At 33.1% G+C, this 124,379-nt stretch overlaps 12 protein-coding genes, 2 long non-coding RNA genes and 1 other non-coding gene across 17 annotated transcripts; 9 read left to right on the top strand and 6 right to left on the bottom strand.

Annotated features, from left to right (window-relative positions):
• Positions 1–6,645: 6,645 nt before the first annotated feature.
• LOC18590386 (Stress responsive A/B Barrel Domain-containing protein) lies at positions 6,646–7,944 on the top strand. The gene is made up of 2 exons (XM_018128278.2): positions 6,646–6,962; positions 7,501–7,944. The coding sequence occupies exons 1-2, from the start codon at positions 6,844–6,846 to the stop codon at positions 7,697–7,699; spliced, it is 318 nt and encodes a 105-aa protein (XP_017983767.1). The 5' UTR covers positions 6,646–6,843; the 3' UTR covers positions 7,700–7,944.
• Positions 7,945–8,462: 518 nt separating this feature from the next.
• Positions 8,463–9,822, top strand: LOC18590387 (uncharacterized). Its single transcript, XM_007015869.3, has 2 exons — positions 8,463–9,410; positions 9,508–9,822. Exons 1-2 carry the CDS (start codon positions 8,693–8,695, stop codon positions 9,606–9,608), a joined length of 819 nt encoding a protein of 272 aa, XP_007015931.3. The 5' UTR covers positions 8,463–8,692; the 3' UTR covers positions 9,609–9,822.
• Positions 9,823–10,930: 1,108 nt separating this feature from the next.
• On the bottom strand, positions 10,931–12,408 carry LOC148761030 (uncharacterized). Its single transcript, XR_016028411.1, has 3 exons — positions 12,315–12,408; positions 11,794–12,203; positions 10,931–11,226 (listed from the first exon to the last, which is right to left on the bottom strand). It is a non-coding gene; the product is annotated as an uncharacterized LOC148761030 (long non-coding RNA).
• LOC148761031 (uncharacterized) lies at positions 11,890–12,983 on the top strand. Its single transcript, XR_016028412.1, has 2 exons — positions 11,890–12,008; positions 12,331–12,983. It is a non-coding gene; the product is annotated as an uncharacterized LOC148761031 (long non-coding RNA).
• A 2,876-nt stretch (positions 12,984–15,859) lies between these two features.
• LOC18590389 (DUF868 family protein (DUF868)) lies at positions 15,860–17,398 on the bottom strand. 2 transcript variants are annotated; one of them, XM_018126658.2, is made up of 2 exons: positions 17,285–17,398; positions 15,860–16,951 (listed from the first exon to the last, which is right to left on the bottom strand). In XM_018126658.2, exon 2 carries the CDS (start codon positions 16,817–16,819, stop codon positions 15,920–15,922), a length of 900 nt encoding a protein of 299 aa, XP_017982147.1. In that variant the 5' UTR covers positions 16,820–16,951; positions 17,285–17,398; the 3' UTR covers positions 15,860–15,919. The 2 variants fall into 2 exon arrangements, with proteins under 2 accessions (XP_017982147.1, XP_007015933.1); XM_007015871.3 differs by lacking the exon at positions 17,285–17,398 and adding an exon at positions 17,135–17,229.
• A 7,564-nt stretch (positions 17,399–24,962) lies between these two features.
• Positions 24,963–26,589, bottom strand: LOC108663490 (PPR containing protein). Its single transcript, XM_018128126.2, has 3 exons — positions 26,195–26,589; positions 25,989–26,092; positions 24,963–25,209 (listed from the first exon to the last, which is right to left on the bottom strand). Exons 1-3 carry the CDS (start codon positions 26,359–26,361, stop codon positions 25,178–25,180), a joined length of 303 nt encoding a protein of 100 aa, XP_017983615.2. The 5' UTR covers positions 26,362–26,589; the 3' UTR covers positions 24,963–25,177.
• Positions 26,590–26,718: 129 nt separating this feature from the next.
• Positions 26,719–30,495, bottom strand: LOC18590390 (phosphoglycerate/bisphosphoglycerate mutase family protein). Its single transcript, XM_018128125.2, has 9 exons — positions 30,094–30,495; positions 29,544–29,649; positions 29,168–29,384; positions 28,943–29,061; positions 28,377–28,472; positions 27,989–28,042; positions 27,813–27,911; positions 27,534–27,641; positions 26,719–27,197 (listed from the first exon to the last, which is right to left on the bottom strand). Exons 1-9 carry the CDS (start codon positions 30,435–30,437, stop codon positions 26,823–26,825), a joined length of 1,518 nt encoding a protein of 505 aa, XP_017983614.2. The 5' UTR covers positions 30,438–30,495; the 3' UTR covers positions 26,719–26,822.
• Positions 30,496–34,843: 4,348 nt separating this feature from the next.
• NAT12 (nucleobase-ascorbate transporter 12) lies at positions 34,844–45,964 on the top strand. Its single transcript, XM_007015874.3, has 10 exons — positions 34,844–35,749; positions 36,469–36,566; positions 36,664–36,834; positions 39,094–39,194; positions 41,317–41,452; positions 41,616–41,666; positions 41,809–42,096; positions 43,113–43,347; positions 44,581–44,867; positions 45,362–45,964. The coding sequence occupies exons 1-10, from the start codon at positions 35,224–35,226 to the stop codon at positions 45,581–45,583; spliced, it is 2,115 nt and encodes a 704-aa protein (XP_007015936.1). The 5' UTR covers positions 34,844–35,223; the 3' UTR covers positions 45,584–45,964.
• A 15,125-nt stretch (positions 45,965–61,089) lies between these two features.
• LOC18590394 (arogenate dehydratase/prephenate dehydratase 6, chloroplastic-like) lies at positions 61,090–62,859 on the top strand. Its single transcript, XM_007015879.3, has one exon. The coding sequence runs from the start codon at positions 61,338–61,340 to the stop codon at positions 62,625–62,627; it is 1,290 nt and encodes a 429-aa protein (XP_007015941.1). The 5' UTR covers positions 61,090–61,337; the 3' UTR covers positions 62,628–62,859.
• A 10,848-nt stretch (positions 62,860–73,707) lies between these two features.
• TRNAL-AAG (transfer RNA leucine (anticodon AAG)) lies at positions 73,708–73,788 on the bottom strand. Its single transcript has one exon. It is a non-coding gene; the product is annotated as a tRNA-Leu (tRNA).
• Positions 73,789–79,210: 5,422 nt separating this feature from the next.
• LOC18590395 (putative phytosulfokines 6) lies at positions 79,211–80,111 on the top strand. The gene is made up of 3 exons (XM_007015880.3): positions 79,211–79,510; positions 79,592–79,650; positions 79,757–80,111. Exons 1-3 carry the CDS (start codon positions 79,252–79,254, stop codon positions 79,865–79,867), a joined length of 429 nt encoding a protein of 142 aa, XP_007015942.1. The 5' UTR covers positions 79,211–79,251; the 3' UTR covers positions 79,868–80,111.
• A 10,204-nt stretch (positions 80,112–90,315) lies between these two features.
• On the top strand, positions 90,316–91,546 carry LOC148761032 (uncharacterized). Its single transcript, XM_088810406.1, has one exon. The coding sequence runs from the start codon at positions 90,477–90,479 to the stop codon at positions 91,224–91,226; it is 750 nt and encodes a 249-aa protein (XP_088666532.1). The 5' UTR covers positions 90,316–90,476; the 3' UTR covers positions 91,227–91,546.
• Positions 91,547–95,571: 4,025 nt separating this feature from the next.
• LOC18590397 (DNA glycosylase/AP lyase ROS1-like) lies at positions 95,572–101,130 on the bottom strand. Its single transcript, XM_007015883.3, has 18 exons — positions 100,851–101,130; positions 100,453–100,746; positions 100,208–100,298; positions 99,050–100,076; positions 98,858–98,937; positions 98,709–98,793; positions 98,529–98,620; positions 98,374–98,442; positions 98,220–98,256; positions 98,048–98,130; positions 97,313–97,738; positions 97,043–97,079; positions 96,911–96,968; positions 96,573–96,709; positions 96,378–96,443; positions 96,158–96,272; positions 96,047–96,085; positions 95,572–95,768 (listed from the first exon to the last, which is right to left on the bottom strand). The coding sequence occupies exons 1-18, from the start codon at positions 101,128–101,130 to the stop codon at positions 95,584–95,586; spliced, it is 3,201 nt and encodes a 1,066-aa protein (XP_007015945.3). The 3' UTR covers positions 95,572–95,583.
• Positions 101,131–105,033: 3,903 nt separating this feature from the next.
• EMB1211 (MORN (Membrane Occupation and Recognition Nexus) repeat-containing protein) lies at positions 105,034–111,462 on the top strand. 2 transcript variants are annotated; one of them, XR_016028398.1, is made up of 12 exons: positions 105,034–105,792; positions 106,313–106,384; positions 106,709–106,798; positions 106,913–107,086; positions 107,361–107,451; positions 107,911–107,973; positions 108,072–108,138; positions 109,026–109,129; positions 109,210–109,336; positions 109,456–110,201; positions 110,552–111,053; positions 111,233–111,462. XR_016028398.1 is itself a non-coding variant. In XM_018128047.2 (11 exons), the coding sequence occupies exons 1-11, from the start codon at positions 105,152–105,154 to the stop codon at positions 110,972–110,974; spliced, it is 2,598 nt and encodes an 865-aa protein (XP_017983536.2). In that variant the 5' UTR covers positions 105,034–105,151; the 3' UTR covers positions 110,975–111,462. The 2 variants fall into 2 exon arrangements, 1 of the variants encoding a protein (XP_017983536.2); XM_018128047.2 differs by having other exon boundaries at positions 110,552–111,462.
• A 9,973-nt stretch (positions 111,463–121,435) lies between these two features.
• LOC18590402 (uncharacterized protein At4g22758) lies at positions 121,436–122,741 on the top strand. Its single transcript, XM_007015889.3, has 2 exons — positions 121,436–122,147; positions 122,267–122,741. The coding sequence occupies exons 1-2, from the start codon at positions 121,766–121,768 to the stop codon at positions 122,440–122,442; spliced, it is 558 nt and encodes a 185-aa protein (XP_007015951.3). The 5' UTR covers positions 121,436–121,765; the 3' UTR covers positions 122,443–122,741.
• The last annotated feature ends 1,638 nt before the right edge of the window (positions 122,742–124,379 follow it).

Here is a 124,379-nt window from a genome sequence, read left to right on the forward strand (position 1 = left end):
CTGTTGGATTTGTGGGTTAAGAAAAGGAGAGAAGTAGTCGCCACAACATTGCCCTGCCACTTCCCCTGTTGGCCTGTTTTCGCCTTAGTATTGTTTTCAAGCCACCAGGTTCCTTAACCAAGGTCCAAAGATACTCCTCAGAATTGTTGTGAAACAAAAGAAAGAAAGAAAACAAAGAAACCAGCCGTTGTTTTGGTACAATGAAACAGGGACTAACAGAGCGGTTCCATTTAGGCTAAACTCACATCAACACTTTTCATTCCAAGTAATACAATATATACAATGAATCATTAAGAGCATAAACAAGAGATTACACTTGTTAAAACTATCTAAACAAGTGTTATATCAGATTGAGAGTCTCTCATGCAAAGTAGCACGTAGAAGATAGAGCATCCTCATGTTAAACAGGTAAGTAGTCACCCGTCATTGGTAGTCAAAAGCACAAAGTCAGCAAGCATTACAGTCAACAAGAATGAGGCGATGCCAAATTCCTCCAAAGAAAAATGACAATCGTTAGGAAGTGGAGAAGACAAGTAGTCATCACTGACTTATTCAAAGTAAAATCTTTTGACTGAGGACGAGGACAATTGCAAGATGGAGAAGGGCCCTACAAGTAACGAGCTCTAGCCATCGATTATTTTAATTTTATTTTATTTTGGCAAAGTGAATTCGAGTTTTGAGCAAGGAAATGCATCAGTCATTAAACTTAATCCTTGGTGCTGCTTCATCAATAATTAATTTTAAATGTAATATTAGAAAAATATACTGACATCATATATATTAACGTTCTTGTAAAGAATACATTTGATAAGAATCAATAGATTCATTTACACTTCATTTGAAAAGTCAAATGGGAATGAATATTCAAAAAAGATTATAAAGTTGCTTTGAAGCTACTATATATGGCTCGCTTCAACCATGGTTTAGGTGGGAAATTTAAGTTAACCACTTGGACTGATGACCATGAAATTGGTGATTAATTAATATCTGTCAAACTCGATTTGTTCATGAGCTATCTGAATGATTTCCAAGAAATTTCTGAGTATAAACATCAAATCTCAATCTCATATGAGGAAGACTATGTAAAAAAAAAAAATGGAGCCTTGATTAAACAACTTCAAGTTGTGCTAAAATTAAGAATGTTGACCTGGTTAGCATGATTTTGTTAAGTAGCTGGTAAGCTATAGAGCAATAGCAGTTGTACTTCAAGTCATGCCAGCCTCTTGAGCAGATAATTCTCGACTTCACAGCTGAAGTAATAAAGTTTATACATATTATGTCAAATCCTTGGTGTCATGATGGGAAATCTTCTCCAAATTCATGCCATCCAGTGATGGAAAACAGGCAAGACCTCCTTCTGGGGTGGTTCAAGAAACTCAATGTTGATGACAAGGAAGAGCTTATTAGAGAACTGTCGACCAAAGTGCAAGGCATTTCGATGGAGAAACTCCCAAGTGAAGGGGAAGAAGATTTCAAATCAAGGCATTTCCAAGAACTCTTGAAGAAACTTTCTTCCAATTCCAAGAGAAGTGTTGGGTACAAAATTCTCAAGGCATACCTCAGAGTTTATCATCGTTCTCCCAATTTGTACAAAAAGAGCCACCAACTCCTCCCATTAGATGAACATGAAGAGCATTTCTTCCAAGCGAAATCAATAGATTCAAGACAAGGATTACCTGGTCTGCAGAAGCAAGCTTCAACATCAGATGAGGACTCTTCACTCAAACCTGAGCTATTCAAGATTAAAACACTGCACATAACAGGAGGAAGACCACAAGGTGGACCAGGTTCTAGTGATCAACAGAGGTGATCATAACCAATTAAAAAGGTTAATGGAAAAGCCTCCATGATTTCAGTACTACTTTAGAAAATGCCAAAGTCCCCAACTATCCGATTGTCTGATTATTCACAGAAAATAATTTTTCATAAATTTAGTGATTAATTTAATACACCCATGTTATTTCTAGGTGCCAAGTAGTGATATTTTTATTTTGTTAATCAATGTTGAATATTCCAATTGCTGGTGTTGCCATTTTCTACTTCTACTGTGATAGAAATAAGCAACTAAACTTTAGATATGGTGTGTAATACCCTTCCGTCATGTTTTGTTAGCCATTCCCCCTCTATTCCTTATCAAATTTTCTCCCCTCATTTGGTTGGCCTTTGTGAGGAAGGAATATTCATTCCATCCTCAAAATTTGACAAAAGCTTGGAATAACTAATACCACCATCTCCCATGGTATTAACTATTTCACACCCATTGGAATAAAGTCCAAACATTTTGGACTAAAATGTCTTTATTTAATTTTAAAAATTACAAATTTAAACTTATAAAATTAACATTTTAAATTATAAATTAAAAACTATTAATATTTTCATATTTAAATTATAAATAAAATATTAATATTTTAAAATATTATTTTTTAAATTATTAAGTGAAAATATAATTAAAAATGAAAAATGCAAATAGAGAAAAAATGAATCTTATTATAATAAAAAGTTTAAGTTATTAATTATATAATATAAAATATTTTAAATTTAAAAATTAATTAAAAGTATTAATATTTTAAATTTAATAATTAATTAAAAGTATTAATATTTTAATCATAATAATATTTAAATTATAAATAAAATATTAATATTTAAATGACCAATTATTAATATTTTAAATCATTTATAAATTATTAATATTTTAAAAAGTAAAATAAAAACAAATAATCATAATAACATTTAAATTATAAATAAAATATTATTATTTTATAATGCTAATGATTAAATTATAAATAAAATATTATTATTTTATAATGCTAATGATTAAATTATAAATAAAATATTAATATTTAAATAATCAATTATTAATATTTTAAATAAAAATATAAATTACTAATATTTAAAAGATAAAATTAAATAAAAATAAATAATCATAATAACATTTAAATTATAAATAAAATATTAGTCTTTTATAATGTTAATGATTAAATTATAAATAAAATATTAATATTTTAAAAAATAAAATAAAATAATCATATATATAATAAAGAGTATTTTTATCTTTTTAGTTTTTACTCTTTTCTTATTCCAAAGTTATTATTACCAACCAAACACTATAATAACTGTAATAAGTTATAATAATTATTTATTTCCTATTTCATTTATCATATCAAATTACGTAATAATTATTTTATTTTATTTTCATTTCATTCTATTTCCACATTATAACTATTCTATTCCTATTTATTCTATTAACTAAACGTGCTATTAATGACATTTATTATTACTTCTTTCTCAAATAAGAAACCAACAAACAAATTTGATTAACTTCCACCTGTTTACTCTCTAAATCTCTCCAAAACCTCTTAAAAAAAACAATATATTACTACTGTAAGATGTGTGAGCGGTGCTATTCTCTTACCATGGGGAAACCAAATCTGGACTCGCCTCAGGTAAATCATTGGAGTAAGTAAATTGTTCCTGGAAGTTGAAGAAAGATACACTCATCAAAACTTGGGCATGGTAGGTTACAGGACTGGCCTTGTTCACCCATTGTCTTCACCCTTGTCGCTAACCTACTATCCCTTTCAAACCTCAGATGGGTGCAGCAAAAAGCTGCAGAATGGTGGTGATGGAGCCGTTTGAATTTGACTGTACCAGGCTTGTTGTAATTATGGTTTTTAGGGGCACACTGCTAGATAAGACATGCACTAAAATTGTTATTCCTTGCACGAGGGCAGGGTGCCCCTTATGTCGGTGAGGCATGAGGGGAAAGGGTAATATACACATTGGTGCAAATATACCAAAGGTGCAGTAAAATTTTTATAGTTCTACTAAAAATTAAATTAGCAGTAGTTATAAGATTGAATCTTGCTAATTTCATAAGATTTTATAAGTTAAATATTGAAGAGGAGAGTTTCTCTCCTATTAGACTTAAAGAACAAACCATCAACCATGTTCTCAATTTATTATTGTTGCCTATGTTATTAATTGGTGATGATAAAGCTTGTTCTTACCATGAAAAGTGTTGCAACCAAATGCAAATTAAGCCTTTCTTCATGATTAATCGATTATGCCATAGTAGATGATCAATGTGTAAGGTTGTTGATTATGGGATTTTTGACTTGGTATTCAGGCATCAATGATTGAGAAAGATAATTGTTAGGTCCATAGGACTAATCAATTGCCATATACCTTCCCTTTTGATTTTACTCATTTTTTTAAAAAAAAAAAATTAATTTTAGAAGTTCAAAATATTATATCATCAATAATATTTTGATCCTATAACAAGAAATTAGTATAAAGTTGAAGAAATTAATCCACACATACTCTATGGATTTGATCTTCAGACCTGGAAATCATAAGGTCTTATGTGCAATATTATATCATCAATATTTTGACTGGGCCGAAGAAGTACATACACCAGTGTCCCCTTTTTTATCTACTGCTTTCCAAGTTCCAACTTGGGTAACTAGTGTTGACTAAGGATCAAATCACTTGGAAATGTATTTACCGCCAATAATTAGCACAAGGCCGAGCCACATTTTTCTTATCAAGCACAGTGGGTTTTAGAATATAATCATGAAAATTATATCATGACCAATTATGATGTTCAAAAAATACTAAAGCTTTGACAATTTGGGACAAAATTTGTCATTTAATTTCTTGTATTGCTTTAACAGAAATCTAAACAAATCTTTTGTATTGACTAATGAAATATTTGCAAAAAGCTATTTGAGAATACGTTATGTAAAAGTATATTTAACCCCTAGTGCAAGTTGGCCAAATGATAACCATGCATACATTTCAATGAGGAAAAGGTATCCTTAGTGGCTGTTTGACTTAACTTGTTTTAATTTATTTTTTTTTTTAAATAAAAATTGAGCTAAAAAGTATTTTGTGAGACGTTTTTAAAAAAATTTTGAAAACAAAATTTTTAAGAAAATAGTTTTAAAAAAAGATCCTCTCTCAAAAATATCTTTTCCCTCTGTCCCTATCGATCTCTCTTTTCTCTCCCCTTTCTGTAATCATCCTTCTAGGGTTTTTTCTTTGTTCTAACCAAAATTAAAAGAAAAAAAAAACTCAAAATTAAAAACTGCATTCAGATATAATTTTTTTTATTTTTTGTTGTTTTTTTTTTTACTTTGAAAACTCTCTTTATTGTTTGATATTTCTTAATTTATTATTTGATATAATAATTATGTGATATTTATTTGTTTTTAACTTCTTTATGATGTATATAATATTTTTTTATTATTATTGAAATAATTAGTCAAATATGTCAATGGTTATTGAGATAAATTAGATGAAAATTGAAAAGTCAATATTTATGCTCTACTAAATTTAAAAAAAATTAGGTATAATCATAGGTTACTCTACAAGAAAATTAAAATAAACTTCATTTGAGCTAACAATATCCAACAGGTGATGTGGCACTTCTTAACAAAGTAAATACCTTTTGTTGATAAGGACATCATTTCAATAGGAAAATGGGTTGCTAAATCAATGGCTAAACGTGATTTTTTTGACCCAATTGAATCCATTATTAATACTATCTTGGGTTAACATCAATTTTGTTCAGTTCCAAAGGTCATAAATTTCAAGCTAATCTTTAAGAAGTAACAACAAATATTTTTTATATTCTTTTTTATCTTTCAGCAATTCATAATATTATGGAAAAATTATATTTTTTTCACACTCATCTTTTTTTTTATTTGATTCAATTTTTTTTCTCGATTTATTAAATATCCTTTATAGTAATTTTAATCAAAATTAAAGTTTATATAAATTGTTTTACCAAATAGCTTATCTATAAAAAAGAGTTTATAAAAAATAAATTTATCAAATAGCTTTAGTTTAATTTTAAAAATTATTATTTTTTGTAAGAAATTCTAAAAAAAAATCAAATCAAATATGCTCTTAATCATAAATCTATTTGATAGCAGATATGACCCAACTTTTCTTTTCTTTCATGGTGCTTCATACTCTTTGAGAAAAAGTACCATATTAAAGATTCCTTAAAGATAAGTATGGTGAAATGTCATCCATGAACTAAGGTCTAAATAATTTGAACCTTGGAAGCACATGGGAAGGACAAGGAGAAAAGTCCAGCAATAAACATAGTGTTCTAGAATTCGGAGATAAAAAAAAGGAAACAAAAGAGTTCCATCAATAGCACTCCCCAAATCCCCATACAAAAAAAGAAGGGTTATTGGAACATCACTTAGACAATATGTTTAAATTACTAATACTAATTATATGATATAGTCTAAGAATATATTTGTTCACACCTAAGTAAATCTGTTGTCAATAAATGAAGGGGCATCACTGATCTATCTGTTGCTGATATGACCAAAAAAGTAACCACTCAATCTAATAATTCTTGGTAATAAAAGTAAAAATTAAAAGAGAAAAGAGGTTGGTGTCATGTAATAATAATGCCTGGGAAAATCAGGTGGCACAAGATCTCAAATATCAGGAAAAATGGAACTACATGACCCCATTTCATGTGCAAAAGCAAAGGTATACGACAATGGCTGAGGACAATCTTACTGTGCGGTGGAGCAAAGAAATGGCTGACTGGTGGGTCTCACCCCCCATGCAATTCTGTACCTTTCCATATATTGAGATGCAGATACTGTCCAACAAAGGAGAGACTGAAGACTTTGCCCCCTTGGGTCATGGTTGGTACTACAAACGGTGAATTGGGGTCGTGGTGCGTTTGCCACAGTGGACAGATGGGACTGTGGAAGTTGACACTAATAATTTTGTTGCGTGTATAAATTTGTTTGAGGTTTGTGTGTGAGGTTCAAACCTCAAACTTCAAAAGGGTGTGTGCAGAGTGGAGAATCAATGGAAGGGTTCAAGCATCTTGTGGTTGTCAAGTTTAAGGAAAATGTGGCGGTGGAGGAGATTGTGAAAGGAATGGAAAAGCTGGTTTCAGAGGTCGATGCTGTCAAGTCCTTTGAATGGTGAGCTTTTTGTCTTCACAGCCTTTTCCTTCTTTAAAAACCTTTGGTTATGGTCATTAAGATCAGCTGCATGTTCTTTATACCCTTTCACTCACTTGGTGGGAAGAAAGTCTTTAAAGAAAGAAGAAAACGAAGTAAATAAATCATTGTTATGTTGATTGTATTTGCAAATTACTTGGTTTAAGTGATATCATCATATTAGCTCTTCATGTGAATAGTATAAACATTGTTCCGTTTTTTGAAAAATTGCACATCTTATGGACAAAAGCAAGAGGCTAAAGAAAGTGGGAAACAGCTAAAAACTTGGACTTTATGGCTCCTAAACGAAAGCTCATGTGTTCTTACTTCCTAGGTTTGACAATAGGTTAGCCTGCATGTTCATGATGCCACTTTTTCCCTTCGAAAGTGTTTTTCTCCATTAGAATTTGGTTAGGACTTTTGTAGCATTTAAGCAAAAACTGAATCATTCTATTGGGCAACATCAATAGACATGTCTAGAAGCGCTTGTTTTCATGATCAACTGAATCTGTTCTAACAGGGGTCAAGACATCGAGGGTCAAGAGATGCTTAGACAAGGCTTTACCCATGCCTTCGTGATGACATTCGACAAGAAAGAAGACTACACTGCATTTGTCAGCCATCCCAGCCACGTTGAATTCTCTGCTACATTTTCAACAGCCATCGAGAAGATTGTGCTGCTTGATTTTCCATCTGTTCTTGCCAAGGCTCCAGCATGATCCTGAAAATCTTTCAGCAATAAAAAGCTACCCAGGAAATTAGTATTTTGACTATTTGTATGCTTATCTCTCTTGTATGAATGCATCTGCATTTATCTGCTTTTGTTTTATGGCTTGCCATTTCTGTCAATTTCCAAACAATCTCAATTTGTATTATTAATATGCATCACAGACATTTAGCTTGCTGATGAATGGACCGGTAGCTGATTGCTGAACTGAGGAATCATAGAATCCTTTTCACTGCACTCTTTTTGAGCCTTACTGCTAATCCATACGCGCCAAAAAATACTGAAAGAGGACAAAACTACTTTTTTGACTTCGCTGTTCCTGCTAACCCAATGTCATCGATGAATTACAAATAGGTTAATTAGCCTTAATCATGATGGTCCCATCTTAACAATCCTGTCTGCCATAATAATTCTACAGTGGCACCAAGAGTATCAAAAAAAGTCATAGACAATTTCCATCAAGATAGCTACTTCTGATTGTCATAAATTTACATGTAAATTTGAGTAAATTAATTATGAAGAAATGCATGTACTTAGCACTAAAGGCCATGAACATGGTGATCTATAAAGATACATGAAGAAAGTGACCAAGCATGTGGGCTAAAGACCGACCCATCAGCATAATATCACAGAGTACTCAGAATTGTGAGTGTTAGTAAAGGGAGAAAAAGGCAGAATCTTGTAAAGGATGTTTAGAGGAAAGCAAATATTCCACTGGAAAAGATGATCAGTCCATGTGAGGATGCTAAATTTCAAAAGTAAATAAAATAACAGATGAAAGATAAGGCCATTTCTTCCAATATTATTCCAAAGATGCCACCAACAACCAAAAAGACTGGGGAGAAAGTAACATTCCCTTAGCAGATCTAAAGTAGATTCTTTGTTTTACAGCTTCTAACCTTCCCTTATCATCAAAGGCACCCTCTCTGCAATTTTGTTCATATCGTCTGAAGGGCCAAACAAGCAACAGGAAAAAGGGAAGAGAATGCAAACATCCAAGAAACTCAACATTCTACATTTTCTCCTTTCCTTCGTGCTCTTCTTTACCACCTCCACAGCCCAACACACTCCCACAAACCACTGTGGGAAAATTGAGCTTCAAACACCTTTCCTGAGTCAAAATTCCACTATCTCATCCCCATTAAACCGTATGATCAAATGCAAATCTCAGAAGCTATACTTTAGAACTTCTATTGGTCTTTTTCCTATCTCTTCTATTGATTACACTAGTAAAACACTAACAGTCTCTCACCCCTCTTGTTCTTCTTCACAGCAGTATGTATCCCCTGCACTCCTCTCTGCTGGTTTCCCTTCTCCTCCTCACCCCAACTCACTTCTTCTCTTCAACTGCTCACACAAAAGGCATCCCAAATCATCATTGATCCGCAACTGCACTCGCTTACACATATGTGGAGCTGCTTTTGAAGTCCAGGAACCAGAAATTAAAGTGCCCTATTCATGTCTACTTGTTCAAGATGTTGAAAAGCTTGACACTGATTTTCATCCAAATGATTTGAGTTGCTCAGATTACAGGAGGGTATATAGAAGGTCTTTAAGTGAGGAAGACTATGAAGGAGTTGAGCTGGGGACAAGGATTTCTTTCGACATTCCTGACCATGTACCAGATATCTGTAATGAATGTAAAAAGCCTAATGGCAATTGTGGTGTTGGGTTGAAGTGCATCTGCCATGCAAAAGAGTGCAGTAAGTACCATTATTGCCTGATCTCTTCATTTTGTATTTGATCTATAATGCATTTCCGATCTTATGATATTTGATTACTTTAATGGTACTTTTGCAGAAGATAAGGTCATTTCGGCAGCCAGATCGCTGAGCACTGGTATTAGTTTCCTATTTCCCTTGTTTTCCATCATTGTTCAGATGAATTTCCGGAGAATATGAGCAATTTTGAAACATCAAAAAGAGCGAACAAACACGTATTTTTTCGCTCTTCTTCCTCATGGATGTAAATTTATATCTCCACTTAGTTTTCAACTGGATTGCTCTTTATGTTTTTTATCATTTATCCATAGTTACACACACACAGAGAGGAAATGCACCTAGTTTGAGCCTTCTATTTATGAAAGCATCAATCATGAAATGGTTAATGATGAAAGCATGCCTTATCTCTTTATCATCCCATGGTTGATATAGTGAGAAACACATGATCATCAATTATCCAAAATCAATAAGCATTTGATCTCTAGTTAGTGATATAAATAACATTATTTATGCAGCTAATATGCAGGACAACGTTTTGCATCCATTGTTTAGACCTCTACATTTAAAAATAATTAAAACGATGAAGACTATATTAATCATGTAGAAACCATCCATTATTGATGTACTCGGTTGACTTGAATAGCTTTCATACAAAGTTATCAACAGAGGACATCTTCTTCTATATAAAATATGATTATCAACAAAATCGAAATGGCACACTTTACACAGACCACTATCTGTTTCCTTATGGCTAAATGCCAGCTATACATTGCTTCTTAGCAGGGAAGTAAATGTCCTGTGTCCGTCCTGAATCTACTTCAAACTGAGTTTGTCACAGCCCTGTGTTATGGTTTAAGTTGATTAAAAACAATTAAAAGCTAGATTATCCAGAAATAGTTACTACTATTATATATTTATTTACAGTGTATTTCAGTTATCATTTCTACATGATATTTATAACATATTAAGAGGTTTTAGCAATCAACTATGAAATAGTTACTACTATTATATATTCATTTACAGTGTATGTAAGTTATCGTTTCTACAGGTTATTTATAACATATTAAGAGTTATTTAGCAATCAACTATAGCTTGGACCAGAAAATTACCTTCTGACATGTCAATATGCATTTGACATCTAGATGCAGAAGAAAAATCTGGCAAATAGCTCACCTAAATATCAAAGCTCTGATCAGCATACATGGCAAGAGGAAAAACAAAACCTAGAGAAACCATTTTATTCTAAGCACACAACTTTTATGACACCATAACTGCAGTGTTTTAGCTTTCATCTATTCAGCTTGGACTAATTCATATATCCCATGATCAATCGCTAAAACTTCATTTAGAACATCAGATGAAGATACAAAGTGTCTCAGCAGCAAAGCAAGTAAATACAGGCAGCTAGGAATTCCATAAACAAGAGAAAGCAACTTCATCTATGAGCAGCATCAACTTGTACTCTCAGAACGACACAAAGATAATTAACAGAGCTGGCATACTGAAAACTACATTGAGATTATACGGTGATCAAGATCCATCAAATTATGTTCAGGGGAAAATAATTGAAGAAAACCAAAAGAAAACATAGTGACCATTTTGTTGGTGTCTGGTGAATATTTAACTGCCTCACAGCAACTTTGAATACAAACCTTGAGTTGCAAATGAGGCCATCAGGAGAAATGGAGTGGAGAAGGAGGCATCCATTTCCCTTTACATAAAGCTTCAAGTTCTGAATGATGAAACAGGAAGGGTACGCTATTGAGTTCGCTTTCATCCCACGACCCACAGGTGATAACTGACAAGACAATTAAAAATCAAACAAGCTCATACGATCATTAGAATACTGAGATGCTATCTGATGAAATATATGTTGTTAAATTCATCTTTACAGGCTATGCAAGGCACTTTCCAACTAGCAAAGAATCCACAAGAACTATTCCCACACCATGGGTCACTCAATCTATTTATTAAGCAATATCCTCAACCTGTAAGAAGCTTACTGGTATCAATATGAAGAAAAAAAAATTGAACTAAGAAAGTTGGAATAAAACTTGGCTATTGACAGAAACAGGAATCATTATAATTTTAAAGAACACCCTGCAAACACCAACAAAAAATGATTTCATGAACGGTATTTAAGAGACACCATTACAACAAAACCGTGCCACCAATGGTTATCCGTTGCTTATTTTAAAATGATTAAAAATAAAATAAACAAATAAACAAACAAAAAGAAAGAAAAAAACAGATTGAAAAAGATCATATTCTTCTCGTATTCTCTGCATTATAAGAAAGGGAACAATGACTGATCAAAAGTATTCCTCAACAGTAGTAACTAGAAACTTTTCAGATGATGACTCACCGAAGCATTGTCTCAGTCTCGGGGCAACACTCCCCTCTTAGGCACCCAAAGTAGCTTTTGAATTTGCTTTGACAAGAAGGGCATCCCTTGCTTTTTCTAAACTCTCCTCCTCTAATACCATGCCTTAACCCTTGAGTGGTCTTTGATGAAAAGCCCAGCCAAGCCAACAGCGGAAACCGAGGCTTCTTCCCCAGAAGTTTGTTCTTTGCATTAAGGTATAGCCTCTTAACTCTGCAACTCAGAAACTGTTTCATCTTAAAACCTTTAAACTATTGGACAAGTTGAAGAATCTGAGATAGTCATGATTGGTTCTTCCTCTTGTTTAACTTCCTTTTATTCATTTTTTTTCCTTCTACTGAAAGGGAGTCCATTTGAGTGTGATGTAAGACTTTAATTAAACCCTTGGAGGCCTGCACCACCATAGTTAATTTTGTTACACAAAAACAAGAAGTACTACAACTTTAAGTAAAGAAACCATAGACAAATTGTGAGAGAAAAACATTTTACAATCAAAATCTTACAATGATACTTTTACAGGTAAAGCAAATTCAAAGAGACAGAAAGAAAAGAAGATGGGCAGAGAGAGAGACAGATTTAAAGGTTTCAAGGCAAAGTGCACGAGCGGGACGTGAACTTTGGGTACTGACTGTAGTAGTACTGTTGGAGTCACGATGTTGCTACTCACGTGCGCAACCACGTTTCCTGCCTCGCCTGGCAATCGCAATGCTATGGGCTTGGGCAGCCTTTCTACACTTTTTAATCTACACCCTATCTACGGTTTTGGGCCTGCTTCTACTGGAGTCCAGCCCTGTTTGGTTTCCCAGAAAACCGTCCAGGAAAATGTATGCACCAAAATCAAAACATACATCTCTTGGCATTTCTATGTTTATAATATTTAGGGTAGAAGGCACGTGTCTGGCAATCAGTTGAACCTAACTTGTTATAAGTTCCATTACAAGGGGAAAAAAATTTCCACGACAAGGGAAAAGCAGGTCAAGATTAGCGTGTCTGAAGCCACGAATTATAACTTCTGACTGGTTGACCAACTCTTAAGTTTACATCAACTGTTGATGTAAAATAAAGTTGTGACAAATTTGTAAATGGGCTAATTAGTTTGATCTTGTCAACTGGGATGCCATTTTGTAAGAGTTGGTGAACTTCCACTACGGAGAATGGACTACTTGGGCCAAGTATTGGAGATACAACAAACCGATGTGATAGGAGTGAAGAAAACATCTGGGGTGGATTCATGAACCATTTTTTAATTTTAATCCCAAAGATTGCACAAGACCATTTTCAAACATATATCAAGTTAATCCAAATTTCATATTCTTTTTATAAAGGAAAAAAACACCCAATGATTATGATGGTGATTTTATTATTACCATATTCTATGGTAGGTGTGTCCAAAGTGTTGTTACTGTTTGATGAGGATAGATCAGGTTTTTTTTTTTTTTTTTGTAATTTTTTTTTATATTTAAATGGTAAAATCTTCTTATTACATGTTGGGGGGAAAGATGGAAGTCAAAGTGATATAGAAGAAAATGAACCAATGGCAGCTAAGTTTTTTTCCAAGCAGGTGAAAGTTTAACTTGGACCTTCTTACTACATGATCTGAGGTAAGGTACAAAAGGCCAATCATGGTGATAGTTGAATGATGTTTTAATGTAATTTAATACTACCTTCCCTTCATCAGAAAGCAAGAGTTTTCTTTTCGTGTGGTTTTATCTATTGAGTATTGAGGCTCTCATGGATTGTTCAAAAGAAAAGAAAGGGTCACAAGGAAAATGCAAGAGGAATTATGATCTGGTGGTCCTGGAACAGAAAAAATTTGCAAGACTGGTGAAGAATAGGTGGAATAATCTGTCAAGGAAAAAGAATTTGTGGTGGAAAATCAAACCCCATCATGATCTCCAATACACCAAGTCTCTTTGCTCAAATGAAGGGGAGGGCAGAAGAAGTTCCAAGTTCATTGCTTTGTAGGAATTCCTCCATCCATGATTACAGAGAATTTCTAGATGTCAAAAGAATGGTAGAATAAGAATGAAAGAAAATTTGGGTCATCCTAATTGGGTTGCATGATTTCATTGACTTTAATCTAAGGAATTATTCTCAACAACTGCAACTACAACAACAAAGATTGATATATAAAAGATTCTCCTCTTGTTGATCCGGTTCCTAACTAATCCCACATACAGCACTAGTTTGGGCTTCAAATAAAATTTGAAACCATTCATAACAATGACGAGAAATTGTGAGGCTCAAGACTCAGCACAGCCTCAATAGACGACAAATCTTTTCACCCTTTTTCCATTTTGTTGCTTGGCTGGTGCAAAAAAACCTCCCCCAACATTCTCTTTTATGCAGCATAAAGCAAGTTTGTCTTTATCTTGTAACATTGATCATGGGGCTGGCCACCGCAATTTAAGTTGTCTGCTTTGACAGCACTTAATCTTTTGAGAGTTTTAAGCATATTTAATGAATGTCCAAACAAAAGATAAGTTACCATGTTTTTCCTTTATCTGTATAATTCCGAGTTAATACGGAACATTAATGTCAGTACTAGACCCCAGAGATACACCCTTGGCATGTCTCCCCAAAGATACCAGAATTATGAACTGTCTTTAAATTCCAATATCTATTTTGAGATGGTCCACATGCAGATCTGTCCTGTTAGTCTCCATTGAAGAACATGGTTTTATGAAGCTAAGAATCAATGAGTTTGTAATTGATGATAATGCTGAAGCAAACTAGGAAATGAAATTAAATGGAAACAACAGAAGGCTGGTGAACCTACAACTATTCAACTGCTACTCTTACCATCACACATTCTGCAAGATCTTTAAACCTTTTCTGCTGTGCAAAGACAATGCCAAAGGATTTATTAGCATTTTCTTAGTTGTCTTCATTTAAATTTCACAGGTACAAAAGAAGGGGTGGAGCCAAAGAATTAATGTTACTCTTTAGCAAAGGATACCTTTTACTTCCTTAGCTTCTGATGGTCCAATGAAAAGCCTGAGTATAAGAGCACTTAATGCCTACAATTTATAGTGCCAATCTCTCAGTTAACTGAATCCATGTGTCCTTGGGAAAGTTTTGCTTCTTGCTTGTGGACCATATATTAATTCTAAAGGACCAAGGGGACCATGGTCATTGCTAGAGGGGCTGACGGGGTCCTAAGACAGAGAAGGTATCAAACAAGCCAAGTCCAAGCTTGCTAAAAGCTTGTTCAAGCTTGATTGATTGCTTGATGGAACACATCGTGCGCATGTTCACAATCGTTTTCATGGCTCAATCATGCCTAGCATGCTTTTTCTATTGTAAAACAATTTTACAACGAAAATACAGTTAACATGGAAAGAAAGAAGACAGAATGTGGTCAACAATTGCTTTGCAAGAAGATGAAGTTGTTTTGCTAATTTTGGCCTTTTGGAAAACAAACAAGGGCAAGCAGAAATGATACATTATGTTAAGAAAAAGGGTAATGGTGCTTATTATATGCTTAGTAAACAAGAAACTTTATACAGTTATACCTTATAAAACCAAATTCAAATATGTAAAAATGGAATTATTTAATGGTCAAATTGTTACTGATCAATATCAGGAGATTCCCAACTTTATTTTGTCCTTTTAAGGGCAAAAGCAATCTTCCTTGATATCTTTCAATATATCCAAATGCTTTTTAGCAAATCTTCATTGATACCCTTCAAAATCCAGAACAAGCTTGTTCGGGCTGTCTTTTCGTTTACTACCTTTTCAATTATTTGAACCTCACAACAATGTCCTACATTTACATCACTCTTAAGATTATGTTTCCTGTAATTAATCTGGCAAATTTGCACTACCATCCTGAGTCTCGAGGAAGCAGATGACATGAGAGTGAGAGAAACAGATCAAAATTCAAACCAACCTTTAGTTATACCTATACTAATCAACAATTTCACATTTCTGCAACTCAAAAACTAAGACATTCTGCAGTTCAAGTTATTTTCTTTTCTCATATGATCAAAGAATTAAGTATCTATTCCTTTCAAATAGAAAGTGGGAAGAAAGAAGGAGGAAAAAGTGGGAAAAAAATTGGAAAAATTAAAAGGAAAATAAGCGAACATGAACAAAGTCAGTTTCTTTATGTGCTCTTACAGGCATAAATCAACAACGAGAATTCAACTCTGTCTTGACCTTTCTGAACCAATTTCTCCTCCAACCAAAGTCGGCTATCTAATCCGCTTCTTGTCCTGAACATGAACACAGCAGAACCAGTGGCAGGGTTGAAGAACCAGTCATGCACATCCCACATCAGATCAACTAGCAATCCATCAACAAATATTGTCTGGTTTCCTCTAAAATTCCACTGCAGCCTTTTTACGCGAATCACTGTCTTCTTGTCGATACAAACTGATAAAACTGGATGCTTTAGGCCTTCATGTTCTCCACTACATTTGATCAAAACATCATGTACAATGCCTGTATCACAGAACTGAGCCTTGGTGGAATAAAGTGTATTGCCTGAACAATGTTCTTGCCGACAAATGAGTGAGACTTTAGCAACTGGGGTGGTAGTCTTGAACTTCCTGATCACAGCTTCTTCAGCCATATCTCCTAGAATAAGGCCTATCTCTGAATCAACCATGACCAGGACATAGAATCCATCTACCGGTTCAGGTCCTGCGTCATACTTAGCAGTAGAAAGATCCCAAAACACTTCGATCTTCGAATGACCAGATTCAATCATTTTGTTGCCTTTCTTCTTCCTGAAAAACCTCAAATTCGTGTTGAGCTTGAAACATGTTGACGGGTCATCACCAAAGTTTATGCTTAGGCCTTGACCAGTTTGGTTCTTGCACCAAGTGACTTTGATCAAGAGCTGCTTCTCAGTAGAAAGAATGACTTTGTAAATACCTGTGACTGCATTCTGGACTGAAGGCACTAGGCTTGGAGGGATACAAGCATGGCTAGAATAGCTAGAACATGAAGACTGAGAAACATTTACCGCGTTTTCACTAAAACAAGAAACAATGTCTCTCATTGTAGCTAAACAACAATACTGAAGATGGTAGTATTGAAAACTGCAACTCGGTTTCTTCTTAGGAGTATGAGAGAGAGAGGGAGAGAGATCTCTAAAGGTTTGGAGAGATGGGTCCTTCTCTTCTGGCTTGTCCTGAGAAAAAAAAAATTGAATATGTAAGAACTGGACAAGATAGGAGCTTTTGAACTCTCTCCCTGCTTTCAATTTTCTAAAGAAGAAATTTATGTTATGGAAATAACAGGAAGGCAGGAGCAGCAAGGAAATTCAGGTTATCTGACAGGCCCATATGTTATTAAATATGAATCCTTCTCTCACCTTATATAATCTGCTATAAGTAAGGAAAGAAACAGGAGAGATACTTAGATGCAGAAAACTTCAAGCTTTCTTTCTTTACTCTCTTTTTGCCAGTTCACAAGAAATATTAAAAATTCAAAAAAAAAAAAAAAAGCAGAAAAGAAGTTGGACCTGGTCTGGATACCAGCACTGGTTGCGACATAGTCATGGAAGCATTTAATTCCTTAACTTGGCTTTTGTGATTATCAATGCTAATTAATACCATACTATAAGGTGTAATTAAAGGTGAAAATAAAAAAAAAAAAAAACTAATGGAAAAACTTTTCAATAGAGAACCCTTTGTTTATTCATCACTCTTGTTTTGAAGGTAGATTTTTTTACTAAAAATAGTGGGAGGGAGATAAATTTTGAAGGTAGATTTTTTTACTAAAAATAATGTAGGCAGAGAGTTGATTATGATGGTGAATTTTGGCCCCACAAAATAAATTTAGCCTCTAGACCCACCACCAACTGCTGCTTCCAACACACCTATGATTAAAAGCAAGGCATAATGTGAGCAAGAAAACTTTACTCTTTTTTTTTTTCCTATTTTCTGTTTTATATATTCTTTCCTTTTATCCCTCTTATTATTGAATATATTGACCATAGAGATATTTAGATTAAAATATTTAACCAGCAATAAAGTAGTGTGTGACTTTTTTAAACTAGGGCTGGAGCTGGTCTACTTGCTCCATCCTTTAATACAAAAATATCATATGGTTACAGTTAAGAAGCAACATTGAAATCAATGCCAAGCCCCCTTGAACTTTATGGTCAAGATTCCTCCTCACCCCCAGCTCCCCCACCTAAAAAAAAAAAGGGTTTTCAAAAATATAATTCCCTTCAGAAACTGTTTAACTCTCTGAATTATTCCTCCAGAGGTGATAGATAAAGAGTAAAGGTGAAGCTTTGTTGATATGGATTAAAGTTGGTTTGCAGATATATATAAATAAAGAACCCATGATTTGAGTGCTTTAAAAAGTTCAAAAGAAAAAAGGGGGGCAGAGACAAGGCCTGTTAATTAGAACATGCATGTGGGTGTTATGTTATCATTAGGGGTCTTAATGAATCATATTAAGAAAAGCTTTGAATGAGAATAGAATAGGGGCATCTACATGGAAGAATCTGTCATCAATACATAATAGAACAATTCAACAAGAGTATTATTATTTCTTCTGATTTTTATGTAGGTGAAAATTTGAGGACTGAGAGAGAGTGGGGGGATACTTTTAGGTCACATGGACCCCAAGAAAGGGGCAAGTCCCTCCCACCCCCCCCCTCTTCCCCCCCCATTTGGCCAAGTAAATGAGAAAATGCGTCAATTCAAAGGTAGGCTGAAGGCCTAACTTTTGCCCTCTTGAATCTGACTGTTGGAAAATACATATCTATATCAAACCCAAACTGAGTCAATAAATCTCTGAAAGGGGACAGAAGACATTCGCACTCAATAAAGTTAATTAGGGAGTTGCACAATAGAGACAAATTCATTGGAATTAGGTATTTGTCTATTAAGACCATTTTTGGGGCATGCTTATCCCCTAAAAATATTACCAAAATCGCACTGTGTAAATTCCTCAATTGCTTTTTTATTTTAAATCAAATTTAATACTATATTATTAGGTATTTCAAATAATTAAATAGGTAAATCTTGACATTATGTAATGACAATTATTAATCCTATAATAATTCTATACTAACTACAATTTTACTTAAAATGTGAATACAGTACTTTAAATATTTAATTTTATAATAAATACACGTATTTTTTATTAAAAAAATCGAAAATATGCGCATGCCTGTTCATAACATTTGCTAAATCAACACATGGTTTCGATTGAAGCTGACATCCAAGCTGTCTTGTTATATTATTAATTTTCTTACCTAAATCCTAGTCAACTTAACACTTTACGAACACTCCCAAAAAAAGATGATTAATTACCTTAATCTTGCTAATTCATAATCTCCATAACATTTATAGTCATTAATTGGGGTTATTAATCTGTCATCATTAACTAATAATGATCCCTGCATGGGCGGCCAATGATCACTTTTCAGTTCTCCTAGAGATTAGTTCAAGGCAAAACTTTACTCTTCCCTTGGTTGCTACTTGCTAGCAAGAAGCTTTCTCTTCCTTTTTCCTTTTCTTTTTCTTTTTTTTTTTTCTTGTTGCCCATTAACATATACAGTAATGGTTAAGTTAAAGCTGTATTTTTACATAGAAAGGCAACCGTTAAGTACCTAGTTCACGAAGGAAACAACGTGAGAGCAACAAAGCAATAAAAAGGAGAATGGAATCGTACGTAAAAGGAGTTGTTTCTCTTTTGGCCTTATATCAAACCAAGAAATTCTTATCAACCCCACCAGGAAGCTTGAAGCCCAATAACTAGTTAATGTACAGACATGTATATAAGTTTTTTCGCTCTTTTTATTAAGGACTTACATTTTACTATATGAATAAATTAATAGACTGAATCAACTTTTTATTAGTTTAAGATATTGTAAATTCTTGTGAGAGTTGTGTTCTTGTTTATTTTCTTGTTATGTTTCTTGCAAGGAAAATGTTTATTATTGGCCTTCTTTGCCTGTTGTCAAGGTCTAGAAATTGCTGGAGCACATGCCGGTTGGAGCTAGCTTCTGAAATGTACTAATAGACTTGCATGCATGGTTTATAATTACTGGGTGGAAAGCCAGAGAACACGACCTCGAGAAGAAATTACACCACTTGGCTAGCGCTCATGGTTTAGCCTATGACTCTATACTTGTTCGGGAAACAGTAGTTTGTCAGGCAGGTTGCAACTTGCAGGCAAAGCATAACATTGAAGACCCAGCCTGAGCCAGCAGTTTGCTCAAACAAAAGGAAACTGCAAAAATATAATTGAAGAGAAAGTAAAAGAAGAGAGAGAGAGAGAGAGAGACCTTTCAAAAGAAAATGAAATGTTCCTGTCTTGTTTGTGTGTCAAATTCCTGGTGATATCATCGGATGTCGTCAGTTTGCATACTTGCATATGAAATTATAGAAATTTGGGTCACTTCTCATTTCTCTAACATGAGAGAGATGGAGGCCATCTTCACTAATAAAATAGGCTTGGAATTCTTAAACCAATGATATACTTCTTAAGGAACACAAATTATAAAAGTATTTCGATAAGAATTCCAATTATATATATTCCATTCATATGCAATAAATGGTAATAAATCAATTGTTTTGAGATCTCCAAAGGGCACATAGTTTTGGCAATAATTAGAGTTAAAGACTTGTAAACATGTTTCTAATTAAGATCCAGGGCTAGAGAGAGAGAGAGAGACAATGACAATGAAGTCAGAACTGAACGTGATATAATTTGAAGAAAATTAGCAACTGGTACTAATTAATACCTTTAAGTGTCTGGTAGCTCAGTTCCAAACAATTCCCTGAAACAAAGGGATCATTGCTGCATTACGAGACAAGCTTTGGTCTGACCTTGTACTCGATCAGTTCGACTTGATGATGATCATGAGAAGAAGGCTCCATAAATATTAATATCTCTGGTCAACCACCGAAAGTCCTTCCCCTTAAGCTCATCCAACAGGCCAACACATTTATTTTACAGAAAGAATCAATTACCTCAGCAATATTCCATATCCACCATTGCTAAAAAAAAAAAGTTTCTTCTCTTCAATGACTTCTTCATAACCCATTCATCAGCAAAAGTATAAACTCTTTTTTTTTCTGGTAAAACTATTAATCAAATGTAAAATGACATTATAAGGACTATTAACAAGGCATGTGCAACTTTCAGTTTTCCAAGCTAATCCCAATTTAAAAATGGCAATTATAATGATGCAGTGTCCATAACAAGCCTTTTGACAAATCAAGCAATTCAAAGATATTATATAGAATGATGCAGCTGATGATGAATCTGATAGTTTTTGGTAGCTTCTTGGAAACAGACAGTCCATTTTTCCTTTGTTAAACAGAAAAGAATAGCAACTTAATCAATGAATTTATTCCCTGCAACAGTGTCTTATCTCTCATTCCCACAGCTAGCTAGCTTGCCCCTATTTTTGTAAAATAGATTACCAAGTTGATCACGTTTTATACATGTTCTTGTATGGAAAATACACGCACCCAATGCTTCCAATCTCCTTCGATCCTCATACCGTTAGGTAACGAAATTTATACACATATAAAGATCTATGCCAGATTAAGAAAATATCTGGTAATTAAACACAGTAACCTCAGTTTTGTTGCGTTGAATTGCACCCGTGATTCTCCAGTGAAAAATCAATGTACATCAAAAACAATGTCGTCCACCCAAAAGAGAAAAGCAGGAACACGGGCATGCATGTACTTGATATCATGTAATTGTCCTCACTTTGTACAGGTTCATTAAGCCTACAAAGTTGGGGAGGTGGATGTGGATGGAGATTCAGACTTGTCGTCGGGTTCAAGTGAAATTGACACCCATATAAATATTGCAAAGCTGTTATTCTTAGTTACTTGCTTGAACAAGTATTGTAGCCAAATTCTGACCAAACTTAAAAACTTTTCCAGCTCTACTTACTGTCATAATCATCAGACAATCGAGACTCAATTAAGACTGACATGAACTTTACAATTATAAAGAGTTTATGTTAATTTCATCATTGTAAAATTGCACAGTACTCAATGGTAAACATGAAGTGTGAATGATATGGAAATAATTCTGGGCCCAATCCTCATTACAGAGAATGCATTTTGAGTGAGGGTGGTGCAAAAGGGGAGTTAGACCGCAACAAATGAGACAATTTACATTGTAAAGATCTTATAACATAATCCCTTTTGGGTTCACTTTCAATCAATATCAATCATAAAGAGGTATGGATGGTACACGAGGCTGAAGGAACAAGTATGAGACAAACAAGCTTTTCAATCAATACCCTGCAAGCTAAAATGCAGGTGGCTTTCCATCGAGTAGATTCAAGATATGAACACTTAAACAGTCTTTCAATTCCGATCACACAAAAAAGAATGAAAGAAAAGAATAGAAAAAAAGGAACTGTTCTATTCCTAAGGTAAATTAAAATGGGAGGTGATTCATCATCCACCGACCTATAGGAAAATTTTGTTTTGCGGGGGGTTTTTTTTTCTTTTTTTTTTTTTTTGGGTTTTCCTTTTGTGTTCTGCTTGTCGCAATATGTATGACCTTTTGCAAAGGGGGCATTGATGCTGTTAGGTAGGAAAAGCATAATTCAATACTGCCATGGGGTTGAAGCCCTTCTACATGTAAGTCTTATCAGGGACGGCCCTTCATATCTCTTTCGGTGGAGCCCCAAAAATGTGTACCAGGTAAGTCATCGCTGTTCGAAGCCTGTCAAGCACTTGCGGTGAACCACCAAGAAACATAATCCCTACCGCCTGTCTTCCTCTTATTCATTTTTTTGTTTGAACATCTACAATCATATGTACATTTCTCTTAACACATCCTTGCAAGACCACCCTATACTGACCCTTGAAGGCTATGAAACGTTCATTAATTAAGGTTCCGTTTTGTCTCAAGTCTATCACAATTTCTCAACGGCCTTGAATATTAACACAAAATGACATGACAACAGCCATGCCAAGTAATACTTGCAACTCTCCTATCAGGCAGGTTCCATCAGAGTTTTGAAACATTCTGTGTTCTTCATGTTCCAAAATAAGGATAAAGCAATCTACATCAGTCACAGCCACCAGCAGAAAAACCAGGGAACATCAAACATACATTTGCTCGTATTAGTGGAAAGTGAATCCAACTTGCTGCAAAAAGACTGCGACTTCGTCGAACTAAAGCAGCAGCAACATTTACCCAAGTGAACTCTTCTCAATGAACACAACAGAACCTTCCTGTATTTGTTTCACATTTGTTTTACCCTGTCTTTCATCCCAAGGCAATGCTACATGTTGACTAAGCAATAACTCAAAGAGAGGAATAACACAATCTGTTAGTCAATATTAATTTCTTAAAAATAAAAGAAATAAAATTAGAAAAATGGGTTTTGAACATGTGGTGGTCTTTTCTTCTTCCCCGCAAGTGTCAATACTGCAATCCCTAGTGAAGATATTAGTGGTTAATCTTAGTGTAAGCACTTTACACTTCAGCCATATAAGTAGCTTCATGATCTATCCTCATTCGGTGCTGCCACTTCATGCACTCCTCTATAACCAACTCTGGAAGCAACCAATCAAGCATAGCTAATAAAACTTGCCTAACAAGCACCAATATATGTACATGCTTAGCTCCATCACATTTCCTTCTAGCAAATCAAGGACAAAATCTTAAATGCCTTGGCTCAATGAAAACTTGATACCAAGAACAAATTTGCAAGGAATCCCACTTTCACAACAAAGTTTAGAAACCAAAGTTACCACATTATCACAAGAATCTTGTAATAAGACACACTCAGGCATTTATGAAAGTAGTAATAATATGATATATTAATCAACAATAATGGGTTGAGAGAAGTATTCAAATGTCATTTGGATTCAAAAATGGAATAATTCATCACTATCCATGGGTATATTTGCTATCCGGTTTTGAAATATCTACCTGACAAAATGTTGGTTTTTAGGAACAATTCTATTTAGGTTCAATCAACTACAAGACATTTTACTGTTTACTACGATGCTCAAGTGCAGCAATGATTTATAATTAAGAGCTCTATATAGGTTCAAGCTTGAGCCACTGACAAACCAAAAAGACTAAATATTGCAATATCAATCAGAATCTTTTGAACTCCATAGCTAGGGTTACAGTTTCCATGATGCTAAATAAACAAATGATACAACAACTAGGTTTTCTAATGCCTCATGATCTTTTATGGCACCACAATTCAAACTTCCAATGAAATGACCAAGTAAACCATCCTCATTTCAAGAAGATAAACATTTCGAGTACAACATTAGCCAACTTTAAGCCAATCAAATTCAAAATTCTTATAAAATGGATGCAACGATAGCTACTGTTTTCTAAAACAATTATCATAATTAGTTTCTACAACATTAAAGGTTGCAAAGAATAGGCTTCTAATTACAAAATTACTATAACGACTCAAGTCCAAACATCACTAACTCAACAACATTTTAGTCCTAAACCACATTACAAAATTTCTAATGATGATTAACTTAGACCTTTTAAGTCTTAATTATCACATTCAATGTGGGATAAGGTATCACAATCTCATCCATAAGTCTTTGATGTCCTTATCAAGGTCTCACATCTTATGTGGGATGGGATATCACAGTCCCACTCTCAAATCCTTGACGTTCTCATTTCGATGTGAGATGCAGTATCAAAATCCCACTCACTCAAATTCGTAATATCCTCATCAAGACCACACATTATAATCATAATCAAGAACCATCCTACAAGGCGAAGATCTCACCAACACAATGTGGAAGTCCACACCAGACTGGCACATGCTCTGATACCAATTGTAATGATTCGAGTTCAAACACCACTAACTCAACAACCTTTCGAGAAATCACATGACCTTCGAAAACTTAAGCTCAAGATTGCAATAATAATTGACTTGGACCTTTATATAGGTTTTAACAATCACATTCATATCAAATGTGAGATGGAATATCATAATCTCAGCTGCTCAAATCCATGATTTTCTCGTCAAAGTCTCAAATCCGATGTGGTATGGGGTATCATAATTACGATGGCAACAGAGACATGTTTATCTCATTTTTATGCATTAAATTGAAGCATTCATCACCATTCACCACCGTAAACATAACCCAGCAGGTCAAAACTGGATACTATTATGGGTTTTTCTCTAATTATTCAAATGATGTTAATAGAAATTTGTAGCAAAAGAACCATCAAATGCATATTAAAATCATCACAAAGTAAAGAGGAGAATTACAAGAAGTTACTTAAAACCCCCCTGCTAATTAAAGGTGGGTAAATAAACACATTCAGTGAATTGAACCCTTCAACGCTGAATTCTGACTAATGGAATGAAAGTAAGCAGCACCACTAGATTGAGAGAAGCTCCAACCTCTACAAGCACTCGCTACTAGATGGGACTGATATAATTAGCAAATCTACCTGTCAACCGCAAAAAGACAAATCATAGATAAAGTCACTAGCATATTATACACATAACAACAATGAATTTAATATCTGCCAAATGATCTGAAAATGATGATAATATCTAGACAGTAAAAGCAAATATTATCCCATCTTTTACCTTCTTTTTTTTTTTTTTTTGAAGAAATGCTACTTATCTACCTATGACAAGAGTTTCCTTACCAGACAGAAACCTTTCATTTACACCAGATTAGCATCTTGAGGAGATGAAATGCCTCCCAATTACGCTAAAAGATACTGAATTAACCAATTAGGTATCTTCTACTTAAAATAGATTTTACACAGAGCTTAATCCAAAGAATGCAATGCTTGAATGCACTGCCCCCATAATTGCTAAAGTGTTAATAGGATGAGCTTTGGAATTTATGACCAACTGGTTAAAAATTTAATCAATAGGGTTTCCATCAACGATAACTCACTGGCCACTGCTGAGTGGCTTAAGGTACAAAAGCATGTAAGCAAATCTACCCACCCACCCAACACCCACAGGGACAGGCAAAGAACAAAAAATGCTAAGGATAGCTTAACTCTAGTTCAAATTGTAGAATTTTCGGCAAAGAATTAGTTCAAGAAAGAATGAGGCATCAGCAGCAGTAAATCCAGATATCTAAACAATTGAGTTTGGAGTTTGAGGTTTTCGGATAAGCCTACCTAATTAAATATGCTCTCTAAGCAGCCAAGATGTCCAAACAGAGTGCGTAAACCGAAAAATGTCAAAAAAGCAAAAATGGAGATACCTTCAGCACAACTTTTGGCATCACGGGGAAGCTTGGAAACAAGGCAAGCCGATGCAACCGCACTGTAAACCGGTTGAAGAGTGCTCAGTTCTCGCCGAACCAACCTTCAGAAAATTACCAAAAAAAAAATTCTGAAACAATGAGATCATAGGAAAATAAAAAACCATTTGTTCTATTCGCAAAGAAACATAAGAAAAGGAAAGTACCGAGAAAGAGAGGGAGGAGAAATCCGGGTTTGGCGAAGATTGAAATTGGAGCGAAGTGAAGGATTAGGAACTGAAAATGGGACTCTCGTTCTCGTTGTTGTTGTTGTTGTTGCTGTTCTAAAGATTGGACGAAGAAAAGAAGATCTCGATGCAATTGTAGCTGCCATTTCTATGTTCTCTCAATCGGAAACCCGAAAACCTCTGCAAAACCCTGGTCCCCAAACCTGTGAATTTCGCCGCTTTGCTTCGTTCATAGGGCTTCGCTTAACGGACTAGACCTTAAAGAGTCCACCAAAGCAAAAGCCCATTGCTTCCATTGGACTAACAGACCTTTTTTTAACCCAGCTGACTTGCTTTCATTTTATTTTATTGCATATTACAGTAATGAAGATTCTGAATATATTTAACGAGCGTGCGTTACTGTAGCTTCCTTGCCTAGTCTTGGTTGCCTAATCCAACTTCTGCAGTAGATGCAATTCTCATTCCATATCTCAACTAAATCAATGACCCTGCACAAATTACAGTGAAGTAAAACGTTTTCCATTCTTACTGAACAAATTGAAACAATATACATCACGAGTATTTCAAGAAGCTTTACGAGATATGTCAGATCTATACATATTCACAATTAAAACGATTCATCATCCACTGTTGATCTTGTAATTGGTATAGACCATCTCCCTAGATGGGCAGTGTAGTTTATGCACCGTATGATGCCTCTACCAGTAGGGCCGTCAGGGAAATCTACTACACTGACGCTCCCCGCATCAAGATGGAATGATCCTAGCCATTCTTTTGTCAGATTTAGGCAGTGTCCCATCATTGCTACGTACACTGAGGGATGACCAACAGCAACAACGATCTTTTCTTTCTCAGATTCGTTGGATAGTTCTGTCAACAACGAACTCCAGGCTCGCCCAGATTGCTCCCATAGTGTTGACATGACTCCATCGTCTAATCCATTTAACCAACCAGGGCGTAGAGATGAAACATCAATTGTGTCCTGCAGAACAGGTCAAAGTGAACGATTAGAACAACACCTGCAGAACACTAGAATAGAGCTGCTTATCACACTTTTATAGCACCAAAAGTGCATTTGAGACAAGTCTCTTAGCATGCAATGTTTAATAAAGAAGTGCAGATAGCCAGTCTTCATGCTAAGCTCTTGACCACAAACAAATGAAGCAAAAGGATCCTTTTGCCCATATCAATCATTGCGATGACATGAAATAGATGTAGTTCATAATTAAGATTCCAAATTTTTTCCTCCCAATCTCTATGAAGAAAATACGTGAATGGAATTAGAGATATCCTAAAATGTCAAGCTCAGTTATCCTGCCTTTGTTGATTGCCGAAGGATTTCTGCAACATCAAGGTCCTGTATATTCTTCATCTCTACATAACGAGGCACACAATCAGCACCCAAGCAATCAGCAGCCTCTTGCACCTACAATATAGACAGATTTTTGGAATTAGGGGCCAAAAGGGACTCTTGAATGGAACTCAAATACTAGCACTATCTCATTTATTTAGTTAATCATCAAGAGTGTGAGAAAGAGGGGCAAAGCAGAGTATGACTTCTCACATATTGACTGAAAGACAATGAGGATGAGCTTACTCGGGAGATAATTGTGGCTGTCTCAGCACAGGCATTCGATGGGCTGCTAACTATGGCACTCACTTTCAGATCAAGAAGCAACTCTGCATTTTTCTGGGCCTGTTAAGAACCCACTGAAAGGATTAGATAATATGACTTTCAACTATTAATCCATAGAGATGGTATCAGGTTTGTACCTGTATAACCCCAAGCATGTTCATTGGCTGATCACCTGAGTTGGACAAACTAGCCTGTGGAACAATAGAGGTAATGATTATTAATCCCAACATTTTTAAATGAGATTTTAACCCAATATGATGATAGAGTAATACAACAGACTGTGAACAAAAAATTAATTCACCATTATTCACATTGCATTCCCTCTGCAATACGAAATGTATTAAAACTAAATCAACAAGGCTTATAGGTATGCTAGTCCCAAGGACCATTCTCTGGTAGATGATATCAGTCTCAGGCTGCAAGAGAATGTGTCTGAATTTGAGAGCCCCATTTCATGCAACTTATGGTTATACATATCACCCATTACAAAACAAGTGGCAATCTACCAAGCCATTGCTTCCATACCTCTGTATCCTGTGTGGATCCCTGACAAATGAGTATGATCCGCTTGCTGGTCTTTCTTCCTCCAGAGCTCCCAGTAGCAACAGGTGAACTTGGTGTCTGCAACAAAATTTCAACTATATTGGAAAAGAAGCCATAACCAATTATGTGACCTACATAGCAGTAATTCTCATCAAAGAAAATAAATGAATTAATTGAAAGAGACCAACTGCAGTTGCATAAAGGAAAATTCTTTCCATAAATTCAGAAGTTCAGCTCAACTAAAAACTGATCTTGTGCGTAGTGAAGTGTGATAACCTGATTTAGAGTAACATCCATTTGTTTGAATATTTATAGCATGCATCAACCAAGAAATGATCAGCTGTGAGGAAAGAGAATGAAATGATACAAAAACAACAAAAATTCAAAACAGCAATCAGCTGTTGAGTCACCAGAATCATTCTGGTTTCGGCTAAGAAACCTTATTTCTGCTATAGCATATTTATAGGTTTAATCCACCACAAGTTAATGCCAGTAAGGAACAAAGTTTAAAAAGTCCAATAACTTTTAACAGTAATTTTATATCATACCTGATTTAAACGATTAAGACAGATATATGGAGACCCTCCCTCAATCCGTGGGGTGAAATCAAGCACACTTACACCACAATTACTCTGAAGTAAAACCCTAAAGTATTCTGTTCCCAGTCCTGATCATCAGGAAAGGTAAAAGTATAAAAGAAAAAAGTAAGCTTAACAATGACCATCTATCTTTGCGTACTAACTTGTAACCATAACAGAAAAAGAGACCAGTACCTATTGCTGTTGCAACTAGAGCCTGATTAACAGCATTGTGAGCAACCACAAGAACAGACTTGCTTTCATGAGCAAGGATTTTAGTCCAGCAATTTCTGGCACGTCCCCACAACTCTCTGACCGGATAATGACCATCAATGTTGAAATTTGCAGCATCAACCTGCCACTGGCGATAAGCTGGACCAAACTTTGCTTTTCCCTCATGCTTTAAGAGGCCCTAAAATCCGCCAATAAACTGAGATAAAAATCATCACAAGACATTAAACCTTTCTAACCAAAAATATACATGTGCATTATGAGTTTCAATTACACAGAAATACAAGACAGATTAAGCAAAACATACACAGAAATACAAGACAGATTGAGCAAAACATACTTGAAATGAATAAAGATCAATTTCTCTCAAATCGGAATCTGTTATAATCTCTTCCTCTCGAATTCCCCATATGATTTCAGCTGTTCTTTTTGAACGAATGAGAGGGCTGAAATAAGAAAGAAAGCCCACCTTAGCAAAGTGATGATAATTAAGAGTTCAAAAGAAAAGAAATCTTCTGGCATTACCCTGAACAAGTGTTATATAATAATACTAACATCATAGTATTAGCCATTTTCTTTAATTAAAAATAAGCAAATAGCTAAATTTTAGAACGTATCCAAGCATAATCCTGTTATTAAAGATCCATTTTTCATTACATAAAATCAAATTTTAAATTTTAATTCTTCAATAAAAAAATAATTTCAACTCCTAAATTATCCCCATATATATATATACACGCTCGCGCACACACTTTCAATTCTTCTATAGTACATCTTTTTACCAACGTATTTTCAAAATTAAAAGGTAATTAATAAAAAGTAAAATACTTAAAAACAACCAAACAGAATGAAAATTGAACTGAAATTCAGAAGATGGCGGCAAAGAAGACCTGGAGAAGCAAACATCGAAAGAGTCATCGATGAGCATATAGCGGGAAGTCTCGGCTTGAGCTTCACCTTTCTTAGTCAAAACCGAGAAGTTAGAGCTCCCTTGGATCCTACCTTCCTCATTCCACGTGCTCTGCCCGTGCCTCACCAGCACCACCCTCTTCGCCGCCTTTATCGGAGGGAACGGAACCGACGCGTAAAGCTCCGGCCTCAGCTCCCTCTCCTCCGCCTTGTTGATCTCTTGGAGAGTCGATGATGATCGGACGGTGAACGGACTTCGACGTTTGGTAGGGAGATGGTGGAGTCGTCCGTGGAGAAGCGGAGGAGCTTGTGCGAGGGAAATCATCTTGGATTTTTTTTTTTTTTTTTGAGAATGTTGGTATCCTGTTTTCGCGGTAAATATTGAAAAGGATTTTCAGATTTTTGTATGGTTACCGTTGTTTCTATCGTGCTCAGGAGGGAATGACGTGTGGCAACCGCCACCAAGATTTTTTTTTTCTTAAAGAAAAATAAAATATAAGTTAAAATTTCATAGATTTTTTTATTTAAAAAAAAGGTAAATGAACACCATTAAATTGTAAAATAAAAATTCTGAAGCTTATTAAAATAATTATTTTTCAAGTGAAATAAAAATATAAATTCTGTTTGATCCTTGGGTTTTCTACGTTTGTCTTTTGACCCTTTTATCTTTAAAGAAAAAAAGGAAAATGGAAAGCAGAGAAAAAAATTGAAAAAAAAAACAACAAAATAATATAAAAAAAGTTTTGGGTTTCCCTTTCCTAATTTTGCTTATTCTCCTTTATTCTTTATTTTTTTCAAATATTTTTAAATAAAAATAACATAATTTAGAATGATTTTTAACAAAATAATTATTAAACATATACATTTAGCCAATAATTATTAAAATTATTGGATTGGTATGATTTTAAACTAATTTTATTTGCTACCACCAATATAATTTTTTTCTTTTTTTATTTTCTTATTAATTCTGTATCACAATAAAAATAAAATCCTAAAATATCCAACCCATTAAAGATTCAATTTTTCCTTTTTTTTTTTTAATTTTCAATTGTTTTAATTTCTTGGTTTAGATAGGACAGGGTTGGGTGAAAATATGATCAAGCCCAAGCCCAGACCAATATCCATGTAAAATAGGACGTCGGGCTTGAGCGGGCTCGATTTTTTATCCACTTAACTTTCCCGTTAAAGCCCAACATGCCCAATATTGTTATTGCTATTTTTGTCGAGGAAAAAAAAATCAGATTTTTTTCATTTGCTTTACAAAGAGAGAGAAGAAGAAATCTAATTTAAATTTTTGGCTTTGCATAATAATACCAAACGTACCTTATATTAATTACTTAAAATAATTGCAATTACACTATACTTGGGATATTTATCTCCTTGTTTATAATTGTAAATAATAGTCACATAAAAATGATTAAATCCAACAATTAAGGCTTAGTCTATAAACTATTACTCCTTATTGGGGGAAATTAAAGTTCAATATTGGAGTCCATTTTCTCTTTCCTTATTTGTATTTAAAAATAAAAACAAAAACAGAGTGATGACCCTAAGCCTACAAGTAACTTGTAGCCTTGTAGGTGTGCATGAGAACCAACAGCAAGCCTCGTGACCCCTTTTATCGATCAAGTTGATTGAATCCAAAAGGGAGAAGGAAAATGAAAGCCCCAAACTGTCATGCTAATTGGCATATGGCAGAGGGCACATCAATTCCAACAAGCAAGAGCAACAACTATTATGAGCTATGCTCATTAGATATGGTAGGGCTTGCTTTGGACCAAATCACACCCATCATTCTCCAAACCCCCCACCTCTTCAAACGGCTAGTTGGGTATAAATTTGCTTAAAACCCATCCTAGCCTTTCTTTCTTGTTAGCCGTTGCTTTCCCCAAACAAGGGGGGCCGAATTGGGGCAGTTCCCACTACCACAAGTTCCAGCTAGCAATGTTTTTCTTTTATTGTAGTTTAATCAATTTGCCTTTTGTGGGCTGACCCCATCATGACATTTGTCTCATTGTACACATGGCCACTTTCACTTGGGGCCCCATCTTTGCCATCAAAACCATCGGAGCCAGCTTGGATATTCATCCTTATCAATTTCTTACTTTTTTTTCCTTTTTTTTTTTGTTTTTAATTCCACTTTGGCAAAATTTTGCCAGTGCTCCATTGGCAATGTTATCTAGGGAGACTAGAGTAGTGTTGCTGACAAATATGCCATGGTCCAGGCCTATAGCACTCAAAAGGCCTAAATGTCATGCTATGGTCAAGTACAGCAGAGCCTGGATAGGAATAAGATTGCCCCTTTTGAGCTAAGATTCAACATTAGATGCATTGATTTAGAGTACTATCTTCTGCATTTGAACAATTGATTTAATGGTAGATACAGGTATTTCATTCTTAAAAAATTCAGGACTCGAATTCCCAAATCATATGGATAGGGTCAACTGGGTGTATTTTAGAATAAAGTTGAAGAAAATGGTTGCAGAGGATGCATAAACTTAACATGGTGAGATCACATGATTTGGCACCATATTTACCGTGGTTTAGATAATGATAGCCTTCAATTTCCCCTCTTTAAATGCCTGGAAATGAGCAGATGATCAGCAACTAGGCATTTCCTCTAACATGGAAAGAGGCCACGGTGAAAAGATTTGCATGAAAATTACAAGGATGCATCCGGTGAACAAGACAAGACACATAAGAATTGTCTAGTCTCAGCTCAGCCGTCTGAGAGGAGTCTGCAAATTCCAGGTGAAACATTATAGGACTTTACTCTCAGACCAAATAGGAAAAAAAGGGTATGTGTTACTGAAATAACTTGTCTCCTTAAAGGATTGCAACTGTATTTGATCTGGTGCAATTAGTGCCTTTATTAGGCAACCATGAATACATCCAACTTTCCCTAGCATTCACTTCACCTGTTTTTTAATCATCCTAAATTCCCAGATATTAATCAGTCATTTCCTTCACAAATCCAAGTATCCAACACACCATTTAGCACATGGGACCTGCAAAAAAACATATTAGCTTTTCTCTTCTTCTGCTGTTGGTTGTGCAAAATGTGGCAAAAGTGCACTAAGATCTGCATTTCATTGTGACCAACTTAATCAATCATTATCATCAGTAAAAGAAAAAGAAAGAAAGAAAGAAAGAACACCCTCCATCAATTTGTGATTTCCTCTTCTTTACTTGAGTTACTGTTTTGGGGTCTGTTGCATATTTACACTTGATCACCAGAACCCTGGCGTATATATCTTTATTTAACAAAAAAAATAATGTGCTCTTAATCATGCAAAATCATTGTTGTGATGTAACAATAATGAATCATCCAATGCAACTTCCCCATTGAATATGAACTCCATCTTTTTAACCAAAAGTGATAACTGGTTTTATTTCCTTAGTTGGTTGATTCAATTTTCCCCATCCAACTACACCAATTTTACAAATTTATTATCAAAATGAGCTGTGAAACAGTGGAAGTCAGGTCACTTTGTTTGGTTCCTTTAAAAAACAATTAGTGTATAGGTGAAGAAATCTGAAAGCATAACCAAGAGAATATCAGTAGGAGAAAATTCAGATTCTATTTTTGCAGGCTCATCAAATGAGTGATGAGTAATTGAGATTTGGAAACAATATGAAATGATTTGTGTCATTTTCAGAGACATCTAAAGTCGCTCAATTCACATTTAATTATTCAAATACCCAAAATCAAAACTTTTGCTTGACCCTTTGGTTCTGTGGGTTAATCCTATTGGCCTCAACTTGGAATCCTTCCAATCCATGCCACTGTCAATTCCTTTCATACACTTTCTGAACCTTTTCTCCAACAGAAACATAGCTAAGACTTTCCCCAAACCATATCAAACTTAACATAGTACTGTTTAATTAGTAATGTTAATAAAATTAATGACCCATATTGGAAAAAGAATCACTCAAATTTTGTAACTTGTGCGTTTGTATATAAAATAATCTTTTATTTAAACCAGTCAACTTGCAATCATGTGTTATTTGACTTAAATACCATTCAATTTTGATAATTATTATTTTTTATGAAATTTTTATACTAATATTACATTTAATAAAAATTTTATATTTTTAGTTTAAATCAAATAAAATCATTGTGACAGTGAAAATATCATATAATTATGTCATATTATCATTAATTATGACATGTTAATAAGTCACACTAACATACTTAATATAAAAAATGATAATTAAGATTTTAAATATAAAAATTTGATTAGATATAATAAAAAATAAAAAAATTATTTAAATTTTTTAAAACACGTAAAGAATTTTTTTTTTTAAACTATTGTATGCTTATGAGAAAGTAAAACATAAAGATAGAATATAAATCTTGAATCTTATATTCTTTTTAAAGAAAAGTAACAACAATGCTAAGCCAAATCTTAATTATTAGGTAACATGTTATATTCAACTACTTTTATTTTTCTTTTTTACACTTTCACATTGATAAAATGGGGGGAAAAAAAATAATTTTCTCCTTTTTATTTGCATGGATTAAGAGGATTAGTTTTGTTTTTTTAGCTGTATAAAAAAGAGAGAGTTTAGTTAGCCGTTAAAATAAAACAAACATAATCTTAGTCAAGGCAACATCAAATGAACCCCTGTGTTTTTATGACATCATCCCTATTATCTCGGAAGAAACTAAACTAAACTAAACCAAACCAAACCCCACGACATGAAAAATTTAAGAAGAAAGAAAAAACGCGGTTTTAGCTCACTCCCCCATCCACTACAGTCTCTCTTTCTTTTGTCATCTTTTCTACTCTTTTTTCGTTTTTCTCACTTCACTTCACTTGCCCCAATAAGAACCCCGTTCTCTCACTCACTCTCACACTTCCCTTCCCCTCTCTTCTTTTCTCTTCGCTTTTCTACTAGTACTAAACTAAGTTCATTTCTTCCTTTTTCTTTCTGAAAAACAAGAGAAACTTCCCTTCTTTCTCTCCCTAAAAAGCTCCTTGCAAAGCCCTAACAAAACCACTACTGTTTGAGCTTTTTTCTTTCTCCCTTGAAAACCCAGATCTGTAATCGTCATATACAAGCTTAAAAGCTATGACCCAGTAAGGGATTGTGTAGCTTTTTTTATAATGTCGAGTTCTGACCCGAAAACCCGACCGAAACCGGGACCATGGCCACCAGCTCCCGATGCAGCTCCCGTTCCGCCAACTTCTTGGGCTAAGCGAACTGGGTTTAGGCCCAAATTCTCCGGAGAAACGAATGCGAGTGAGTCGGGACAAATAGCTTTGCCTCCAAGGGCTAGAGAGAATGAGAACCAGCCTGATATCGAAGCGGGTCGGGTTCGACCCGCGCCACCTGTGGCGAATGGGGAGCAGCCGGTGAGTGAGAAGGGTCCCGTGGAGAAAGATCAGACGGTGAAGAAGAGGAGGGAGGCTGATGGGGCGAATAAAGGGGGCTCCGGTGCCGGTGCTAATGGCCATACGGGTACGAATGGGGCTGCGGAAACAGGGGCCTCGTCGCAGCCGCAGCAGCCGACTAGGAGGCCCTTGAGAAATGAGGAAGTGGTGGATGTGTTGCCACAGAATGTAGATGATCAAGGATTTGTAGGAAGGCATTCACATATGAAATATGAGCTTAGAGATACTCCTGGTCTTGGTAAGTTTATAAAATAAGAAAAAAAAGAGGTTTAGTTTTCCTTAAAAAACGTCTAATTTGTTTTTTTTTTTTTAATGTTTCAAAGCTGAGGTGAAATTGAAAAGAAAAGAAGATTTTTTTTTATGGCTTTAGTGAAATGGGGTAGTTGTAATTCTTTTTAGAAGTGTGGCTTGTTTGTTCGTGTTTGTCACATTATTTGAAAGTGAAAGATAGATTTTTTAATTGTTTAATTGGTCTTTGTAGTTTAGCTTATATAGAAGCCGTTTTGATACTGTGAGATATTATCTGAATTGACAACTGAAAGCTTAATTGTTTAATTTTTGGAGTATTACTTGTTTAGTAAATTTTCTTCCTATTTTAGGTGAAAGCTGTGTGCTTTCATTGGTTATAGCGATAGGCTTATTTCCATGGTTTATTAGTTGCTTTCTTTTCTATCTTATTTCGTATTTAGTTGTGAGCAATGTGCTCTTTGCTTAATTTTATTGATAAATTATTGATAATTTAAGATCTGTTGTTGCTTGTAAATTGGTGATAGTAAGACTTGTGACGGAACCAAAAAGAAATCATGCTATGTATTTATGTTCATTGGAAATAGGTAAGAATATTTGATGATTGGCTTGTATATTGATGACAATTAGATGCTATTGGAACTTTAAAAGAATGTGATTTGTGGTTATCTGGGAATAAGTATTTTTTGACAGCTTCTATTGTTTTGCCAGTTCCCATTGGTCTTTATGGGTTCCAGCATTTTCTTTCGATGTTGGGTTCATTGATTCTTATTCCACTCGTTATAGTTCCTCCAATGGGTGGCACTTATGTGAGTGATTAAACTATGCTTTATTTTAATTCGAAGTGCATATATTTAGAAATGTAGACTGTGGATGGCTTGATCTGATTGGCTTTAGTGGGTGTAGGAGGATACTGCAAATGTGGTGTCAACAGTGCTCTTTGTGTCAGGAGTGACCACGCTATTGCATTCATTCTTCGGGTCACGGTTGCCTCTGATACAAGGTCCATCATTTGTTTTCCTAGCTCCTGCATTGGCGATAATTAACTCTCCGGAGTTTCAAGGCCTAAATGGAAATGTATGTTTCTATTCTCTGGTTATAGTTAGTTCAGTAAACATGTTTTGCATTTATCCATTGATAAATTATTTCACTTGCCTGCAGATGTACAAATTATAAATTATTTGACAAATAGATAATGTTATTTCATATATTAAATTGTTGTTCGATCAGGATTTTAGAACTATTTGATAGTGTGATGGGAAGTAAGATTAGAATTTGAAATTTTGGGGTTAAATAATGTATTGCAATGGGAAGTAGGATTAGAGTTTGTAACTTTAGGGTTAGATAGTATCCTAACAAAGCAATGGTTAAGGATTGTAATTGCTGAAATTTAATGCTGTATGTGGATGATTTATGGTGAAAATTGATGAAAAAACATGTAGAGGGTTTAATATTTCAATGTTTCAAAAGCAGAGTTTGATTTGTTCTATGATAGAGATGTAGTTCTTAGGTTTTGAGGTTTTCTACTTTGTGGGCAATTGAGACCCGACAATTCATGTTTTTGTGTCTTAACTGCATTGTGTAAACATAAGGTATTAATAGTTATAATGGGTAAACATGAACATGACACGATTAATTAACTGTGTCAAGATCTTAAATACATACATAGGTATGTTTATTAAACATGTAACACGACACGGTACAACATGACTAACACGTTTATTAAATGGGTAGAGTTAAATTTTATACAGCATGATTCGATTTATTTACACTATTAATACGAATAAAATTGGTACTATTTGTAACTTATTTGCACGATTAACACAATTGATATGATTAACTTGATTAATGTTATTAAATTAAGATATATGCTATTAAAATATAATTCTATTATTTAAATTTATAATAAAAAATTATAAATATCATAATATTTATCAAATATAAATTTTTTTGGAAAGGCAAATATAATCAAATTTAATATCAATAAATCTTAATCATCAGAAAAATATTAGTATTTATGTAGGTCAATAAATGGGTCTTAACTTTGTACTAAACCTGTCTCCTGATTCGTGAACACAATTAAGTAAATGGGTAATAAATGGGTTACGAGTTATACGAGTACTCAATAACACAATTAATTAAATGTGTCTTAGACAAGTCTTAAACGGTTAAGTGGATTTGACATGGTTAAGATAAGATTTTTTTGTGTTTTAACCATGTCGACATGATAAATACACGAAACATGATTACTCTAAATCCAAACTTGCTTAAATCCGTGTCATGTTGTTGCATTGTAAACAAAATTGCCAAGCCTAAAGTCCGTAGCAATTGGGAAAGAAGAAGAAATAGAACAATTAGAGGGAAGGATATCACTTCAGGCATTGGTGTTTTAATAACCAAAACAGCAAGTCATATAAAATAACACATAGTTTGGAAATTTATAGAAACTATTATGATATTCTTTACCGAATAGGATTAGGATTCCAAATAGGAATTGAACAAGTAAAACACATGACAACAAGCTGCAAATTACAAATTTGTCCTGGATATGAAAACACTTGTGAATTTTTAAAATTACTTAAAGAAGTTGTTTCTTCACTATAGCATCAACATGGGACTGGCAAATTGATGCAATTTAAGTAGTCGATCTAGTTTCATATAATTCTTTTGTTTTATCTCTGTGTAAAGGTTGAAATTGTTGCTTCTCTAGTGTCATCATTATTTAGGACAAGATGAACAATTGGTTGTCAAACTCTATGAAGAAACGAGTAATGTTGGGCACAGACTGGTACTCAATAACTTGGTGATCTAATTTATTTGCCTCGGTTGTTATTTATACTTCTTGGAACCAAAGAATCTTTTGTTTTTGAAAAGCCACAACTTTTTTCAAAGATTCATATCCACATTAGGTCTGTTTTGAGTTGTGACTTGTTAGTATATATTCAAACAACAGGCAAGAAATTATGAGATCATTGAACTATGTAAGAAATGGATTAGGAGGATGATTTTAGGGATCTAAAATTTAGTTATTGTAATATCTTGATGAGTTTTGCAAGAAGACGTAATGGAAGACCACAGCTTACTATTTGGAAATCTTTAGTTAGAAATCTTAATCTGACTGCTGTCTTTTATCTCTTTCTTCTTCTTTTTTGTTTTGATAAGGTAGTTAGTCCAGTGGTACTTTTCTTTTCACCTCAACTTGAATCTTGTACCATATCTGTATTTCCTTTTTTGATATTAAAAGTTCATTTTATGTGATGGCAATTTTGAGTTTGCTGAACATCTACTGTGTTGATTTTTTAACATTACATTTGGGAAATCATTTCAACTTGGCAGAACTTCAAGCATATTATGAAGGAGTTGCAGGGAGCCATTATCATAGCTTCAGCTTTTCAAACAATACTTGGATATAGTGGACTAATGTCATTGTTTTTGAGGTATGTTTCATTACTAGTTTGATTATTCATTAGTATGTTTCATTTACTGGTCTCCAAAGTCTAAAATTAACTACTAAATCAATATCATTCCTTTTACTGGTCAGACTTAGTCAATATTGGGAACATGAGTAGATTGGTTAGAGTTAAGTTGCTTTAATTGTTCTATCATGAATTATATAATTAGATAAACCTAGTTAAGAAGTCAAGCAAATCATTATTCTAACCATTAGTCTCATCTCTATATTAATGTTGCTTTGAGTTTATATAAATAGGTTTGGCATCTATTCAGCATTACTGATAACTCTTACTTGTCACCCAATTGCCCATTTTTCTGACCTGGTAGCTATGACTGACCATGGATGTGATAATATCGACTGTGAAGAAATCTTTAAAAAGAATTGTTGATATTGAAAGGTAATTGGATGTATAATGCCTCTTCATATTGCCATTCATCCATTGAGGTTTTAAAATTTTATCGGTTGAGTAGATGCAAAGCTGATGAGTTTGATATGGTTTTGCAACATAGATCATAAATGTGTATCTGTGTGTGTGTGTCTAATGCATATATATATATATATATATATGCATGCATCTTTCTTATGTCTTTAGAGCGCAGGAGAACCTCAAAAAAGAAACTATGTGTGATGTTTTAATCATTTCAATTCTTTAGGGCATCTTGTATATGTAAGCATAGGGCATAAGTTAATTACTGTATTCAAGTTAGGATTTGAGTTAGTTACTTGGCTTGATCAAAGTAGTGTATCTGGTGGATGTTCTTCTGGACTGCTTAAGTTAACTTAGGTTTTTTCTTGCACCTAACCTGTAAGTTGTATGGTCTACATATGGGTTAGAAATGGTGCTTCATTCTATTTGTATATGTTTTAGGGTGCTTAGTGACTGCCATATGGTTGTATTGGTATAGTTGAGGAGTCAAATACCTGATATTGATTAGGTGACTCTTTTTTTGTTACCATTTCATGGTGTCAAATACATGCTGTTGAGGCCAAGCTCATTTTTCCTAGGGCGGTATGTTGGTAATATGGTTGAGGAGTCAATGATCCAAGATCAATTGGGTGGCTTGTCTTTTTCTCTGGCCATGAAATTGGAAGTGCACTAGGCCATTTGTGTTGTGAAATACCATGATGATATAACTTAATTTGCATGTTGCTTAAGGTCCCAAGCTGCCAATAATTGCTCAAAATATAACATGCTTGTGCACATTCCAAACCCATCCCATCTATTTAACATTCATATTATAGACCTAAGTCTAGCACATTTACAATTATGTTAAACATGTGCAGTAGGTTTAACTTGTTTGTTTTAATTATATTCTTTTTTTGTTTTATCTTTAATAAATCTCAAATATCAACTAAAAATTTGATATAATGAGGTCTTACTATCAAATTTTACATGATGGTAAAGAAACCCTTTAGTATAAGAAAAGCATAAAAACTTGAACTAGGTAAAAATTGTAGATAATATTTATCATTCTTTTCTAATAGGATCTAGATTTTTTTTTTCTTTTTGTATTATTTACAATAAGTCTTTGGGTTTGTACTTGTAAATGGTTGAACTAAAGACCCAATCACCCAAACCTTTAAGAAATTGGGCAGATCCAATTTGGTCCAGAGGTCAAGTCAATAATTGCCACCATAACTTTGTTTCAACCCTCATTTATTCGAAGTAAGGTTTGGACTAAGATTTGATTTGGTTTGGTTTGGCATTGAATTGGTTTTGATTCTGAAATTGAGAGGTTGCCTTCACCAAAGCAGACGTAGTTCACACTCTCAGCAGCCACCTCTATTCAAAGTCATATTCTCTATTGCAACCATGAAGTGCAGGCATCATCTTATGCCTCTTATGAATGGCATTAGAGTTACTATATTAAGCTATGAACAGTGATATGTCAACAGAAAACGTTGTGCAAACCTGATTCCAAAGCTGCTTATAACTTTTTTTCAGAAAATCATATTAGTTATCTGTAAACATCATGTTCAATGCAAAATAAGCTACAAGATGCTTCAACATAATGCAGCTATTTGATCATAACAGACTTAGTTGCACAAAATCCCTTCACTGAATGGTGTGTTTTATACTGAGTTCATTTGTGTTTCTTTTTCAGGTTGATCAATCCAGTGGTTGTTGCACCAACTATTGCTGCTGTTGGACTTTCTTTTTATAGTTATGGTTTCCCACTAGTTGGTACCTGTCTTGAGATTGGCGCTGCGCAGATATTGTTGGTTATTATTTTTTCTCTTGTAAGTTTTTGAAACTCATTTTAAATTTTGCAAGGTTTTATTCCTTTTTCTAATTATTGTTTATCATTTTATTGCTGGCTGAATCCCTAAATTATTAAAATCTAAATTTTTTTTCTTACTCGGTTGTGAGAGAAAACATCTGACGATGTTTCCATTTGTGCAGTATCTTCGTAAGATATCTGTTCTCGGCCATCGCATTTTTCTAATCTATGCAGTAAGTTTTTTCATTACAGAGTTGTGAATTCATTATTGTATATGCTTTTTTAAAGAAAAAAAAAACTTTTTGGTACACAGTTTATAATGTTGTTGCACATATCTTTTGTGACCATTTTCCGGGTTTTTCTGTTAATTGCCAGGTTCCTTTGGGCCTTGGAATCACATGGGCAGCTGCTTTCCTGCTCACTGAAGCAGGAGCTTATAGCTATAAAGGTTGTGATACCAATGTGCCTGCCTCAAATATAATATCTGAGCACTGCAGAAAACATGTTTCCAGGATGAAGCACTGTCGAGTTGATACATCTCATGCATTGAAATCTTCCCCATGGTTTAGGTTTCCTTATCCATTACAATGGGGAACTCCTGTCTTCAACTGGAAAATGGCCCTTGTTATGTGTGTGGTTTCAGTAATAGCCTCAGTGGATTCGGTTAGTTTCCTATTATCTATAACATTGATGCATTTACTGTAGAATCATATTTTCATTGCAATTGGACTCATATCATAGATTCTTTTTCTTCTGAATTTGCATCTTCAATGGTGGTTCATGTTCTCTGTTTTGAGCTAAAATTTGTTACTTTGTTTTGGAAGGCCTTGGAATTTCATGCAAATAAAATGTTAATTTCTTTATTTTCGTACTATTGGGGGTGTGTATAAGCAAAAAGGTTTTGGTTCTGACCTACCAAGAAAGATGGGAATTCTTTTTTAAAAAAAAGAAAAAACTCTTAACCTTGGTGCTTGAAATTGAACATAAAGTCCAAGTGTATGCTAAGGGTATGCTGAATTCTTGTTGAGGTCAATTTGAATGGTATTGTAATTTCTTTAGAGTCAAGGTGGTAAAAGTGAAGGGCAGAAATTTTAAGTTCTGAAATGTTAGAGGAGGGAATAACAAATTGTTGTAGTCGTTTGCAACTGACTGAAATATAAGTCCTTCATAATCCCATTGGAAGGGCTAAAGTAAATTCGTAGGTTCTTGTTTATAAATGTATTATATGCACTGGGTTAGAGTCCTCTTAAGGGTTTGGATTGCCTTAGGTCAATTTATCCGTTTCTTATGCACAGAATCAGATGCATATTGCCACCAAATTCCTATGATATGATCTGCTTATTTTGCAAAATTAGGGGAAGCTTGTGGATGGTTAAATTATCGAATCTAGCATATGCATGCATGCATATCTATTTGCATATATTCATATATGCAGTTCTTGAAGTGCCCTAGGAGTGGAACTGATGCCAAACTTCCTCAGATCTAGGGAGTATAGAACCATAAAATAATTCATGTCTAGCTCGTGTTGCAGTACATTTATTTTTTTTTTTCTAGATTTTAGGGACACACATGTAGTTTATGTGATTTTAGCCTTTTTTGATCTTCATTTCCATTTTGTTGTATGAACTTTGAAGTGGCTTATGAGATCCTGACTTGACCTTACTTGCTGAATTTCTTAGGTTGGTTCATACCATGCATCATCGTTGCTGGTGGCATCCAGACCTCCAACTCCCGGTGTTGTTAGCAGAGGAATCGGTCTTGAAGGTCTGTCCAGTGTATTAGCTGGTCTCTGGGGTACAGGAACTGGGTCCACAACTCTTACTGAAAATGTGCATACAATTGCCGTGACTAAGATGGGAAGCCGCAGAGCTGTTGAATTGGGTGCATGTGTTTTGATAGTCTTATCCCTTGTAGGTATGTTTTAATCAACTTTAATTTTTGGACTTTGAAGATGGCACAACGACTAAAACTTGTAATATCCTTGTTAATCTGTCAAAGACATGAGATATGTTAATGTGCCACAGCATGCTAAATCTGATTTTTGTTTGCAAAGATCAATAATTAAGATAATTCAAGGATGAATCAACTTCTAATGACTACGCAGATGATTCTTTCTGTTTTATTAGTTCATATTCTACTGCATTTTGGCCTTTATTTTTTGTTTATATATATCATTTAGTTTATACTGAAGCTTTTACAAGGTTGAAATAGAATCCATTTTTTTTAACAGAAATCTGTCTTTGGGAGTTTCTTTTAAGAATAGAACTCAAGCATGTAATGATTAGGAGCACTATACCTAGGAATGTTTCTGTCAGTGCATTTGCAAAGTACTTTCTTGTTTCACAAGATCATAAATGATAAGATTGGTGTTCCTTTGTATAACATGATGGTGGCATTAAGCCAACAATATGATAAAAAAAGTTACTGCACTGGGATAAGTGCTGCTCACCATTAAGTATTACATTTTGTTTTTTCTGTTTGAAGTATTACTGGGACATTGTAAGTCTGATGTTTAATATAATTGAGTGATTTTGATTTTGTTGTAGTGTCTTAAAGTTAAATGTGCTTTTCATGTTTATATGTTGAGCACTGATGTGTTCTTTCATCCTTACGTATTTATCTATAACAAAGTTTGCACCATGGTCTTGGTCTTGACATTTGATTTTGAGACATTTAGGCCTTTGTTGAATGAGGAGGGAAAAAAATCAGGGTCTAAAGGTGGTCTGGCTTTGTAATCTCGGTGGATAATTTGCTCCCAAAAAACGGGCAGAAAGGAGAAGGAAATCATTTTCATCCGATAGGTGAAACTTGAACAAGTCTTTGGCCAATAAGGCCTAGGCTGATATGACTTTCTTGGTTTAGTTGAAATTTGGAGTTCTATATACAGAAGTCCATGGCTGAGGAATTTAGGACTTAGGGCACTGTATGTTTTATCTCACTAATTAACTACACCCAATTTAGTCATAGATATTATTAATAAATTTCATTGTATTGTCTTTTAAATTTACACTGACTTAATTTGTCTTATTACGATGCATCTATTGAAAAAGAAATGTTTTTGATAGATGGAATGGTGCAAAGTTGAAGCTCCTTTTTCTTTGTCTAATTGTTTTTCTCACGAATACACCACATTTCTGCCACACACAGGTAAAGTTGGAGGGTTTATTGCTTCAATTCCTGAAGTCATGGTTGCTGCTCTCCTGTGCTTCATGTGGGCAATGCTTGCAGCATTGGGTTTGTCAAATCTACGTTATAGTGAGGCTGGAAGCTCTCGAAATATCATAATAGTTGGATTATCTTTATTTTTCTCGCTCTCAATACCAGCTTACTTTCAGCAATATGGCATCTCTTCGAATTCCAACTTGTCTGTTCCAAGTTATTATCAACCATATATTGTGGCATCTCATGGACCTTTCCACAGTAAATTTGGAGGGGTATGCTCTCGTTAACTTTCATTTAAACTATAAACTCAATATTTCGTGCTTCCTATCTAGTCTTATGCATGTTGAATGATTGGAGAAAAATGGAAAGGATATAATGAAAACCAATAGATCTTCCATCAGAAGTCCCCCTTTTCTCCTCTCATAGTATTTATAGCTGCATGATCACACGTACATTGCAAAAGCATGGTGGCTGGAAATAAACCTCGTAGATTGATATTACTGATAATCATGCAATTACCTAAGATTAATAGAACATAATTATATCTAGTATGTTGAAACATGGACAATTAAAACTTTATGAGAAATATGATCATGGAGCTATTTTTTATTTGTAAATCCTTTTCAATAAAATCCAAGAAATTCTTGGGCCCTGCCATGCTCCATTAATTTAACTGGATGTCTTGGAATGTTCTAGTTCACAACTAGCTGTCATAACTTATTTTACGAATAAATAAGCATCTGTTTATTAATTGTCTTTTTTGCAGTTAAACTACATAATGAATACATTGCTATCATTACACATGGTAATAGCATTCCTTGTGGCTGTTATATTGGACAACACTGTTCCTGGAAGTAGGCAAGAACGTGGGGTTTACGTCTGGTCTGAATCTGAGGCTGCAAGAAGGGAACCTGCAGTCGTCAAAGACTATGAGTTGCCCTTCCAGGTTGGTCGGGTTTTTAGATGGGTAAAGTGGGTTGGGCTTTGACAATTTTTTTGTAGGTATTTAAGTCATCAGCGCATGGTCTAAGTTCATCAATAGCGATTCTCTGGGGTCACTGCCCTGCATTGCGATTTTAATGAATACCCTTAGGCTCATATTGGTAAATAGCTGCCTGAACTGTTTTTTTCCTCACACGATGGGACTTTTTTGGGGCTATAGGTGCTATAGAGATAAGTTATTTGTGTACATTGAGGATCCAGAAGGATCCAGTGGTGTTGTAATTTTAAATTATAAACATTGTATCTAGATTTTTAGGTCACTGAAAATTGTCGAGAGGTGCATTTCACTTTTGCTTGAGACTTCTTCTAGCTGCTACTATCTTTTTGTATATTTTTTTCCCATTATTATTTCATTAGCTTCTTTCAAGAGTGCTGCATTTACTTCCTTCTTCATTGCAGTTTTTATGCTGTGTATTGCGTTTCTAGTGGTTGATCGTAATGTTTCAGTGAGAGCTATGGTTAAAGAGTCATATCCACTGTGTCAGGGTAATGTGATCTATGACTTAATGCAGCACGGCTCATCACTAAACAAACTTCTTTGGAATAATGAGAATGGTTTAGAGTTTAAACATTCTTCTCTCTTCTGAATGTGTATCAAGGGCAAAAGAGGTAATCTGCTGTTTTTCTCATGTGATATTCATAAATTGTATGATTTTGCTTTTTTTGAAGTGAACAGAAGAAGCTAGGTTGAAGAGCAAACGGTGGACCTTTTGTAAACTTTGCTGATACATTTGGATTTTTTTTTTTCAAAGTTAAAAGAGGAAATCCATTAAAAGGGGAGGGACATAGATGTTTTACCCCTGCCCAGGAAACAAAAACTGATACATTTGTATTGCGGAATAGAATAGGTATTTTTTAGATATTTTGTAGAGATAAAAAATAGGAGGATTAAAATGAAAATGTTCTTATATAGTTTGGTTATAAAAAGGAATAAGGTAAGAATTGTTATAATGATCTGTTGTAATGCGTGGTTGGTAAAATTGATTTTGAAATAACCCAGGAATAGAAGATAAAAAATATAAAATTATTTTTTATTATAATATTAATAATATATTTTTATTTTAGTTTTTAAATATTAATAATTTATAATTTATCTAAAATATTAATAATTGATAATTAAAATATCAATATTTTATTTATAATTTAAATATTATTATAATTCAAATATTAATAATTTTAACTAATTTTTAAATTTAAAATATTATTTTTTATAATATATAATAAAAAACTTAATCTTTTTATTTTAATTTTTTTTTTATTTTCCTTTCTTCTCCTTTGATTGGCCATTGGAGATGTGGTCGGTGTAATGTTGTGTCGATTTGGCGCTCTTTATGGTCAAATTTTGCCACTCTTTATGGTCAAATTTAGCCACTAGGGCATTAGATCGATACTCCCTGTGACCAGATCTGATTGTGGAGTGCCAGATCCAGTCATGGGGGTCTAAATCAGATTTCACGTTTCTCATGATCAAATCTAGTCCTAAATGTCGGATTTGGCATTTTCTCAATCGGATCTAGATGAAGAGTTCCAGATCCGATCATAAAACCACATCCATTGTTGCCTTCGTTGCCGTCACCCCCTCCGATGGTGGATGGAAGATTAGAGAGGAAAGGGAAAAGGTAAAAGTTGGAATAAAAGAAGAAGAGGAAGAGCGAGAAAAAAATATTTTTATATAGATAAAGTTGTAATTTTTTAAATTTATAAAAGATATTTTAATTTTATTATTTTTAAAAACTATTCGTCAACCATAGAATAGTAAATATAAAAGGAGTTGGTATTAACTATTTCTTGATTTTAATAAATTTTGGGAATAGAAATTTAAAGAGAAATTGCTATTTCTTAAAATATTTGACATCCAAACAAATAAAAGAAGAAATATTTTTTAGACTTAGGTACATGTCTCTTAAAGTCCAGATTTAGTTGGAAAAGAGCTGTAACTCATCATCTTGTTTTTTGCCTGCTTTCTTAGAATCCAGTGACAGGGCCAAAAAGTTGTTCTGAGATAATTCATCAACTGCCCATTCTTCTATTATTGGGAAAATGGTTCCAATGGACTGCAGATGCTGACATGTCTAATCTCTGTTTGAAACTATGGACATTTCCCCTCTTTTAACTCTCATTTTTTATCTTGCACCTTGCTTCTGGAGTTAATCTTTTTACACTTTTTGACTTTCAGATATGCAATGATTAATACACCTTTTTAGATCTCAAAGACTTTGAGGGCTTGGCTCCATGTATATTTTACTGCTATTACTATAAAATAATGCAGATTATGATGAGTTGAAAGAAATCTTTTGTAATTTCTGAGTGGCTTTGAGTCCAACAAGCCTGCTAGACATCACATCCTCTATCATCATATCAGAGACCAAATTCTCAATGAAGGTCAGCATGAAATGATGTCATAAAGAAACTTTTTGCAGCTGATCCCACCAGAAGCGATGATTCTATGGTATTAATGTTCTTACTCTTGTTATACACCTGCAGAAAGTGAAACTGCTTCTATAATTGCAGGGGTAACCAGAGGAAATTTTGAGGCTCTCTGTTACTGATATAAGATTACTGATCAGTCTGTAGTTTTAAATTGAAGGTTAGGTTTATGTTGTTGTGTAAACTACTGTTGGAGCCAACAGTTGACAAACAATTTTGTGTATAAATCATTTTATTTTCAGCCATAAATATAACTTCAAATAATTAAAACTTGTTGGGGCCACAATTTTATGCAGCACTTGTCAACTGGGACATGCCACTGCCCTCCTTTTTAAGGGTCAGAATCCTTCAGTTTGAGGACCACTAGGTTCTATTTTGTCACCTTAATTCTCTCTTTAATTGATTGAATTTTCGCTCAAATTGTTGGCCCTTAATTTTAAATAATAAATTAAAAAAAAATAGTTAAGGTGATCAACTAACTGACAACATGCAACACATGCTATCTGCTGCTACTTCACTTACCAATCAAAGTTCAGCCAAACTGGGGCAAAAAAGAACAAAAAGAAAAACTGCCCCACGTCTTGGCACAATACAAGATTCCTTGGATCTTCTATACAAAATTTTCAGCAAATCGAGATTTATTATTATTATTATTATTCTCATGCACATATTAACTATATTTATCCAGATAGACGTTGACATAGCAAAAATCTTGCTCATAATTATGTATGTTTATAGTATGTAGTAGTATTAATTATTAAGGAGGGTGACATTATTCATCATGATTCCCTCAAAAACAGATTTTGGAAGAGAAAATTCGAAGGCTGCTCTTTAATATAAAAAAAAGATTATGGACCAACCATTACACTAAATATTCAAATACAGATATGTAGTTTTTAGTCTTATTTAATAGGATTGGTGTGATTCTCACCAATCATGTGCATAAAGATCTTAATTTTTCTCATTATTAGACATATAATAATAATAATAATAATAATAATTTATTTTGTTAATATAATCTCGTCATGTCGGTTCATGAACTTCCTACCACAATTAAGTTCTATAATCTAAATGAGTATGATCATTAGACAACACCTCTTCTTTTGCCATTGGATTTTATTTGTAGAGAAATGTTTAAATATCGGATGGTCGGACTACTTATTAAAAAAATAAATACTCATAAATTTTGTTATTTATTATCTACATGTCATTTGGGAATATAATGAAACTATTGAATATTCAAAATCTTTATTGGAATTATTCTATTGTTCTTTAATCGTGTAGTAATTTAAAAAAGACATAATGTTTTAAGAAGCTTTGAACTATTTAAAAAAATTTAAATAAGTCTTAATTTTTCTGTTACGTTCAATTAAGTTTTTATATTTTTATTTTAAATCAAATAATATCTTTTGACTAATTGTTGATTAATTATCATTAATTAAAACATCAATTGTCATTTTTATTTCACATAGTATTGATGTGACATAACATATAGAAGCTAAAAACTACCATGCGATCTTATCATTGTGTTACATCAACATGTCATATTATTATCGATTATAACATATCAACATACCAAGTTAACAAGTGAAGTTTTGATTATAATTTTTAGTCAAACATTAAGAACTTAATTGAATGATATAAAAAAATAAAAATTTATTTAAAATTTCTTACATATTTTAGAGACTTTTAAAATATTATATTTTAAATTTTTACTTTTTTACAAGAAAAATCGAAAAAAGAGCGAGGATTGGAACCATAATCTTATCCCTCTTTAAAAAAAAATAACCGAAGCCAAGTCATAATTGTCATAGTATTTTCTATTTTTTGCATTGAAACATTAAACATTAGTCAATTCTTTTTTAACATTCTAGCAAAAAAAAGTAAGAAATCAAAACAAAACTCTTAATATGACACGTTGTTAACAAAATGTCATTTTCTTATACAATATATATATTCAATATCATGCTGCTAGCTGTGAATGTTGGCCAAATTCAGCGAAGGGGGGCGCCCTGGGCTTACGCTAACATCGTGAAAGAAGTCATCTTGTTCAGCTCAAAGAAAGCACGTGGCATTGCAGAGATATCGAACCTTGTTTAAAGCCAGGTTTTGTTGTTTTTCTTGAGAAACTTCACGTCTCCTGTTTCCTTCGTTTGTTAGTTCATTATATGTGTTTCTATCCTTTCAAAAAACAAAAATAATAAAACACTTGTTTTTCATTTCTTTCACATGGGGAAAAACCCTTGGAGTCTTTCAAGAAGGGATTAATTTAAAACATTGAAAAAATATTTTTTTTTTATAAAGCATTGGGAATACATTTATAGTTTCGAAAACCTTTTCACAATCGATAACAACAGCTTGTTTCACAATCAATCAATTACTGATTAAAACCCTTGAACAAGTTTTTGTTGATTTTCTTTGCATCATTTTCAATTTTTGTGGAACAAACGTATACTCAATAATCTTTTAATTATATTATAAATTAAAAAAAATAAAATCAATGTTAAATAATGAATGATGGCTTAAATAACTTTTCAGAAGAGGACGAGTTGTTTAACTTATAGGGAACCTGAAATTAAGAACCAAATGCGTTTTAGTTTGGATTTGTTATTTAATTTAGAATTAATAGTAGTTCTTAATAAATTTTTCACTAATTTTAATTGTCGTTTCATACTTCTAAATTGTCTTCTACATATCAATTAAATTTTTTATTGCTTCTAATTATTTTTTCATGTCTATACTTTGGCAAATAAGTTGTTTTTTTTTCCCATGAATCTCAACATTGAGATTGTTTCGATAAAAAAGTGTACAACCATCTTTATTACCCAAGAATATTATAAATCTAATTTATGTATAGAAAAATGTTTAAAATAAAAAATTTAATCCATAATAAGAGATATTTTATTAAAATTCAAATTTCCCTTGATGACAACCAAAACCGTGATTCTAATATTGAAATTTGAAAACTTCTTCGTTTGTGTTCCACCAAAACAGGCTATTTTTCTTGGAGTTTTTAATTGCTAAAGGTTCTTGACTCATAAACCCCTAACATTTATCAAATTAACAATATTATACCCTTGAAAATCAAAGTTATCCCTTTTCAAAAAAAAAAAATCAAATTTATCAACTCGACTTTAACTGTTCACTGATTTAATCGATTAATCGACTTTAATCCGTTAATTCGAATTTAATTAACTTAACTGAATTTTTTTTACCTTTTCAAATTTTTAAATTTTCAATTTACTTAATATTTTTTTTGGAACATTATATATTGACATTAAATCTTTTTTATAATTAATATAAGCTTATATTGAGAAAAAAATTTAAAAATTTGCTTTGGAATATTTTATAAGCATTGTTAATAACGATTTAAATGTAGTTAAAAGAAAGTTATATTATTTTCAAAATAAGAATAGACATTGTTGAACCAAGTTTTTAATTTCAAGAAAATGGATTTGGAAAAGATTAGACAGTGTCTAAACAAATGTGCTAGCCCTCACCCTGCAAATCTTTCCTATATAGCTATGGAAAGAGATATATCTTGGAAATTAAACTTATGGAATTGGGGTTTCAATGTATTTTATTCGATTTTATGTATTTTAACAGGCAAATGTATAAAATTGCTAAAAAGAGATCATATTATGAATCAAGAATTTTGAAGATGTTTAGCTTGGAGAACAACCATTAATAGAGGCTGCTCGAATGGTGGGAACGTTTATTGATGATAACAGTTGCGTTAGAGACTTCATTTTGCCATATAGAAATTAGGATGTAGATCGTTTAACTTGTTTTCTACTACAAAAGGAGCTAAAGTTGCTATCGAATGCCATTCTACCTAGTACCTATATACATTGATCGGTCAGATGAGCCTTATTGGGCTCTTTCTTCTACTGGGTACTTTACAGTTTCATCAGCTTATGAATCCTTGAAAGAGGCCACGGTTTCTCGATCTACAGCTAGTAATGGAGAGTGGAATTTGCTTGGAAATGGAATGGAGCCCAATGTGTCCGTACATTTCTCTTTCAGTGTTTACATGAATACATTCTTACCAATAAAGAACGAGTCCGCCGATATATGTCAAATGATCCGATTTGTATCCAATGTCGATAGGAGGAAGAATCAGTCATACACTTGCTGGAGACTGCCCATTTGCCAATGCCATCTGGTCGAGACTCTTACCTCAGGGAAACCATATGCAGTTTTACATGTCAACCACATTGGAATGGTTATCTTTTAACTTTAGTCGATGCAAAATAGTGGTGAATGACGTCCCATGGTCAGTCATCTTTGGAGTTACCTGTTGGTATTTCTGGAAGTGGAGAAATTCTTCTATATTTGAAGACAAGCTGGTATCTATGGAAGAGCACTTAAATGCAATATTTAGTCTTGCTTTAGTCATCAACAACGCTTACTGCATTTTTGGTGACAGTGGAGGAACTAACACAAACAGACGGGAGGAGGTTCTCATCGGCTGGTCGTCTCCTCCTGCAGGATGGCTGGCTTTGAATTCTGATGGAGCATATAGAAAATCAATTGAGATGCGGGCTGCAGGTGGTGTATTTTAAGACTCAAGTGGTGAATGGTATGGTGGTTGTGCTATTCGGCCGGGAAAGTGCACGGCACATCGGACTGAGTTGTGGGCAGTCTACTGTGGTTTATATTTAGCATGGGAATTGGGCCATCGGAAGATTGACTTGCAAGTGGACAGTGAGCTAGTTGTGCAAGCCATTACTTCACCCCTATTCCATCCATGTTCTAACTCTGATATAATTCATGTCATTATTCAACAACTACTTCGGCGTCAATGGGAAGTTAGTACGTGACATATCTCTATTAGCTGATTAATTTCAGAGATTTTGTATAGAGAATGATTATTTTATTTTTGATATTCCACCCGTTGAAACTCGAAATTTATTGATAAACGATATGTTGGGGATTTGTTTTCCTCAATTAATTAGAGTGTAAGAATAAAATTTTCAAAGGATTAAATTTAAAGAAAGTTGTAAGTGATAATTTTCTTGAAGATCCCTAGGGGAGAAATTTTCTTGAATTCTATCAAAAGTGTTAGAAAATTTAAAAAACCTTTTAACATAAAAGGATTTTTATTTATACAAATAATAAAACATAATAAAAATAAGAAATAAGAAATAAAGAAGAATTTAACCCAAACATATTTTTTCTTAAAATATAAAAATCCGACGATTGAATCTCTTCAAGGAAATAAAATAAGTGTTTTTCTTAAATATTTTTGCGGTGAAGGAACACTCTTAGTTTTCATTAAAATTGTCGAAAACACTAAAAAAAAAAAGTTTCCAACTTGTAATAATAATAATAATTGAATAAAAATAAAATAATTAAGAGAAACAAAATTAAATATCAAATTAAGGTTTATTTATCAAAATTAAGAGTAAGAAAACACATTATTAATTGATATCATATTTTAAATGAATATGGTGTGGTTTTAATACTTTTTCATATATAATCGTACTTTCAAACTTAACTGTTTTCGTACGTCATAACTCATCGTTTTTAATGAATCTAACTCAAGTAGAGAATCTTATTAAGAAAGATAAATTTATTTGAATGCTTAGTTATATCTAAATAAAAATATTAATAACGATTTCTCTTTTATATTAAAATTTTAAATTCACGCGCACCGACACTTATATATGATGCTTGTAATGTGACGAATGCTTTTTTTTTTTCCACAAATTTTATGGCTGATATTGTTTCTGTCTTCACTGTGATGGACATCACAAACCTAATTTATGTCTCAAAAGACTATGAAAATTCAAATTTTCCTTTACGACAGCCACAACCATGAAACCTCTTTAATTTTACGGATTCCCTAAATCAGCCTTTTCTCTTTTGATATTTTATTGCTAAAAGTGATTGACTTCATTTTTTTGTTTTTTGAAAAGTCACTTCATTTAAATTCTATTAAGGATAATTTTTTTATATAGGATTTTCAGCAAAATTTATGCATTAATTAGAACTTTTTATCTTTTTTATCTTACTCCTATTGAAATACAATTAATTATTATGAAAATTGGAAAAAATTAGAATTTATATTGACTTCGTATAATAACGAATCACTTCAATTCTATTACTTGATTTGCCAGGTATTCTATATAATGGCCTAAGAAAATCTTCAAAATAGGACGAGTTGTTTCATCCAAAGTTTGGGTTCTTGCTTAATATTAATTTAATGGCAATTTAAATAATATTTCATGTGTCAATTAAATTTATCCTTACTTCTAAATGCCTTTTTTTACTTGTGGTTTAGAAAGTAGCTTTTTTCCGCAAATTTTAAGGTTAAGACTGCTTCACATGGGCCGACATATGTACGAAACTTTCGAAGGTTTTTTTACATGAAAAGTAGTACTGATAATTTTTTAAAGATAATTAATAAAAGCTTTCACTCTTTAAAAATCATCTACAATTACTTTATAAGTTAAATCTGGTATAAAAACTTTAAAAAGATTATCTTTTATTAACAACAAGAAATCAAAACTAGGAGGAGAAAGCGGAAATCAACTGCCACGGGAAAGGAAGAAAGCAATCGAAGAAAGAATAAATGAAAAATAAATAAAAAGAGTTGATTATGACTGTCACGGCATGGACAAGGTTTTCTTGGTTAAAAAAGATAAATATATAATATAGAAGCTTTTATAGATATTAGTGTATTAATTAGATTTTTCAACAGCCATAAAAAACTTTTATAGTCATTCTCAATGAAAATTGGTGAGCAACATTAATTGTCGCTTTGTATACATTATTAGAATTATTAAGACCACGGACTAAACGTTGTTCATGCATATAAGGCTCATTGTTTTCATCTGCACGTGTAGTCCAACGTTTCTTTGGAATTAAGCAGACTTAGGTTGGACCTTTTACATGCATAGAAACAAACCAACCGCGTTATGATATCATAATTTATATCAAGAAATTTTCAATTTTAGACTTTCTTTGAAAAAAAAAAACTTCAAACCCAATTTTATATAATATATATATATATATTCAGATAAGGCGAGAGGGAGAGAAAAGTACATATAGTTGGGTAGGTAGCAAAATTGGTGTCTACTATTTTCTTCTCACCTACTTTAACATTACTGCCGACTAAAGTAATCAAAGGTTAATTGAACTTGCTTTATGTAGTTGAATCATTAAGAAAATTTAAATCCTTTGATTTCATTAAAGCAAGTCTTGAAAAATGACCAAAGGAGATTTACAGATGTATAATAAGCTTTTTGGACATGACCTAAGGGACTGGACAAGCTTTCTCTTTGGTCAAGTCAAAAGCTATCTAGGAATGCTTAATTGGTGAGACATCAAACAGTTAATTGGTGGCTGCTTAATTTTCTTAATGCACTTTATTACTTGTAGGTTTTTTACTTCGATTATCATTATTCAAGGGGATAATAGGCGCCACGGCTTGGTTTTGATTAATTTGTTCATATAATTTGATCTTGGTCTTATATATGCGGCTAAGTATAGCCGGCCTGCACATAAAATTTTAATGTCATTGGTTTTACTAATTATATGTGATAACTAAAGTGGGTTGGTGAGGGTCGCGGGATAGGAATTTAGTGGGATAATCATGTTGACAAATCAAAGATCAACGCCTCGGGTGCATATGATATATTATATTTGATGCAATATAAATATATAATATCTATATATTACCACTTAATTATAACATAACATTTCGAAAGTCTTTATATATACATATCCCACAATATTTAAACTTTATAGTACTAGTATAGATGAACTATATATAATTAGAGAAAGATCTTTTTCAATTTCATATCGTTGGCTATGATAATTATGTCGGTTTGTTTTGTATAATTACAGATTAGTTTCTAATCCACAACCCAATTGTTTACTTATTAAATAGAAATGTCTTATGCTTTTTGCAAAACATAATCATTTATATGTTACCTTTTTCCTTGCGCTTTTCGTCCCCTCATCAGTACTATATTTTTCACTGCGTTTGGCTTTCTCTATACCAAACATTTCGGACATGCATTTGCTTGATTTCCTGGTAAAGTTAACCAATCAAAGGAAAAGGAACAAAGCAAACATAAAGTTTGTGGTGCAAAACCAATCCCCCAACTTATGAAGCTTGCCTTAGGGAGGTATACTTGATTTTTTGACAACAACTCTTGAATCTTGGGTTACTTTGCCTTTGATTCCTAAGACTGCACGTTAGAAAATCTGGAATCTTACAAATATTGTCCTCTTTCAAATAGAGTATTATAAAAAAATATCTTTCTCTTCATGCATTTCTTTTTTGGCAATCAAAGCAAAAAATGGATTACATTTAACAGGAAAAAAATGTCAGTATTGTTTGTTTAGTGTCTTGGCTTAAACTTGTGGAAATTAAATGACATAATACTTAAAAAAAATCTTGAATTATTTTAAAAAAATTAAATATTTTTTATTTTTATTATATTTAATTATATTTTTATATTTTTATTTTTAATCAAATAAACTTTTATCTGTTTATGTCACATAATATTGACGTATATTTAATTAATTTATTTATTGATATTTAATTCTCAAAAGCCCAAAAAATTAAGTACAACATAAATATAATCAAAATTAAATATAAGCTGAGCTACCTATCAAACACTCCAATAATATCTTATTTTAGGCTTTTTTTTAACCATGTGTTTCTTGTTTAGATGCAGTTATCTTTGAATACAATAATGCAAAGGTCGTCAAAGCAAGATTCATTGTTCGAGGATCGAATCGGAGGCAATCTTAGCTGGTGCAAGACAATTTGAAATTGAAATTACTATATCTGATGCAGAGCTGTGAATGTTAGTGTGGGCGTTGAATAGATGTGTGTAGGAAAATGTTGAAGTTAATGAAGTCGAGATTGATTGTGCACAAGTGGTGAATTGGGTTCATTTGAAAAGCTATAATGGTGGGTTGAGACATGTGATGGAAGATTGTCGAATGGTTATGGAATATTTGAGCTGTAATTCAATTAATTATGGTAGACGAACGATGAACATGGCAGCCCATATGTTGGCTCATTTTAAGAGGAAGAACAGTTGTGTGGAGAGTATTTGATAATATGCAAAGCAGAGTTAAACAAGTCATTTTGTAAGATTTGAACCAGTTGTATCTATTTGTTGTTAAGCTGGAAGGAAAAAGTCTGTTGCTATATAATGGAAAGCATGTTAGAAAAGTAGTCTTTTTTCTCATGATTTTTGTTTCACCGGATTTTTTTATAAAGAGGTTTTTAATGAAGTTTTTCCTTCGTGTTAATGGTAGTGTTGTGATTATAATATAAGGGATTCTAGTATGTTTGCTTTTTGTGAATTCATATTGTAATGCATGTTATGGTGATGATTACTGAAATTCACCTTTTCTTTAAAAAAAATGCAATGAAATTGATGTGTCCAAAATGGGTTCCACCTTAATGTATCTGCCCTTTTTTTTTTTTCTGAATGGGAGTTACTCCCCTGATTAAAGGTTCCAGACTCTCAAATAAAACCCTCTTTTTTATTTTCCCAATAGATTTGCATGATTAAAAAGGAAAGGACAAACTGTAAATTTACAAGAGTAAATGAACTTCTCCACTGTCTATAATTTCTGTCAATAATTGTAATTTATATCTCCAAGCTTCAACCATGTGGTCACTGACTGCCACATAAAAGTATAAAAAGAATAATTCCAAGTATAATATAAACAAAATCATTGTCTTTTAATGTTTGGGATTTCACTTAGGAGACTTACTCTTAAAAATAAACGGGAAAGTGAGGTGGGAATCATGGAACACAAAATGAGATAATAAAAATATAATTGATCAACGATGAGAGATGAATTATTGCATGAGATTAAGCAAGAAATTTTGTTAGAATTAGGAATAAACACATTTTTTTATCAATATTAATTAATTTGAGGGTTGAATACAGACAACATGATTAATAGAAAAACCAGCAAAGGATTTTTTTGTTGTCTAACTATAATGGGGCAATTAATGAAAATAACCATTTTTTTTGTTATATAAGTCTTTGTCTCTCTACAATGTAAGGTAGGTCTATTTCTTTTGATGACATTATAACATGATAATGACTTCATCATATTTTTGTCTAAACAGAATCATAGAAAATATTAGCCTTTTTCTTCCATTTCTTTTATTTTTCTTTAATACATAGGAGAGAAAAAACAGAACCAAATTAAAAACCCTTCCTAATTATAATTAATCCAAGTTAATTTCAACTGTTTGGTAGCATTAACTGCAAAACATTATGCTATTTTACCCATTAACTTCAGAGCAAGAGACAAAATACGAACAAGGGAGAATCAATAAAAAAAAAAAAACAGGAAACAAGGACAAAACATGGGGTTTTTAGGTCTTGGGACCCTACCCCATGTGGCCTGCAATGTGGCAGTGGTCCTAAGAGCATGGCCCATATAGGGCAGCCAATAAATTAGGACCAAGTATCCCCCACCTAGTAAAACTATACTAACTAAATATTGATAATTATGGGTCCAAATTTCCTGTAAAAACCTCAGAACATTGTCGGTTGTCACATCCACACCCAGCAAGAGATTTCCTCCCCTGATTTTTGAAAGTTTATGGAATATAGTGGGTTTTTTTAGACTATATACTTTTTTAAAATGAGAATTATAAAAGGATTGAATTATAGAGCACAATACATGCCAAAAAAAAAAAAAGGAGAACAGAGTAAGGATAACATATGAGTACACTAACATTAAAATGGGAAGTTTTTCTTGTAGAAAAATAACTAGTTACAAAAGTAATAGGAGTACTTCTTTCCAAAAAACAACAAAAAAGTGATAAGAGTACTTATTTACTCAATTTTCTTTTGAAAAAAATTAATTTTATGTATTTATTTTCAATTTGATATATTAACTTGTGGTGTTAATTTAGTTATTCATTATATAAAATATAAATATGGGTAGCATCAATAATTAACTTGTAATGTTAATTCAGTTATTCGTTATATAATAATATAAATATGGGTAGCATTAATAAATAGCTCGTGACATTAATTTAGTTATTCGTTATATGATAATATAGATATGGATAGCATCAATAGTTAACTTGTGACTTTAATTCAGTTATTCGTTATATAATAATATATATATGGGTAGCATCAATAGTTAACTCGTGATGTTAATTCAGTTATTCGTTATACAATAAGATAAATGGGGAGCATCGATAGTTAACTCTTTATGTTAATTCAGTTATTCGTTATAAAATAATATGGCTATGGGTAGCTTCAATAGTTAACTCATGATGTTAATTCAGTTATTCATTACACAATAATATAGATATAAATAGCACCAATAGTTAACTTGTAACATTAATTTAGTTATTCGTTATATAATAATATAGATATGGGTAGCATCAATAGTTAACTCGTGATGTTAATTCAGTTATTCGTTATACAATAAGATAAATGGGAAGCATCAATAGTTAACTTTTGATGTTAATTCAGTTATTCGTTATATAATAATATAGATATAGATAGCATCAATAGTTAATTCGTGACGTTAATTCAGTTATTTGTTATATAATAATATAGACATGGGTAGTATTAATAGTTACCTCATAACGTTAATTCAATTATTCATTATATAATAATAAAACAGGTATGGGTAATATTCAATAATTAACTCTGATGTTAATTCAATTACTCATTGTATAGTAATATAGATGCATTATCATACCATATCATTCCAATATTACCATAAGAAAAAAAGTAAAATACCTTGACTCTCTTAAGTTTTGATCGAAATTATATAAAAGTTCATTAGTTTTTAAAATGAACACTCCGGTACAAGAAAATATTTTTTGCTGGACATATAGGTCCAACCATTAGTCAACCATTAGTACTTTCGTCAACTTGCTGATGTGATAAAGGTAAAATGATAAATTTGACACTTGATTAATTTTTATAATTATAATTATATAATTTTATTATTTGTTATTAATTAAAAAAACTCCCCATTAGGGAGCACCAAGGGAGCCTCAAATCGAGCTCCCAAGGGGAGCACCAGATCATCTGTGCTCCCCTTTCTTGGGGAGCTGGGGAGTATCGATCGGTGTTCTTTATTTTTTTTTAATTTTTTAAAAAATATAAAAATAAAATTTTAAATTAATAAAAAATGTATTCTAATTTTTTATTATTTTTGTTAATGGTATTCTTAGTGCTTGTTTGGCATAGCTTTTTTTCAGCTTATCTACCTCTTAAAAGCAAAAGTCAGACCAAATATAAATTTTAAAAAGCTCTTAAAAAAAAAGTAGCTTTTTTTAAAGAATAATTTTTTTTAAAAAAAAAGCTTTAGGAAAAACTGCTGTGAGGAGCTTTTTCTTATCTTTTTTTTTAAATGCAAGAGAATTTTTATTTTTATTTTAAAAATATCTTTATCTATTAAAAATAATTACAATATTACCCTCTTAAAAAAATACATTTTACGATAATTTTAATCAAAATTATAACTTATAAAAAAAAATTTACCAAACAACTTCAGCTTAATTTTAAAAACTATTATTTTTCATAAAAGTTTTGTAATAGCTTTTAAACTAAAAAAAAACCAAGCCAAACAGGCAATCTTGGAGCAGAATGTTCATTTCGAAAATTAATAAACTTCCATGTAATTTCAATCAAAACTTAATAAAATAAGAGTATTTTACCTTAAGAAAAAAGCTATGAAAATGCTATATGTACTTTCCATGATTCTGATACCAATCCGATTCGCTTAATGAGCTAAACATGTTTGGTATATTTAACATATTTGTCATAAGATTATAAAAAGTATAATTATTAGTGATAAAAAAATTCATAAATCGATAAAAACAAAATATTAAAATTGTTAAGAAATTGGTTTGGCTTTAGCTATTTTTAATAATAAAGAGGTAAAAAAGCTTCTCACATGTGCCAAATTATTTTTTATTATTAACGTGTGAGTCCGTAAGTATATCTAAACGTGAATAAGACATAATTAAATGCCATAATTTTTTTTTCTAAATTGGCAAAATTAAAAAAAAAAAAGGAAAAAGAAGGGAAAGGGGTAGGTGTGAGATTTGACCGAACCACCTCCGCACACACACCATCCTCTCAAAGGCTCTTCTCTCTACCTTTCTTAATATAAATTCCCCTCTCGTCTTCCTTTCCTCTCAGCTTGACGTTCCCTTCTCCGAGAGAACACCAAGCTTTCCATCAAAAGAAAAAAAAGAAAAAAAAAATAGTCTGTTTACTCTTTCCGTTCTTTCCTCTCAATTTGATATATTTTCTGAAAGGAAACACATTATTTTGATTATAAATATGCAGGCGGTTTCTCCTACACAAAATCTTAACTCTTCTATAATTCGGCCGTCGAAGCCTCGGCTCAACCAGCTAACTCGGTTCGCCGTTCGCTGCGTCCACCGGTCTGATTCGGTCCAATTCCCCAATGGAGTCGGTTCAAGCCGCGCCGATTGGCAAAGCTCCTGTGCCATCCTTTCTAGCAAAGTCTTTTCTCAGGACCAAGGTTCCGGTGACAAATCCACTCCTCCCTCCGCTTCGGACCACCTCGCCCCCGCCGTTAACGGCCACAAGACCTCCATCGATCTCAACCTAGTCCCAATCGACAAAAACAACAAGCCTCAACCACCTTCCCCACTGCCTCCACAAAAACCGCTAACCATCACCGACTTGTCCCCGGCTCCGATGCATGGCTCTCAGCTGCGCGTAGCCTACCAGGGAGTACCTGGCGCGTACTCCGAAGCTGCTGCGGGAAAGGCTTATCCTAACTGTGAAGCCATCCCTTGTGACCAGTTCGAAGTCGCGTTTCAAGCAGTTGAGCTTTGGATCGCCGACCGAGCCGTGTTACCAGTGGAAAACTCACTCGGCGGCTCGATTCATAGGAACTACGATCTACTTCTCCGGCACCGCCTCCACATCGTCGGCGAAGTCCAACTCCCAGTCCACCACTGCCTGTTAGCTCTCCCAGGAGTCCGCAAAGAGTACCTTACGCGTGTCATTTCTCATCCACAAGCTCTCTCCCAGTGTGAACACACACTCACCAAACTCGGTCTCAACGTCACGCGCGAAGCTGTCGACGACACAGCCGGAGCGGCGGAGTACATCGCAACCAACAACCTTCGCGACACCGCCGCCATAGCAAGCGCACGCGCCGCGGAACTCTACGGACTCCAAGTCCTTGCCGATGGAATCCAGGACGATTCGGGAAACGTCACGCGCTTCGTCATGCTAGCTCGGGAGCCAATCATCCCGCGTACGGATCGGCCATTTAAAACGAGCATCGTTTTCGCGCACGACAAAGGGACGAGCGTGCTTTTCAAAGTGCTGTCTGCGTTTGCGTTTAGGAACATCAGCCTAACGAAAATCGAGTCGCGGCCGCACCGCAACAGGCCGATCCGGTTGGTCGACGACGCCAATGTGGGAACTGCCAAGCATTTTGAGTATATGTTTTACGTGGATTTCGAAGCGTCGATGGCGGAGGTCAGGGCCCAAAACGCGTTGGCTGAGGTCCAGGAGTTCACGTCATTCTTGAGGGTGTTGGGAAGTTACCCCATGGATATGACGCCATGGTGCCCCTCAAGGGAAGATTAGCAAATCCCATGGAAATAAACAAAAAAGTAAAAAAAAAAATCATTTGCACAAAAAAGAGAAATTGGGGAAACTAATTTTAATTTTACTTTTTTATTTGTTTTTTTGTTATTATGAGAATTTTTAATTCATCAATGGATTCAACAACAAGCTAAAAAAAAAAAAGAATTGTTGTTGTTATTGTTGTTGTTGGGTAAATATTTTTATAATATAGTTGATTAAGTCCTTCCCAAAATTTTTCTTTGTTTCGTGTAAGAATGTGAATACCATCGCAAACTCAATCTTTCTTCCTCTTGTTTTATAAACCCTTCTTTTGTTCTGTATGTTAATAATTCTTTGGGGACCATGATGGCAATGTTGAAAGGAACTTGAAATCTAGAACAGCTTTACTGTTACTATGATTAAGTCAATTGTTGTATGCTAAGAAGGGATTTCTTTTTTCCCTTTTGATAATTTGGGGAGGATGGGATCTGAACTTGTAAACACAACTTCTTCAAAACTAATATCTTAATTATCAATTAAATTACATATCAGTCAAGCTACAAAATAAATATATCAATTAAAGTGTTGTCATGGTCAAGTCTGATTGTCATTAATCTCTGTTGTGGGAACAAGGGTATTATTCCAATTCCTTGTTGACAAATTCCATAGTCCTCATTTTAATCTGTTTGGTAAGAAAATAGCAAATATGATTATGAAACCTAATCATATTTATTTTTCATTTTGCTTTCCTTTTAGAGAAAAGGTTATGCTTCAATTACATAACTGTGTTGGCTATGATAGAACCACAGCCAACCCTATCAAATTTTAAACAAAAAAGAAACTATGAGTTAGGAAGCAAAGGCCTGGGTAGTGGGTAGTTGCCATGCCTTGCCACCAGAAACGCAAAAAAAAAAAAAAAAAAATGCACTAGTTGTCATATTAAAGTTTTAATATTCCAACAAATTGATTATTTTAATTGGTATCAATAGATCTGATTCGCTTTCTTTTTTAACAAATCAGATTGCATGACAGCATTATACACTTAAACACTGAATAATTAAGTAGCTTGGTCCCCTTCACTTTTCTATCCTTTGGATGGCCATTACCAAACCTAAAAGACCTAGCTTTCTTTTTTTTTTTTTTTTCTATATTCATATTCTAATTCTAATCATAGAAATGTTGCTAATCTTGAGCACAACTAATAATTTATTTTTCAAAATTTTCAGGGTATTTTTGAAGTTGAAGTGTCTCTGTTGAGATTTGAGTTAATTATATTCTTTGTTTATCATTTGTTACTCACAAAAGGATTTTTAGGAAAATAGATCGACTTACATGTCGAAAATTTTTTTACTTGAGGTTTTTTCGCCAATTCTTAACAAAAAAAGAAAAAGAAAACTTTTTATCTCATCTAAAATCTTCATGAAAGTTTCACATTAGATAAATGGAAGAACGCAAATAATGAAAGTAACATAATGATATGGTAATGGAATTAATAAATTATGAAATAATTGGATTAATTTTCATTGTCTATCCATCATTCAATCTTAAATTTAATTGTTTTCAACATCCGTATATATATATATCACTTACCAACCTATGAGTGTTTTTTCTTGTTTCCTGCTTTTCCACCTACCAACTAAATGAGGTTGAAATTTCATGGTAAAGCAATTTGTTTTCTCCCTTAAAATAAATTCCCAAGAGCTTAAGTCATTTTCATCAAATGCCATACAACATAAGTAAAAAAAAAAAGAAAACTTTGTTTGATATCATCTGTCAATGTTACCCTTTCTATGCAACCAATCAAGACAAATTTCAATAAAGATTTTATGATTTATCATACCATACCATAGATATTTACTAACAAAAATCAGTAAAAGTAAAACCCAATCAGGGAAAAAGTTGGGGAGGAGAAAGTGTGACTATTATAACACACTAAAAGCACTATTATAATGAGGAAATGATTATTGAAAATGAGATATCGGAGTCATTATTTGTTTTGTTAATATAATAATAATTAATGAGAAATTAAGAAAACATGAAAAGGGGGGAAAAAAGAGAAGAAATAAGAGGAGGGGTTTGGTGAGGATTGGCAAAGGGGAGAGCATGATGGGAAAATGGGGTGTGGTAGGTGGAGATGTGCCCTTTGCTAAGTAGTTGAAAGCTACTACACCCTTCTTCCCCACATTTAGTGACGATCCCCTCACCTCCCGCTTACGTACGTCGGCATTTCCTGGCCGGTTATGGGCTCATGGCTGTCCCCACTTGCTCCTCTTTCTTTCATTATTACTGCTCTTTCTCTCCTCCTCCACGTACCCGACACTCCTTTATCATACGTACGTTCCTTTATAAGTAGAAATTCAATTTTATTTCGGTATCACGTGAAATTTATATGAATGTATATCAAGTCGATCCTTTTCTATTTCGAAATTTATTTTATGTAAGTTACGTAAAACTGTTAAGATAGTTAAATTAGGATAATTACGTTAATATGATATTACAAGATTACAATTATAATATTGTTAATTCCATTCTTTTTAATAAAATAAATAATTTATAATACAAAATCTCTCATCTTGTAATAAAATTCGTGATTGTTAAGAAAGATCATCTTTTTTTTTTATTTTGAAATAGATCTTTTAAATAAAAAATTTAATGATTGTGATTTTGGAAATCTTAAAGTTAATGATTGATTTTAACAAAGGAGTTAGAAACGGTGTGCATGTTCTACCAACGTAAAAGTTTAAGAGAACAAAAGGTTGAAGGACCAAATGGGATTAGTTTTTCAAAAAATTTCTTATTGGATAAAACAAAAATAAACATTAAATTAATTGTATTGGGACATTTAATATATAAGACATATAATCAATATATAATTAATCCTCATAATATATATATATATATTAATCAATGTAAAAAAATCTACTTATAATCAAGGACGGAGTTAAAGAAATGGCGATCGTCACTCCTCACTTTTTAATTTTTTTTATTGTTATATGTGTAAAATTTAAAATATAAAATATAATTATTTTTATCATTATCCTTTAAATATCTTTCATATAAAATCTTGAATTCACCATTACCTATAACTCAAGCCATTAAAATGCTCAAAAATCTGGACATTAAATCTTGAAATAAAAAATCAAAGACGAGGTAAGTTGATTAATAGACAATTTCATAAAATTAAACAAAAAAAAAAAAGAATTATGAATGCATGCCCATAATATGATATATGATACATGCAAGGAAGGAAACAGAGCCAGCAAAAGAAAGAAAGCCCTTTCCTGGATCTGTTTCTTAAACCTTAATCTTTTATAAATAAACCAAGTTTATTGATAATACACGTGACGACCGTCGGGAACCAAATAAATAAGTTGTTCAACCAATATTTTGTTACCCAATGTGACAGTGTCAGAAATAAATCTCTACCAAACTTTCGCAGCCTCATCTTATCTCTCGATTAGAATTTATACATACATACATACATGTATAAACTAGATCTCCCTCACCAAATAAATCTGAGCCTTCACATGCAATAATTACTACTTCTTTTTTCTTTTTATTTCGTGTGTATGCAGCTCGGGATAATGAAAGCAGTAGGCAAATAATTACGTACATATGGGGACCATATTTCTATGCATGTTTTTGACTTGTTTAATACAAATACCAATCATTACATGCTACATAAGCGGGACTCCCATGTGACCAAACATGTGTTCTGTCACAAGAAGGACAATTATGTGTAGAAATAACATCATCTTCTTTGTATTTTATATATATATATATATATTACTTTCATGTATATTAAAAATTTAGTTTAATATTTTGAAAAGCACTTGAATTATTGAAAAAATTTAAATGAATGTTTATTCTTCATTACATTTAATCAAATTTTTATATTTTTATTTTCAATCAAATAAACTCTTATTATTAACGGTTGATGAATTATATTGATCAAAATGTCAATTATTATTTTTATGTCACGTGATGTTGATGCGGGAGTTAAAAATATTATATGGTTATATCATAATATCATATCATTATTTATTATAATATGTCTGTATGTCACATCAATATTATATGATATACAATAATAAATAAAAATTAATCAATCATTAAATTAAGTTTAATTTATCAAAAGTAAAAATATAAAAACTTGAATAAATACAATAAAAAATAAAAAAATTAAAATTTTTTAAATAGTTAAATTTTTTTTATATATTGCACCTGAAATTTTGATTTTTGTATATTTTATATTATAACATTCAAAACTTTATATAAAGTATTAATGTAGAAATAACTTTTTCTATAATTATTAAAGATATGTTTTTTTGTTTAATGATAAATTAAAAAAGAAGGGGTCTTGTAGAGTGAGTACGGAAGCATGGGTTGAAATAAATCCGTAACTCTTTAATTGATGGATGCCAGTTGCTTTAGCCAGCAAAGAAAAAGCTAGAAGACAAAGCAAACAAAACGGGACCAAAATTTCATCACATGTCTTAATAGCCTTGTTAGACTAGTCTTCAACTTCCTACCGTTTGAATATTTCGTCATTATCGACTGTCTTCTTGGGCATCTACCCTGGCGCTGGCACACCTTTCTTTACCTCCCCCAGGCTTCTTTTCTTTTGTTTTATCCAACTAAACATGTGCCTGCTCACCAATATCCACAGATCATCTACATTATTTTTATTTTAGCACATGTTTAACTTAAGTGGCAAGGGTGAGGTATGGTAGTATAAATAAATATTTTATGCTTAAACGGCAATGCTTCCTCTCTTCATCTTTTTCAGTGTTTGCTTTCCATGGAGGATCGACTATCACAATAAGCTGAAATTTTCAGTATAAACATGAAGCTATAACTATTTTTTTTTTCCCCTTTAGAAATGGTAAAGAGTCAAGTTAGAAAAAGCATAGATATTTGAATTCATCAAAACTTGCTTCTAAAAGGCAAGCTAATTACATTCAATGTGGTGTACATATTAGCCTGCAGCCTCTGCCGCAAATACCATTGTAACCTTTCAGGCAATTAAAACTTGAGAGCCGATTGTCGACTCAAGTGCGGACAGAATTGAATGATTAACCCAGAAGTTGTTGAAAATTGAATGCACCAAGTTTGTAATGGTATTGTCTATATCTATGTTAACCTAATGAGACCCTAATTCATACTTAGAGGTTGAGCAATCGGTTAAATTAATTAAAAATTTTCAACAACCGACTTCATTTATTTTCTTAAGGGATTTAATCGAATCTATTTACTTTGACTCTTAACTAGTTAATTAATTGACTTTAGTCTGGTAATTTAGTTTTAACAGACTTAATCGACTTTTTTTTATTTTTTAAAATTTTTAACTTTTCAATTTACCTAATAATTTATTTTGAAATAGTATTGACATTATATTTTTTATGGTTAATATAAGTGCTTTGATATTAAAAGAAAAGGATACAAAACATTTTCATATTAAAATAAAATGAATTAGTGACATAAGTTTTTTACATAATAAAATAGAATTTACTCCACTACCAATTCAAGAAGCATGATTTTTACATATATCTATAAGATTAAAATGACGATGGTTGACATTTTAGTAATTGCTTCAAATAAAAAAGGAAAACGAAGTAGTGAATGAAATAGGATTTTTTTGTGAAAAAATATTATTATAGAAGTTATTAAACTATTTTTTTGAAAAACAGTATGAAATTATTTAAATATAAATCTTATTTGATGTGTTGATTTGAAATCTTAATTCTTAACATAAAACTAAAATTATCCTAATATAAATTATAGTGAACTTAGTATTAAAGATTGAGAGATTTTAAGAATTAAATAAAAAGTTCTTAATTAGTTAATTACTCGTTTAGATTTTATGTGGGTGGTTTATAATTCTTGTAAGTGATTTGTTCAAATAAAACAAATTGCTTAATAAATAAAAATCTTTCACATTTTTGAATGAATAAGTGAGACGATGATCAAATATTTTGTAAATAAATTTTGATAAAAAAATCATGTAACTAATTTTATAAATATTAGTTTTGTATTTTGTTTAATTTTTTTATAAGTGTTTTATATTATTATATCAATGATATCAATGTTTAAATAAAGATATATATAAAAGTATAAATTGGTTTTTTTTTGTATTGGGAAGTTGAATATTGACATGGATTATATATTTATATGCATAAAAGTAAATAAATAAAATTTGAAATCAATAAAAAAAAACTAATGAGATTATATGATGCTTGTCATTTGTTTGCTGCAATCTAAGCTATTAATTTATATATGCAAATGATGAAACTGTGTGAGTAAGATACATGCAAGACTTACCTTAAAAAATAGTGTATATAAAGTCGACTAATTTGGTTAACAATCTTAAAATTTTTTTAATCGAACTAACCTAACTTAATCAATTTAATTGATCCCTTAATCGAATTAATCTTTTTAACTGACTTAACATAGTCCAATTAACCAACTTTTGTAAATTAAGTCAATTTTAATCAACTTTTATTCACCCTTATTTGTAATTAAAAAAAAAATTGTTGTACATGATTTTTAAAGCCCCAAACATTTTCAACTCTTGATTCTAATGTCACACGTACATTTATTAAAGTCTTACACATAATTAGTAAGTGAATAAGTGATGTTGTTTCGAGTTTCCTCAGTGAATTTTTTATTAATTAATGTTAATTTTAAATGCACGATTTTAATGAGATAAAATACATTTTGTTAGACCTAAAATCTGACCAACCTATCTACCATATGATACTATATATATACGTTTTTATCTTGGAAAGAACAAAGTTGTCCCCAATTATATTTTTTCTCTTCTCCTTGATTTGTCCACATAAGCCATCACACGTGCATGAGAAAACTTAATACAATTTTCCATAATAAAATCAGTGTTGAATCCAGGTTAAGTCCCACATTAGAAATTGACTCCAACACTCTTTACAATATTGTTTTAGGGTCAAAACAACAAACAACCCGGAGGTCATTCAAACAGAAGAAATAAATAAAAGCAAATTGTGATATATAACCAACTCGATAAGTCTATTTAAAAAATATTTTTTAACATAAAATTAATTATTTTCATTCAACTTTTATAATGATTTGGTAAAAATACTTTTAAAATTATTTTAGACAAATTAAATGCTTTCGATTTTTTTCTCTCCCATCCGTTTGTTATGTTTTTCATTTTTCTCTCTCGCCATTCAACTTTCTCTAATTCTACCACCATCACTATTTCTCTGTCTATGTCTTGTTATTTCGTCATATCGTCATTAAGCTATAAACTAAAGAGCATGACATGGCAAGTAATAACATGTTATTGGGTTTATTGGTTTATGTTCACAAAACTCTTTCTATCGATTTCTTGCTATCTTGCCATATCATCGTTGGTCTACAGACTAAAATCATGACATGATGAGTAACAATATGTTCTTGGATTTATTAGTGTTGAGTTTTTTAGTGATTCAAGTGTGGTAGAATATGCTTTGACGTATAACAAAATGATTCATGTCTTGACGTGTAACATCAATAGAAAAAAAGAAGCTATGGAGTGTAATATCTGGTGTTGAAGCTTTGACTTTGGCGTATAACATTTGCTACTAAAGTTTTGTTGTGTAACATTTTCTGCTAAAGTGTGTAACATTTACTTAGACTTGCAGTGTCGTTTTATTTTTCTTTTTTTGTTATTTTTATTGTAGATAGATCTCAGATTTGTAGTTTTTGATATTTTGTGGTTATATATATATATATATATATGAATGAAGGTGAGAGAGTTTTTTGCTCTAAAGTTGTTAATCCTTTACTCTATTCGACTTCTTCTTTTTCTAAAAATTTTCAAAATTCTTATTTTTTTACAAAATTTTCTTGAAAAATTAACAATTGGTTTACATTCACAAAATTCAAAAGTTGATGGGTTAAAATTATAAGTGAAATGAAATCTGTAAATTAGAACATTGCACAGAATTGCTACACACCATATATGCATCAAACAACTCTAATGCACTTGGCGTGCAATAAATCTATTAAATATAGCATGACGTATAACAACATGTTTTTGTACATGCTTATATGTAACAACATTTTTTTCAAAATAATGTGCAATAAAATTTTTTTAAGTATGACGTGTAACAACATTTTTTGAATATAATGTGTAACTTGCTCCTTTGTATGTCGCTACAACATAAACTCTTAGAATCAAAATGTGCAAAAAAAAATTTCAATTGTAATAATATTTTTTTGAACATGCGTGTAATAACAATATTTTTTAAACATAACTTGTAACTTGATCTCTATCTTTATATTTCACTAAGAAATAAACTCTTAGAGTTAAATATCTTAATCAAATAAAATTTAAAGTGAAAAAAGAATTTGACATGGAAAGGAAGATATATTGAAAAGTTATTTAACCTCATCGTTATTGTTGGGATGAAATAGATTTGGACAAAAAGATATTATTTAAAATTTTTAAATTTGGATAATTAGTATTTAGGGTTATTTTATTTGTTACATTTCTTGTAATCATAAAAAAAATTAATGTGTAACAATTATTTTTTCAACATGAAATAACATTTTTTCAACACATATGTTTGAATATGAGAAAGTTTTATTGAGGGTAATTTTGTTTAAAAAAATTTTCTCTTAATTAAAAACAGTTAAAATTTTTTAAAAAATAATTTTAAAGACATCTTATCTTTAAAGACTAAAAAAAATTATCCCAACAAATAATGCGGTACTAAGTTAAAAGAAATTTCACTATAACGCTTCGCTCTGCACCTTAACAACAAATTAACAAATAATTGGCAATGCAAGGATTTTAGTTATTAAAACTTAGAACAAAATAATATCTTTAAAGTAAAAGGAATTTTATAGGGCTGGACCTTTATCAGAATAATTTGTGGATCACATTTATCTGTCTCTATTCCTACCATAATGTCCTCGAAATTTGTGTTGGCGTGTTTCACAGGGTATAGAAATAGAAATATTCATCCATTAAGATACCAAGCAGAAAGGTATATATATTTCTGAAGTAGAAAGGTTTATGAGAAAAACATTATTCCAAATTGGAGGGGTTCACACTCCCCGCCCAACAAACTCATTGAAGGCGTTCACACCCCCCCTCCCTACAAACTCATTGAAGGGGTCTCTATTGGTGTCTTGACCCTTGCCCCTTGACCACAAAACTCACCAACCTTACTAGAAGCTCAAGCTCAAGCTAAAAGCTAAAGCTCAAGACTTTTTGAGAAGCTGCATTGATCCTTCTCTTTCAATGTTTTTTGCACTTTCAAGGCTTGTTCCTTTGCTTCTCTTCATCGTCATCCTCCAAATGTCCATTTTCTTTGGTCAACTAATAAACCCACTCTTTTTTTGTCATTTAAATTTTGGTCTCTTCGTTGTCTAGCACTCTAGCTCACCCTTTTTTTTTTATGGATATAACATCCACAGTTTAATATCGAACAATCATTGTGTCATGTCAATACAATTGATTTCAGCCTTGCACCAACTTGATTCATTTCATGAATCATGACTTTAGAGGAAAATTCCAGAAAAGTTTCTAATATACCATTGCAAAAATTATTCATGGATTTCCATAAAAGTTCCTTGTTTTATTGTTACAAGAGGAATTTTCAAGAATGGGGAACCTACATGCTTTACAAAATAGCCCTGGTGTCACCAGACCAAGCAGTGAAGATCACAACTATTTTCATACTCACAATACCTAAAAAGCCCCCCAGATTTTAGATCAAGAGTGCCTACAAAACTTCACATGATTGCCTTGTGAAGTTTATGTGCCAAAGTGGCAATTCCCAAAATAGAAATTGAGTAGCATTTTAGTCTCTCTCCAACTAGTTCAACATTGCCCTGCACCACATTTATTTCAACAACTTCTTGTCGAAAGGATTTTGCTTGAACCAAACTTACTTCTTTTCCACATCAACTTGCTGCCCTTCCCCCCCTATCTCTTTATGCTTTCATCATCAGACACAGACACAAAAGTTATTGCAGCAAAGAAACGCCTTACCTAAACTTGATTGTGAAACAATTAATTAGGGTCCTATTCAAAATTAGTTGATGGGTTTTACCAACTTCAGATTTTTTAAATTTGAACACTGCTAATTAATGAACTGTAATCTCAATGGAAGATAGACATTGTACAGTGATTGATTAACCAACTTTGGTATTGCAATCTCCAGCTATTTTGTTTTATTAATGCAAATTCAAAATCTAACAAGCCCTGTGACCTCAGAAATCGAAGGAGATTCTTATTATTCCTACTGCTTGAAAAGGTACATACCTTGGTGTATAGCAAGATTTCAGAAGGAAGGGGGGCTTGCTTTCAAATTATTGAAATAAGGAGTAATTTTTATGCTTCAAGAGTAGGCTAAACTGCAGTCTTCTTTTCCAAGTTGAAACAATGCATCTAACTTTTTAGGCAGCAATGTTACATTAACTAAGCCAAGGAAGTAGAATCTTTTATATTGCAAAATGATAACAATTTGGCCTTTACATATATGTCTATACGTGTATGCATATATATATATATATATGTGTGTGTGTGTGTGTGTCTATTTTTATATATACAAACATACATGTACAAACGTATTTGATTGACATCATTACTCCATCTTAAAACCAAAAGTTGAGTGAAAATATATACATATTCTTTTGACGGCATTAGATATCAGATTGAGCCCAATTTGTTATACTAAGCTCTTAGGCCCAAATGAGGCTGAAAATGTCTTGGATCCAAAAATGATAGATAGCTTTGTCAAGGCCCAACACTCTGGTCCAATCCAATCGTAATCTGATTCTCTTGTACTTTGGGTTTCAAAATTTGATTAAAAATGTTAAAGTATTCATTATTTTTTTAAATACTCTAACTTAAATCTTTTGAACTTTAATATATCTCATTGGTGATGTGGAATTGTACAAAGGGAGGGTTTGCCGACTTTCAAATGACTTAATGGTTGACAGAAAGGCAAATCTTAGAGCATAAATGATGAAATGATATCACTTCACAATAAAAGAGGGGGAAGAGCAAAGGAAATGGTCTTTATTTTTTAGGCCATTTAAGATTATTAAATTCAAAAAATATGAATCATGTTGAGAGTGGGATTTGAACCCACGCCCTTTCGGACCAGAACCTTAATCTGGCGCCTTAGACCAACTCGGCCATCTCAACGTCGATTACAAGTGTTCGAATGACAGATAAATGTTTCTTGTATCTCAGATTCAGCTGCAATCTGGCAACCTCCCTTTTAACTTTAGCAAGCACGAGGAATCAATGGTCATGTACTATATATATTCGCATTCTGGCGAAAAATGAAGAAACAGTAAAAACCAACTAATTAGTGGCCCAATCAGTGAAGCCTACCAACCCAATTGGGTGTCAGAGGAGTGCAAACCTCACTACCATTTTGCTTTGCACAGGAGAATCCATTGTCTCTTAAACAAGTACACGAGTTGAAGGACTCTGATATTTTGGCAGCCATCAAAGCAGCCTTTCTCTCTTGAAAATGAAATTATGTGGTTTAATTGTCTGCTACTACTATCATACTAAGCGCACGGAACCATAGCTACCCAGAGACACCACAAAGATTGGGTTAAATGAACTCAAAGCTGGTGCATGCGTTACAGTATTTAGCAAAGAAAATTAATTTGCTGGTTTTGAGTTTTGACTGTAATAAGAAAAAGCTTCAAGTCAGCTTGGATTTGACAGCACATTATGCGAGATTCTTTAAGCAATTTACCAGAAGTATAGTATAGTTGTTTGATGAGTATTTCAGAGTGACTTTCTGGTCACTCACTGGGTAGGTGTCATATCTGTGCGTGTAGGTGGGTCAGAGAAATCGCCCAGGTGTTTCCACCATCTCCAAGTATTTGTTGTTTCTATCTACAAGCCTACTACTAGCAAAAAAAAAAAAAAAGAAAAAGGATGGTGCACTTTAATGATTAATATTATCATACTTATCTGTTATGTCTATTACATCCACATTGTAATTGATCTCTAGCAAGTAGAAATGGCCCCCTTCCCCTTCTCATGGCAAAAACTGGCCTTCGGTGTGTATGATCAGTTCAACTTCTACCTAGTAACAAACAACTATTAAGAAAGGCTTGGATTGACAACTTGCCAAAGTTTATCCTTTCTGGGTTTAATGACATTGAGGCTCTGATGATTAAGAGGGCTTAGATCATAACTTAGCCTTACTCTTCGCAATGATCCAAGTTAATGTGTTTATGTTTCTAAAGATAATTGATGACATCTCAAACCTATCACTTATTGTTTAAATTTAAATTACTTGCCATTTATAATTTTAAATTTAAATTATTACTAGTGATTGACTTGAACTTTTATATAAAATTTTAAGAATCAATTCATATCAAATCAAATGTAGGGGAGGATATAACATAATCCTGAAGTGTTTTAAAGGGTAAATCACTTAAGTTGCCACAAAATCCGAACTCTTTTTGAGTGTTACTCGTTAGGCTGTAGCTACTGCATATATCTGGTTAGATATTTGCTGTCAAACTCAAAGGCTTTCATGACTTCTAAAACTAGCAATATCTGCTGGTTTTTTAAAGTCCATGCATGAGGATAAAGAGTGTCAGTCTTACTTTGGTTGGGCATACCCACAGGCCACAAAGAGATGAGGTAGAAAAGAAAGACCTTTTTTATACAATGAGGGAGGGGAAAGGAACCAAAAAGCTGGAAAATGGTGGAAAAGAGGAACTAAGGAGCACCAAAACTAAAGGGATTTCAGATTTGTGAGTACTGAGTACTTTTTTTTCTGTTTGATGGAAATGTCAATGCATTGAAGTTAGGAGTCGAGGCATATTCCCTGTTGCAATATATGACTTTGATAAAAGGGTTCAAAAGCAAAAGTTTAGGTTAGTGGAGCTGTGGGAGAAAGCAAACTACTCCATTTCTATCTCTTTGATTCATCAAGTCACTTACAGACCATATAGTTTCACTTTCCCTTCCCTCCTGTGTCTTGTCTCTCATTCCACATTGAAACCTTGGGTCAAATTTAAGTTCGTGATCAGCTCCCAGCAAGACCAGGGTAGCAGGTCAACTCTAACGTTCATTGGACAGTCAATAGTGGAGTTGTGATACATTCGCCATTATTAGTAGCAATGAAAACTAATGTAAAGTTGAAACTTTTGTGTTGCTTTTGCAGCTTTAATTTTGGAAAAACTATCACTCTTTTAATAGCTATACAAATAATTTCGTCTTCGACATATTGCTTAGAATTACAAACGTCAAGGTTTGAAAATGGAACTTTATCAAGAATAGAATAATGTTAGATCATTATCGAGTGCATATTTTAAAGAGTCAGGAATACGAGTTGGACTGCATAGAAGTGGAATCATATCTGAAAGGGGGCCATGCATGCAAATAAAGAAAGAAAGGACCAGGCGTGGAAGCCTTGGAGTGTTCACGCCAGTATACCGGGCTCCAAAGAGACAAACAAATCCCAAATACCGAAGAAATCCAGCAGGCTGCAGGGGTGACTGCGAAGTCAACATAACACTCGTTCCTCCAATAAATACATGGACCAACTATCTACCTATTGTGTTATACAAATATATTTTTACTGTAAATTAAGGACTTATTGCCGGAGAAAACAGCCAAAACTTGGCTAAGGAAGAGGCCAAATTTATTGGTGAAGTTCCCGATGCGTTGTCAGATTGAAGTTCCACTTCCAAGTTCCCACCATGCTTTTCAAATGGGGTGAAAATTTTGGGTTCCTGCTAGGGGCATCCATGCTTTGTTGATGGCTTTCAAATACTTGTGTTTGTGTTTTATGAGTCTTGTTATCCGATCAGGCTCACAAGCAGGCTTGTCACAGGTCACGTTTGGGTATAGTGTTTCACACTTGAGTTTAGCAACCGGTATTGACTCGGAAGAATGGGTTTTGTTTTGAAAGCCATATACTGCTCGTCGAGATAGAGAAGTGCCATCCCTCCCTTATCCCCCTTCCAGAAAAGAGAAAGCTCCTTTCGATTGATTCATGCAATGAATGCGCTAAAACCTTTTGTTTGGTTCTTTTCAGCTGCAAGAGGGCAGCAAAGGAAGACATTGGTCACTGTCTCAGTGAGTACAAGGTTAAAAATGAAATGTGAATGTCTAAAATTATGGACCACAAAATCTACACATTGATTGCAACTTTAAAGTCTCACATATAACAAAATTTAATGCCAACTACCAAGTACCCATTGGAGGGAAGTTTTGTTCCAATACGTATTTCGGGTTGAATTCATTTCTCTTGTTTTTAACCATTTAGGGTATTCTCTTAAAGACAACATAATAATAATAATAATAATTATTATTATTATTATTGTTATATATATACACCTTAAAAGACATATTTTAGGAGGACTGTTAAAAAAGATTTTGCATTTAATACACTAGGAACAATCATAATCAAGGTACCAAGTTTAATAACTGTGTGAATTTTTTTTTTTTAAAATATGGTGATTAAATCGGTGCCACAAATCCCTAAGGATAATAAAATAATCAAGACAACAAAATATGAGTTAATTAGACATTTGATATTCGAATTATAGTCAAATTATAGATTTGATACCTAAAGTTTTAATATTCGTACTTAAGCACTCGAACTCTGTTTTTGTCTATCAATTTACAAATAAGACTAACACAATTAATCAAATAGATGATGTGTCCAAAAACAATAAATAAACACATTAATGTCACATTTTATAATTTATTAGATGTTTTGGACATGTTGTCAATTTGACAAACAATGTTAGTCATGTGCGTGAATTAATAAACGAAATAAAAAATTCAAGTATCTAATTGCAAAATATATAAATTTTAGATACTAAATCAAGAATTCAATAATAGTTTAGATACCAACTATGTAATTATCCCCATCATATATATATAAACATATATATATGGTAATGAGTAGATGATTAGTCATGAGAACACCCGAATATTGTCCTTCCATCCAGCATGTCTCCATGACACAGATCAGTTTAGAACTTATCTACATGCTGTGGCATATTCGATGTATAGGGGGAAATCTTCACTGAGTTGAGCACATAAAATGGGCAATGGGGCATTCCCTTTTGGTGATAAGATTGGTTTCAAGCCAAAAAGAAATGTACATGATTAAATTAAGAGATAGCATATACATGCCAACAAGTTAGGCTCTTTTTACTAAAAATTTATTCTATATATGTTTTTAGTTTTAGTTCATCAACGAATTATATGAATATGTTATGCAATGACGAATTCTCATATTCTTTTTCTTTTTCAGACAAGCAAAGAATTATATTACAATTTTGCTTCACATCAAGGAAATTTCAAGTTCGAGTTGTAATATTCCTACTTCGAACAAATGGTAAGGAAAAGAATAATATCTGATGCTTGCATTACAAACGAATCTATGCATATATTATAATTCCAAGTTCAAATCAGGAGTGCAAAAGAATGGTTCAAATTTCACAAATGTGTTATTTTAACAGTATCATTTTCCAATATGACACAAACAGACCTAGTAAAAGTCCTGATATAGGAGTTAAATATTGATCATGTTTCCCAATCAAATTTGTCTGGGGCTGGCAGACATGATCTTTTCAATATTCCAACTCAATTCTCAAGAGAATTTGATCATACAATAAACATCTTGCCTTCACAGAATCCAATCCCATCAATGGCTTTCTTTTGAAAATTTTTTATTCTTCCTGCAAATAATGAAAGATTCAAATCTTCCAAAAGAGAAGCATAATCACCATTTTTTAAAGTTTTAAAAATAACCCATCAAGAGTGGACAAAACACATATCTGACAAACTCAAAAAATGAAGTGGCTCCCCACCATTGTTGGTGAAACATGTACCATTGTTTCAATAAAGATCACCCCATCTTTCCCCATGCAAACAGATTCCAGGGCATTACTACCATGATAGAAAACTTAAATCTGGGAGACAGATATAAAATTGATTTCATATCCGTGCCAGGCACCAAAGGAAAAGTATCACTTAGAAAAATAAAACTTAGGTAGAACTTGACAATTAGACAAAGGGTTTGGTATAATAGCATAGGATGCAAAAATTTAAAAAGGGGGGGTTTGTGACTTAGTTCCACTGAGGATAGTTGGGCTTGCCACTTATACAGGCTGCTTACATGTGGATGCAATAACAGTAATGGATTTTTTGTAGTGTATTTCGGAATGCTCTCATATGCTTTGTTTTACCTGACCCCAAAACAAAGGATGTTGTGCATATGTATGATGTCTTTTCATAATGTAACTAGACGCTAACCATCTTTCCACTTGTCCAAATATTGTGATGTATTAAAACATGTGCAATGGGCAACAGCTGTCAGCATGTCCAAAAGGTTGACTTGTAGACACTGTCAACCACTATTACATTGATTTTTGGAGAGTCTTGGAGTTTGCTAGGACCACTATGGCAGACAGTGACTAAAGCTTTACCTCTCTCTCTCTCTCTCTCTCTCTCTTCATAATATTGGTGCTCTTGTCACACAAGCATGGAGTGTAGTATTCTAAAAGCATGGCTTTAGGACCACATCATGCGGTATTGCATTATAAGTTTGTAACTGCCTTCTTTGGGGGGTTAAGAAGCCTTCATGTGATTTACTGTGGTAGCTTCCTTTGCATGTATTTATATCCAGCTTCTCCCCCTTCCACCATCCCAACTCCCAACACTTTCAAGTGTTCCATCCCTTTCTTTCTTCTCTATTTTTCTCTCTTTTCCCTTGTGTCTCTATTTGTGTCTAAGTGTGAGCATACGTTAAAAAAAGTGTCTCAAGCTGAAACCATGAAGCAAAGTTTTCTTTCTGGTGCTCTTCTTCTCTTCTTCCTAATTCTTATTTCCTCTTCCCATTTATCTGCTCGACTCATAGCAAACAAACAAGGCAAGTTTCTCGATCGGTATCCTTGTCCTCTTTCCTTCTTTACTAATCTAGAAACTAAAGTTCAGCAGATATCTTTTGCAGGAAAAGAAGATGTAGAGCTTAGTAAGATCACAGATAGAGAGGACATTGAACTGATAAATGTAAGCTCAAACTACCTCTTTTTCATCAACTTCGAACCCTATATCCTATAATATTGGCTAAATATCTAATAACGTACTATTGTTTTGGTTTCCCAATGCTTTGCAGCAACTAATGGGGGTGGAAGCATGTGATACTGGAGATGATGAATGCTTGAAAAGAAGAATAGTCTCAGAGGCTCACTTAGACTACATTTACACCCAGCATCACAAGCCTTGATCAGAATTTCCATGCTAAGGATTTGAAGTTCATGTAGCTTCTTCATATTTTTACCTTAGAACCTACATATATAGGTTTGATTTTATTCCATGTATAATTAAGTTCTTCTTTGATCTTCATAGTATGAGAACTGGTAGAATGGGTTTTAAGTTTTAAAATTCTATGTTTGTTACTAAATACTTATGATTAATGTAAGTGTAACACCCAAGTGCAGCTATATATCACTAGATAGTTTTGTCTGTAACTTTTTTCTCTCAAATTTGTGATGCTGATTCCACCAAGCTCATCTTGTTGAGATGTAGTCTGCATGTATACAGAAGATTTAGAGTGTCAGATTTAACCATAGAGAAAAAAACAGAAGCTACAGCCTCGATCAGCAAAGGAAAATGTAAGAGGCAAGCCCCAAGTAGTTCCAGAATTTTATGAGAGGGGTCCAGGGAGAAACTTTAAAGTCTAGCTAGGTCGGTGACTATGGGATTAAAGCAATTAAACAGACAGTTGGGAATTTATGCTCTTGCGAATTTAGTGATCAGATTTCAACTGCATTTCACATTCCGTAGTTGGAAGTGTTAGTTCTAGAGGCGTAGGCCGTAGGCTGCCAGATTCCACAGCTTAGATTAATTATGTTCTTTTGACTAGCTTACTCGGACCACTTCACTTGCGCCTACTCCGATGGCTAGTAAATATCTGTACTGCAAAGCGTATAATATTGAAAGAAACCGTCAATGCAACCTCTTCTTAAGAAACCAGGGTCAAAGAACTATATCAGCATTAAGTTAAAGGTTCTTTTCAAAAATATTCCTCGTGTTTTGAAAAATAGTCTTTTTTATATTTTTAATAAAAAAATAAATTTGGGATAAAATTACGTGTATTGAAATCGATCTAAATATTTAAGTTCGCATCTTAAATCAATTTATATTTTTTAAATTTTTTTTATCAAATTATTTAGTATTTTTTATTAGAAAGAAAACTTTTAAACAATTTAAATATTTTAGAGTAATTTTTGATACATAAAAAAAAAATTTAAGTTTTTTGAACATTTTAAGTATTTTAAAATAATTTTTGATTAAATGATAAGTATTGTGTGATTAATTTTTAAACATAATATGACTTAGGTATTGTTTAAAAATTAATCACATAATATCTAAATATAAGAGATGCAATGATTAAGTTACATAATGCTTAAAAATTAATCTCGTAATATTCAAAAATCAGTTACAATATTTAAAAATCAGTAATACAATACCTAATAAGTAGTAACTAATTAATTTGTTTGCTCGCAGCTAGGTTTAAACTACTAAAATTATACAATGTTCTAATTTACAATTAATTTAACCCCTCAACTTTAAGATTTTATGAATAAAAACTAATAAATTTAAAAACTTAAAACACATACTTTAATATTATCTCTACTCTTTGGATAGCGAGAAAGAATTGGATGACGAGATAAACAGTATTTGACAAGCGAAAAAAATAGAGATTTAATTTTGAAATTTTTATTTGAATGGCGGAATAAAGAAATCGAAATCATTTTAATTTGTTTAAAATTGTTTAAAGGACATTATTATCAAGTCACGTTAAAAATTGTTTAAAAATAATTAAAATATAATAAAAAAATATTTTTTAATTAAACTTATGAAGAGAATTATTTTTCATAATTTTGTCATTAAGTTTTGGAGATAAATGATGAGAAAAATTACATAAATGACTTCATGTTCGAATGCAAACGAAATTAAACTAAGCCACTGCTCTACCACATGCTATTTCTCAACATAGCCAGAGATACAAGAAATAATATTTAATTTATGAAATAACTAGCAGCGTTGGTTGAATCATCCTGGCACTACATGGTTTTCAGACAGACAACCCTTTTCTCCTGTATGGATGTGTACAATTCTAATTTCATCAGCAACCCAACGTTGGTGCCTTAGAAATTCACTTTGATCAACTTGCAGAAAGGATGAGAAGGTAATGTCACCCACGTTAAAATGCTTCCCTGCACACTGCTTTCATGCGACTTATATGAACAAGTTCATCAATTCTAGTGAGAATTATTAAAAGCAACTAAAAGCATTCTGATGAAATTGTTTTACTTCAGTGCGAGATGACGAATCATGAGGGGCGGGGTCCAGTGCCTTAATGTTTTGCTACATTTAGATAAGGCATGGCTTTTCCTGAGATTGATTGATTGATATGGACTTACACAGGATATAGGAACGCAATTTTGTCTGAATGCTGAAAAGACAATGAAATAATACACGTAAGGATATATTTATTCTTTTGTATGAATGAACTGCGTTCGTTGAAGGCACACCTGTCCTGCTTACACATTTCTAGCTACCTAGTGAAACTGTAAGCCTGTAATCATGCGCTCTGAATTAGTCATAAAAATCCATAAACCCCTGATCCACATCTCAGTTTGTGTCCGATAAGTGGCTAGAAGGTGTCAGCAATAGTAAACATAAAATTTTAATTAATACCAAAACTCCCATTCATATATATATATATATACCTCAAATTTTAACAGAAAAGAGCAATTTCTTGAGCAGTCTGATATAAGGGCAATGCGTGTTAAGGCAAAAAAGTGCTTGGAGACTGTTCCAGTCAAGACTCAAGATAATCACAAACATTTGAACTTCAGTGCTACATGCGACTTTGAATTCTTCCTTCTAAGCTTTTAACCGACAACTTTCAGTTGTGAGAGGGAATGAAAACTACCAGTTCTTGTCGATGTTGTTGAAACTCTCTCTTTTTTCATGCTCTCGATCTTTCATTGCCTCTTAAGTACGCAAAAGACTTGCATAGTCACAACACGATAGACACGCAGGGAAACAGACATAACCAGATAGACTAAATGGAAGGGTCCACTTGATCGTTCTGCCTTCATTTTGATAAGATGTTCTGATAGCTGTTAGAAGGACCTTGAAAATTTGTAATTGTACTAATCTTTGTTTCACCTGTGCGGCCTTTGTCCGTCGGGAATAGTGCAAGAGCAAGGATTAGAGGGTGAGTTTGCAGTGACAACACGTCAACACCTCTTCTGGCAACTGATTCCCCAATTCAGAATCAAGAACAGCGTAGGGAAAAAGAACCCAAAACATAGATAAATGTAGAGGTTAAATGGCCAATTTCTTATGCGTATACCTCAACATTTACAAGTCATTGCACACACCAAACCGCACCACAAAAAACGGTTGATCGCGATATCAGGTTGGTTTCCCTACATGTATCTGGGACCAACATGGATGTCTCCCTATCATTCAAAGCAATTTCCTTGACATGCCACATCTTACCAGCAGATGCGGGTATCAAAGTCTGACAAGGACAACATATGATTCAATGCTCCAAGCGTTTTAGCCTTTCTACTTGGATTGCTGTTGAAAACAAAACCCCATTCTCTAGACTGTAAATCTCACAAAATCCAGCAGAGGGTAACTTTTTTTCTTCTCTCTCTTTAAAGACAGGGCAGGTACTTGCTATTTATTATTCTTTCCAGCAGAGAAATTAGTTACAACAGCTGATTATAAGCTAACAAGAGTGAGATAAACATACTATATAATATAAATTCTCCCCCAAGCTTTACTATCAGCGAAGTTGACTGATTTTGAATGTTCATGAGTAGTTGAGTACCTAACGCTTCCAGAAAGCTAACAGTACAAATCAGGATAAACTTTTCAGCGTTAGATGTTAAATTAAGCCCGTTGAATGTGACCAAAACAAGATAAATATATGATAAAGCAATGTAAAAGCTATAAATTACAGAAGCAAACACGCAAGTCTCAGAGTATTTGAGAGTGTCTACTCCATAGAAGGTATAGATGGCAAGCACCATTCTACAAATTTACTTGCAAACAAATTAGCATGAAATTGGCCAGGCAGCCAGGATTAGTAACTAACATTACTTGCGACAGGTCTTATTGATTGTGCATACCTAACCAAAATAAGTGCTCTTCTTCACAACCTGAAAACTTTATATAACATGTTTGGTTGTTTGGTTGGAGGAATGACTAAGCCATTCTCCCTCTACTCCTAAGGAACATATGTTCCTTTGTTTAGTTCCTACATACCCAAAATAAGTTAAAATTAAGAAATAGCTTATACCAACACTCCCATGGTATTAGCTATTCCTTAGTCAAGGAATAGCCTCAAAAAATTACAAAGACCAAAATGTTCTTTATAAGTTTAAAAAATTACATATTATATATTATAAAAAATAATATTTAAATTTTAAAAATTAATTTAAATTATTAATATTTGAACCATAATAACATTTAAATTATAAATAAAATATTAATATTAAATTATATAAAAAATTATTAATTATTAATTATCAATTATTAATATTATTATAAAAAAAGAAAAATTTTAATTTTTAATTGCATATTATAAAAAATAACATTTTAATTTTAAAAATTAATTAATATTATTTATATTTTAATCATAATAAATAAAATACTAATATTTTTAAATGTTATGATTAAATTATAAATAAAATATTAATAATTTAAAGTATTAATGATTAAATTATAAATAAAATATTAATATTTAAATTATTAATTATTAATATTATTATGGAAAGAAAAAAGTTTGAATTTATAATAATATATAATAAAAATATTTTTTTAAAATTAAAAATTGATTAAAATTATTAATATTTTAATCATAATATCATTTAAATTCTTAATGTTTAAAAAATAAAATAAAATAAAAATAAATAATCATAATAATATTTAAATTATAAATTAAATATTAATATTTTAAAATATTAATTATTAAATTATAATTAAAAGGTTAATATTTAAATTATAAATTATAAATATTTTAAATAAATTATAACAAATAATATTTTAAAAATAAAATAAAAATAAATAATCATAATAACATTTTTAAATTATAAATAAAATATTAATATTTTAAAATATTAATGATTAAAATATAAATAAAATATAAATATTTAAATGATCAATTATTAATATTTTAAATAAATTATAAATTATTAATATTAAAAAAATACTATAAATAAAAATAATAATCATATATATAATAAAGAGTATTTTATTTTTTTGTACTCTATTCTTTTTTATTTCAAAGTTATTTTTACTAACCAAACACTATAATAAATCATAATAAATATTCTTAACCTATTCTATTTGTCATGTCAAACTACGTAATAACTATCCTCATTTTATTCTATCTTCACATAATAATTATTTTATTTTATTTTTATATATTCCGCTAACCAAACGTAACCTTAATTGATAAAATTCTAATCATATGAAGACGAGAATTGTTTTGACACCCAAGATTTGCAACAAATAGAATCTAAACCCTCAAATCCTATAAAGGAATTCTTGTGATAGTGAGAAAAAGCATTGCAAATAATTAAAATGATGTATCAGAGATGGCGGGGAGCAAGATCGGAATCGTTCCTGAAGTATTGAGTGTCGTGACAAGAAAAAAAAATAAGAAAAGGACATTTAGAGAATGTAGAAGAGAATAAGAGAGAAGTTAGAGAGAAGTTTTAGGTGAGAATATGATCTAGAGATTTGAAGTCTTCAAATAAATTGTGCAAGCTCCATATATAGTGCTAGAAGTGGCAATTACTCAAAAATAAATTTAATGTGTCTAATGAATGACATTATTATGAAGAGTTTTAATGTGACTAATAGTTTCTATAATCTATTATGTGGATATTAAAATGGGAACTTTATAGCATATAATAAATAACAATTAGAAAATTATTATGTAATTGTTAAAGTAATTGGATATAAGAAGAGTTATTCTTAAGTAAAAGATAATAGAGAAAAATTATACGAGAATAAATTAAGAAAAAAAGGTGTAAGTGAACAAGTATAAGAAAAGAAGCCATTACAAGAGAACAAGGTAAAGGTGAGAGAGAAACACTTATAATTCAAGAAAATGTTAAGAAGAATACATTTTTAACTATCTCTATATTTGAATTACCAAATCAAATTCTTCGAAACATGTCAATAAAAATTAACCTGTGAACCTTGTCACTTATTTCGAGTTGTTTTCACAGTCATTTGTATAAAGTGATTATTCTATGCAAAGTAGTTATTCCACTTATATTAGTTATTCTGCAAGGAATAATATCCCGTTTATTTTAATTGTTCCGTGTGAAATAATACTTCACTTGTTTTAATTGTTCTGTGTAAAGTCATGTTTCACTTATTCTAATTATTCTCATTATTCTCTATACAACATTAAATTGTAAAACAACTCTAAAAAGAATAGATGCTAATCAATTATCTGTAAATCCTAAATTATAATCCTCCTTTCTTTGCATACAAAAGACAAGCCTGCTTCTTTATGTTTTTTTTGGCTTCTTTAGTGGCATGCAACAGATAAAAGCAAGGCATTAGTTAATACAAAGGATGTGTGAAGCCAAAAACAACAGTAAAATCCAATTCTTTTCTAGAGGTGAGAAATGAACGTCATGCACGAATGTCCACTGATTCGTTTAAAGGCCTGTACCATGTCCAAACTACATTGCCTTTGCAGCTACATCTAAAGAAAGGGCAGTAAAATATCAGAACAATTAGTTCAAAGGCAACCCATAGCAAATCTCAATGTCCACTGATTCAGACTTGTGGATAACGATGGTGTATTAAGGATGTTGGAACAAGATTCCACGATGGTTGCAATAATAAATAGTGAAATTTATGATATATAATTGGTCTGCATGCTCGTAAAAGAGTTGCATCAAGATACATTCACATAAATGCAGCAAAACTGATCACTTATTTCATTTGTCGTCAGTAATTATAGTAGTAGCCCTGCATTGCAATGAGAGTCATGCCTTTATGACTACAGAAAGAGGAAATTAATTTATTTTTCAATTCAACTAAATGAACATTGGTGGGATCCCTTGCTCTCTGGTTTTAACGAATTATTCTGCATAATTAACAATAATGAATTACACATAATAGATGCACCTAGCATAAAATAAACCATAATCATAATTTTTGCAATGCTATACACCAACTTTTAAATTATTAAATTAATGAACCTTCTTCGGAGGAAAAAAATGATTAATTTCTTAATGTTCTTTGAATAACATGCATGCAAAAATAACTTTTAGAGTGGACAAAACAACGAAGAACAACAAAAATTAAGTTAACCCATTTTTTTCATTTGGAAAAAAAATTAAATTAAATATTTTAAATAAAAAAATACCTACACTTTTCATTAAATTAAGGGCTTGCCTACAAAATCAGTCATCTCTTTACATTGCTTGATGGATTCTGTTTGGTTGTACTTTGGACCAGTTAGTATTTATGGGCCTGGCTAAACAAACTTTTTGAACCCAGCTTATATCAATTTGGGTCTCAGCCCAATTTCTTGTGATCCTCTTTGAGACTTGTTGCATGAGGGGAGAGGGCAACAGTCCTTCCAAGATGCTCTAAAGCTTTGAGGAAAAGTCATTCTTTTGAAATAATTATTCTTTAAGATAAAGAGAAAATTTTTTAAAGAATAAAGAGATAATGGTTTAGCCATTCCTCCAACTAAACATGTCGTAATACTTACTTTTATGGTGTAAAATGTGATTATTACCCCATTAAGACACAACTTCTTGGCAAGTCACAATTATAGAACAAACCTTTGTCAAAAGCACCCTTGCCATGGAACGATATTAACTTTAATAAGGTCATTATCAAAGCTTTAGCATCCCCACATGAGATAATGATTCCAACTTATGTCAACTTGGGAATACAATTAGAATGAATAACCATATTTTACTAACATGGGTACGGAGTTTGGAATCCACCCTAATAATAATTGGAAACAATGGACAAATCTTTGACAATGTTGGTTTGGATATTGTTTTGGAGATTTGAGATTATTAAAAAGTAAGTCATATACCTAGTATTTTTTTTCTAATTTGGTTAAATTATAAAATACCATGTGATTTGAGATAAAATATATTTGTTCATTGAGATTTAAATGTGACATTTAATTATTATGTATTTATTTCTGTTACCCATTAACTTAACACCATTAATTTTATTTTCAAGAATTTTCAATTTTTTTAAAATTTTTATTTTATTATTAATATTTTTTTAATGAACTAAGAGATATTCTAGTTATTTTATTTTTAACCATGTCAAGAAAATTTTAACAAAATAAACATAAGATAATTAAATGTCAAATTTTAAATATCAATGAGTAAATTTATTTCGTCCCAAACTACTAGTACTTTTGTGTTTTCAACTAATTATTACACCTCAACAACTTTAGTGTGTAACATTATAAATACATATTTATGCAGGAGTGGAGCTAGCTAACTTTTATTAGGGACAAAAGATGAAGATGAATAATGTATAAAATATAAATAATTAAATACGATATGCAAGATTAATAATTTTTTCTTATATAATCACTATTGTTTAAAAGCTAAATACTCAAAGATAATTTTCTTTCAACTAAAATCATTGAGAACGTATAATAAAAAAATATATAGTAAGTAGAATATAGAACTATATAACAAAAAAGAAAAAAGAAGAACATAATAGATGATTTATAGAAATTTGAAGAAGAAAATCTTTAAAAACTTAAAACATATGATCAAATAGAACAAAATTGAAAAAATAATAAAATATTAAAAAATAAACAATATAAAAAAATAAAAGATTAAAAAAAAGTTTATCTCCATGTAATTTTACAATGAAAGGATAAAAGAGAAGGGAAAGAGAAAAAAAAATGAAAAGAGATGTGAAGAAACTTAAAAGGAAAAACATTTAAAAGTTAGGATGAAGTTAAATAAATTTATAGGGACATTTATTATTTTTTATTTGAATTAATAATTCAATAAAAAATTATTTCATGGCTGATTAAAAAATATATGTAATATATAAAAAGCTTTAAAATTTTTAGAAGGAGCCATAAAGGTACACCCTGCCGTGTATTCACGTAGATATATATACATACATACATACATATATATATATATAATAATTTTTGAATACACTAAATTTTAAGACATCATACAAGTAAAAACGTGGTTATTATATTTGCAGAAATATCATGAAATTGCAAATTTCTATACATGTTTGGAGATGTTATTTTTGTGTTTAAGAAGAGGTGGGTACCCCTCTTCAACACTTAAGAATTGAATGGAAAGAAAGTTTTCATTTCCCTAATAGTTTCTGGTGTGCAACTTTCCAATTTGATTCACAACCAAATTCTGTTAAGGAAAGAGAGGCGAGGTTCAATAAATCAGCGTCCAAATGAAACAAACAAAAAAAAAAAAAAACCTTGCTCTGTAGCTTTTTCAGGAGGGACCACTCCATGCATTGAAGAGATAGCAACAGTAATCCCAGCTTTTAGGCATTTTAGCTGGTTTGGTAGATCAATCCAAGACAAAAATACTTGCTTATTTCTTTATTGGCCTATATACAGTATCCACTCTCTTATCAGAAAGCTTAGTACTAATATAATATATATATATATATATTTAGTTTAATAAAAATCATTTGTAATTATATCTGAATATTTAATTCATTAATTAATATATGAAGTCCGAATCTCCCTCTCCCTATTAAAATAAAAATAATTTTCAACTAATCTTTGGGGTGTGGCTGCTAATCGGATTTATCAAAGTGGTTTTGTTTATATTAATTTGGTGATTTTTTTGGCCTGTTTTCACTTTGTTCATTAGCTAACTTTTCCTCGTAAAACTGTGAGGACCCCACTAATTAAAAAGGACGAGAAAAGGCACACAAGGGAGGGTCAATTTCTGACTATTTCTAGACAATATGCTGACTAATTTAAATAAAAATATAATATAAAGTTTCTTCTTTGAATGGCTATTGAGATGATGAGATCAAGTATATTTTGACAATTGGTAAAATTAAAAAAATGTGTGGAGTTAGGCTCATTAGCATCTCTTATAAAATGGAAATAATATTTTGGATAATTTATTTAAATAAACAAATTATTAAATTTTTTAATAAAATATTTTTTACCGAAAAGATTTTCATTCCGTAAGTTATTTTCCCAATACCTAACGGAATCTAGACACGGATGATGAATTATTATTATAAAAAAGATGGAAATTTCTTGATGGAGTTACTAAAAATTAATTTTTTAAAAATAATTATCCTCCTTTGGAAAGGAAAGAAAACAAAAGATCACACAAAACAAGCTTTCCAGAAAAGGACACCATTCTATTTGCAAACACAAGAGAAACGCCCAAGGCCAAGGGCGTAAACCCGGTGACAAGTTTTTGTTCTCATCGGTTACTTACGTGCCACTACCATGTCCAACACCCAATCATCTTTCGCCACGGATGCAATGACTGGTAGCCAACATGCCACGTCACTAAAGCACCAAAGTATCCCATGTCTTGTTTTTTTTCCTCTCATTTCCATTATCTCATAGCTATAAATCGAAATTCCAAGAATATAAAAACAAAATGCTACTATTAAATACGGAAAGATTATCGAGCATGCTTTAGCTTGTTTGTTTCTTTTCTCTCTCTCAGTTACTATTCATTTTTTTCTCTCTTGAATTTTCTTGGAAAAATTTGGCAAAGCCTTGTGAGATGTGAAAGGAAAGGGAACCTGGGTTCTTTTGCTTGACTCCCAAAATGGCTTCTTTGTGCTGCAATAATCAGGTAAGAGATTCTTGCTTTAGTAACGCACACCATGGAAGATCATGTTCCAAAGCTCAAGCATGTCTTCAAAAGATTCTTCATATTATTTCAACTATTCCACCACCGTGTCAAAATATCCCAAACCCTTTCAAGAAGGGAGGGTTTGATATTGACTTAAACTTAAGGTTAGGGTCTTTTCTCAATGATGATGAGAGTGAAGAAAAATCTGAGTCTTTAGCCGAGAACAGCTTCGTCGGCAAAAACCCAGATGGAGAAGAAGAAGAAACTGAAGAAATTCAAGAGAAAACAGCTACAGCTACAGCCACTGATGTTTCTTCTGATGTCACGGAAATGCAAAAAAGCGACGAGTTTAAAACCGGTACTGACGGTCAAGTTAAAACGGCGGCAGCGTTCACTGATTCTTTGGATTTACTTATAGAAGCGGCAGAGATGATTTCAGACAGGGATTATTGTGTGAGTGAAAAGGATAAGGAAGTTGAAGAGGTTGAAGAAAGTGGTGGCTCAATGAAAAGGAATAAGGACGACACTTCGGTTAACGTTGAAGAAGAAGGGCTCGGGGAATTTGAAGATATATCGCCGGTGGTTAGATCAAAGAGAGGGAGAAGTCAGGTTTTGCCACACAGGTTTAGAGACTCGGTTTTGGAGCCATGGAAGAAGCGACCACAGAGATCAGCAGCAGCAGCAGCAGCCGTGGTTTCAAAGAAGAAACGGAGGTCGAGGTAAAAAAAAAAAAAAATTAAAAAGAAAGCCGTAAAAAAAAAAGTGATTTTTTTTTTACTGTTTACGTGTTGGAGGGTTTTATGGGAGTTACTACGAAGTGGCAGAAAGAGATGGCCTTTGGTAAAGGAGAAAATCAGGAACTATGGTGTCTGTCAACTGTCAAAGGTAAATGCAGACTGCAGAATGTTAAGTTGGGTGACAGAGATGTTTTTTTTTTTCTTGTCTTTTTTTTTTGTAGCTATTAATGCAGTATTGAATTATATTATCCAGTTGTAGATTTTGACAAAGTATAAATCCTTTAGCTTATCTTTTTAATTTTTCAATTCCTTTTGTCTGTGATAATTTTCGGGTGTCAGCACTGGCTTAAAGTATGAGGAGAATCTTTTTCCTTGTAATAATGTGTTTAATGAGTAAACGTCATGCTCTTCACTAAACTGAAAACTGGTTTATGTCTATCACTCTGCGTCTACAACTATGTCTAGACATGGTTATTGGCTTTGAAATTGAAGGAGTACTAGTGAATTTTTCATTTGTGCTTGAAGACAACTGAAAGGTCAATTGTCTCACTCTGTCGTGTGAAGCTCCCCAGGTTAGGAAAAACAGTGTCACATGTTTCAAAGTAAGGGCCCAGTTCCTGAACCCAAACTTTTCCCTCACGTTCTTTTTACAATTTTATTTTTCCCGGAATTGGGTTTTTTCTCCTCAGTATATTACAATGATCAATGATGTTTACTACTATAACCGACTGCAAAATTTAAATGACACTGTAAGATTCACTGGTTTTGGTTAAGTGAATGTCTGAAAAGAAAACACCCTAGCTATTAGTACAAACTCTACCGTAAGTCACCGCGCACCGCAGAAAGCAGCTATCCCTCGTCCTCGTGGAAGCGGACCGAAGGATATATAATGGTTTTTTCCTTCATCTTCTGCTTTTGAACTCGGCTTCCAAGAAACTGTACGTTCTCTTTGAAATATAAAAAGAATTTGCCTGCCAAGGGTCAAAGGTACAGAAGCGAAAAAGCCGCAGCAGCCAGTATTAGAATCTAGAAGCCTAGTCAAAACGACGTCGTACTGAATTCAGTCCAGAAATTTAAAGCTCATCATAGGACCCATATCATCATCATTATGATGATCAGATAAAGCAAGGGTCATATTTTTTTTTTCCCTTCCACGTGATCATATTTTTATCGTCACTGCTCGCTATCCGTCCTTCCGCATGCACCACGTCATTTATATTAACCCCATTAACCCTCTCGTCTCATTTGACTCTTCAACAACTTTCTAGGGGAGAAGTCAGAAATACATTATATACAGAAAGGAGGGAAGAAACAAGAGAGAAGCAAGGGAGAAGCGACAAAGAATGAAGGAATTAATTAAGGAAAGAGATTGGTTTTTGCGTGGTGCCTTTCAGAATTTGGCGTGTCTTTCTTTCTTGTGATTTTGCAGAAACTGATGAAGAAAAAACTGTTCAAATTCTAGCTATAGCGGATCGGATCGCTGATGAATTAAAAGGAAAGGGGGCTTCGTCTTCTTTTTTATCTTTTATTCGCTTTTTCTTTCCTGTGTTACATCAATGGATTCGAATAAATTCCTTGGTGGTAAAGGAGGAGGATATTCGAAAGCTCACATGTGCTTGCAAAAGATCCTTAGCATCATCTGCTCTATTCCTCCAAATCAACAAAACTCAAAAGCCAACCCATCTTTTCATCGTCAACTTCTTCAACTTGATTCTTCCTCCGCCTCATCAAGCTCCCAGGATAAGGCCCAATCTTTTGGTAATCAGGGTTTCCTTATTGACTTGAACTTGGAGTTGACTTCTTCACCTGAAACTGAAAGCAATTCGGATGCTATTGAAGCCAACTCAAATCAAGAGAAAAATGAAAACGAAGAGAAAAGAAACCCAGTTCCTGAAATCGACGTTGAAGATGAAAAGAAGGAAACGGAGCCGTTTTGCAGGAGCGAGCTCGGACAGGAGGGGGGTTCTTTAGCTAATTTGCTTATTGAGACAGGGGATCTAAGTTCGGCAAATGGAGAGTTGGAACGTGGTGGACTCAGTAGCGAGTTGGAAACTCAGGAGATAAACGGGAAGGAATCGATGGAGAAAGGGAGAGACTGTAGGGTGGCAGATTTATACGGACGTTCCGACGAGGCTTCGCAGGTGGTCAGAACGAAACGCGGGAGGACACGGGTTTTGCCGTGCAGGTACAAGGATTCGGTGCTTCAGCCGTTGGCGCGGAATTCTGGTTCTAAGAAACGACAGCGTTTAAGGTGATGAAATCCATGTAATAGTTTTCGTTCTTTAAGATATTCCTCTACTTTTTTTAAGCTTTTAATCTTGACTGGATTCGATCTTAAAAAATTGCTGATTGAAATATTGTTGCAATTCCTGATTAAATTATGTATCACTTACAATATCCAAGTCTTGCATGTAACATAGAAAAAAGAAAAAAAAAAGGAATTTAGCTTTGAAAATTTTTATGTAAATTAAGCTACACAAGGATGGTAATAAGCAGTACAATTTCCTGGAAAAATCCTAGGCTGCAAGTCAAACACACGCATAACAAGTATAAGAGGTGCATCAAGTCACAAAGTGCCATCCTCTTGTAATATAATATATTATATATTTAACAGTACGTGATACTCGTCTCTAAAAGAAGAATAACTGAAAGAATAGGTGAACTAAGAAAATAGTTATATGATTATTTTAATTAATATTTAGATGTTGCTTGTAAAAATGCACCAAAGAGTAAAAATACTTTTATATATATATATATATATATATATATATATATATATACCTCAAAAGGTTAAAACGTTAAACTTTTTAGAAGTTAATAATATTTGAATGACGTGTGAAGCTACAACAATGTTGACTAAAACAGTTAGAATCTTAAAATATGCAAAAATCTGTTACCCACCGTTAAAGGCGAGAATTTGTTGACGGCACTGCACATACATTACTCCAAGGCGTCATATTATTATAATATTAAGCTTAAAAGGTACAGGTTATTTGAGCCGTCCATATCTTGTCCGTAGAGATATAGGATTTTGTTAATCAAAGTTGAAACCTCGGAAATTACAAAGGAATCGTGAAGATAATTTCTTAAAAGCTTATCTTCCTTAAAAAAAAAAAAAAGTAGGCTTCATGATTTATTGGTTGGATTCTTTTTGGTTTATTAATCTTCGAAAAATAGTTTAAAGGGAAGATCTCACCATGAAGAATTCGATCTTGAATTAAAATTATGGATGGAGAGTGTTCAATTTTTGTTTATTTATCTCGTGTAATTATTGTTATTTCTATTGAAAATAAAATTGAGATAAAATCAAATAAATGTCGACACAATTATAAAAAAAAAAAAAAGACAATTTATGAGAATTACAGTATACAATAAGACAGGAAACATAGACAAGGGATTTAGTTTCTGTTAAACACGCTTTTTTGAAGGGTCAATTTTATTTACAAATTGACCAAAAACATCTAAAGACAAGAAAAGAAAAAATTATTTTGGACCATTTCCACAGTAGTTGGAATAAAATATATTATAACGCGGGATGCCTTTGACCTGTAATGGTTTACTGGTCACTTAATATGGCCAGTGTCACGCACAGTGAGACCAATATTAGCATGTGTGCCTACGTAATTGGCAAATTCATTAAAAGGGAAAGAACCATGATTAATGTAATGGATCGTCCGCGTGGCCAATCTAATTCAACAAATTAACTTTGTTAATAATTACTTTATAACATATCTATTTAAAATGTGAACATAGTTCGGTGAGAATTGAGAATTATCTATTTGTAGAATTTGTTTAAGAAGACTTCAATAAATTTTTAAAAGGATGTCAGCTGACATTTTAGTTAGCTCTTAAATTTTTTTTGTTAAAGCTTAAATCTTAAAAATGTTTATGTGTTATAATAATAAATGAATTCTTAAATTTTAATTTTAAATAAACAAACTTTTAATTTAAATGAAAATTGAACCTGTCTTTAGATTCAATCTCAACCAATGAGATGACCAAATGTATCAAAATTTTTTGGTCACGTCAACTCATCAACTAAAATTGAATATGGTTTCTTTTTTATTAAAATGTAAAACTTGATATTGATTTAATTGAATAAATTATCATAATAACAAAACGTAATTCTCTTTTCATTCAATAAACTCTACATCATTTATACCATCGTTTGAATTTGAAAAACCTTTTAGGTTGAAATCTCTAATTAAAAAATACCATCCATCACAAATGGAAATATTTTACAAATTGATGTAAATTTGTCAAAAATTTACAAATGGAAATATATACCACTCATTTGGTAATGATAAATTATTTACAAGTTGAGGATTGAAATGAAAATCGTTTCAGGTTCTGTCATCAATTATATGTCGTGTTTCTTTTGCTTTCCTTTTGCCACCTCTATTGGACATCCCATCTTCCCTTGTCTCTCTTTTTACCTTCTCCATCTTACTTGGTGAGCAGTGAAATCTTCTTACGAGTGGTCTAGGAGCCCCTGTACTACGCTCAAATCCTCTCACACAAATAACCCCTGAAAAATCAAAAAGTTTTAGTACTAAAATTTGACTACCAGAGATTATGTCAAGGATCAAAATAAAACATGTCTGGCAAAATATAGTAACTGGCTCATGCTAGCTAAAAAGAGCTTGACTCAATAGTTAAAGATTCACTCAGTCTCGATGGTATTGGTCTTGGGTTTGCACCACTCTGACCTTTCATTGATGCTAATTGTAAATCTTGTCCTTGACACAATCAGCTATAACAACAATAAAACCCCTGATGAATGGTTTTTAGGAACTACTTTCGTACCTTTCCAACAGCATTTCTGAATTTCTTCCATTGATAAACCTGTTTAAAAAGGTATTTTATGAATAAAATGTTTGAGGTTTACATGTTGAACTGTGAATCACGATTATCTACCTCTAAATATTGCTGTTGCTGACGATCCAAAGTATGCAGTCCTAGTTGTGAGATTATATATCAAATCCCTTGAAATGTTAATGGGTCGAAGACTAGTTTCATGATCAGCAAATACCTACGCAGGAGATCAAATGTTACATGGCAGAAGTTTTTGATCCACAATTTTAGTGATCAGATAAGAGTTTGATTAAATACAAAAACATTATATAAATGGTTTCACCTCATTCACTTGAAAGTATGTTCCATTCAGTGGAAAGCTACGTCTCATTGCTACTCTGCAAGGTATCTGTTCATCCAATTAGTAATTTAGTAATATATATTGCAACTACTTTAGCAAGGATATGCATACAATTTAAGTTTTTCATTTTGTGGGGGGTGGGGATGGGGTTTATGAAGTGATTTTTTGTTCACTCACCAAAAGAGTGGCACGGACTATGTTGGCATTCTGTTCCCTAGTATTGTTGCATGAAAAACATGTTTGATCATTGCAAAGCTCAAACTCCATAGAATTGCATGTTTTCTTTGGTGGCACCAATGAGTCTTCAGTTTCACCTGACACCATATATTGCCCCAATGCAAAACATATTGTTTCATAATGTGAGAATAGGCTTGAAAACTTGGGGGAATATGGATCTTAGAGTCCAGAGAACATATTATTTCATCTATCAATCATATGCTAATCTTTATGCACTAACGGATTATTAAGATAAATTGGCTTGTTCATGAATGTATATTGTTTACTTTACATCATACCTGGTCTCCATATAGCAAGATGGTACTGCACTTCTTCATCAGATTCTGTTTGTTCTAGCTGTAACAGATAAGAGGCAATCAGACTTTAAATTCATGTATCATAGTACAATTTTATTCGTTAGGTTAGCTTACCTGTTCTAGAAGAAAGTGGTTTCGTGGCAGCTCATAACTGCATGAGACAAGTAAATTGTTAGTATTAATTGCCTATGTTTGAAATAACAAGATAATCTGTACCCAACAAAAAAAAAAGATAATCTTCTAATGAACATGAAGTTTTAACGTACAGTTCAAACAGTATTGCTAATTATTTGGCACAATCTAAATAATTTTACCTTTTTATATTAGGTTCCTACCCTGAGTTAAATGATACACAATAAGTTCACATGAAAGATGAATACTTACACTAGATGCTCTGTTCTTAACCGGCTAACATACTTCAGTTTCGGGGCAGGAATTGAAGCTGCTTCTGGAGTCAAAGCAACTATTGCTTTTGAACTTTCACCATCTTCAAACGTGATATTGCTGTTGTTCACGTAGCTGCACAAACTTGCCTTGAAGTTTTCAAGATTTAGTCTGATAATAGGAATTCCTTCAGAATCATATTCAATCTCTGGTTCCTCTGATTGTGGAGATTCAAGTTTTGGAAGTACTTCGATGGGTTCTTCAATGAGAGGCTCACAAATCTTGATTTGCGATCTAGAACAATGAAATGGTGTAGCCTCTGATGAAGATACTAATGGTAGGGGGTCGAAAATTGCAGTTGAACCTTCAGGAACTGCTGGACTCGCATTCATTTTATCAGATGGCCCTGGCAGTGCAAGCCTTGAACTGCATCCAGCAGTTTTGATTTGTAATAACAAGCTATTTATGATATAAATCTAAAAGGGGAAGTTTATAGCATGCCGAAACATCTAGCTGTACCTCTTTATTTCTTACATGAGGATGACAATTGAGATCTTGGAATGTTTTATTATTTCCATGATCTATAACTATGGGGAAATCTACCTTTCAAAAAAAAAAAAAAAACTATGGGGAAATCTGTTTTTCCTAATTCAGCATCTAATGTCTCCTGTAAATTCCCATTAAATCCAAAATAAAACTGGCCTTAGTAATTTTAATTATCGATATGATACAAACCTTGCAAATGCACTTGCAAAGTGTCTGCAATCTGCCCTCATTGGACAAGCATTACAATTTGGATTTTTCTTGGTGCAGAAAACCTGGAAAAATTTTGAAGTATGTGGTAACCATTTAGCATCTTCAATAAAAATAAATAATAAGTGAAAAAGACAGTATCATGATCAAATACCTTTCCAAAGGTTATCATCTGATAATGTAGTTCATATCTGAATCAAGCAGTATGTCAAAGTATTAGTTAATAATCTTAATGAAATCAGCAAATATTCTGTCATCTAAGCACACTCATTTAAGATTGTTTAATATATAGGAAGCTTTGGAATTACAGTGTTTTCTGGTCTAAGGTGCAGAGTCGCGGCCAGAGGTATTTCTGAATGGAATCCATTATAGGGTACCTGCACAAAAATATTATTAGTGCCCTTTCATCCTCTTTTCCCTTGTAGAAATTAGTGATTTTGCTTCTCAGCTGTATGATGCTTACTGTTCAAGGAGATGTATCTGAAGTTCTTCAGGCAGTGGTTGGAGGGGAACCCATCCTAGACGTACCGCTATTCGACCAACATTTGTGTCAACCTTGTTGAAGAAACAACCAACTTTTTGAGTGAAGAGATCAATTTTATTAACGAACAAGTAATCATTATTTTATTAGATTAAATCTTACTGGGAAGGCAACATTCTCCAATGTCAAAAGCCGTACGCACTCGACACTCTTCAACCCGAGTCCATCAACTTTCAGCAGGTATTCCCTATGGGTATAGAATAAACATGAGTACATGCAAATTTAGCAGGTTCAAATATTCGTGGGCTTACTTCGCTAAATCAGGTGGGACGTTTCGTAGCCATTCAAGGTCAAGGCATTCATGTAGGTTAACCACTCGGTTAAGGAATTTCTGCAAAAATGAACAAATGGGAATATTTGTAAGAGTAATTTTCCATCTGAGTTACATTTTTATCTCGAATAAACCATGCTGAATATGGTGTTCTAATACGTAGGTTCCTTACTTGGATTTTCCCTGCAATTACTCTGTGCTGCCCTCGTGCTTTAATGGCATTTGCTACATCTTCAATGTCTGCAAGCCTGACTGCCTCCCAGTCCACAGAATCCATTTGATCGCTACTTCTTGGGCCAGTGGCATACTTTATCCTTAAACTATCCCAGTCAAAATTGTCTTCTGCCTTCTTACTATTTTTATTCTTTCCCCTTGAAGTAGATTCATCTTTCTTTGGTGATTTCCCTCTACCCCTTTTCTTGCTAATGGTAGGTGCATCATCATGGTGCATCGTAGTGTTCTGAGTTTGTTCAGCTTTGTCTACAGGGAATACAGGTGCATCAACTGGCGTCTTTTGAGACTGGAAGCTCATCATCTCCTCTTGGAAGCAGTGTCTAGCATGGGAAACTTCTCCCATTTCAGCTTCTGCCTCTTCCTTTGGTGCAAGGGGTACACAACGCTTGGCTTCATTATGTACCTCTAAATCTTCTGAAATCTCTGGATGATCTACCTCCAGATTGGAAGTGCGAAGGGACATATCAAGGGAATCTTGAGAACAGGACGGAGAGATACGTCCACAGCTACCTTTCAGGTTAGCTGATCTCTTTGAACTGGATGTTTCATTTCCATGCTTCATCTCATTACATTCATTTTCGGGTTTCTTGTTGCATGATAATATCACATTTGGGTTATAGCGTGATTCCTCTGGCACGTTTGTGTTTTTAATCTGTAGACTGCCTCCGTAACCACTAGAAGTCTCCAAACTATTTGGCATGCACACTGATGTAATGTCTTCAATTTCAGTGGAGCTTGTTCCCTCTACCCCACCAGCCAAGGTCTCTGTTCCTCTTCCCAATTCCATACTCCTTTCTGGTTCAGGTTCACTGACAAAATACTTGTTACCTTCAGCATCATATTCTGCTGCTATGCTTCTTCCAACTGACTCTTGGATACGTAAGATCTCCAGGACTTCATCACTTGCTCTGTTCTGACATGTTGGCTGAGGGGGGAACTTTGCAGCAAGTGACATAAAGGCATTGCTGTGAAAGACAAAAAAGGCATTAAATTAACTAATAATTCTCAATCATTATCTCTAAGTTGTCATTGTCAATCTGTTAAAAAGAGAGCAGAGGAAAAAAATAAAAATAAAGCTAAGAAGTTTGTTATATACCTGGAAAGGTGGTCTGATACGTTCTGTGTTAGGAAAACTCCTACTGCTGAATCCAGAACTGAACCATTCCATTTTCTGAAGCCTCTATCCCCTATGAAGAAAGTTTGCTGTCAGTAAGGTTGTGCAAATCACTAACCAAAAATGTATATTGAAAATAATGCATTCTTATTAAGACACATAATCATCAACAAAAAGATTCCATAGATAAGGTAGAGATAAGCTGCTTAGCAAAGGATTCAATGTACCTTGTATTTGATACATACGCGCATTAAATGAGGATACATAACCAAAAAAAATTTCTCTCTCTTTTGCCCACCACTTCTCAGTTTCTTCACTTGCTTCCTCTTCACTCCCGCCATCATCTATGTTCATCAGCAAGTTCCAAACTCTCAATGTCTCCGAGTCTAGGTCAACTTTCGACGATTTTTTCTTCTTAGTCCCTTGATAGGGAACCAGTGTGCCTTCATCACTGATACGCAAAGACTGCAGTTTCTGAATAATTAGATTAATATCCTTTTTGCTTAAGACTGCCTTTCGACCTGCATCAAATGCATGATGTATTTTACTGTTTTAGCTTCAAGAATATAGAAAAGACAGCTTTTCTGTTGTTAATGTTATGTTGTGTTGTGCCTAGGGGAAATACCTTTTGACTTGGTAGTGGCATCTGGTGTGCTTTCCTTAGGTTTTCTCTTGCCTGTACTTTTCTGAACTACTGATGTGCTTCCCTCACCTTTACTTTTGCATGTACTATTGTCAAACTCTTTTGGAGTTTCTGTCCTTTCAGACCTCTCTGTTAAAGCAGGGGTTTCCATCTCTGTTCTTAAAGTAGGGGCCTCCATCAACCTCTCCATTAAAGAAGATACCTCCATCTCTCCCATTGTGGAAAGATCCCTCTTATCAGAGACTAAAGCATCATCACTCATATAAGTGACTATAGTGTTGTCGTGAACTTGAAATTCAGCAAATCCAGCATTGTGAGTTTGAAGCCCATAGTTAGTATCTGTCTCTATTACCCTTGGCTTATCAATAAATGAAAGACCAATCTTTGCATCCACCTCAGGTACCTCTGACTTATCACTGAGTAAAGCATTCCTCTCAGTTACCTGTAGTATATCAATGAATAAAGCACCTTATAAGCTTCATTAGTAAAGGTTTAGGGTAACTTGTTTAAGAAAACTGGAGTTTGAGTGAATTCTACTTCTTACCTTCTGTGGCCTCTTCATTTGCAACCTCCTTTTTCTCGGACACCAATTAACAGTTAATAGTCTTTTCTTGCTCTTCTTGCCCTTTTTTGTCTCACCCATAAAAGTGAAACTGAACAAATTCAATTTCCTTCTCCTTTTGGACCTTCCTTTCTTGTTTGGTACAGTAGGAGAAGCAGAACCCACATCTTTAGCATCCAAACTTTCAGATTGAAAATCCAAAGCCCTTGCGATAGGTGCTTTGGTTTCTTTGATCTCTATGATCAGGTTGCTTTGGATGTCAGATAGATTTTTGGTCTCCAATGGATTGAGAGCTGTGCCTTCAATGATGACATCCTTCAAACTGGAGCTTCTACGCTTCCTTATATGCTCAGATTTTGTTTCCTTAGCTTGCTTTGGAGCTGAAACCCTTGGTTTCTTTTCCTTGGTTTGCTTTGGAGTTGCAAGCTTTGGTTTCTTTTCCCTTGCTTGCTTTGGAGTTGCAGGGTTTGGTTTGGTTTGTTCGCCATCAGTTACAACTTTGGGCCTGTGTTTCTTCCTTTTTGGTTTGTTTTGTGTCTTCTTGGAATCTATGCAATCTTTGGCATCAATCTGCTCACAAGTTACATTCTCTTGCATTAAGCCATCATCTGAACCCAAAGTTAGCTATATTAGAACATGAAATCTTATAATAAGAAAATAGAGATGCAACATAAATATATCAATGAGACACTAAAGGACAAAATCAGCATCCCTTACCCTGAACTAAGTTAAGGTTTGAGCTTAATTTTTCACTATCAGGCTCCTTCATGGGAGGGGAATTCTCAATCTTTCTGTCAGTTGAAAAAGTTTGTGACATTGCATCTGCATATACAGATGCCTGAGAAGCTTTAGGCTCTGGGAAACTTAGGAATTCTTTGAAAGGATTATGACTCAATACTGAATCACAATGACTAAGACCTTTATTCGACTCCCCAGAGTCCAAGATGCCTAAACCTTCAATCACTCCACCAGAAACTAAACATGTGGATTCACTCTCATGAGTCTGCATTGCTTGCTCTGTAGAACCATCAACCTCTTCCAAACTATAAATACTTATATTCAAATCTATCAAGCCTGGAGAACCCGAAAATGTCCTTTCTACTCCATCGAAACTCTGTTCCTTTTCCTTGCTTGTGCCTGTGGAGTCAGCAGACTCCAAGCATGAGCCTCTGGTTTTAACTGAATTATGTTCCTTTTTCATACTTACATTCAAATCTATCAAGCCTGGAGCACAATCCTGTTCCTCCTTCTTTCTAGCATTGAAATTTATCGTCCCTAGAGAATCCAAGCTCATGTTCAAGTCTATTATGGCTGCAGAATCCAAACATGTGCTTTCTGTTCTGTCAGAATTTTGCTCCTTTTCGTATCCTGTCAATGCCACACGAGAACCAAACTGAACATTCTCTTCATCCGCAGAAATCATAGTAACACAAGTAACAGATGGTCTGTCAGAATCAATTTCTTGTTGAGTAAACAGAAGGTTCTTTTCATATGAAGAACTCATAGCAAAAGAACTCCCAAATAGCGAGTCGAAATCTTTTTCTTGTGTAGCAAGCTTGTTTCTCGACCGCTTTTTAACATAAACGTTCTTGGTCTGCGGCGTCCCTGGAACCCAACCGCATTGTTCTTTCCTCCCTTCTTTTTCCTCCATTGCATCGCTAAACTTAGCCCTTTTTGGTGTTCTCCTGTAAATATTATACCCTGACATTTTTTCAGGTTTAACCTAAGAACCAAAGAAAACACGTAAATTCTATTGAGAAAAAGCAAAACCAGAACAAAAAGAGAGAGAGAGAGTCAGAGAAATAGGGGCCAGTAAAAGAAGAGTAATTCAGGTGAGCAGTAAGCAGTCAAAAACAGTAACAAAGAAACATACATAAACCCAGCTATAAAAAAAGTTAACAGAGCTTGTTGCAATCAAATTCTTCAGAAACAGCTTAAATAATTAACATTAAAAGTAAAAAAACAATGCCCAAAACAGCTCTTGCTATGATGATGCTATAAATTGTGACTGAACTTTTGAAACTGTACTCACTGGATACAGTCAATGCTGCATAGAATTCAGAGGCAAGTAGAGTTTACAAGAGAAAAACAGTGAATGTTGGTTTTTTGGGAGACAACAGCATGGATGGTTTTGCTGTTAGACGATAACAATAAAATTGGTGGTTTAGTTTAACAAAAAGAAGGGTTGATGAGTTTGATTTTCACTGTGCTTCAAGGTCCAAGGAAACCGGATTGTTCTCAACTTTCCAAAGGTTTTACGGCTTTAGGCTTTGTTCTGGGTCAGGTTTTGAATCCAACTTGGGCCTTGGTTTCTTTGTTATTGGATGTGCTTTCTGATTTGAGCTTTGCTATGGTTGCCTTGATTGTACTATTAATCAAACCATTCTCTAATATATAGTGAGAGACTTATATTTATATACTTAGGACTCACCTCATCTATTATTTATATAAGATTTGTGATATTTTATTTCACTTAATTATTTAATATTTTCATTGTATTAGTTCTTTTACCAAGAAAGAGAGAGACTTTCACACTACTTTAGGTCTACATCAATAAAGATTTGGATTTACCTTGATCTTTGTATTTAAGTCTATTTTAATATCAAATATATAACTTAAACTCAAGTTTGTATGACCTTAACCTTGAAAATAAAGCTTAAATCACGAACTCACATTCTCAACTCAAAAGACGTACTTAATAAATGGTGAAAAATTTATGTTTATATACTCAAAACTTATTTAATTTCTTACTGATATAAAATCCGTGACATTCAAGCCATTTATAATACTTAAAAACTAAATTTCAAAAACTTTCCATAAAAGTATTTGTATATTTTTTATTATATTCAATTAAATTTTTATTTTTATTTTATATTAAATAATTTATTATGATTAACGATTAATTATATATTATTATTAATAATAAAGATTTATTTGATTTAAAATAAAAATATAAAAATTTAATTAAATCTAATAAAAAATAAAAATTTACTTAAAATTTCATAAATAGTTAAGAGATTTTTTAAAGTAATATACTTTCTTTCTAAATAATAGAGATAGGATAAATATGAAGGGGCAAGTAAATAAGAAATTTGGAAACAAAAATATGAAGTTACTTTATATTAAATAAATGTTAAATTTTTTTTACTTTAAGAAAGAATATAAAGCTACTCCTTTTTCTTTTCATTCATTTAGGTAAAAAAAGTGATAACTAAATAGGAGGTCTCAATATAATTATTATTAATATTATTTTCTATTCCTTCCAAAATTTTAATCACAAGCTAAAAATAAATAAATAAATAAATTGTTATTATTTTATATATCAACAATTAAATTTAAAATCTTCGCAAACTAATTTATACACTTATCATGTATTAAACACATTGACTAATTAATTATTAGCTTTATAAGTTTATAATTAAATAAACAGTAATAAGTTTACAACTTGTAAATGTTTAAAAGAAAAAAAAAACTACTGGTCGATTATATTGTAGGATAATACTTCAAAAAAAAAAAAAAGACAAAATCACCTGAGGACAAGGAAAAGGCCAAAATGCCCAAAACCCTTTTGAAATGATAAACCACTCTGTCACTCTCTGCTCTCATCTTCCCTTTGTAACTATCGTTCTTCACACTTTCCACCTTATCTTCTTCTTCTTCTTCTTCTTCTTCTTCTTCTTCTTCTTCTTCTTCTTCCTCTCTTGCTTTCCCCTCTGAAATAATGTCTAACGAAGAAGAACAACCCACTGAGCCACAACAAGACCCAGAAGACGAGGAAGAACAGCAATTACAACAACTCACTGTGTCACAACAACAATATCCAGACTCCGACTCCGACTCAGACTACTCCTCGTCTTCCTCCGACGACTACATCGAAGAATCCGATTCCGAGACTCTCACCTATACTCGACCCGGAGACGCCCTGCCCGAAACCGAAAACACCCCTGAAGCCAACATCCGCAAGTACAATCGAGTGCTCGAGAGTAAAAGATTCAAGAGAATCCAAGAAGAAGAAGACCAAGACTACATTTACTACGAAGACTTATGGGACTTTCCAGAAGATCCCGAGAATTGGCGGGAAGAGGATTTGAAGGAGTATTGGGTGGATGCTCCGTTGGAGATGACCAAACCCGGGTGGGACCCGGTTTGGGCTGATGAGGAAGATTGGGAAATTGTGAGGGATGAGATTAAGGCGGGTCGGGACCCGGGGATTGCCCCGTTTTATGTTCCGTATCGGAAGCCTTATCCGGCTATACCGGATAACCATTATGATATTTCGAACCCGAAGGCGGTTATTGAAGAGTTGGATAGGATTGAGGAGTTCCTCAATTGGGTCAGCTACATTTTCCCTGATGGAAGCTCGTATGTCAAAGAAACTTTCTTCTCTTTTTTTGGCCTTAATTTGTTAGTATTTTTGTTGCTTGAATTTTTTTTTGGGAAAGGTAATGCATTTACTTTATAAGAATATCCGAATGTGGTAATTGAGGAACTTTAGTTAGGATTCACAAGTTTGTCAATGAGGTAGCTGCATTCTTTTATAGGCTTCATGTGGTTATTGTTTTTGCTAGTTAAATTTTGCTTGTAGAGTTTACATTGCTTTTAAGAATGCAGAAAGCAAAAAGTGCCTTCAGATATACAAACAAAAGTTGAATATACTTTGAAGATTCAAAACTTCAAAAAATTTAATCTTCGAGTATAGCAAGGTGCAAAATTATAGATTTATATGGGGCAGCCATATGTGAATGTATATTGCGGTTAAGTCATTTACTCATTTCCAATCATTCATTTTGTTTTTCCTATGTTTGAAGGGCATAGTTATGGTATGCCGGATTACTTAACTTGTTTGATTGTTCGTTGTTTTCAATTTTGCACTTTGTTCAAGGTATGAAGGCACTGTTTGGGATGACTTGGCTCATGGAAAAGGTGTTTATGTTGCAGAACAGGGTCTGGTCAGGTTTGTCAGTATTTAATTCAGCAGCCTACTTCTGTTTGTTTATCTCTGTTTCTGTATCATAAGGTTGTTTTTCACCTTTCTTCATATATATATTCTTTCAAGGCCACTTAAACATCCAGATAAGGCTGTGCTTGAGTGGTAGGGACTGAAATGTATGCTTTTATTAGTCGACCCTGAGAATGTTGTAAAAATTTCCACCCTCTTTTTGGGTCTATAAATTTGTACTGTGTTGGGATTATGAGGTGCTTCAAGTACTATTCTATGCTGCTTACAAAAGGTTATTACAACAAAAGAACAAATCTTACAAGATATTTCCTTTCCTAGGTATGAAGGTGAATGGCTGCAAAATAACATGGAAGGTCATGGGGTCGTTGAAGTTGATATTCCTGATATAGAACCAGTGCCAGATTCCAAGTATGTAATAGTTGTTACTATTTATGATACTCTTATGTTATGACATAGGTTTTACAATCTGAGGAATAGATATGGACATGATATAATGTGGTTGGATATTTCCAATTTTTCTAGGCTCGAAGCAAAAATGCGAGCTGAAGGGAAAATAATATCAAGAGATTTCATGTCCTCAGAAGATAGAGAATGGTTAGAGATGGATGTTGAAGATAGCATTCGTCTTGCTGGAGGGCAGTATGAAATTCCATTTTACGAGAGTGATGAGTGGGTCAAACATTTTGGGAGAAAACCGTATGTTCCACTATCAAGTTATTTATTTCTTTATTTTTTCATTACTTTCATCCTTGCATTTGAATCTGCACTTATTTTTATAATAATGCACATGTTGGTTTTGTAGTCTTTATCTCAATTCTCAAAAGTACTAGATTGGGCATTTATGTTTTATCATGAATGCAACTTTCTGTGTTTTGAGCAGGTGCTTCACTTTTCTGCTAATCTTTGTTGAGCCTTTAGTTGGCATGTATCTCAATTTATGGTGTTATGGAGACCAATGTTTCTATTTCAGGGAAAAGGGTCGATACCGCTATGCTGGCCAGTGGAAGCATGGTAGAATGCATGGATGTGGTGTATATGAAGTCAATGAACGCACCATCTATGTATGTGCTTTAATATAAACCAATTTTTTGAGGCTCAACTTATGTAATGAAATTATTTCTTCCATGAAGATTTGGATCGGTTTATACATAAGATTAAATACATGCTACTGCACCTCAGCTCTTGGCCTTGACATTATAAGCTTCTGTTTTGTTTTAAATAATGCTTTCTAGTAACATACAAATTTGAAAATAGAAACTTTATGCAATATGTTTCAAGGGAAAGATGTTAAGATATGATGATCTTAAAAACAAAAAAAAAACAAAACAAAACACTCGTCAATCAATTTGGTTAGTGGTTGATATGACTATGTAAATTGTTTCTTTTTTTTTTTTTTAAAAAAAAAGTCTTCTTAGAATAATATCTCCCTTGTTGAATGAACCATTTCTCTCAGCTACCTAAGCATTCTCTTATAAGACTGCTTAACTGCTTATGTTATTGCATAACTTATATGCATGCAGGGTAGATTCTATTTCGGAGATCTATTGGAGGATGCATATGGTTGTGATGAGAACATTTCAGCGGTATTGTGGAATTTTTCATGCTTAATAAATAGTTCAAAAGAAAATATGGGAAAAAGAATTCTATAATATGGTATTTCTCTCACATTGTAGTTTTTCAGATGCATGCTGGTATAGCAGAGGTTGCTGCTGCTAAGGCTCGGATGTTTGTTAATAAGCCAGATGGAAGTATGTAGTCTTGACTCAATTAACAATTACATTTGTATAAGCACAAAATGTTGTTTGACACGGCAACTTGCTAGACAAGGGAACAAGTGATTATGCCTATATCATATTCTTGCCAAAGAATTGCTCATATCAGAAATATCGTACTTTAGATAATTCTCTAGTGCAAGTTTCTTGACAAAATTGCATAACATCTTTAAAATTTACAAGTTGTTTAGGAAAATATGGCATATGAATTACTCCTATAATTGTCCCTACAAGTGTCTGACACGATGGACATGAGTGTTGTGTCCTCTAGTGTCCATCATGCCAATCAATGTTTCTCGAGTGTGATATAAATCATGGTTGTAGAACTATGCTTGAGTGAGAACAAGAAAGAGAAGAAAACAAAATGGAAAATAGAAGTGGGAGACCTTTGTATCTTGTGCTAACTGGATAAGTCAACATCTTAACTTGTGCTGAAGCTGAATCTTTTAAAAGTTGTAGAAACTTATAGTTAGATATGGATCGGGTTTATCACAAGTCATTGTTGGTAAAAGCCTTCATAGAAATCTTCTGCTAATCTTATGTTTTGGGAGCGAAAGGGAGCTCATAGAGGATTTCACGGAGCATGTTGACAGCTATTGTGTAAAATATGTTTTTGGGGGTTCCAGAATATGATCAGAACTTTGAACACAGTTTGTTTGTTGGAGTTTCATCCTCTATGCAGAAGGCCTGACTTAGCTATTCTCTGAAGTTTGAATACATGTATTTCTTGTTCAATATTCAGCATAATTCAATTGATACTAGAAATTTAGCTCTGCATAAATTACTATCTGCCTTTTGACTTGTAATTGCTGAGAATTTGAAAGATTAACATCTTATAGTCATGCTATTGTTTGCTTATACAGTGGTTAGGGAAGAGAGGGGTCCTTATGGTGATCCTCAACACCCCTATTTCTATGAGGAAGATGATGTGTGGATGGCACCGGGCTTCATCAACCAGTTCTATGAAGTAAGTAAAGTTTTCTTTTTCATGGTAGATTCTTCCTAAGATCATGAAAAGGAGAGGTAATAAGTAAGTTTGTTTGGCAGGTTCCTGATTATTGGAAGACATATGTGCATGAAGTTGATCAGGAAAGAGAAATGTGGTTAAACTCCTTTTATAAAGCTCCCCTGAGGCTACCGATGCCTGCTGAGCTTGAATATTGGTGGTCAAAAGGTATTCTTCCTCATTTCCTTCGCCAGTTCTTAGCCTTTGAAAGTTATAAAAAGAATCTTCCTTTTTTTTTTTTTGTTTTTTGGTTCATTGAAATGTATGCGTTACAATTTCTTCATCAGATGAGACTCCCGAGTTTCTTCTTATCAACAAAGAACCAGAGCCTGACCCTGAAGATCCATCAAAACTAATTTATACTGAAGATCCCCTCATTTTGCACACCCCAACTGGAAGATTAATTAATTATGTTGAGGATGAGAAACATGGGGTCCGATTATTTTGGCAGCCGCCTCTAAAAGAAGGTGAAGATGTGGACCCTGAGAAGGCTCAGTTCCTACCCCTCGGATTTGATGAGTTCTATGGACGAGAAGTGATTGTAAAAGGGGATAATATATGGAAGCGATTCATAACGGCAATAGAAAATGCATTGAAGCCAGGATTTGATAAACTAGAAAAGTGGACTGAAGAGAAGAAGAAAGCTGGTGACATGAAAATGAAGCTTATTGAAAAGGAACTTGACCTTATAGAGGCTGAATTGTGTTTGGAAGAGGCCATTGAGGACATGGATGAGGAGTTAAGGATGAAAGAAAAAGAGGAGCAGAAGAAAGTGGAAATGGGTATGCAGGAGGAAGAAGATACTTCTGTGGTAGCTAACCAAGGGAAAAAAGCTATTACCAAAGAGGAGGTTGATGAAGATGTAGAAGAGGAAGAGGAAGAGGAAGAGGATGATGATGATGCACCTTCCAGTTTTGGATCTGTTGTTGCAGATCGAGGCCCCATAAAGAACGATCAGAAGGGAAAGAAGCCTAGGGAGTCTCCATTCTCTTCATCTTCACTGTCATTTGCTTCTTCTAGCCTTGTTTCAGCAGTAAGTTCTTATTCCATTAATTTTTATTTTCTTTCTTTTTCTGTTCTGATCATTGTGCAAACAATGTGATTGATTTGCGAGAGAATGATCTGTGAAGGTGAACAATTTGCTTTATGACATTAGATTTCCAAAATTAGTATTCATATGTAAACTGTGCTGAGTAGTCTCAATTTTTTGAGGTCTAAAATAATAGGAAATTCATCAGAAAAGCTTTATCTTCCAATATCAAATGGCAACCAATCCAGGGATTAATGTCTAGTATGTTTATTTTGAGGATCCTTTATCCTAATAGAATAGATATCTTTTATGAGATTACCTTGCTTCAATTGTTTTCCTTTGCTGCTTTGCAGGTTCCATCTATGTTGCAGCAATCAATTTTGTCATTGAAACAATGTAGATTACCACTTAAACCACATCCTCCCTCAAGTGTGGAAAACCCCAATGACCTCCTGAAAACAATTGATTCAGTCAGTTTCCCTCCGGTGCTTCCCCATAAAGGAAGCTTGAGAGCATTTAATCAAGCTCATCAAAAGGTTCGACCACAAAAATGCTCTAATGGACGGATGTCTCAGTTGCACTCCTTATGTAAGATTTTGAAATGTCCTTCAGCTACTGCTAATACCAGAAGCAATCCAAAAAAACCTAGAAAGCATAACAGTTTTGGGCCGCATGCTGCACCGGAGGAATGTTCAGACAGCATTTTATCTTTGCACATTCCAGTGTATTATTTGGAATCATATACAGATACTAAATGGTGCCGAGCCTCATTGTAGAAACTTAAACAGTTGAACCTAGGAGGGTCAGTTTTGTTGAGGCTGCATTTGATTGCCTTTTAGCCAATCTTAATTTCAGGTATGCATTTGGCTTTTATCTTTGATAAGTGAAAAGAAATTTAAACATTAGATTAAACATTAAAAAAGCATTTCGAGTTTGGATATATTCTTCTGTATTAATAAAGAGCTAAGATGGTCATCAAAGTCTCATCTGGCTTGTTTCTTGGATGCTTCATTTTAACGGTCGGTTTTTGGTAGACTTTTGCAAGAATACGAGGATGGGTGAAGTTCCATTCAGGCAATTGAGAAATTGAAGTGGATGATCAAGTATTAACAGTTTGGTCTGATTGTATTTTCATGTAATTTTTTAGACTAAGAAATGTTGTAATTTGTTAGAGACGAGCATGTTTCTGGAAATTCTTCAGTCACATACTTGCCCAGATGTTTCAGTGAACTTCAGAAAGAATAACATGCTTTACGAAACGGAAGCCTCACATTGTCTTGAAACCTGCACATCTGAAGCTCTAAGTCATCAGATTGAATACCTCAGCAAACTATATCATCCTAATCTCTATAACTGATTCACAATTAAACCACCACGAGACTACAGCATTTGAAGCGATCATCCTCAGTTTCGGAAATTTCCCAGCTTCCTCTATGCTGCTGAGAAGTTTAGGAAGAAGAAAGAAGCAACAACAAAATTAAAGTTCAAGTATTGAAGCCTATGAAAATTTTACAAACTAACCCGATCCAGGGATTTTACTGTAAGATATCCAACGCTTTGGTTCATAATCATGTGTCAAATGAACCACAGAAAACAACCATGCTCATCTGTACGTGTCCAAAACCCAAGTGGCATGTGGATTATGTCCTTCTAAAAGTCACTATGTAACATTGGTGAACATGATGTCAACCTGAGCTAACTGGTTTTTCTTGTTAATACTACAATTTCAACATGATAAGAGGAAAATGCCTGAGTAATTAGAGTAACCAAAAGTCAAGAAAAATGAAATTAAAGGGCAAGAGCTAGCTTATAGAGTTGAAACAAGAAATGAAGTAGCGTGTATTCAGCCTAACAAAATTAATGACCCAAGCTTTAGTTTGACAAAAAAGTGCTGGGAATTACTTGCATCATATTCATACCCCAATCTGCGCTGGCTCTTCTAACTTGATTGTCAAAACCCAAAGAGCACTTGGGACTTGGGAGGCAGTTAGAGCCACACCGCAAGCATGCGTAGCCAAACAAAATTTAGGCTTGGTTGCCACTCTTCCCTGGGCTGCCTCGCCTTTAATTTCAAGGTGTCAAAATCAGGAGGTACTTAAAGCTTTGTAAGCTATAATAAGAAAATTCAGCACACCAGACACCATAATGTCGAGGAATCATCCACACATCACCAACTCTTTCAGTACTCAAAACCTATCTAGTACACATATTTATGGTGCCGAATGCTTACTGAATTTCCAAACTTTCTTTTGCCAATTGGGTAGCTAAGAAAATGGCAGAAGAGAAGGCAAACATTGGTGATTGGGACCTAACATTTTCCCCCCTTCTTATTTCTTCAAGTCAAGTTAATAGAGTCCCATGGCATATGAATTTTCCTTTTGTTATGTAGTTATTGTGTCAAGTTAATGTGTTTGACTTTTCAAATTTAGAAAATGAATTCCTTGTACCATAACTTTTTTATATTATAAGGAAATATTATTGTCCTTGAAAGGTGAGTAAAGATTTTTTTTTTTGACTTAGAAAAAAAAGATTCAAACTTTACCCTTTAAGTAAGTGAAAAGTGAGCAAAGATTAGGATAAATTACAAGTATGAATTAATATGTCAATAATAAATAAAGCCTAACCTCTCTCCTTGACTGGATTTGGTGGTTCATTTTTGGATTGTTGGTATTTTGGATAATGGTCAAATTTCAAGGTCCACACCCAAAGGCAAATTGTTCACAAGAACCCATGATTTCCAATTGGTCAAATTTGTAATGCAATGAACTTGAACAAATATAGCAGACAAGAGAGAAGGGCATCAAACAACATTACATGTTGGCTGCAAAGGCTAGCTGACTACGACAAGGAATTGATAAATTCTGCAAACGCCAAAATCATGGGATGCTTCTTATGAATAACACAGCCAAGAGAGTGTGGACCACTCAATAAAGCATCCCCACTCTCAGCAATGCTTGGAATGAACCAAAATTTTATTTAAAGCTTAATTGGTTTTCCCCCAACATGCAATGCCGGCCCATCAATTAGATTTTCTTGCGTGGACATTGTAAAATTATTTCAATGACTTCATTTTGGCCAAACCCCAACCAGCAACTTAATGAAAATTAAGTATAATTTACAATATTAATTCGAAAAAGATCCAAACGTATAATACATTTATTAACTAAATGAAAATGACCAATCAAAGTGCTATATCCTGTCTTGTTCCCTATAACTAAGAAAATCGTGTGAATAATGACACCATTCATTTCTTACGTAATTACCTAGATTGATAGCATTATCTTAAGTTTACTGTATCAATTGATAAAGATTCTTGGCCTCTAGAGATAAGATTAAAGGTTAGAAGGAAAAAAAAAAGACCCAAAACGAAAAGCATGCTGGCTTATCTCATGATATCCCATGACATGTGAATTTTCTTTTTGTTTGATGACGAGTAATGAAAGATAAAGCCGTCACTAGGATTGATGGAAAAGACCATTTCCATGTCCACGAAACTGTTCGAGCATTAGATATTTTCCTGATGGGGCTGTTGCTATTGAATTGTTCTATTCATCATGCCAACTTTGAAATTCTGATTTAAGAAAACAAAAAAGCTTATGTCAAGATCAATAAATAAATCAATTCAAGTTTCAACGGGGTATTCAAATATGCTCAACTCAACTGAGCTCAGCTATTAACCCTTTTTTTTTAATATACTTGTCTTGCGATTTGAGAGGTAGAAAGTGATGGAAAAGTTCAAAGATAATGACCAAAAGATTTATCATGAGATTGAATATGGAAATATTTGATACAAAAGAAGAACACATGTAATTTGAAAACAATATTTCTATGTAGTACTCTCAATAAGATATTCTTAAGCAATTTTTCATTGTTTATTTCTATAATTAAATTGGAAAGAGAAAAACTTTTAACAGTTATTACCCTTTCTCATGAAGGTAATTAACATGAGTTGAAGATGAAAGACAATTCAAATCAAACCAAATACGTCATATTAATTATGATAAAATACATTAATTTTTTGAGTTTTGTCTACAATTTCATATAAGTTTATTAATTTTTAAAATATACAATCTATCTCTAACGTTAACGAGTAAATGTAAAATATCTAAAATATCTTTCTTCTTTCTCTAATTTTTTTTATTATTTTCCTTTCTTCAACCCAACCAATAGTATTTCCTTACACTGGCAAGTCACCCAATGACCAGATCTAATATGAAATGTCAAATCTGATTGAATCTACCCACCAGATCATACTCTCCAGATCTAGTTGGATCTGGCGCTCTGTAGCTAGATTCGACGTAAGATGGTTGATCGACAAGAGGTAAGGTCGGTCAGTCATTCTGTTGGCAAAAGGTAGAGTAGAGATTTTTTTAAAATGAGAGAAAAGATTAAAAATGAAAAATTATAATTTATATATTATAGTAATTTTTAAAATTAATGAAGTGTAAAATTATTTGATAAATATTGTCATGTCATTAAACTAACGAAAATATTAACAATTGACAAATGCTTGGATTTATGTGTCCAACAGAGAATATTCTTTTAAAAAAATTATATATTTCCAATTTTAATAGACCTATATAAAATTATAGATAAAACATTTTATCTTATTATATATATATATATATATATATATATATATATGTATTTGATGCACAATGTAAGTCTATTTCCTTTATACATATAAGTTTGAAGAAATTGTGAGAAATGACATTTCTTGATAAATACATTTTAAAAGTAACCATCAAAATAAATTTAATTATTTTTAATCATATTTAGTCATGATTTGATGAAAATACCCTTTAAACTATTTCAAATAAATTAAACCATTTATCACAATTTCTCCCCATTTCTCTCCATTTGTGTTTCGGATTTCTCTCTCACCATCTCAGTCTATCAAATTTTATCAATTTTTCTGTTCGGCATTCGTTTACTATACTTTCGATTTCTTTCTCTCGCGTTTTCAGATTTATATTTCTTACATTTTCAAGACACCAAGCAATGATTTTGACGTGCTTTGGTGGGTGGTTGTTTGAAAAATTTGATTTTTAGGTATTTTAGATAAAACTAAAACAGTAGAAATAATCACAAATGTATGAACTAGCTTTTAATTGAATCAATTCGGGACCTAGATACCAATAAACTCAAAATTTTGAAATTTATAAATATAGGTTTTCAAAGATTTTTTTTTTAATTTTTAGTCAAAGTAGGTGTTTTAGATAAAAAATATTTATATTTTGATTTATGAAAATATGTTAGAAACATTTTAATATGTGTCAAATTGTCAAAAAAAAAAAAAGCTAAGAGGATTTGAAGTTTTGGTTCATAAATAACAACAACATTTTAGGTATTAAAATATAACAAAATGTTCTTAAATATGTCGTGTAACAACAATATTTTTTCAATATGGCATGTAACAACAATATTTTTTTTTCAACATGACGTGTAACAACATTTTTTAGCAATGACGTGTAACATGGTTTTGTATATGACGTATAACAACAGTATTTTTTTTCAACATGTCGTGTAACAACCTAATTATAACTTGTCACTAGTTTTTGTACATGGAGTGTAACAAGCACACCATAACTTGTCATAAGTTTTTGTATATGGCTTGTCACATATTTTTATACATGACGTGTAACACGCTAACCATAACTTGTCATAGGTTTTTGTACATGGCGTATAACACGCTAACCATAGCTTGTCACAGGTTTTTATACATGGCGTGTAACACGCTAACCATTGCTTGTCACAGATTTTTGTACATGACGTGTCACATTTTTTGTACATGACATGTAACACGTTAATCATGACTTGTCATAGATTTTTGTATATAGCGTGTCACAGGTTTTTGTACATAGCCTGTAATACGCTAACTATGACTTATCACAGATTTTTGTATGTGGAGTGTCACACGCTAATTATGACTTGTTATAAATTTTTATACATGACGTGTAATATCATAACATGTAACTTCATTAAAGGTAATTTTATCAAATTTAACTAAAAATAGTTAAAATTATAAAAAAAAATTTATCTTTAAAAATTATTTTTTAAAATGCTCTTATAAGTTTCATGATAAATTAAGAACTTACATCGCAAGAAAAAAATAATATTATTCTCTGTCCTTATCATTGCTTGTGATAAAATTAAATGAGGCAATGATTGCCTCTAACGATAACTTTCGTTGATACTCACTATTTTGTCTACTTCAAAATATTTTGTATGGCTGAAATTTGTTTAAAAATCATTCAACTGCGCTGCTACATCAAACCTGCCATCCTAGTTACCCAAAAGACTTCTCTCTAGATTTTGAGGGCATCATTTACCCGTCCGGCTGAGAGCTGATGTATATATGCTTTACACAGGCACACGAAACATATGATCTCCATGACAAATTTTTTACCTTTCTCCCCTTCCCTATTTTTTTTTCCTTGTAATAACTAATCAGCTGCTTCTACTTGTAAGTCAATGTTCATCCATGCACGTTTACTTCCAAATTCAACTCTCTTGTATACTAGAATTTTCTTGAGAAGAGATAAAAAACAGTTGCTTTCCCCACATAGTTTAAGGCTTAAAAGTCTGCCAAAAATTAAAAATAATTTCTATACCAATAAAATGTAACTAATGTAATCCAACACGTAACAGCAACATGATTTAAATTATTCTTAAGCTTTGTAACTTCAATTAGTAAAGCTTATCAAGACACGGCAGGGATCAAGAGATTCAAAACCCAACAATTTTTTTTTTATGAATATTAACTGCTGGATGTTCCCGAAGCAAACGCAAGATCCTGGACTTTGAAACAGGCTGATAATCTGGATAGGATTCTACATACATGTGGGTAGAATTATTCAGCGGCCATAACAATCATGGAGGGGGGGGGGGGGGGGGGGGGGGGGGGGCGGCGCTGGCAAGGTGGGGTAGTCTCTTCCATTTGGCCAAAACATTTCCCATGTTATAGTTGTTCTTTCCCACTTGGTCACGACTGTAAGTCTGTAACCATTGTGGAAAGGTTTACACTTTTACGATCACTCAGTCAATACTCTTTTCACTGCAGTTGTCCAATCAAGTGAATTTTAGAATCAGGGAACTCGTCTCGTCTCATCACAATAGTGCATGAAATGAAAATTTTATGATCGAAGGACGGTTATGATGGAATCAATGAGATTGGCATCACAATCGTGTGTCAAGACTGTTAGGACTGAATAAATGAGGTTGGTGTATTGGTAAGTGAGAATGACGGGTAGCACTAAACTGAGAGAAAACAACAACGAACATGACCAGTTTCAGTCCAAAATGGCATGTAGGAAGGCCAAGGGGAGGGGCCTGCGACTGAGTCACTCCTTTGCCCTTTTCTTTAACAAAGTTGTTGTTCAGTTGCCATTCCCACCCCCACCAGTCAATCCCCTGTCTGGTCAAGTGGTGTGCGTTATTTTGGACCCACTTCAGCTAGCTGCAGACTAGGACCATATGTCACCTGCACTAGATGCTGCTAAGGTGTTGCCTATGATTGATAACTAGAGTTTGGTTTAGAGAAGGAGTTTTAAGGCTGACCAACTTTAATGCAAATCAGTTTAATACCAATTTCTTAATCTCATTAATTGGATCACTTTAAGACCTAATTTTGGGAATGAAAGATACCCTTTTGAAAAGATTTGTATGTGACTGTATTTTAAGCAAAGAAGAATCTGTATAATGTGACCAGAAAACCAAATTAATGTTCAAAAAAATTTAAAAAAAACCACCCACAACATAATAATACTCATAAAGGAAATTTGATCTTAATCACCTAAATTCAAAGTTTATAATCAAAAAGGAAAAAGCTCTCAATGAGAAAAAAACCATTACCATCCCAATTTAGATTCCTTGGAATTGGACCATACAATAGAGACAGCAAGGTGCCATCACTTCTATTTATATCATGGAATTTGATATTGCAGCATGAGCCTATTAAGTTAAATAGAAATTGAATAATGCTTGAAATGAGATAATCTCAATCCATCCAAGTCCAGTTGATTTCTGTCTTAACATGACAATCCACCGCCCAAGCAGGTAGCTAGGTTGGTTGGTGAATATTAGAAATTAACATACATAAAGTCTTATAAAAAAAGTCAAAAATGAAATTTGTTGTTGAAGTTTTTAGATTTTTGTTTATAATTAAAATTCAATAATTGAGATTATTTATCAGTGAATTATGTTTAAGGTTCAAAAAATTAATCAGATAAACAATTCTTATTCTATTATATGAAATATAATAAAACACAAACTGAATTCTTGCAATTTTATAGAATAAGTAATTAGATGGGATCAACTGAATCCACACTTGTCCCATTCGAGAATAGAGACAAATATTGGGATCCTTCAATTCATTCAAATTATTTTAATATGATTGTATGTTGATAAATAATGTAATATAATATGATGAAGTGGTGGCTGATGTCTGCTCACGACTTCAATAAATTGGAAATTAAAATAGTACATGATTATAGAATTTCAATAAAGTGGATCATGCCTCTATAGTTAAAAATTAAAATATAAGTGGATGCACTATGAAATCCCTTTTTTAAAAAAATTAAATGAAAATATATATTAGATTGTTGCCTAACTTTTTATCTTTATTTAATATAACTAATATTAGTGTGCATCTTTTCATAAAGATATTTAATTTCTTTAATGTAAAAATATCAACTTATGATAATGTCGGTAAATATAAGTGATTTTGCATTAACTAATTGACTCAGATTTTAATTGAGAATCATTTAATTGATAATCAATTTGAATTTCGGTGAAATTTTATTGGTTGAGAATTATTTGGTGATTAAATTTAGTTAAAGAATAAATATAGTAAATAAGTAATAGTTCTTGACGAGTAAGAATTATTTGTGTCCAAATATTAGGGTTCTATAAATGGAGTAGGTCTTAAATTCTAAAATTATAAGAGACATATTTTTTATGTAATTTTTAAAGGAGAAACAAGTTTATTGTGAGAGTTTCACAAAATCGTAAGATACGAGAAAAATAGAGGGAATTCCATGGTTTAAAGTTTAAACACTAAGGAGCATGGAATTTGAGTTTGTTTTTGAACTTAGATAGTGTTTATTTTTGAATGTTTTGTATCATTTGTAATTTTTATATTCATAGTGTTTTTTTTTTCTTTCTGGTTTGTGAATGTAGATAATAAGTGTCAAATCAAGTTAAATATTGTCTCTTATATGATATATTTGTATATTAATTTTAATTTTGAATAAGCTTGAAAGTTTCAAAAAAAATGTGATAAAATAAGACCACTTAGGTAATAGTGTTTATCATTTGTCACCATATCCCTAAATTGTCCCCCATATGTGATTACATTTGCATGTGCTTGGCTCTATGACTTTATCTATTCTTTTAACACTATAATCATCATGATTAGTGGCATTTTTAAAAAAATAAACGAGTTCCTTTTTAAAAAAAAAAAAACTCAATCATTTATTAAAGAAAAATGGTCATCCAATCAAAAGACCACTAACAATGATTCTTAATTTTGCAAAACTTAATTTGATAGTTATATGATTATACTATCAAAATTTAATGTACCAAAAATTAAAAGATAATATATATTTTTTGATATATCATTATGAAGACTTCCTTGCTTAATCTTGTCATCAGTTCACAATTTATTTAATCTTTTCTACTGAAGCATATTTATAGTATATTGCCCCTGCTTAAATTACATAGGTATCAGTAACTTAAATTTTAAGAAAATTAAATTACATAGATAGCACAGGTGAACCACCTAAACTTGATTAGGACTAGGCAAACAAAAGAGAGAAATGAAGATGGAAAGCAGCTGTTGTTTACCTGTGTTTAATTGACATCTTCAACCTAATTGTTTAGGTTTAAACATGCATTTGCAACTTCCCTGCTCATTACTTACCCAAGCGATGATAAAGAAGTTTGTTTTAATTATTTGAACCAACTATTTTTTTGGTCACATTATTTGTACTAAGTATTAATTAAGCTTACAACGTTAATGTACCAAACGTGGGCCAACATATAATTAAGGTTGAGCATAACTTTTTTTTTATATGGATAAGATGTTTTTAACTTAATATTAGAGTTGAATCACTCCCTTTATTAAATTGATTATTAGTTGAAGTGATATATTTGTTCTATCTCAATTAATTAGAGATGATTATTTTTGTTTGTGAAATAATTGTCGGCATGTGCGCCCAAATGACGTGGGTTAAGCCATAGCCACACTAATTCTACTTCTGTTGAACTACATGTTTCCAAATATGCAAAATTTTCAGCTGAGCTTATCTTTAACAAGCTTAATCTTCGCCAGGAATCCACATTTTTCAACCAAACTCCGAGTTACTATTTTTATTTTTTTTTCTAAAAATAAATAAATAAATATATCTAGCTTCTTTATCGAACCCATACGGTCATAACTATTCCTAATTTCACCCAAATTAAAAATTAGGCAATCTCTAATTAAAAATTGAAACGGATATTTAATTTAAAATTAATTAATATTAAATAAGAAATTTCTGTATTCAATAATTTATACTGAAAAATCTTAATTTACATGAGACAAAACCCATAATTGCAAACCTGACGTCAACACTTTAAAAAAATAAAAAAAACTTGTGCAGAAATCACCATTGGTCCACATGGCAGTCCACCGGGTCCAACTACACCAGTAATTTTCTTTTCCTCGACACTCTTCCCCACGTGTCACAATTTTACCAGACCATACCTTTTCCTATTTAGCTAAGGTCATTACTTCCGAGTAAAAGTCTCCACCAATGATACTTCCACGTAACACAGACCAGCCTGACTACGAAAGCAATTAATCGCACGTGCAAGCACGTGACTTGAAATTCCAAACGAGTAAACAACAGCCGCCTTAAAGCAAGGGAAACGCTAGTCCTACCCGACAACTTACAATTCCGAAAGCCAAACACTCACGCGAGTATCGGAGCCACCATGCCACAAAATCACTCCACGTGTCCATTGAATCACCGAAAGAACACTACACCGAGCGCACTTTAGCACGAAGCCGTTAACCACTTAACCCTCATTGCTCAAGCAAAGCCACACATATGTCGCATCAGCGGGCAATTGCCGGTCACCACTAGATTTATCTCGCGGAAAAGCGGAAAATACTTTATTTGCCACCAACTGGTGTAGCCGGTAATCTGAAAAAAATCATAGCGGTTTCTCACTCTTTATCTTCGCCTTCCTTCTATATAAATTGGCTGTGAGGGGTTGGCGGAGCTTCGGTTCCTATCCGCTTTTCGCTGGCTTTTCTATCTGCCCTTTGGTTTTCTGTTCATTTATGGTTATATCATCCAGGTTATGATAGCTTATAGTGACCGGAAACCTGAGAGCCGTCGCTCCGCTCCCGCTCTCGGTTTCCCTCGCTTTAGGTTCTTCCGTTACCGGCGCTTGAGGTAACCGTTAACTCACTTGCCACCCCCCCTAAAAAAATTAGAAGAAAAGTTTTTTCATCTTCAATTTTTTTTCTGTTTTCGTTTCAATTATTGTATAATATTATACTCGATAATTTCAATTCGATGCCGAATTCAAAAAATAACCGTAAGGAACCGGAGAAGAACCGGAGGGGAAGGTTATCTGAAAAGGCGTCTTCGTTTCACGGGAGAATTCCGACGATCGCACCGGCGGAGCTGAGGCGGCCTAAGACGCTGCCCGACCTGCTTTCAGAGAGGACTATTTCCATCTCCCAGGATGCGAGGCCGAAATTGACGAAGCTGCTGTTGAACGTGACGATCCAAGGGAGCCTCGGAGCCGTACAGGTGCTGATGTCGCCGGAAAACACCGTCGGCGACTTGATAAACGCCGCCGTTCGACAGTACTCGAAGGAAGGTCGACGGCCAATCTTGCCGTCGACAAACGCCTCGCTTTTCGACCTCCATTATTCTCAATTCAGCTTAGAAAGTAAGATCAACGAAACCATCACAGAATAATAATTAGCCGTTCGATCAGCGCACAATATCTTTATTTGGACGCGTGTACCGGTATTATTGATTGCTAATATTTTGTGTGGTGGGGCGCAGGATTGGAAAGGGAGGAGAAGCTGATGGCGTTGGGATCGAGAAATTTCTTCCTGTGCACAAAAAAGGCGGCGTCTAAGGACGGTGAAAACAGTGAAACGACGTCGTGCTCAAAGGAAGCGGAAAAGGTTACCAAGAGCGTGATACCTTGGCTCAAATTCATGGATTTCTTGTTTTGAAAAACAGGCAATTTTTTGTTCTTCTATTTTAGTGTTGCATTTTGTAAAAATAGGATTTGGAATAAATCTTTAAATAGTTTTGGGGTTAGATTATGAATCATGCAAATTTGGGGAACAAAATTGCATGTAGGTCATATCTAAAATTACTGTGAAGGAAAGAGAGTGTTTAATTATCTCTCTTTTGTTGAATTAGTTATAAAAATGTGTACAGTAATTTTGGAAGTGATTGATTAAAGTTGGAATATTTCATGGAGGTTCTGTAAATTTATTGAATAAAGTGGTCAATATATTTTAAAGTTTCTGTTGGCTTAAATTGAGAAAAAAATCAAATCTTTGGGATAATTTGTGCAAACCACCCAAATAATGAAGTCAGTAAGCATCTATGATCTAACAAACAACTGGTTGTTATTCAAATATCTTTGGGATGATTTGGTTGCTTTTTTTTCATTTTCCAATTGTAATGATGATGTCACGAATTTATTTGACAAATCACTCGAGTGAATGGAGATAGAAAGGTAACATTTTCAATCATGATAATATCACCAATTTATTTAAACAAAAACTCGAGTTAATATAGGTTGAAAGGTAAGTCACAAAGATTTAACGCATGTATAAAACAAAATAAACTAAAATTTAAATGGACGTAAGATTTAAGTTGGATAATGGTAACATAATTGAAAAAAATTGTTCTTCATATTTATTATATGGTTGTTCAATGATAAGGTTACTATGTACGCTGACGGAGAGTATTTTTCAAATGAAAATCTGAGCCCACAGACTCCCATTGAAATGCGAGCCGACGCACAGACTTGGCCAATCATTTCCATTTGGATGAATTAAATAGTACTTGCAGTTTTTATGGAAGCACACAACGCATCCCACTACTTGAAGAAGAAAGAGAAGACAAAGGCTGACGTTACTGTGGAGTCAACTTGTGCATGTGATATTCATCTGTAGTTGTAGGTCGAGGGTTGAGGTTGAGGGTTTGGCGGCTTTTCAAAAGTAACTGAGAGCAAATTCCAGGTTCCAACTATAATCTTGTTAACCCGGTTTAGAATATTCTTTCTTTGTAGTGAAGACATGGGCAAATCTAATCTATATATATAAATTTATTTCCCTACCATTTTGACCATATGTGGATCAGTGGGAGACCTAGTATATTGTTGTCACTTTTTCTATGCAGAAATGGATGAGAGAATGCCCTGTACTGAAATCGTAGTGGCAACTGGCAACTGGCAACTGGCAACTGGCAACTGGCAACTGGCAGATGTGCTATTTATTGTTCATTGGGTCTCGCAATTATCATTAGAGAAGGAGCTAGCTGCCATATACATAGCTATTGGTGTCCCCAGCCCCTGACCCCTTCATTCCTTTCCGGCTGCTAGTTCTCAGAGGTTATATACTGCTATTCTGCTCAGTTTGCTGCCTTTGAAAGTTTTGGGTCTTTCTCTTTCCTCCTGTTTGCAAACGAGAACACAGATTCTTTTTCAATTATAAACTTAAACAAATACTATATATATTGCCAACATTTGACATAATCAAAGGGATCTACTATTTTTCTTGATGCTCCCATGTAGGAAGGTATATAAATGCAGTAATTTGCAAAAGAAGGGTGAGATTTTATTGTAGCTTGCTCTAGATATTCTGTTCTTTTCAGGTAATCACATCAGTCGGATAGGAAGTTGATGTTTGCTGATACCCAATACCAAGGATAAAACAGTCATTGTGATAGCTATTTTTAGTTTTTCCTCCATGCATTTCCCTTTGTTCGTCAAGCTGTTTCAGCCTATATATATATATATATATAATTTGACCACTCACCTTCCTAAAACATGTACTCGTCACGCGTGATTTGGCAATGTTCTGTCAGTGTACACCATGAAGGAAAAGGATAATGTAAGCTTTGACTAAAAGCTGAGAATATCACAAATCCTGAT

The sequence above is a fragment of the Theobroma cacao genome, chromosome 9 (genome assembly GCF_053813885.1).
Source record: "Theobroma cacao isolate CCN51 chromosome 9, ASM5381388v1, whole genome shotgun sequence".
Taxonomy (NCBI): Eukaryota; Viridiplantae; Streptophyta; class Magnoliopsida; order Malvales; family Malvaceae; genus Theobroma; species Theobroma cacao.

Coding starts and splice junctions, on each gene's coding strand:
- LOC18590386 (XM_018128278.2), top strand. CDS start 6,844: ATGGAAGGGTTCAAGCATCTTGTGGTTGTCAAGTTTAAGGAAAATGTG. Junction 6,963..7,500: donor GCTGTCAAGTCCTTTGAATG/GTGAGCTTTTTG, acceptor CTGTTCTAACAG/GGGTCAAGACATCGAGGGTC.
- LOC18590387 (XM_007015869.3), top strand. CDS start 8,693: ATGCAAACATCCAAGAAACTCAACATTCTACATTTTCTCCTTTCCTTC. Junction 9,411..9,507: donor CTGCCATGCAAAAGAGTGCA/GTAAGTACCATT, acceptor GTACTTTTGCAG/AAGATAAGGTCATTTCGGCA.
- LOC18590389 (XM_018126658.2), bottom strand. CDS start 16,819: ATGAGAGACATTGTTTCTTGTTTTAGTGAAAACGCGGTAAATGTTTCT.
- LOC108663490 (XM_018128126.2), bottom strand. CDS start 26,361: ATGGCAGCTACAATTGCATCGAGATCTTCTTTTCTTCGTCCAATCTTT. Junction 26,093..26,194: donor TCTCCTCCCTCTCTTTCTCG/GTACTTTCCTTT, acceptor AATTTTCTGAAG/GTTGGTTCGGCGAGAACTGA. Junction 25,210..25,988: donor TGCCAAAAGTTGTGCTGAAG/GTATCTCCATTT, acceptor TGCGGTTGACAG/GTAGATTTGCTAATTATATC.
- LOC18590390 (XM_018128125.2), bottom strand. CDS start 30,437: ATGATTTCCCTCGCACAAGCTCCTCCGCTTCTCCACGGACGACTCCAC. Junction 29,650..30,093: donor TTCGATGTTTGCTTCTCCAG/GTCTTCTTTGCC, acceptor TTCTTATTTCAG/CCCTCTCATTCGTTCAAAAA. Junction 29,385..29,543: donor TTGATCTTTATTCATTTCAA/GTATGTTTTGCT, acceptor GGCGGATTTTAG/GGCCTCTTAAAGCATGAGGG.
- NAT12 (XM_007015874.3), top strand. CDS start 35,224: ATGTCGAGTTCTGACCCGAAAACCCGACCGAAACCGGGACCATGGCCA. Junction 36,835..39,093: donor TTCAAGGCCTAAATGGAAAT/GTATGTTTCTAT, acceptor TCAACTTGGCAG/AACTTCAAGCATATTATGAA. Junction 41,667..41,808: donor GCATTTTTCTAATCTATGCA/GTAAGTTTTTTC, acceptor GTTAATTGCCAG/GTTCCTTTGGGCCTTGGAAT.
- LOC18590394 (XM_007015879.3), top strand. CDS start 61,338: ATGCAGGCGGTTTCTCCTACACAAAATCTTAACTCTTCTATAATTCGG.
- LOC18590395 (XM_007015880.3), top strand. CDS start 79,252: ATGTATTTATATCCAGCTTCTCCCCCTTCCACCATCCCAACTCCCAAC. Junction 79,511..79,591: donor ACTCATAGCAAACAAACAAG/GCAAGTTTCTCG, acceptor TATCTTTTGCAG/GAAAAGAAGATGTAGAGCTT. Junction 79,651..79,756: donor AGGACATTGAACTGATAAAT/GTAAGCTCAAAC, acceptor AATGCTTTGCAG/CAACTAATGGGGGTGGAAGC.
- LOC148761032 (XM_088810406.1), top strand. CDS start 90,477: ATGGCTTCTTTGTGCTGCAATAATCAGGTAAGAGATTCTTGCTTTAGT.
- LOC18590397 (XM_007015883.3), bottom strand. CDS start 101,130: ATGAGTGATGATGCTTTAGTCTCTGATAAGAGGGATCTTTCCACAATG. Junction 96,710..96,910: donor TCTTGCTATATGGAGACCAG/GTATGATGTAAA, acceptor ATATGGTGTCAG/GTGAAACTGAAGACTCATTG. Junction 96,086..96,157: donor AGCAACAGCAATATTTAGAG/GTAGATAATCGT, acceptor CTTTTTAAACAG/GTTTATCAATGGAAGAAATT.
- EMB1211 (XM_018128047.2), top strand. CDS start 105,152: ATGTCTAACGAAGAAGAACAACCCACTGAGCCACAACAAGACCCAGAA. Junction 108,139..109,025: donor TGTTAATAAGCCAGATGGAA/GTATGTAGTCTT, acceptor TTGCTTATACAG/TGGTTAGGGAAGAGAGGGGT. Junction 110,202..110,551: donor CTTCTAGCCTTGTTTCAGCA/GTAAGTTCTTAT, acceptor GCTGCTTTGCAG/GTTCCATCTATGTTGCAGCA.
- LOC18590402 (XM_007015889.3), top strand. CDS start 121,766: ATGCCGAATTCAAAAAATAACCGTAAGGAACCGGAGAAGAACCGGAGG. Junction 122,148..122,266: donor TTCTCAATTCAGCTTAGAAA/GTAAGATCAACG, acceptor GGTGGGGCGCAG/GATTGGAAAGGGAGGAGAAG.